Source organism: Hirundo rustica, chromosome 32, assembly GCF_015227805.2.
Source record: "Hirundo rustica isolate bHirRus1 chromosome 32, bHirRus1.pri.v3, whole genome shotgun sequence".
Classification (NCBI taxonomy): domain Eukaryota; kingdom Metazoa; phylum Chordata; class Aves; order Passeriformes; family Hirundinidae; genus Hirundo; species Hirundo rustica.
The window spans coordinates 475,542-617,775 of NC_053481.1; the positions used below are offsets into that span (position 1 = coordinate 475,542).

Sequence of the window (142,234 nt, forward strand, 5' to 3'; positions counted from 1 at the left end):
GATGCTGAGGGAGTACCTTGGGAAACCCTCCCCCTGCCCCAACAAAGGAGAGTCTGATGGTGCAGCAGCAGAACCCACAGACGTTACAACCGTCCAGGTTCCAGCTGAACCACAGGGGCAGCCACAGCCAGCAGCAGTGGCCCCTGTGGAAACAAAGAAGTATAAGGTGAAATCAGAGCACCCAGGCAACAAGGATAAGAAAGGAGGGCCCTCACAACCCGGGGAGGAGTCAGAGGTTGAGATCATCACTGAGTCCCTGACATATGAAAGTCTCCGTAATCTGCAAAAAGATCTTGCACGGCGGGGACGTGAGGCTTATACAGCCTGGTTACTTCGGGTCTGGGACCTTATAGGTACAGGTGTGCAGCTAGATAGTAGTGAGGCAAGGAATTTGGGACCCTTGACCCAGGACTCAGGTGTGAATCAGGTATTCGTAAGGGAGCCAGGGCCCCTTTCCCTTTGGGAGCGGCTTTTAATGAGTGTACGGGAGAGGTTTGTCCACAGAGACAGAATGCAGGAGCACCATCATAGAATGCGCTGGAAGACCCTTGAGGAAGGGATCCAACAGTTGAGAGAAGTGGCGGTATTGGAGGTACTCTTTGGGAGGGGTGGACAGCATGATAATGACCCCGACAAAGTCAAGTGCACAGGGCAAATGCTGTGGAATCTGGCAACTCTAGGACCATCTCAATACGCCACATACATTGCAACAATTCATCCTGATACCAACCGAGAGACAGTGGGTTCTGTAGCCAACAAGCTTAGAAATTATGAGAGTATCATCTGTAGCCCAATGCAGGCTCAGGTCTCTGCCGTGGCTAAGGAACTCAGGGAGAGGATGGAGGAGGTGACAGAGGAGATAAGGGAGGTGAGGGAGGAGATGAGGAGGAACAGTTCCCATGTGGCACCTGTGCGAGTTACGGGCCCCAGAGTCAGAGCTCAACAGCCCCCAGCTAGAGAGAGAGGGTACACCCCACGAGCTGACCTGTGGTACTTTCTGCGTGACCATGGGGAAGACATGGGAAGGTGGGATGGAAAACCCACTTCTGCCCTGGCAGCACGGGTGCGTGAGCTCAAGGAGAGAAACACTAACCGAGGGGGTTCCACTAAGATGAAGGTAGCCTCGACATCGCACGACCAGGCTGCCAGGTATTATAGAAGTGAGGATGATATGTCAGATCCCCGTGAAGGAACCTCTACCATGTATGCTCAGGAGGGGAATAATGACCGGTGCTAGAGGGGCCCTGCCTCTAGCCAGGGAGAGGCACGGGAAAACCGGGTCTATTGGACGGTGTGGATCCGATGGCCTGGCACATCAGAGCCACAGAAATATGAAGCTTTAGTTGATACTGGTTCTCAGTGTACCCTGATACCATCGGAATATGTGGGGACAGAACCTATTTCCATTGCTGGGGTGACGGGGGGATCACAGGAATTGACTCTGTTGGAAGCCGAGGTGAGCCTGACCGGGAAGGAGTGGCAGAAACATCCAATTGTGACTGGCTCAGGGGCCCCGTGTATTTTGGGCATAGACTTCCTCCGGAATGGTTATTACAAAGACTCTAAGGGATTCAGGTGGGCTTTTGGAATAGCAGCTGTGGAGGCAGAGGGCATTAAGAAATTGAATAGCTTGCCTGGACTGTCGGAGAACCCATCTGCAGTAGGACTTCTAAAGGTAGAAGAGCAACGAGTTCCAGTTGCCACCTCGACGGTGCACCGCCGACAGTATCGGACAAATCGAGATGCCGTGATCCCCATCCACAAGATGATCCGTGAGCTGGAGAGCCAAGGGGTGGTCAGCAAAACCCACTCACCCTTCAACAGCCCCATCTGGCCTGTGCGCAAGCCTGACGGAGAATGGAGATTGACTGTGGACTACCGTGCCTTGAACGAAGTGACTCCACCATTGAGCGCTGCTGTGCCGGACATGCTGGAACTCCAGTACGAGCTGGAGTCCAAGGCAGCAAAATGGTACGCCACAATTGACATTGCTAATGCCTTTTTCTCCATTCCTCTGGCTGCAGAATGCAGGCCTCAGTTTGCTTTCACCTGGAGGGGCGTGCAGTACACCTGGAACCGACTGCCCCAGGGGTGGAAACACAGCCCCACCATCTGCCATGGACTGATCCAGGCTGCACTGGAAAAGGGTGAGGCTCCGGAGCACCTACAGTATATCGATGACATCATTGTGTGGGGGAACACGGCAATGGAAGTGTTTGAGAAAGGAGAGAAGATCATCCAAATTCTCCTGAAAGCTGGTTTTGCCATCAAGCAGAGCAAGGTCAAGGGACCTGCCCGAGAGATCCAGTTCCTGGGAGTAAAGTGGCAAGATGGACGGCGGCAGATTCCCACTGAGGTCATCAATAAGATCACTGCAATGTCCCCACCAACCAGCAAAAGGAGACACAAGCTTTCCTAGGCGCTATAGGTTTCTGGAGGATGCACATTCCTGAGTACAGCCAGATTGTGAGCCCTCTCTACCTGGTCACCCGCAAGAAGAACGATTTCCACTGGGGCCCTGAACAACAACAAGCCTTTGCCCAGATCAAGCAGGAGATCGCTCATGCAGTGGCCCTTGGCCCAGTGAGGACGGGACCAGAGGTGAAGAACGTGCTCTACTCAGCAGCCGGGAACAATGGCCTGTCCTGGAGCCTTTGGCAGAAGGTGCCTGGGGAGACTCGGGGCCGACCACTGGGATTCTGGAGCCGAAGCTACAGAGGGTCTGAAGCCAACTACACTCCAACAGAAAAGGAAATCTTGGCCGCCTATGAAGGAGTTCAAGCTGCCTCAGAGGTGATTGGCACAGAAGCACAACTCCTCCTGGCACCCCGACTACCGGTGCTGGGGTGGATGTTTAAAGGAAAGGTTCCCTCCACCCATCATGCCACCGATGCCACATGGAGCAAATGGATTGCCCTCATCACTCAGCGCGCCCGCATTGGAAACCCAAATCGCCCTGGGATTTTGGAGATAATTACAAACTGGCCGGAAGGTGAAAACTTTGGTCTCATGGATGAAGAGGAGCAAGAACAAGTGACACGTGCTGAAGAAGCTCCACCATACAACCAACTGCCAGCAGAAGAAACACGCTATGCTCTTTTCACTGACGGTTCCTGCCGCGTCGTAGGGATGAACCGGAAGTGGAAAGCAGCTGTATGGAGCCCCACACGACAGGTTGCACAAGCCACTGAAGGAGAAGGTGGGTCAAGCCAACTTGCTGAACTCAAAGCTGTTCAACTGGCCCTGGACATTGCTGAAAGAGAGAAGTGGCCAAAGCTCTACCTCTACACTGATTCGTGGATGGTGGCCAATGCTCTGTGGGGTTGGCTGGACAGGTGGAGAAAGGCCAATTGGCAGCGTAGGGGAAAACCAATCTGGGCTGCAGATGAGTGGAAGGACATTGCCGCTCGGGTAGAGAAGCTACCTGTCAAAGTCCGCCATGTAGATGCCCATGTCCCCAAGAGTCGGGCTAATGAGGAGCACCAAAACAACGAGCAGGTAGATCAGGCTGCAAAGATAGAGGTGTCAAAGATAGACTTAGATTGGCAACACAAGGGAGAGTTGTTTCTAGCTCGATGGGCCCATGATGCCTCAGGTCACCAGGGCAGAGATGCCACCTATAAGTGGGCACAAGACCGAGGGGTGGATCTAACCATGGACAGTATTTCTCAGGTTATCCATGACTGTGAGACGTGTGCTGCCATTAAGCAGGCCAAGCGGGTGAAGCCCCTGTGGTATGGCGGGCGATGGTCCAAGTATAAGTACGGGGAAGCCTGGCAGATTGACTACATCACCCTTCCCCAAACCCGCCAAGGCAAGCGCTACGTGCTGACCATGGTGGAAGCCACCACTGGATGGCTGGAGGCCTACCCTGTGCCCCATGCTACTGCCCGGAACACCATCCTGGGCCTTGAAAAGCAAATCCTGTGGAGACATGGTACCCCTGAGAGGATTGAGTCTGACAACGGGACTCATTTCAAGAACAGCCTTATAAACACCTGGGCTAGAGAACATGGCATTGAGTGGGTGTACCATATCCCCTATCATGCGCCAGCAGCCGGGAAGGTTGAACGATGCAATGGCCTGCTTAAAACCACTTTGAAGGCACTGGGTGCGGGGACTTTTAAGAACTGGGAGAATAATTTAGCAAAGGCCACCTGGTTAGTGAACACTCGAGGTTCCACCAACCGAGCAGGCCCCGCCCAATCTGAGCCCCTGGGAACAAGAGATGGAGATAAAGTTCCCGTAGTACACATGAGAGGAATGCTGGGAAAAACTGTTTGGATTAATTCTGCCTCCAGCAAAGACAATCCCGCTCCTGGGGTTGTTTTTGCTCAGGGACCTGGCTGCACATGGTGGGTGATGCAAAGGGATGGAGAGACCCGCTGCATACCTCAAGGGGACCTTGTTTTTCGGTGAACACTGTGACTGTGTCTGTATTTATATTCACATGTATATATATGTATATTATTTAAAGATTTAAGTTCAATATAATATGTTGGTGTGGGAAAAAAATTCGGGGTGGATAATGTTGGGGTTTAAGTCTCTGTGGAATTTTTTCCCCCCTCCCAAGTTGCTAGGAGACTAAGTGCTGAGTGCTTAACGTGGACAAAAGAACTGATAACTTAGTTTTGGGGGAGGGAAAAAAGCTCCCGGAGAGAGCGGAGGGTGGGGGGGATCTCGCGGTTTTTTTTTTTTCTTCTTCTTCCGGGGGGGAAGCACGGATCGGGCCACGGCTGGCTTCTGGAGTCCACGGGTAACGAAGGAGTCTGGTCCTGGGAATTCTACCATCTGTTGGAGTATCCAGGAATTCGGAATTTCTTCGCTATCCTGCTGGATTTTGGGTGAGACCGGGTCCCGCCGCTGCAGCTTCTCCGGCACTGCCACCTCTGCCTGCCGAGGACACCCCGTGCCTGCGGAGGACAGTCCACCGCGCCCGGCTTCCAGCCATCAGCGCCGGAGCTTCCACCGTGTGCCCTCGGGGTTCTTGGTTCTGTTCTACTATTGTTATAATTGCTGTTGGTTTTTGTCTGTCCTGTTATATTTACTAGTAAAGGACTGTTATTCCTTTTCCCCATAGCTCTGACTGAAAAGTTTTATTTTTTTAATCTTCCAAATTATAATAACACGGAGGGAAGGATTCAAATTCCTCATTTCCTAGAGAGGCCTGCCTCTCCTTAGCAGACACCTGTCTTTTCAAAACCAAGACAGGTACAAAGGGAGCAGCAGGGCGATACTCGACGGTGAGGCAGGATACGAGCTAGGAACTAATTAACTTACATAACTTATGAGACATTTACAGAACATTCTGACAAACAACTGTGTAACTTAACATTGAAATGGGTAATTAACCTTTAGAAACTTTATTTTTTACAATTCCCCCCTCTAATTCTTTGATCAGGCTCCAGCCTGCATCAATTTGCAGTTTCTGACTCTCGGAAATAGTGTTTTCTCAATTTTTGGTACCAATCATAAACCTTTTTGGTGTTTTTGTGTTCTTGTTCTTGGCTCTCTACCTTCATAATGCTAGTTTGTCTCTGATTGGTCATTTCTGGGATTTGTATACGTGCTTGGATTGTGGAAGTTACTACTCGAACCAGGCAAGGGAATAGGCAGGGTAGAAACAGTAAACTTGTTAATGCACAAGCTATAATAAAAGCCGCTTTTTTCCACCAACTAGTATCTACTAGGGGAGTCCACTCTTGGGTACTGACATATGTTATCTTGCATATCTCTTTGGAGATGTCTTTGATCACTTTGCTTCTGTCATTGATCTCTAAGCAGCAGTCCGAGGAAATAAATTTGCCACATATTCCTCCTTCATCAGCTAGTAAATAATCTACAGCAAGCCAAATTTGAGAGATTGCTGCTCTGGTCTGGGTTAATTGGTTACTCATGTCGTCAAGGGTGAGGGTTGTTTTGGTGGAAAAAAATTCTAGTACTGCTTGGAGTCGGATAATTCTATTGAGCATATAAATCGGGGTGCAGTATCCCTAAGACCCATCTTGGGCCCAAGTGACTGGCCCATAAGTTTTAAGTCTTTTTTCTGGGGTCCAGATTTTGCCTTTCTATTTTTGGGTACTCCCCATGTCAATTATATTTCTTCTCTTTCAGTTGGTTTTTCTTAAATCATCGTGTAGTTGAACTCCCAGATTTGACCCTGATTCTTTTGGGAGTAGGAAGAAGGCGGGTTTAATGATTGCTATGGTGCAACTCCCTGCCCCATCTCCTGGGAGTTTGGTGTATGCTGTGCTTCTACAAATCCAAAACAAATTGGGGCTTCCCAAAATGCATCTTTTATTTCTGAGGGATATTCCCAGTATTTGGACAATTTTCTTATTCCCCAGAAGGGGTTTATCCCTTTTTTGGCGCATTCATGCAGCCTGTACCCCTCAGGGTAAATGCACCCTTTTTCGTTCTTCCCAATGGACCAGTATCGATTTGGCTCTCGGGGAATCCACCTAGTGCTTAAATCTTTTGTTATTAGATATTTTTTACAGGCCATTTTTCCTACTAGGGTCTTAGACCTTTTCCCTCATAATACATTCTTCACCAATTCCTTTGACTTTAAGTCCCATTCCTCCTTCCTTCTTTGCCCTGTGATTTGAGGTTCTTGTTCGACTTGTTTCCATTTTAGTCTCTCTAGTGGTCTCAGACTAATCCCAACCCAAGGTTAAATTTCTGTCATTTGGGTATTTCCCCAAACCCAACAGTTGGTTAAATTTAACTCCTTACTGATCCTCTCAACTAAATCTATGAATAAATTTTTCCCCAGGGGTATTTCTAAGTCTTCTTTTTTTAAAAATTTGGTTACCACTGTTAGTTTTTCTTCTACTAGGTCTGTTAATCCTTCTTGGTTGGCTTCATGTTCGCAGCAGAACTAGGCATCTCTTACAGGGCATTCCCCAAGCAAACACTGCCTAAACGAGGCTGTATTTCTTGCAATCCAATAAACTTTCCCATCTTCTTGACAGGTGGCTAACTGGGAGTGATTAAAACAGCTGTGGTTTATGTTGCTATGGACTCTTATTAAAGACCCGAGATTTTCCCCATCATCGAGAGGGTGATAGCACTCAGTACATGCTGTTTCTCTACTCTCTAGGGTGCTACCCACGAGCAGGGCTAACACCAGCCCTCCCAAGAGTCCGGTATGAGCCATTTCTGGTGTGGAGGACTTCACTTGCTCTCCCGGTCTTGCCTCCTGGGACTGGGGAATTCTCGGGGGGGGGGGGTGGGGTGGGGGGGTGGGTAACAGAGATTTTTCTTTATCCTCACTTCTTTATTAATTTAGTGGTCCTTAGGAAATGCTCTGTAGCAGATTTAGTCCACATCAAAGTTGGGGTCTTTAGAAGAGGTATTTTAATTCTTAAGAACAGTACGACTTTCGTTAACAATAAGGACTTTGACTAACTTGAAAACTCCAGAAATATTTATCAAACTGTTATAAACTTACAACAATAATTATAAATATCAAACAACAAAAATTACTAGAACCCTTTAACTGGTATATCAATCTTTAACATATTCTAAAACCGGTTTGTCGGTCTGTGGTGATCTTTAGCTGATATTTGGCTTTCTCTTAAGAGTCACTTTAAGGTTTCCCGAGCCTTGAACTGTGACCCACTTGGGATGATCTGTAGGTGGTACTGCTGGGTCTAATCTGTTGTCAGGGGCTGACACTGATCCTTTTACTCAGGTGATGTGGATCCAGCCTTCTTCTTGCGTTCGCACTGTGGTGTGTGTGGTAACACCTGGAAGGGGCCTTCAAATCTGGGGGTGAATGGGGAGTTATTCCTTTTGATCAGTACCCAATCCCCAGGGCTAATCTGGTGCACCTTGGTGGTCAAGGGGAGAGGTCTGGGGGAGATATCCCTTCTTCCTAAGACTCTCTAGTGTTTTCCCAATGGTTTCTAAGTATTTCCGAGTTGTTGTCTCCCCTTCTAAATAATCCCCTGAGCTGTGTGGAGTTCTTAGGAAAGAGAGGCCAAACATCATTTCATAGGGGGAGACCCCTATGTCTGACTGAGGTCTCGTTCTGATTCCTAGGAGGGCGAGGGGTAATCACCTGAGCCAGTTCATTTGAGTTTCAGCAATTAGTTTTGTTAGCACATTTTTGAGGGTTTTATTCATCCTTTCTACCCTTCCAGAGTTCTGGGGATGCCATGGGGTGTGCAGCCTCCATTTCATCCCCAGGGCCTCAATGACTTTGTGTAAAGCTTGGGCAACAAAGCGTAGTCCTCTGCCTGAGCCAATGTTATTGATTAGCCCGTACCAGGGAATGATATGTTCTAAAATTATTTTTGCGACCACTTCTGCTGTTTCTTTCTTGGTTGGGAAGGCTTCTACGCAGTGGGTGAGGTGATCTACTACTACTAGCAAATGTTTATATCCTTGCATAGGGGGCATCTCAGTGAAATCTATTTGGACGTTTTGGAATGGTCTCAGGGCTAGCTCCCTTCCCCCAGGTGCGATCTTTCTCATTACCTTTTGGTCTACCTTTTGACAGATTATGCATCCTCTAGTTACTGCTTTTGCCAAATCATATGCCCCAATAGACAGGTTTTCCCTTAGAAAGTGGTTTCATAATCCTTGCATTCCCCAGTGGGTTAATTTGTGTATTTCTGTTAGCATTCTTGGGGCTAGAGCCTTATTTAAAAACTTGCTCCCATCAGGTGTCAGCCACTCCCCTTGCTCCCCATGACGTAGTCCTAATTCCTTTATTGCTTTTAATCCTTTCTCACTGAATAATGGCTCTTCTTTTCGCTCCTTTTCACCTGGTGTTCCATCTAGCTTAAGGATTCTCATTGGCTCCCCCAAATCTAGAGCTGCTTCTTCAGCTATCTGATCAGCCAGATGATTTCCTCTCACTTCACAGGTATCCGCTTTCTGATGTCCTCTTTATATGCACCACCGCTATTTCTGCTGGTTTAGGCAGGGATTCTAATACTAACCTTATTAATTCCTCATGCACTAGGTTCTTTCCCATTGAATTTAAGCATGCATGCTCTGCCCAGAATTTTCCAAAGGTGTGGACAAACCCTAATGCATATCGCAAATCAGTACAGATGGTCCCTTGATCTCCTTCTAGTGGATCTAATCCCCTTTTCAATGCATAGACCTCACAGCACTGGGCCGACCAGTTGGAAGGCAATTTCCCTTTTTTCTACAATTTCCATGGTTTTCCCCTCTGTTACAGCAATTACAGCATATCCTGAAGTTCTTTTCCCTTCTACTACTCTCGAGGCCCCATCAATGAATAATATTTTTCCATGAGGCCGGGGTACATCTTCCAGGTCTTCTCTTACTTTAGTTTGTAAGTTTACAAGTTCAAGACAGTCATGTTCCAACTTGGGTAAAGGTTCTCAGGAGAGAAACTGTGCTGGATTTAAACTTTTAGAGGTGATTACTTCTAAGTCATCCGTATTCATTAAGATGATTTCATACTTTAATATTCTAGAGTCTGTCAGCCATTGCGGGGCTCTTTGGCTTAGGACTGTTTTAAGATCGTGCGGTGTATGGACTTTAACATTTCTCTGCGGCGTAATTTCTGGGTCTTTTCTATTAGGACAGCTGCAGCAGCAGTTGCTTGGAGACAGGTTGGCCACCCTCTAGCCACTGGGTCTAAGACCTTTGAAAGGTAGGCTACTGGCTTTCTGCACCCTCCCCACTCCTGGGTTAACGCCCCATATGCAATTCCCCCTTCTGTGTTTATAAACAAGTCAAACACTTTCCTGAGGTCAGGCAGACTCAGGAAAGGTGCTGAGGATAGATATCGTTTAAATCTTGTGGCTGTTCTTCATCCTTAGCTGTCCATCTCACAGGTTCAAGATCTACTAATTTATCATAGAGAAACTTGACACTTTGGGTATACCGATCTAGCCACAGTTTGCAATACCCAAATAGGACTGAGTTTTCTTATCTCTCTTTTGGTTTGGGGGACTGCTATAGATAAGATGCCTGAGATTCTTTCAGGGCTTAACTTCTTATATCATCCTCCAGTTATGTGGCCTAGATAGGCGACCTCTGATTCTACAAATGGTAACTTGTCTCGGATACTCTTAGGCCTTTCTTTTATCCCTAAGAAATTCAGAAGTGGACTGCTGGTCCCCCTGACCTCACTCTGTTCCTCACCAGGTATCAAAAGATCGTCTACATACGCTAGAATTTGCACTTTACTCTCAGGGGTAAACTGTTCCAATAATTCCTCTAATGCCTGCCTGAAGAGGTTTGGGGACTCTGTAAACCCTTGGGGTAGGCATGTCCACCTTAGCTGTTGTTTCCTTCTCCTGTCAGGGTTACTCCCATTCAAATGCAAACCAGTCTCGGCATTCTTTTGCTAAAGGCCATGCCCAAAATGCATCTTTTAGGTCAATGATTGTTAAACCAGGTATGTTCTCTTGGGATTCCGCTTAAGAGAGTGTAGGGTTTGGACACCACAGGGTGCCTGGTGATGGTGCTTTTCTTTATTTCCCTTAGCTCCTGAACTAATCTGTATTTGCCTTCTGCCTTCTTGACTGCCAGTATGGGGGTGTTATGGGGAGACATGCATGGTTCTAAAATACCTTCTGTTAATAGATGTTCAATTACGGGTACTAATCCTTCCCTACCTTCTGGGGATATTGGATATTGCTTAACCTGGATGGGAGGGGTATCTTTTTGCATTTCTGCCTGTATTGGTGGAATGTCTAGATAAACACATCTTCCTTCTTCTGCCCACACTTCTGGATTTATCTCTTCTATGTCCCCTTGAGTTAGCCTCATAATTGGGGCTATCATCTTCCCATCTCTCGGCATGATTCCCACCCCACCCCTAGACCTGTAGGTCTCTTCCTAATAGGTTACTTTCTAAATTGAGTAGATAGATAAAGTCAGCAAAGCATTGTCTTCTGTTCCCTCTTATTTCGACATTCGCAACTATTGAGGCTTTGAATGGTTTTCCTTTTGCTCCTAACACTTGGCAGACCTTTCTCCCAATGGTGACTCCTGCTGAGAGTTTTCTTATGCTAGATCAATCTGCTCCTGTATCGACTAGAAACTCAAATTCTTCATTTTGGGGACCCACTTCAAAATTTACCAGGGGCTCCTCTTGATGACTCATTGGGTCCCCTAGTGTGTAAAGCCCCTGACACCCCTAATCATCACCCCTTAAAATCTTCTCTAGGGTCTCCTGTTCTTGAGCAATAACTTCATCAAACAAAAGTTTTTTACGAGTTCTCAGATGTCCTACCTCTCCCCAGTAATAACACTTTCTGTTGTCTAGTGGTATTCCAGGTTTCCTGGTATTATTACTGTCTTTATTGGCCCTGGGTGACCCAGATCTACCCTTATGTTCTCCAACTGGGAGCCTTGCTGTTGGAGGTGAGGTTTGGGGTTTTTTTTTTCCCATAGAATTCCCCCCCCCTTCCCCCATGAGTTGCTAAGAGACTGATGCTTAGACGGTGCTTGACCCACACAAAAGAAGTGGCCAAGGGTGGGAGAAGATCACTTAAGTTTGGGGGAGGGAAAAGCACAGTGCTCCGGGAGCTGAGTGTGCTTTTTGCTGCTCTCGGCATTGGGCATCGGAGAGACACGGTCAGGCTGCTGTTTGCTGTGTGAAGAGTCCACTGTTACCAGACAGTCCGGTCCCAGGAATTCTACCACCATCCATCATCTGCTGGAGTGCCCAGGAATTCGGAGCCCCTTCGCCTGCCCCGCTGGAGCTGGGCCGGCCGCGTCCAGCCACCGCGGCTTCTTCAGCACTGCTCACTTTGCCAGGACACCCCCTTTCTGCCTGCCAGGACACACGCCCCTTTTGCCTGCAGGTGACAACCTGCCATTTCCAGCCATCAGCCCCGGAGTGTCCCACCGTTCCAGCCTGGTGCTCTTGGGGAGGGGCCCAAGAGATCAGACTGCCCCAGGCTTGTGAAACAAAGCCCCTCGAGGTTCTTGGTTCTGTTTATTATTATTATTATTACTGTAGTTGTTGTTGTTTTGTTTGTCCTGTTATATTTACTAGTAAAGAACCATTATTTCTTTCCCCATATCTGCCTGAAAAAACTCCTTTAATTTTCTAAATTGTAATAACTTGAGAGGAGGGATTGGAATTCCCCATTCCTAGAGAAGCCCTGCCCCTCCCTGGCAGATACCAGTCTTTCAAACCAAGACAGAATTTGCTACCCAATGTGGGGTACGAGGGCATTGAGAGGAAAAAGGAATAACAGTTCTTAAGTGCCCACATTCTTGTGCACTGGATATCATGATCTGGCTTACCCTGGTTCCAGTGGCATGTGGTGGTGACCGTATTTCTCCCATTTGCAGGCCTTTATCTAAACACGGGCCCTGTAACTAAGGCTACTGTGGCTGTCATCCAGTTTGCTATATGGGTTAACAAGATGAGGAATTTGTGGATTTTTAACTTCCTCTGGAAGGCAGGCACATGGATTCAGGGCTATCATACACTAACTGTGTGGGTTTGAGGTTATTTTAACAATGGTACCTACTGTGAGGAAATGACACCAGGGGAAACCTTTTCCCAACCCTTCACCCAGTTCTTTGGGTCTACCCCACCAGTCTTTGAAAGGTTCAAATCTCTGAATGCTAATGATATCATACAGTAGCTGGTGTTGCTGGTATGCCAGTTCTGTTTAGCATTTAGAGATAAGGGGACACTGACCTGGATAACCACCCTGATACTTACCCTAGGGAATAAGGATACTGCCCCACAGCCTGACCCCGCCCCACAGCCTGACCCTGCCCCACAGCCTGACCCTGCCCCACAGCCTGCCTCAGGAATAAACCACCCAGATTGGGTGAAGGAGATCCGTGAGATGGGCCAGATGCTGAGGGAGTACATTTCCCCTGTAGTAGCCTCATTAGCCCCAGCTGCTGGGAAACCCTCCCCCTGCCCCAACAAAGGAGAGTCTGATGGTGCAGCAGCAGAACCCACAGACGTTACAACCGTCCAGGTTCCAGCTGAACCACAGGGGCAGCCACAGCCAGCAGCAGTGGCCCCTGTGGAAACAAAGAAGTACAAAGTGAAATCAGAGCACCCAGGCAACAAGGATAACAAAGGAGGGCCCTCACAACCCGCAGGGGAGCCAGAGGTTGATATCATCATTGAGTCCCTGACATATGAAAGTCTCCGTAATCTGCAAAAAGATCTTGAATGACGGGGACATGAGGCTTATACAGCCTGGTTACTTCAGGTCTGGGACCTTATAGGTACAGGCGTGCAACTAGATAGTGGTGAGGCAAGGAATTTGGGACCCTTGACCCAGGACTCAGGTGGTATATCTTTTGGTATAAAATCACAAATATGAAATGAAGCTGAGAAAGTCAACAACATTAGAAAACAAGCTTCTCCCACTGGCAATGTCTTCGAATTTCCTGAACTAAGGAAATAGGGAGGCCTGGCAGCAGCAGCTTCACACACAGCAATGACACAGAACAGGACATATTATAACTTCTCGTTGCAATAAAGAACTTTTGTTTCAAGTTCTACTATAGCCACGATTAATATAGAGCAAAGAAGACAAAAAAATACTAGTAACAATAATAACTATAATATTCATAGCAAAATAGAGACAATCGCAATAAGAAGAATTAATAATGGTAATGAAAAACCCTACCATACTTATACTAGGATGGCATGGCCTGGTTTTGGTAAGGGTGGGCTCTAGGAGTGCCTTCTGGGAGAGGCTGCTGGAAGCAGCAGCTCCATCGTGTCCTGCAGAGGCCACGCCAGCCGGGTCCATGACAGACCGGCCGCAGGCTAAGGCTGGGCCAGTTAGAAATGGTGTTAACACCTTTGGGATAACAGATTTAAGGAAAAGAAAATTGCTTATCATGGAGTTATAACTGATCAGGGAAGAGCAGGGTAAGAACATGTGAGAGGAACAACTCTGCACACACCCGGGGCAGGGCAGGAGGAGGGGCAGGAGCTGCTGCAGGTGCTGGAGCTGATTGCCCTGAGATTCTGTGCTGCAGTCCCTGGTGAGGCAGCTGGGCCCCTGCAGCCCATGGAGGGCACTGGAGTGCAGAGATGCACCTGCAGTGCCTGCAGGAGCCCCTGCCAGAGCAGGGGGATGCCTAAATGGAGGCTGTGACCCCATGAGAAACCTGTGCTGGAGCAGGGACCTGGCAGGGACCTGCAAACCTGTGGAGAGGAGCTCACACTGGAGCAGGTTCTCATGCTCCCAGCTTTGGTGGCAGTCTGGCATCCAGCCAGGGTAGTGTTAGTTTAGCACAGATAGTAAAAACCAATTGTTGAATGCCTTTCAAGATGGATGACCAGAGTAGCCAGTTAAATACCCCTCTGTGTCACACAAGCATAAAATCAGCCCGGGAAGCTGTCTTCCTTGCTGCTGGCCACAAGGTAACTCTGGGGTGGCAGGGGGCCTGCTCAGGCCCTGCTGCCCTCTGGGCGGCCAGGCTGGGCCCGGCCAGGCCTCCGGGAGCCGCTGCCCACACAGGGAGCGGCCCGGGCCGCTTGAGCCCCCTTTCCCCTGGCCAGGCTTTGTAGCAGCTAGTAGCAGAGAAAGAAAGCCTGAAATTTCCTAACAACTTTGAGCTGAGCCACCCTAAATGAGACCGCGTGGAAGGGAAAACATCCACCAGCCCCCCCAGGCAGCATGGCTTTGCAGCCCTGCAGCTCGGCAGAGATCATGTTACCACTGCAGGCCTGAGAAAATGTAACTCTTTCCTAACACGGATGAAGCTTTTAAAGTTCTAACAGTTCTCAAAGAGAGAAAAGGCCAAATTAGAGATATGTAAAGAGACAATATCAAAATATCTAAGTCACTGAAAGAAGAGTGTCTCCTGTGGTTGAAGAGATGACAAGTTGCCTTAGTTCTAGGCTGAAACTTCCTACGAGTTGTGGTAACAAACTGTAATATGAATATGCTAAAGTAGTCCTTTAAATCACGGACAATATGAATTGGGGAGATGATTTGTGAATTTCTTTGGGGCAAAGGTATTTGTGATTTACTGAATGAATATTAAACTAGAAGCTGTAATTTAGTGATCTTGTAAGATGTTTGAACAGAGAAAGGTAAGAAGAGTTCTGTACTAGTGAAGAATTGAGAAAATACCTCAGTTCCTTGAGATGAAAAATTCTTTGCCTTTGAGTCGTGTATCTTTAAAATGTGACAACCCAATATGTGAAAGTCTACCGCCTATATGCAGTCACAGGAAAGGCTACGTGATATAGGAGGTCCTCAACTGCAAAAGTTCCTGGGCGGGCTGCTTTTGTGAGACGTGGAGGCAACAAGCAGACTGTTTCTCCTGTGAAAAGTTACCAGAACAAATAAGGAAAACCTTCTCTCTCCTAAAAAACTGAATGAAACACTATTTTATAAGTAGTACTGACCTGGAGTTTTAAGTTTTGCCTCTTTGCATTCTTTGTAAGAAAGTTAACAGTTTCTAAGGGAAGGGAAGGGTATTTTGGAAATTTCATTTGATTCTTGTTTTTTTATAGTGTGTTAATAAACCTGTCTTTATATCCCTTAAGTTTCAGCCTGCTTTGCTTCTCTCCTAATCATATCTTACAGTAGAACAAAAAATAATAAATTATTCTAGTAAACATTAAAACCACTACAGGTAAATTGAATAGACTTCCTTTCCTTCATATATTCTTTGTTTCCAGAGGTCACAGTGAAGACGTTGAGTGGGGCTTTGACAGAAGGAGTGAAGGTGGTGGGGAGTAGTGGGGACAGGAGCCACAGGGATGTGGGACAGACATCAGAGGGGCCCAGGCAGCTGGCAGGGGGCAAGGCCTGTCCCCCTGGCCCAGCAGCAGCCCTGTGCCCTGCCCAAGGTGCTCCCACCAGGGGCTGGGCCCCAGAGGCAGGGGGAGAGCCCAGTTCTGGGGGCGGCGTTTCTGCCCTGACCGCCGTCCAGCCCAGCCTCCCCCGTGTGTGCAGTGACCGCTGGCACGGGCTGCACTGGACAGTGTGACCTGCTGGGGACATGGAGAGCTGCCCCACTGTGACACTGCCCTTGGCATTTCACAGGCACCAAACAAATCACAGCCATCCCAGCCCACTGTCATGTCCCACACACCAGAGAGCATAACAGCCAGCCCTGCTCCTTGTGGTGTGACAGGCACCAGAGCACATCCCAGCCCTGCTCCTTGTGATGTCACAGGCACCAGAGCACATCCCAGCCCTGCTCCTTGTGGTGTCAGAAGCCCTATGAGTGCATCAAGCATGAGAAGAGTTTCTCACAGAGCTCAACCTTGAACGAACACCAACAGAGGCACCGCTAAGGGAAGACCCATGAGTGCCACAAGGGCAGGAAGAGCTTCGTGTGCTGCTCCATCCCCCATGGGAGGATCCGTGCTGGATGATCCCCAGGGATCCCAGGTGGGCAGAGCCCTGGTGATCCGTGGCACCGGTGATCTGTGTTGGGAGGACACCTGGCTGGGGGCTCCACATCCTCCTCTCTCCCCGTGGAAGGATTCTCTTTTTGTCCTTTCAATACACCCAAAACAGAGTAAAAGTAAAGATTTTGGACTAAGACAAGGACGGGGACATGGGGGGATCTTCCAGGGGATGTGGGCGCAAGGGAGTTGAGGGTTCCTGGCAGGGACTTGGGGGTTGCTCAGGGCTTTCAGCTCCCCAGGCCAAGGAGCTCCAGCTGCTCTGGGAGACACTGGCAGAGGTTCTGGGGCAGCTGATCAAGGACCCCCTGCCCTGGAACTCTCAGAATGTCCCCTCATCCCAGTTCCCAGTGTCCCCTGTCCAGGATGCCCCTCTCCCAGCTGTGCCTCCCCTCTGCCCCCCACCAGTTCACTGTCAACTCACTCATGCTCACGGGCTGTCCCCATCTCCAGATCCCACTCTTGTAAACATTCCCAGTCCCTGTTCCATATTCTCTGGTTGCCATTCCCATATTCCCAATTCCATGTTCCCTGCACTGTGCCCATTCTCAAATTCCTGCTCCCCTTGCCAGGCCCACATTTCCATTCCTATATTCCTTCTCCTCTTCCCATATTCCAAGTCCTGTTCCTGTATTCCCATCTCTGATCCCAGTCCCATCTTCCTAATCCCCAGCCCATGCTCTCCCTACGCTTCCTGTTTCCATATTCCCTGTGTTGTCCCCATATTCCTACTCCCAGGCCATTCCAGGTCCTTTGCCTGTATTCCTGGCCCCAATCACAGACCCAGTTTGGTACTCACTGTGCCATTCTTGGTCCCTGTCCCCATTCCCAGTCCCATTCCCAATGCCATTCCCCAGGGCCACCTCTCACATGGGGCCCTGAGGGCTCCACAGCTCGGGCTGGCGGTGGCACACGAACCGTTCAGCCCCGCTGCTGTCCTTGGCCAGCTGCAGAGAGCACAAGGCTTTGGCCATTCCTCAGAGGCCCCCAGCTGGCCAGAGCAGCCCCTCCTGCCAGTACCCGCTGTGCCTCAGAGCCCTCCCTCATGCTGGGGACATGGAGCGGACATGGGCCTGCAGGAGGCTCCTGTTCTTGGGACAGGAGCAAGGCTGCAGCTCCGGCCTTTGGGCCCTGGGCCGCAGCAGCCCAGGGGAGGCCCAGCTGCAGAGCTCGCAGCCCCGGATAGGTTTCAATGGAACACTTTGGAACATTAATCCCCATCCCATGTTCTCTCTGCTTTCGCTGTTTCCATATTCCCTGTCCCCATTCCCGCTCCCTGTCCCCATTCCCGGTACCCTCTCCCCTCACCAGACGCCGCCGCCATCGCTCCGGCCCTCCCGTAACCAGGGAAACCCCGCGCTGCTCCCGCCCACCAACCACAGCGCGCCATCGCTCCCGTATTTGCATAACCACGCCCCATTGGCTGGCCCCGCCCCTCCCCGCCTGCAGCCGCCTCCGGGCGCTGTTTGCTCCCAGTTCCCTCCCAGTGGTCCCAGTAAAAGAGATACTGGGAGGGAAACCGATCCCAATTCCTTCCCGCTGCTATCAGCATCGCTGTCGGTGCTCCCAGGATCGCTTCCCGTGCCGCGCGGAGTGGGCCCGCTTTGGAACCCCCACCCAGGGCAGAGCGCAGCTGCTTTTGGGTGTCGGCACCGCCCGGGCCGGGCTGGGAGCGGAGGAGGAGCAGGAGGAGGAGGAGGAGGGACAGAGGAGGAAGACAAGGGAAGGCGAAAGATAAAGAGAGGAGGGGCAGGAAGAGGAGGAGCAGGAAGACGAGGGACAAAAGAGGAGGGAGAGGAAGAGCAGTACCAGCACAAACACCACGGGGTTCTCCCGCCCGCTCGCTCAGACCACAGGTCCCCCGGCTCCGGCAGTTTCGCCTCCCCGGAACCCGCAGGTGAACGGAGAGAGGGAGATCGCCCCAAATCCATCGGGGCGGGGGGGCTCCGAGAGGTTTTTTTTCCTGGGCAGGGCATGTTTGGATCTCGCAGGACCTCAAAGCCGAGCCGGAAAAGGACCTGGAGGGATCTTAGCGGGTCGCATGTGGCGATTGGAGGCGGGCAGAGCCTGGAGATGAGCTGGGTCCGGGGCCCTTGAGACTGAAAGGGGCACTGACTGCTGCGGCTGCACTTGGGCAGCGGGACCATCAAACTGAACACGCTCAGCCCTTATTTATCCCCACAAAACAGGATTTCCCGTTCCCAAACCTTGGCATGATCGAGGAGGAAAGGGCCACGAGGAAGAGGAAGATGGACCAGGAGCGCCAGGCAGGTGAGGAGAAGTCAGTGCCACTTTTCCCCTCCCTCCTGCTCTGTCCCCCAGCCCAGCCTGTTCCCTGGCTGCGGGACAACATCTCCTTCCCTGTGCACGGAGGCAAATCCCATCCTCTCCTTGTCCTTCCTCCTCCAGACAAGGAGCTGAGCACGGAGACCAGGGAGGAGAAATCCCCGCGGCAGATCCTCGTGGAAGAGGCCGTTTTGAGCGGCTCTGCGGTGCAGGAATCCAGCAGGGCGGAAAAGCCGCGGAGATCCCGCACGAGGAGGGGCTGCAAACGCGGATCACGGGAATCTGAGGAGGAAAGAACCACCCTGGGCCGGGAAGGCGGCCAGAGATCGGAGCTGGGGGTTCCTGAGCAGCCTCAGGATGGGGGGAAGCCCCACAAGTGCTCGAAATGTGAGAAGAGCTTCAGGTGGAAATCGCTCCTTCTCCAGCACTGGAGAATCCACACGGGGGAACAGCCCTATGGGTGTGGGGAGTGTGAGAAGAGCTTCCTGTTGAGCTCGGATCTGATCAAACACCAGAGGATGCACACCGGGGAACGGCCCTATGAGTGTGGGAAGTGTGGGAAGTGCTTCCGTTTTAGATCCAATCTGATTACCCACCAGAGGAGCCACACCGGGGAGAGACCCTACGAGTGTGACCAATGCAGGAAGAGGTTTCAGTCCAGCTCCCATCTCCTCGTGCACCAGCAGATTCACACGGATGCAAGGCCCTTCTGCTGCCCCGACTGCGGGAAGGGCTTCAAGCAAAACTCCAGCCTTATCAAACACCGGAGCGTCCACACCGGGGAGAGGCCTTACGAGTGTCCCAAGTGCGGGAAGAGCTTCAGAATCAGCTCCCATCTCACTGTCCACCAGAGGAGCCACACAGGGGAACGGCCATATGAATGTGGGGAGTGTGGGAAGAGCTTCAGCCAGAGCTCCCACCTTATGCGCCACCAGAGAAGCCACACTAGGGAGAGGCCATACGAGTGTGATCAATGCAGGAAAAGGTTTGCCACCAGCTCCAATCTCCTCAAGCACCAGCGGACTCACACAGAGGACAGGCCCTTCCGCTGCCCTGATTGCAAGAAGGGATTCAAGCGAAACTCCGCCCTCGTCAGCCACCGACGCATCCACACTGGGGAGAGGCCCTACGAGTGTCCCGAGTGTGGGAAGAGCTTCAGCGATAGCTCTGCCCTGCTTGTGCACCAGAGGATCCACACCGGGGAACGGCCCTACCAGTGTGCAGAGTGTGGGAAGAGCTTTAACCAGAGCTCCCACCTGATTATCCACCAGAGGAGCCACACTGGGGAGAAGCCCTATGAATGTGACCAATGCAGGAAGAAGTTTCAGTCCAGCTCCAGTCTCCTCCTGCACCAGCGGATTCACACAGATGAGAAGCCCTTCCGCTGCCAGGACTGTGGGATGGGTTTCAAGTACAACTCCAGCCTTGTCATCCACCGGCGCGTCCACACTGGGGAACGGCCCTACAAGTGTCCTAAGTGTGGCAAGAGCTTTTCCAGGAGCTCCCGCTTGACCCAACACCAACGCAGCCACCACTAAGGGCAGCCCTGTGAGTGCCCTAAGTGCAGGAAGAGCTTTGTGCACTCCTCCAGTCCCACCCCCATACATGGATCCACACTGCATGATCCCCAGTGACCCCCGGTGGGCAGAGCCCTGGTGATCCGTGGTGCTGGTGATCCGTGTTGGGAAGACACCTTGCTGGGGGCTCCACATCCTCTTGGCCCCCTGTGGCCTGGATTTTAATTTCATTTCTCTTTTTCCTTCCAAAACACCCCAAACTGGCATAAAAATAAAGATGTTGAACTAAGACAGGTGCGGGGATATGGAGGAAGCTTCAGGGGGATGCTGCTTTCCAGGGCGTTGAGGGTTCCTGACAAGGACTTGGGGGTTGCCCAGGGCTTTGAGCATCCCAGGCCAAGCAGCTCTGGTGTGCTGGAAGACCCTGGTGGAGGTTCTGGAGCAGCAGATGACGGATCCACTGCCTGGGAAATGTCCCCTGTCTAGGATCCCCCTCTCCTTGCTGTCACTTCCCTTGCCCCCTGCCCGTTCTCATGTCACCCCTCTTTCCCTATTTCCTGTCCCGTTCCAGTTCTCATATTGCCATTCCCCTTGCCAGGCTTGCATTTCCATTTCTATATTTCCAGTTCCGTTCCCATATTCCAGTTCCCAGTCCCGTTGCCATGTTCTCATTTCTGATCCTGCTCCCACCTTCCTAATCCCCAGCCCATATTCTCCCTGTGGTTGCTTTTTCCATGTTCAATGTCCTGTTCCCATATTCCCATTGCCAGTCCCATTCCTGGTCCCTGTCATTTCTAGTCGCATTTCAGTCCATCTCCATTTTCAGGCTGTATCCCATATTCCCTGACCCAATCCCATATTCCCGGGCCCTGTCTCTTTATTCCTAGTACCAATCCCTGTCCCAATCCTTTATTCCCCATCCCTGTCCCCATTCCAGGTCCTTGTCCCATATTCCTTGTCCCTGTCCCCATTCCGAGTCCCAGTCCAGTATTCCTGGTCCCATTTGTGGTCCCTTTCCCCATTCCCTATATCATTTCCAGTCCTTGTCTATTTCCAGTCCCATTCCCAGCCCCTGTCCCCATTCTCTGTTCCAATTCCTAATGCCTGTCCCCATTTCCAACACGATTCCCCGTCCCATTCTTGGTCTCTCTCTCCATTCCCTCTTCCCATTCCCGGTCCCTGTCCCCATTGCTGGTCCCATTCCTGGTTGTTGGTGGTTAGATTTGTGTCACAGTGTCCTCTAAATGCGCTGACCAGCGCTGCCCCAGGCTAGCTCAGGTGCACTGTGGCGAGCACTCGAGAGGTCGGGGTGGCGGGCGCAGAGAGCCACCTCCTCCCTGTGGGGCCTTGGCTCCCCACACAGCGACGGGCACTTGCTGGTGACTTCAGGACCACGGCGGCGGAGAAAGGAGTCGACTCTAACTCGAGCAGTGTGATAACGGTGGAATTTATTTGGGAGAACAGACTCACACGGAGCTCTGCCTCGATCAACAACCGCCCGAGAAGAGCGCAGAACAAGCCTGTGCAGCAACTTTTAACTGAGGGAGGGAACGGGGGTGGCGACAACAGGTCTGCCAATAGGAGAACATCGGGGCGTAACTGGGGGAGTCAACTTTAATGAACAACAACCTATCCCGAGACGGAGGAGGGGTTTTCCCTGGGCACCCACCTATCACACGACGCCTTCCCTGGATCTTTCCAGAAACCAGGGAAGGGTCCCAGCTTGAGTGACGGGGCGCCCAAGGGGAGAGGGAGAGGATTGACAGGGCTAAAATAAGTAAGGGGATGATTGACATAAAACGAACTGGGACTCCTTAACTCGTAAACAAGTAGAAACCATACAGAACATAGGGGGGTACAAGGAACGAACCATTACAATGAATTACAAAACCTCACATAAGTAAAACCTTTATACCAATTGCGCACCTCCACAGATTTGTTTCTTTTTTACTTAGAGAATTTTTCCCATGAATTGCTAGGAAACTAACTACTGGGTGCTCGAGCAGAACCAAGGGGCCAAAGGAGAGGAATTGTAGCACATAGCTACACTTCTTTTGTCTCTGGGAGTTTCCCCCGGAGAGGGGAGATAAACGCACTTTTTGGACCAGGTAAAGGACAGGGCTGGGAGCAGCTTCTCTCTCTTGCTCTCGGCATCGGAGAGAGGATGGCCAGGCTGCTGCTTGCTGCGGGAGAAGTCCACGGCCAACAGAAAGTCCGATCCTGGGAAATCTACCATCATCTGCTCGTGTGTCCTGGAATTCTGAGCTCCTCCGCCTGCCCTGCTGGAGCTGGGCCAGCCCTGTCCCACCATCGCGGCTTCTTCGGCACTGCTCTTTGTGCTAGGCTGTAGTCCCGCACTGCCCTGCCCTGCCGAGGCATCCTGCCATTCCAGCGACCAGCCCAGGACTTTCCACTGTTGCAGCTTGGTGCTCTGAGAGTCCTGCAGGGGCACTGAGACCAAATTGTCCTGGGTTTTGTGAAGCAAAGCCTTTGAGGTTCTTGGTTCTGTTTTGTTGTTAATGCTGTAGTTATTGTTTGTTTTGCTTTGTTTTACATACCAGTAAAGAACTTTTATTCGTATTCCCATATCTTTGCCTGAAAGCCCCTAATTGCAAGATTATAATAATAGGAAGGGAGGACGTTAATATCCTCCATTCCAAGGGCAGCTCCAGCTTTCCCTAGCAGACACCTGTCTTTCAAACCAAGACACTGGTCCCATTTCCAGTCCCTGTCCACATTCCCTGTTGATTACCCATTCCCAGTCCCTGTCCCCATTCCCAGTCCCATTCCCAATGCCATTCCCCAGGGCCACCTCTCGCATGGGGCCCTGAGGGCTCCACAGCTCGGGCTGGCGGTGGCACACGAACCGTTCAGCCCCTGCAGCTGGCCAGCTGCAGAGGGCACAAGGCTTTGGCCATTCCTTAGAGGCCCCCAGCTGGCCAGAGCAGCCCCTCCTGCCAGCACCCGCTGTGGCTCAGAGCCCTCCCTCATGCTGGGGACATGGAGCGGACATGGGCCTGCAGGAGGCTCCTGTTCTTGAGACAGGAGCACGGCTGCAGCTCCGGCCTTTGGGCCCTGGGCCGCAGCAGCCCAGGGGAGGCCCAGCTGCAGAGCTCGCAGCCCCCGATGGGTTTCACTGGAACACTTTGGAACACTAATCCCCATCCCATGTTCTCTTTGCAATTGCTGTTTCCATATTCCCTGTCCTGTTACCATATTCCCATTCCTGTTCCATTCCCGGTCCCTGTCCCCTTTCCCGCTCCCATTCCTGGTCCCAGTCTCGTATTCCGTGCCTCAGTCCCAGTCCCAGTTCCAGTCTTGTACTCCCTGTCCCATTCCCAGTCCCAGTCCCAGTCCCAGTTGCATATTCTTCATCCCATTCCCGATCTACATCCCCATTCACGGTATGATTCTAGATCCCTGTCCCCAGTTCCGGTCCCATTCCTTGTCCTGGTCCCGGTCCTTGTCCCTATTCCCGGACCAATTCTCGGTCTCGGTCCCGTAGTTCCGCTCCCTGTCCCCATTCCCGATCCCATTCCCGGCCCCATTCCCGGTCCCGTTCCTAGTTCCTGTCCCCACTCCCGGTCCCATTCCCGGTCCCTGTCCCCTCTCACCGGACACCACCACCATCTCTCCTGCTCTCTCCGCGGCCCTCCCGTCACCAAAGGAAACCTCGCGCTGCCCCCGCCCACCAATCACAGGGCGCGATCGCTCCTGTATTTGCATAACCACGCCCTTGGGTTTGCTTCTTCCCAGTTCCCTCCCAGTGCTCCCAGTAAGAGCGATGCTGGGGGGGAAAGCGCTCCCAATTCCTTCCCGCTGCTCTCAGGATCGCTCCCGGTGCTCCTGGGATCGCTCCAAGTGCCGCGCGGGGAGGGACCGCTTTGGAACTGTTGCCCGATCCGAAGAAAACACAAACAACCGAAGTCGTTTATGCGGTGCTTTATTGAGGGCCCGGGAGTCTGTGGACTAGCGTCCAAAGACAAGACCCCATCTTTACTGAAAAATCACAGGGTTTTTATATGTTTCTTTACATGATTTCTTCATCATTACAAATTCTTGCTTCACTTTCACCACCTGGTACAATTATCTTTCTGACATTTAGGTTTCTGCCAAAGGTACATTCCTTAGATAAATGGATACACTCCTTAGCTACACTGCTTACATTACAAAATCTGCTATAAAGTTCATCTGCAGGTTACATAGGCCTACCAAGCCTTAGCATCACTACTACTACTAATGTCAACTACTGTCAACTACTGTCAATTCTTAACATTTGCTACTAACTTAATACAGTTTATTGAATAAGGTGAATGTTATGGCAACATATTTCCCCCCTTTTGAGCATTCTTCAGTCTTCTGCAAGAATGCTCAACTCTTAGTTATCGTTGGGTCTTTCAAATGCTGGATTTTCTCGCCCGACGGCAATTTCATACTTCGGAGGAGGCGGGTACTTCTCATTATCTCTTGTTAAGGCCCTCATCACTCTTCTGGTGCGTCTTGTTTCTCTTTCAATGACTCCTAAAACACACTTATACACTAACCAAATAATTAGTAGTAGGACTGCAAATAACAGAACATTCTGTATCACTGATGACACCCATCCAGAAACTGAAAGTCCTAAAGATTCAAAAATTTCTCCAATCCAATTGTGTTGTGCCTCCTTCTCAATGTCTCTTGTTTTAAATTCAATTGTTTCTAATTGAGAAATATCTTTTTCTACTTCTAAAGTCACGTTTGGAATATGGATGCAACAATGGTCAATCTTTGTTTTTAAATACTGACACACACCATGCTCTTTTAACAATAGCATATCTAAGGCCATCCTATTCTGCAAAGTCATTCGGGATGTGGCTTGCAATTGTGAATTTATATCTTTGAATCCTTTCTTAGTGGCTGCTGCTAATCTTTCAGTTTGCCCTAGCAATTTGTACAGCATTTCTCTGTTCCTAAAAGCAGCTACAGGTGTAAAGAGTGATTCTAGAACCCACCCAATTGCAACTCCAGCGTCAGGTTCGTGCTATTCATCTTCAATTGGTATGTCATCTCCAATTTCCCGTTTCATTCTTCCTCTAATTTCTTCCCAAGATAAATTTGACTCTTTCCAAAAAGGGCATAATGTGGGAACCCCCAATGTTATCTGGGTTACCGGGCCGTCTACTGGCATATGAGTAGTCCAATGTCCATGTCCTGTCACCCAGACTAGGTTCCCAGGACTTCTTACAGTAGTAGTTTTACAATCCCATCGGCCTCTAATCTTTCCTTTAAGTGAATGGTTATATCCCCTACACTCACATCCCCATTGTAACAAAATTTTTACTGGCTCTATCCCTATTTGATTTTTAGTATCACAAGTAAGAACTTGAGAACAATTCCATAACCCTACTGCTCTCCCCTTCTGGCGAAACTTGTCTTTCTGCGATGATTTCTTTCCATAGTCTTGTTCTCTTTTTCCCTTCCATTCTATGCACCAGTTTACCTTTCCTAAGTAACTATATGTTTCTAACAAGCTGGGTCCCCAAATACTTTTCCATTCTTCCATGGTGGTTATTTTAGTATCATTTTGACATACCTCTTCTTTCTCATATCTGTTTTTCCATACCCTAGATACTTGGCAAGGATACGTTGTCTTTTCAGGTATTACTAAACACCTTCTTGGTATCTGTGGGTGATCCCATGCATAATAACCTGGCATCTGTTCACACTGCTCTTTGGATACTCTAGACGAACCTAAGATCGCACATACAGTTACCCATTCCCCTTTTTCCTTGGTTTCAACTTTGCAATTCCACGTAACATTTACAGTGGCATTCGGCAATTGTCCCACAGGAACAATTCCCCATGGGATTGGTTCTCCTGCTGCTTTTGGGAGTGGCAAGCATGCTGTAATTCGGGATACGTTTTGCACCATTCCAAAATCTCTGATTAATCCTACTACTAGGTTCTCATGACCTTTCTTATCTAGATCCGTTTCTATCTCGGGCTGTCCCGTCCCTTCCATTACTTGCTTTGTCACTCTTCTTCTCTGAACCTTTGCTCTTCGTGCATCCTTATCCCAAACCGTGACTATATTGGCACCTTTCTTCCAGGTTGCTTGTATATTCTGGACTTCAGTTTTCTGGTCATTTGCTACAGAACAGGTCAGGTTCACATCTATTCCATTTATGACATCCACCACTGGTTCGGTAGCTGCAACTACAACAGAACCATTAATAAGAATTGGTTTCGTTATTACCAGTAACAATATAATCAAAAATGCTACTTTCTGCGAAAAATCATCTGCGTTGGGGAGACCAGCTGGGTTTCCCATTGTGCAGGGACTTTCTTGACTCGAGTGTAATGGATCCATGAGTCGATTCCTTCGACCTTTACTGCCGTATAGGTTGTTAGGATCACTTGCCGGGGCCCGTCCCATGTTTCCTTCAAGGGATGTGTGGACCAATTCTTCACATATACTCGGTCTCCTGGTTGAATGTCATGCACCGGGTTCTCTAGTGGCATAGGTCGATTCCACTGCAGGGCTCCCCTTAAGGCATTAAGAGTTTTGTTTAATGACATGACATAACTAAATATTGTCTGATCCCCTTGCACATGCAAATCTCCTTTCAACACGTTAGCATGGTATGGTTTCCCATATAGGATTTCATATGGGCTAACTCCCAATCGCTCCCTGGGTTTAATTCTGATTCTGAGCAATGCTAATGGCAATGCCTGTGGCCATTGTATTTTTGCCTCTTGACAAATTTTCTTAACTTGTCCCTTAATTGTTTGATTCATCCGCTCTACCTGGCCACTGGATTGAGGTCGCCAAGGGGTGTGTAGGTCCCAAGATATATCTAGCATCCTAGCAACCTCTTGTACTATTCCTGCTATAAAATGTGGACCTCTATCTGAGGACAATCCCAACGGCACCCCAAATCTAGGAATGATTTCCCTCAACAGTGTTTTGACTACTTCCTTCGCTTGATTTGTTCGACAAGGAAAAGCTTCAGGCCAGCCTGAAAAAGTGCATACATACACTAAAAGATACTTATAGTTCTGTGCTTTTGGTAATTCTGAAAAATCTACTTGCCAGTAATCTCCTGGTTCGGGCCCCACTTGTAATTTCCCTAACTGGATCTGTTTCCTAACTATTGGGTTGTTCTTCAAACAGGTTGGACACATGGCATTCACCCGTTTTGCCAATGTTAACATCTGGTTAGAAATTACTTCTCTTTTTAGAAATTTTACTAATGCTTCTGCTCCCCAATGGCATTTGTTATGTTCAGTTTCTAAAATAGTTTTCATAATTCGGGTGGGGACTACAACTTGTCCCATACTTGTTACATACCATCCAGTTGCATTCTTTTGCGCTAGCAGCAGTGAGGCTAGTTTTTCATCATCTGGAGAATACTTTGGTTCCTGGATCAAATGTGGAGTTACAGGACTCACCTTAGTAGGTATCAAGGCCATTTGGGTCCATACTTCTTTGGACACTCTTCGTGCTGTGATATCAGCTAGTCTATTTCCTTGATAGATCTTCCCTTCTTCCTTCTGATGACCCCTCACATGCATTACCGCAACCTTCTCGGGTTGGTGTACTGCGTCTAGCAAGGCTAGAATTTCAGTTCTATATTTGATAGCAGTTCCTTGAGAGTTCAACAACCCTCGTTCCTTCCACAGGGCACCATGAATGTGCACCACCCCAAAGGCATATTTAGAATCAGTCCATATATTCACTTTCTTTCCTGAGCTCAGCATTAGGGCTCTAGTGAGTCCAATAATTTCAGCTCGCTGAGCGGAGGTTCCAGGGGTCAAGGCCTTTGCCTCTACTACGGTTGTAGCTGTTACCACTGCATATCCCGCATACCTGGTACCACTTTCCACAAAGCTGGACCCATCAGTAAACAGTTCCCAATCCGGGTTCTCCATTGGGACATCCTTCAAATCCATTCGGCTGGCATACACTTGTTCAATCACCTCCATGCAGTCATGTGCTAGTTCTCCTTCTTCCTGCTCACTGCGGAGAAATTCTGCTGGGTTAATATGATTAGTCATTTTTAAATCCACATCATCCTGTTCTCTCAGAATTGCTTGGTATTGTAGCATCCTGCTGGATGAAAGCCAGTGACCCCCCTTTTGTTCCAAAACTGCCAGTACCATGTGAGGCACAAATACCTCTATTTTCCTCCCCAAAGTCAATTTCCTGGCCTCCTGGATAAGGATCACTGTGGCCGTAACTGCCCGCAAGCATGACGGCCAACCAGCACTTACTGCATCCAGTTGCTTCGAAAAATATCCTACTGGACGTTTCCATGAACCGAGTCTCTGGGCTAGCACTCCCAGCGCTAATTTCTGCCTCTCATTCACGTATAACTGAAAGTCTTTATTTAAGTCGGGAAGGCCTAACGCCGGAGCTTCTTTCAGGGCCTGTTTCAGGTCTTCAAAGGCCTTTTTCCTCTGTCGATCCCAGTTTAGCCGTGGTTCCTTCAAAGCTTCATATAATGGTTTAGCTATAAGTCCAAAATTCAAAATCCACAACCTGCACCACCCCACCATTCCTAGAAAAGACCTTAATTCCTGATGGTTCCTGGGAAGGGGAATAGCACAAATTGCTTCCACTCGATTGACTCCCAACCGTCTCTGTCCTTGGGTGATTTCGCATCCCAAATAGATTACACTTTCCTTTAGTAACTGCGCTTTCTCCTTTGACACTCGGTAGCCAGCCTGACCCAGCATGTTCAATAGAGCAATAGTCAATTTCAAACACGTTTCTTTTTCTTCTGTTGCTAGAAAGATATCGTCTACATACTGGAGAATGACATAAGAGAGAGGTGACTCTCTTACCTCGGTAGTCTTCCATTCTTCTAATTCTTTTGCCAATTGATTTCCAAATATCGTTGGACTGTTTTTAAAACCTTGAGGCAGGCGAGACCAGGTGAGTTGTCTCTTCCTTCCAGTGTCAGGACTTTCCCATTCGAATGCAAAATATTTTCTACTTTCCAATGCCAGAGGGATGCAGAAGAAAGCATCTTTCAAATCAACAACAGAAAACCATTTAAACTTTTCTGACACAGATGTTAATAGAGTATATGGATTGGCAACCACTGGGTGAATGTCTTTTACAATCTTATTGATTGCCCTTAAGTCCTGCACTAACCGGTACTTACCATTTGGTTTCTTAACTGGAAAAATAGGAGTGTTAAATTCTGATTCACATTCCTGCAAAATCCCTTGTGTTAAAAATTGAGTTATCAAAGGAGCAACACCTTTCCTAGCTTCTAATGTAATTGGGTATTGTTTTATTTTGACTGGCTCTTTTCCTTCCTTTAATTCTACTACCACCGGCTGAGCAGCCTTTGATTTACCAGGGCTCCCCGTCTCCCATACCCAAGGTACTACAGCCTGATCCACTTCAATGGGAATAGGAGAGGGATCAATTTCTTTTATTACAAACAGTTTAGCAATTTCTTCTCCCGGAACCTCTAATTTTACCCTTCCATGCTCAAATATGATTTTGACATTCAATAATGACAATAAATCTCTGCCCAATAATGGTTTGGGGCAATTAGGCATATACAAAAACTGATGGTCTAACTCCTTTCCTCCAAATTTCAAGTTTAATGGTTGTAAAAAGGGTCTTTCTTCCAATTGTCCTGTTGCTCCCACTACCTGTATGGTAGTATTGCTAATAGGTCCCAGTCTTTTATTTAAAACCGAATATGATGCCCCAGTATCAACAATAAATTCTTCTGGTTCTCCATCAATGTCAATTCTGACTTTTATATCCTGCTCTAGTCAGCTTTGAGTCTGATAGTTTCCCAAAACTAATGCTTGGGCGACACCTTCTGGATTCATGGGGTAACCTGCTGAACTATTCACTGGCGCTCCTGGCATTCCTCCCAGTCCAGCTTTTACTGGACACTCATTTTTCCAGTGTCCTATCTGACGACAGAACGCACACTGATTGGGAGCAATCCCTCCTTGCTGGGGACCAGAAGGGGCTATCCCCCGTCCTCCGAATCCAATATTCTGAAAGCCTGCCCTGCCGCGTCCAAAGCCACGACCGCGCCCAAAACCACCTCTGCCTCTTCCTCTGTCACCAGCTTGCTGCATTATAGCTAATATATTCGCCTGCTGTTTCTTGGCCGTTTCTTTCTCTCTATTATTATAAACTTTCCAAGCCACTTCCAACATTTTATCCAAGTCTCGAGTTTCATGTCCCTCTAATTTCTGCAATTTCTTACGTATATCCTCCTGTGTCTGACCCAGAAAGATTAAGGCAAGCTGCAATTTTCCTGCTTCACTGTCAATTTCCAAATCAGTGAAGCATCTAGCAGTTTCCTTAAGTCGCTCTAAAAATGCTGAGGGTGATTCATTCTTATCTTGTCTAATTGTATACAATTTTGACCAATTTATAGTTTTAGGCATTCCAGTCCTGATTCCTTCTACTAACAATTCCTGATATTCCCTAATAGCTTCCCTCCCTGCAACCCCGTTCGGATCCCATCCCGGATCATCACTTGGTACTAGTTCATTTACAGTTGTTCCTCCAGCTAAATGCAGTCTAATCATTTCTCGAGCGCGCTCTTTCATTGCCCGCAACACCATCTCCTTTTCAGTGGAATCCATTAAGGTATCTAACAAAACCTGCATGTCATTCCAATCTGGATTCTGGGTTTTAATAATCATTTTAACCACCCGTGCCACTCTTTCAGGATTCTCACGATAACTGCCTGCTGACTGTTTCCAAATCACCAGATCTCCTGGGGAGAAGGGTACTTTTACAAGCACTTTCTCTCCTTGGGGCCCCATAGCTTCCCTTAAAGGGGCGATAAGCTGGGGTTCCCCATAATTCTTACGTCCCTGTCTCGTTCGTGCCGCAAGCGGAGTATTTCGCTGATTTTGGGAAGAAACAGGGGAAGAGGTTGGAGAACGTATAGTAACCTTTTTAGTATTTCTTGGCTTTATCTCCTCCTCCTCCTCCGAACTGCTCTCTGGTAACGGTGGATACAAAGAGGAATGAGGTGAGACAGAGGGGAGGGGTGAAAAAGCAGGGGAGGGTGAGACAGCAGAAGGGGGGGGGTGTAGCAGAAGTTGTACAGGGTGACACCATTAAGGATAAGTCCTCTTCTGGTCGAGAGGTTAATGCTAAGCATTGGACACATTTAGATTTTTCTTTACAGCCTCCGCACCCAGATTCTTTCGTTTCTAATACCATTATTCCACATTCCGTCTGCCACTCCTTTTTACGGCGCAGTAAATAAAACAAGTCCAAATACTGTACCTCATCCCATTTTTCATTATCTTTTAAGTACTGCATTAATGAATTCAGAGTATCATAATCTATAGTACCATTTTCTGGCCAAGACGGCCCTTCTCGTTCATATTCTGGCCACCAATGATTACAATAATCAATCATCTTACTCCTACTCATCTCCTGGAAAAACCCTTCACTTTTCCATCTCTTCAATAAACATCCTAACGGGGTATTTCCCGGTATATTCTTATCGGACTGAACCATAGACTTAAATACTTCAAGCGGCATTTTGAACCGGTTTCACTTTCAACTGTACAGCAATTTCACAAACGAGCACAACAAAAAGCAGCAGCAGCAGCAGCAATCAGCCCAGCAATATACAAGCAATAATAACCACAAGCAATATTAACAGCCTAACAGGAGAAACACCAGATAAATACCAGATAAATACCAGATAAATACCAGACCAAACCAACTTGCCGCTTCTCGACGCCGCGAGGGGCAAGTGCCGGACCTGCGCAGCTTTCGCCGCGTCTGACAGCCGGCGCCTAGGCTTCCCAGACCAACCAGACGTCTTAGCCCAACTCTGCGAGGATCGCCGCCTCGTCTTATGAGCAGGCACCCAAACCAGAACCAGAAAATAAAGCACCTTCGGGCTTACCTCTCGTGGTCGTCCGCTAGGCGCAGGGGTCGGGCACGAACCGATGACTCCCGAGAATCACTCGGTGCCGGCGTGGAGTGGATCAGAACGTGAACCGCCCCAGCCACCTTCGGAGTCCCATCTGGGTCGCCAGAAAACTGTTGCCCGATCCGAAGAAAACACAAACAACCGAAGTCGTTTATGCGGTGCTTTATTGAGGGCCCGGGAGTCTGTGGACTAGCGTCCAAAGACAAGACCCCATCTTTACTGAAAAATCACAGGGTTTTTATATGTTTCTTTACATGATTTCTTCATCATTACAAATTCTTACTTCACTTTTACCACCTGGTACAATTATCTTTCTGACATTTAGGTTTCTGCCAAAGGTACATTCCCTAGATAAATGGATACACTCCTTATCATAATTAGCTACACTGCTTACATTACAAAATCTGCTATAAAGTTCATCTGCAGGTTACATGCGGCCTACCAAGCCTTAGCATGACTACTACTACTAATGTCAACTACTGTCAATTCTTAACATTTGCTACTAACTTAATACAGTTTATTGAATAAGATGAATGTGATGGCAACAGAACCACCCCAGGACAGAGCGCGGCTGCTTTTGGGTGTCGGCACCCCCCGACCGGGCTGGGAGCGGAGGAGGAGCGGGAGGAAGAGGAGGGACAGAGGAGGACGAGGAAAGGCAGGAGCGGCACGAAGAGGAGGAGGGCCAAAAGAAGAGGAGGAGGGGGAGCAAGAGCAGCAGGACCCGCACGCGGTTCCTCCGGCCGCCCGCTCAGCCCGCATTTCCCCTGGCTCCGGCAGCATCGCGCCCCCGGAACCCGCAGGTGAGCGGGGAGGGGGAGATGGCACCTAATCCATCGCGGGGTCTGTGGGCGGGGTTTTTTTTCGGGGCAGGGGATGACTGTGTCTTGCAGGACCCCAAAGCCGAGGCGGAAATGGCCCTGGAGGGATCTTGGCCTGTCCCATGTGGCGATCGACCGGCAGCGGCGGGCAGCGGGGCGATATCGGGTTTGGGGATCGCCAGGAGAGCCGGGGGGGGAACGCGGGAGCCGCGGAGCGGGGAGAGCGCAGAGGGGCGATCCTGGAGCTGGGGGACCCACGGCAGCGTGGAGGGGTGGGAGGAGATTGGACATAAGCGGGCTCCAGGCCCCCCGAGGCTGAAAGGGGCGCTGACTTCTGCAGCTGCACTTGGGCAGCGGGACCATCAAACCCGAAGCGCTGATCCCTTGTTTCCCCCCTAGCCAGGCTTTCCCCTTCTAAAATCTTGGCCCGATGCAGAATGAGGATGCAGCGAGGAAGAGGGCCGGGGATCCCCAGGCAGGTGAGGAGGAAGTCAGTGCCCCTTTGCCCCTCTCTCCTGCTCCACCTCCCAGCCCAGCATGGCCTCTGGCTGCAGGACAACCCTGCTGCCAACACCGTCCTGCCGGGGATGCATTTGCAGGGATCTCCATCCCCTTCCCTGTGGCACGGAGGCAAATGCCATCGTCTCCTTGTCCTTCATCCCCCAGACAGGGAGCTGAGGATGGAGACCAGGGAGGACAAATCCCCGCGGCAGAAGCTCGTGGAAGAGGCCGTTTGGAGCGGCTCCACAGCGCAGGAATCCAACGGGGAGGAAAACCCCCGGAGATGTCACACAAGGAGGGGCTGCAAAAGTACATCATACGGATGTGAGGAGGAAAGATCCACCCTGGGCAGGGGAGGTGGCCGGAGATGCGGCCAGAGCTCAGAGCTGGGGGTCCCTGAGTAGCTTCACGATGGGGAGAAGCCCCACAAGTGCTTAAAATGTGAGAAGAACTTCAGCTACAGATCCTCCCTGATCTGCCACTGGGGAATTCACACTAGGAAGAGGCCCTACAAGTGTGGTAAATGCAAGGAGAGGTTCCAGACCACCTCCTGTCTCCTTAGGCATCAGGAGGCTCACACAGAAGAGAGGCCCTTCTGCTGCCTTGAGTGTGGGATGGGCTTCAAGTACAACTCCAACCTCGTCACCCACATGCGCGTCCACACTGGGGAGAGGCCCTACAAATGTCCCAAGTGTGGGAAGACCTTCAGCCAGAGCTCCATCCTGGTTGCCCACCAGAGGAGGCACACCGGAGAACGGCCCTACGAGTGTGTGGAGTGTGGGAAGAGCTTCAGGACGAGCTCTGAACTGATCATCCACCGGAGAAGCCACACAGGGGAACGGCCCTATGACTGTGATGAGTGTGGGGAGAGTTTCAGCCGGAGCTGCCACTTGATCTGCCACAAGAGGAGGCACAAGGCCCCTGTGGCCCACAAGAAATGGCCCAACGAGTGTGGGAAATGTGTGAAGAGCTTCAGGTGGAGCTCTGAACTGATTGTCCACCAAAGGAGCCACACAGGGGAACGGCCTTACAAGTGCAGGGAATGTGGGAAGAGATTCATGTCAAGGTCCAACCTGATTGCCCACCAGAAGATCCACACAGGGGAACGGCCCTACGAGTGCGACCAGTGTAGGAAGACATTTCCCACCAGCTCCTGTCTCCTCAAGCACCAGCAGATTCTCACAGATGACAGGTCCTTCTGCTGCCACGACTGCGGGAAGGACTTCAAGAGCAATTTCACTCTCATCAGCCACCAGCACATCCACACTGGGGAGAGGCCCTACGAGTGTCCCGAGTGTGGAAAGAGCTGCTCACTCAACACTAGCTTGACCCGACTCCAAAGAAGCCACCACTGAGGGAAGCCATGCGAGTGCCCTAAGTGTAGGAAGAGCTTTGTGCACTCCTCCAGCTCCATCCCGCATGCTAGGATCCATACTGGATGATCCCCAGTGACCCCCGGTGGGCAGAGCCCTGGTGATCCGTGGTGCCAGTGATCTGTGTTGGGAAGACACCTGGCTGGGGGCTTCACATCCTCCTGGCTCCCTGTGGGCATCTGGACACAACCACAGACCATCAGCAGAAATCCCTTGTAGAGAGCAGATTTGTTGACTTCTAACCCCAGAAAAATCTCACTTTTCGCATCTTTTGGTGACATCAAGCAATGCTGCATGGTCTTGGTGGTCTTCTCCCACATAAATCCATTGTTTCAATTCTCTCTATCTCATGGGCATCTTCCACAGCAAACGGGGACGGACTGGGTCAAAATCCACCATTTTGGATTCAGTGGGGTGCCAACCCCTTCAAAAAAGGTTCTTCCCACTCACCCAAGCACATGGATGCTCTGCTGGCAGGGACACTCAAATCCTTTTATTTTGGCCTTGAAACAAAGAAGTTTCTGTTCATCTCTTTGAAAGCCCTGAAATTGGGGTAAAAATAAAGATGTTGAACTAAGGCATGGATGGGGACATGTGGGGGACAGGGACATGAATGGGGCCGTGGGGGGACACGGACATGGATGGGGACATGCATGGGGACTTGAATGGGGACAGCACCAATGTCACCCAATTTTCGGTCCTCTCCCCCTGTTTTGGGTTCCTTCTCCCTATTTTCGATACTTTCCCTCTTCCCATTCTTTCTTCAATTTTGGGTCCCTTCCCCTTGACTTTGGCACATTTTTGGGTTCACCCCCCACCTCCCAGCCTCAGCCTCCATCCCCTGTCCCCACAGGCATGTCCCCAGCTGTGTCCCCAACTGTCCCCCCATGCCACATGGACTTGGTGCTCGCCATCCTTGATGCCCTCGAGTCCCCAGTGCGGAACTGTGGATCTTCTCTTCCAGGAGATCCAGAGCTGGACAGGTTTCCTGGGGACATCGATGGCCCCAGGGCTCGGGGTGGGTGGCCTGGTGGGGTTGGTGGGAGGGGGTTTGCAGTCATGGGTATTGTCCACGCTGCTGCGCAGAGCAGCCCCAACCAGGGAGTCTGGGATGGACGGGGGCAGGAGAGGTTGGATCCTGGTCCAGATGGACACCAGAGCGTGACTGAAAGTCCTGCCTTGTGTCACAATCCAATCCTACAAGCGGGGGTCATGATGGTTCTTGTACCGATCTCAGAGTGCAAAAGATACAGAGGGGATTTCAGTATTAATCAAAACAAATGCACCTTTTATTGACTGACCATAGCAAATGCAATAGAGGAATTAAGAGTGAGAGAAAGAGATACAGAGAAAGAGAAAAGAGGGGATATAGCTACCAAACGTAGAGACGGAGTCCTTGTGGTCTGCTGGATGGTTCCGCCTCTCACGTCAGGGAGAGTCTCTCAAAATCTCTGGTTAACTCAGTCATTTTTATTATAGTACTCAATCCGGGGGGGGAACAGGTAATAAGAATAAGTCTGTTGAAGCCACCAAGGGGGAACACGTAGTCCATGTTCTCAGCAGTAAGCGAGAGCCATTGTCTTCTTGGTCCAACGAGCACACCTGCAGGCAAATACCTTGCTTCGGTTAAGTCAGCCCCACCTCCGCGTGTTGGGGTTGTAGGGGTCTCATGTCTCAGTCCTTGGGAGGGGGCTTCGATCTCTGTCTGTCACAGTGGTTGTGAAACAGATGAGGGATTTTCTGTGGGGGACCACCAGAGGTACCCCAGAAAGTCCACTTGGCCAAGAGGTGGGGAAATTCATAGGCTCTTGTCGTGAAGCAGGGACCGTGAAGCAGGTGCAAACTTCAGGTACAGAATCGCCATTACACCGCTCAAAGCCAGTGTACTGTGACGTGGTGACACAGGAAAATGCACCTGCGTATGATTGGCGAGCATCCACCTCGAGCAGGCCAGAACTGCAGTGGGGTGTTTGGGGTCATCGTGACGATCATGAGGCAAAGGAGGGGAACTTCAGACTGACTCTCACACCCAGTCACATCAGGAAGACACAACAGAACGGGGCTGAGCTCATGCGCAGCAGCAGAGGTACTGTGGGCGACCGGGGCTGGGGACATGGGGACAATCCCCAAAGTCCCCAAGGTCACTTCAGGGAATGCAGTGCACGGGGGGTGCGGGATCACGCAGCGTTCTCGGGGGCATGCGGGAGGGGTGGGAGTAGTAGGGGTGATGCAAAAAATGTTGCCCCCCCCACCCCATCCTGTAGGATGTGGGCCACCCCACCCTTTGGGGGACGTGTGACAAATAATCAGATTAGTGCAGACACCACCTCCATATTCAGGGTAGGAATACTTACAGGGTCTCCCGCCTCTTAATTTAACTGATGCTGAAATAACTTGGATAACTCACTCACCATGTACGACACTGTTTGGTAGCAGTGTGCCAACACTGACCATCTTCTTTGGGTTCAATTTGGTTTAGTACTATGGACTCTACATCCTCTCATTCTCTCACTATGATTTCCTCCCTCTCATCTCCATCATCAAGCTCTGCCTGATACAATTGGACTTGGTGGTGAGGAGCCCCACTGCCTGCAGCTTCTTTCCGTTCTCTTGATCATGCTCAGCAACAACACGGCCTTCCCCAAAGCCTGCTCTCCCTCTCCAGGGGATTTCAATCCCCTGAACAACAGACAGCCCTCTGCCTGTGGCACCAGGGCTTAGAAGGATAATTTACTCTTAGGAAAAGCCCTGGTTCCCAGGATCCCTGCACTTCCTCTTCTGCAACTTCTTTCTGCTCCCCAGCAGCTGCTGCCCACACTTCTGCTGTCTCTGCCTGCCCTTCCACAGCCTCTCCCTTTTCCTTAGGTGCCTCTTCTTCTCTTTCTTCCACTGCCTGCTCTCCTGCCTCTCCCTTCTCCTCCACAACCACTTTGCCAGGTTCATCTCCTTGTCCCACACTTCTGTCTTTTTCTCCTTCTTCTCATGCCCCTCACCCTACGGATTCCTGTCCTGGCTTAGTCATTTTCTTGGCTTCTAAAAGTTCCCAAGCCTGATCCCTCCTCTCCCTTTCACCTGCTAATTCTTCCTGCACTTTCCCAACTCCTCCTCATCTGAACCACTGTCCATGTCCTTGTGCTCACCCTTTGTGCTGCCTCCTCATCCCTGTCCGTGTACCCAACATCTGTCCCAATGCCTTCTCCCACTCTGCAGCTTTATGGAGCCCAAGGTGCATTTGTCTGCTAAGGCCCCTTTCCATAATCAGTATCTGAATGTTTTTGGACGGAGTTAACCAAAATTTTGTAGAAATTTCTCTCTCATCCTGCTCTTCATCTAAATGTTTTAGCAAGGAGTCATGAATCCTTTTATCCTTTTAGGCTGCCATTGATGCCTTAGGATTTCAGCTTTTTAATTTTTCCTGTATTTGTAATCCAGCAATTCTTTAGTGTTTAAACTGCATACAGAGTGTTCTCTGCTGCTTTCCCATTTTGGTGAGACAAAACAATTCCTCTCCAGGCCTGGGAATCAAGGACACCTCACTGTCTCAGGCCCTGAGAAATGTAAAAAAAAGTGAGTTGGAGGGAGAGCAAAGTTGGGGTAAAGGACTTCATTATCTGAAGCTGTAGTTGGAAAATTAACCCCCAATATGGAAATGGACCAAATTTATAAAATTATGGAAACCCACGGCCTGTCATCCATTTTGGGTGTAGCCCCTTGGGGGGCTTTTTCTGCCTGAAATATGCATGAAGGCCCTTCAATAAATACAACTGCTTTTTATTCCCTTAATTTTGCCTGGCCTCTCTTTTTAGGTAGTCCCAAAAAGGCATCAGTCCAATGCCCTCTCTTTTCTCTCCTCTCCCTCACCTTTCCTATCATTCCCTGAATCCCCAACTCCCACACCCGGATCTTGGTTTGGGGGGTCCCACTCCCCTCCCACTCCTTTTGGGGATACCACCTGTTGAGGGTTAAGTTTCCTGTAGAATTCCCCCCCTCCCCCCCCAAGTTGCTAGGAGACTAAATGCTGGTAGTTATAGGGTGCTTAACCTGGACAAAAGAAGCTGATCACTTAGTTTGGGGGAGAGAGAAAGCTCCCGGAGAGAGCTGAGGGTGGTGGTTACACAGCGCTCGGTCTTCTGGGGAGCACGGATCGGGGGACTGCTGGCTGTCTGGAGTCCACGGTTAACGGAGGAGTCTGGTCCTGGGAATTCTACCATCTGTTGCAGTGCCCAGGAATTCAGAGTTTTCTTCGCTGTCCTGCTGGATTTTTGAGTCAGCCCGGGTCCAGCTGCTGCGGCTTTCTCCGGCACTGCCCACTTCGCCTGCCCAGCCACCCCCCTGCCTGCAGAGGACAGTCCACCGCGCCTGGCTTCCAGCCATCAGCCCCAGAGATTCCACCGTTTGCCCTCGGGGTTCTTGGTTCTGTTTTACTATTATTATAATTGCTGTTGGTTTTTGTCTGTCCTGTTATATTTACTAGTAAAGAACTGTTATTCCTTTTCCCCATAGCTCTGACTGTAAAGTCTGGTTTTTAATCTTCCAGATTATAATAACATGGAGGGAAGGATTTGAATTCCTCATTTCCTGGAGAGGCCTGCCTCTCCTTAGCAGACACCTGTCTTTTCAAACCAAGACACCTTCCCTCCAAGTTATTATAATTTAGAAGATTAAAGAGGCTTTTCAGTCAAAGCTATTGGGAAAGGAACAACAGTCCTTTTCTAGTAAATATAACAGGACAAACAACAACTACAGCAACAACAACAATAATAATAGTAATAATAGTAGTAATAATAATAATAATAATAATAATAATAATAATAATAATAATAATAATAAACAGAACCAAGAACCCCAAGGAGTTTTGTCTCATAATCCCGGGGCAGTCTGATCTCTTGGGACCCCAAGAGCACCAAACCAAAACAGTGGAAACTCCGGGGCTGATGGCTGGAAACGATGGGTTGTCCTGGCAGGCAGGGGGGTGTCCCAGCAGGCAAAGTGAGCAGTGCTGAGGAAGCCACGGCGGCTGGACAAGGCTGACCCAGCTCCAGCAGAGCAAGCGAGGAGCTCCGAATTCCTGGGCACTCCAACAGATGATAGAATTCCCAGGACTGGACCATCCATTAACAGTGGACTATTCATGCAGCTAGCAGGCGCTCGACCATCCTCTCCAAAACTGAGAGCAGAAGAAACCACCCTCAGCTCCTTGAGCCCCCGAGCCTTTCCCTCCCCACCAAACTAAGTGATCACCACTTCTTTTGTGTGGGTCAAGTACACTTGAAGCATCAGTATTTAGTCTCTTAGCAACTTATGGGGGGGGAAAAAATCTATAGGGAAAGAAGAAAAACAAAAATAAACTTAACCCCCAACAACTCCCCACACTCGTAGTGCCGTTCCCCCATGTGCATTCTCCAGTGGTGGATCTGGGAGCATCTCTTGCTGAAGCTCTTCTCACATTTCGAGCACTTGTGGGGCTTCTCCCCATCATGAAGCTGCTCAGTGTTGCTGTGTATTATTTGGTTTCATATAGTATTTAATTTTTATATTGGGTTTTGTAATGGTTTCTTCTGTACCCCCCTGTTACCCTGGAAAATGTACTATTCCTAAATTTGTCCCTGCCCATCTCCCACATTGTTCACTTCCTGGAATGTAATCCAACCCTATTCCACTCCCACCTTATCCCTGACTGGGGAGTGGGTTGTCCCCGCCTTTAGCCCCTTCCCTGGATATAAGCCAAAGCAAGATGCGGGAAAACCCTCTTGGCTCGGGAAGTGGGACGGGGCTCCTGACCCAGGCTGGGGCAGGACCACAGAAGAAAGACTGAATAAAGCCCTGGTTGGTTTCACCCTTGGATCAAGTGCAGACCTTCCTTTGCCATCGATGGGGACCTGCTCTCTCTTCTAATGGAAAGGTTCTCGGTTGCTCCTGGGTTTTGGGACCCTGAGGAAAATCCTTCCAGCTGTGGTTTGTCTCTCGAGCTAGCCAGGGTGAAAATGGAGCTGGGGTTCCATGAGGGAGACAAGCCACAACGTGGTGCCTGAAGCCGCTGGAGTGGCTCCCAGGAGTGAGGCCTGAAGAACCAGGTGTGGAGCACATGGGCAAGGGAATTCACGCAGGCATGTGAATCCAAAAACGTGGCCCATCCACTCCAAGACAGACCCATCAGGCTTGGCATTTGCTGTGGAGTCCCTGAAACACCAGACTCCACAGAGCAAGGCTGTGGTTTTCCTGTGGACTTAAAAAACCCATCAGACGGCTGCGAAGAAGCCCGCCTAACAGCAGGCTGTTCCCAGAAGAAAGCAACCACGTGTGGGGCCAGCTAACCCTGGGAACCAAAAGTGGAAGCCCTTTTTGCACCAAAAGACACACTTTCAGGCAGGGGACAGTGACTGGGAAGTTTTTCGTCACCACATTGGAGTTTGGTAAGTATTCCCACTCGGGAATCTTGGGAAAAATCTTTCAGAGGCTTAAAACCTCAGGGAAATGCTTTTCCCTTTGGGGAAGGTTTTCGCCTTCAGGGCAAAGCTTCAGGGTTGCTTTTAAAAGCAAATCAGTTTAGGCTGTTAAGCTCCTGGGTTCTGGAGGTAATTTTCTCTCCCCATTTTTTTTTTTCTTTTCTCCAGCGGGGTTTTTTGTTTTTCTTCTTTTGGTTTCCCAGTTGCAGACAAGGGGGACACAGAATCCTAATATCTGAGCCAAAAAATGGGTGCTAGGCTGTCTGTGTCCCAGAAAAAAAGTCTTTTACCAAGTTTTAGGTGCCTTGGATGATGGGGGGACCCATTGTTCAAAGAAACAGATGAAAAAATTAATTTGCTGGTTGTTTTTTCACTTTCCCCATGTGTCCTTAGAACTAATAAGCAGCACACAATTTTGGGAGGCTGTTGCAAACAAATTAGCTGAATCAGGCACCCCTAAGGACACAAAACCTGCAAATTTTGCTCTCTGGAGTTTGCAAATTCGGCTTGCATTGCAAAAGCAAAATGAAGTGAAAAAACAGCTAGTTCCTGTGAATTTCCCTCAGTTTCCCCAGTTTCTGCCTCTGCCGACCCCAAAATTCCTTTCCCAGACTCAGGTATTCTGAGGAAAGCAGCCCGCGAACAAGCGCAGGGAAGCTGCAGTTCCCCTGGCTTTCCCCAAATTCCCAATTCCCCCTGCCTGACAGATCTTGGCCAGACTGCTCGAGAAACCCCTAAACCTACCCCAAACTTCCCTTCTTCCCCAGTTTGTAAATCCCATGCTAGGTTTACCTTTGCAGACAGTTCGGGTGCCCAAAATCCCCAGTTTAGGGATCCCCAAGTTAGTTCCGGTTTTGTGGGGGTCCACAAGATGGACGGGACCATGCCGCATCCTTCCCCTTTGTTCCACAAGATGGTGGATGTCATGTGCTCCTAAGACATGTGCAGCCTCTTTCTTTGTCTAACCTTCCTTCTTCCCACAATCCCTTTTGTAACCTGAGCAACCCCTTCCTGTCCCCAGACCCCTCCCTCCCTTCGGTGCCGCCCCCGGCACTGCGCTCTCCTCTGACTCCATCCCCTATCCTCAAAGCTCCGCCCTCCAACTCCGCCCCTTGTGACTCAAGCCTCCAGCCCCTCCCTGCCCCTCATTCCCACGGTTTTCCCACCCACAATCCCAGTTCCCACGCCCCGGGGGTGGGGGGTGGGGGGTAGCTGGGAACCCAGAAGCAGGAACCAATCCCAGCTTTTCTGCCACCCCTGTCACATATCGACAGTCAAAAAGAGGGGGTGTTGTCCATGGTGATTGGGACCCCTTCCCCCAACAAGCGAATCATGATTTATGCAAAATTCAGATCGATTTTGGATGCAAAAGTGAATACTTTCACTACCCTTTAAAAGCAAATTTATCAGGGAACGTTATAGTCCCATTTGACCTGAGACAACTTGCTTCCTGTCTCATATCCTCGGCAGAATTCAGACTCTGGGAAGCAGCATGGAAAAAGCTGTTAAGAGATTTACTTCCTGAGCTTTGGCAAAATCCTGAAACAGCTGTTGATAATAACAACTTCCCAATTCGATTAGAACATCTATGTGGTGATGATGAATGGGTCTCAGCACTCAAGCAGGCTCAGGAAATTCCTTTAGTTGTTTTGGAGTGCATTTAAGATGCTGCTTCCAAAGCATTCTTTTCAATCCAGCCTGATGGCCCTTTCCAACCATACAGTAAAATAGAGCAACTGCCATCAGAACCTTTTATAAAATTTGTAGAACGATTAACAAGATCTATCGAGTTACAGGTTAAGAAAAAAGGGGCCTGGGAAGAGTCCTTGAGGAAATGGCTCTGGCTAATGCAAATGAACAGTGCAAGGCAGCCATATTCAGCCTCCCCATGAAACCGGCTCCAACCTTAGATGAGATGTTCCAGGTATGTGCCAGGAAGGTTCCTTTTATGACAGCTCACCAAAGCCAGAGTTCAAAAGATGCGTTCAAGCTACCGCAAAGAGCTGCTGGTGCAGACACCGTGCCTCCTGTGCCTGTGCCACGATCACTGCCCAAGAGAAGAAGAACATGTCTTCTGTGCAATCAGGCTGGACATTGGGCATCTCAGTGCCCTTTAAAGAGACAATTTTTGGACTTTCAGGACAATGGGGGTGGAAGGTCTCAAGGTCCCAAAGGGAATCTTTCAAAAAACTAAAGGATGAGTGCCGGCTTGCCCAGGGTGCCGACATAAAAGGGGGAAGTCCGAGGTGGGTGGGGGGAGAAAAAACTGAAAAATGCAAATGTTAATCTACCTGATCCTGCTTCAACCAGTCTGCTTTTCAGCAGAAGTCACTGGACATGACCTTTCAGATCATGACGTAAACAGACCCAATCTAACCACTGAATGTCTCCAGGAGCCTTTTAGGTTGCAACTGACAGAGTCTTTGCACCTAAGTGACGCAGACTGGCATTTAGGTTCATTGGATCTACAGGTGCCAGGCTCCTGGCTACATGTTGGCAGTAAGTATGTCATCTTGGGGACACCAAGCACACATTGAGAGGGATCAAGATCCTTCTGGGTCTCGTCTCATCAAACCCTAAACAACTAGTTCTTGGGCTGCGCTGTGTCCGCCCACGTTTGTTTCTGCCTAAGGGGCAGATAATAGCTCAGGCAATTCCAGCACCTGACCCATTCTCTGAAAAAGACATCATGGGGAACAAACACCCTGAGGTTTGCCCCACACAAGCCATTTGGAGGAACAAACTCATGGTGTGAGGTCCATCAACAGTGGGGAAGACATAAACCTCAAAGGGAGTTTTGGACACAGGGGTGGATGTAACGATCATACCAGAAAGGATGTGGCCATCACACTGGGAACTGCAAAATGTGGCCGGGCACATACAAGGTGTAGCAGGAGTGCAATTGGCAAAACAATCAAAGAATGTTGTGCAAATTAAGGGGCCAAATGGACCATTGGCTACACTGTGTCCGTTTGTTTTAGATTATTCAGAGCCCTTGTGGGGTAGAGACCTGATGGCCCAGTGGGGGGTCACGATTGGCATTCCAGATGCCCCTCCTGGTTTTTCAGGCTGCGGGCACTGAAGAGCGCCCTACCCAGAAACTCAATTGGAAAACTGATTCACCAGTCTGGGTAGAGCAGTGGCCGCTCAGTAAAGAAAAACTGAAGGCACTTCAGGAGCTAGTGGATGAACAGCTAGCTCAAGGCCACATTGTAGAAACCACGTCTCCGTGGAATTCCCCAGTCTTTGTTATAAAAAAGGCAAACAAAGGCAAGTGGTGGCTCCTCCACAATCTCCGTCAAATTAATAATGTCATTGAGGACATGGGCTCTATCCAGCCAGGGATGCTGTCCCCAATGATGCTCCCCCAAAATTGGAATTTGGCAATTATTGATATCAAAGATTGTTTTTTCCAGATTCCTCTGCTCCCTGATGATGCCCCACGTTTCACCTTCTCAGTCCCAATTATCAGCTGAGAAGGCCCGAGGAAAAGATACCACTGGAAATACCTTCCCCAGGGGGCAAGGAACTTGCTACTTATTTGTCAGTGGTATCTCTCTTCCTTGCTGTCCCCAGTGCGCGCGGCAGTGGAGGACAGGACTGTGGTGCACGCATGCAGAGACAATCCTGGTCAACCCCGCTGGGGCATGGAATGCAACCAAGGGCGGTTGGAAAGCGCACTGTGTTGGGACGAGGCAGACCACGGGGGAGAACAGTTTGCAGATGAGCGGCACAGTTTTGCGGGCTGCGGCACCAAGGCGTTTGGGGAGACAAAGCTTGTGCTGGCAGCTCGGTGCGCTCGGCAATGACACAAGTTTACGGAAGCGATGCTGACCAAACTACATCTGCATCGCAGAGCGCAGGTGAGGAGCCAGGACAGGCGGCAACAAGCAAGGCACTGCAAACCCCATAAACACTTGCAGCGGGTGCAGGCGCAGGCACGGAAAGGGCAGGATGGACCCCAGGCTCCGGCCTTGCCCTGGGCAGGGCAAACCCTGATGGAGAGAGATAGGGTGGTCCCTGGGCGTGAACGGGGAGGGGACATCCTCCCAGGCGCTGCCAGGCCGGGGCAGGCAGAGGCGGGGCAGGCAGGGACGGGGCATGGCCAAGACGGAGAGTTTCTCCAAGGTGCCACCTCCACATGGCAAACGTCACTGAGCCCAACCCCGCCCACCAGCAGCATTCTTGTGATGGCACAACCTGCTTGCAGCGATTCGGAAGCAGCTGCTGCATTTTTACGCTTGGGTGCACGTCCAATATCTCACACAGTTCTGCAAGTGTACCCAGGAACTGAAAACCTTTTGCCAGCGCAGCGTATGTTGTCAGAGGTGCTGGAACAAGTACCAGTCCCACACCGTAAAGTGGGCCAGCAAGGGCCAGTTGCCGGGATGTCAGCGCCACCTAGTGGCGAGACTGCACAATTACAGCAGTCACAGCGAATGCCGCACACCGCAAGTGAAGCAACAGCTCCACCCAGTGGCGGAATTCCTACATTGCACCACTTTTTTCCTGTTTTATACAAAAGGCAGACTTATCCTTCCGAACAGCAATTCCAGCAAAAACAAATAGAGCCTTTGTCGACTTTGGAGAACCATGGAGCAGCTGAAGCACAACAACAAACACAACAACAAGAAGCATCAATTACTCATGACATGACTCATATCACTGCTTCACAAGGTATTCCTATTCAGACAACAGCAACAATCACTGGTCTCCCAAGTCATGCACAATCATTTTTGCTGTCCAAGGATTTTATGAGACCATTTCTTCTACAATTTAAAGAAACAGCTTTGGAATTCTGCCAAGACTCATCAGCCCGTTTCCCTCAACTTCTCCTTTCAGCAAAAGGTAGCCAGGCTTCCTTTGAACCCACTGCATATACTCCCTCCTCATTTGTTCTATGGCTACCTGCTAGGTCCACTTTTTCCTTTGAATGTGCTGCACAAGAGTCCAAGGTCCCCATCCAGGAGGGGGAGAAATGCCAAGAAAGAAAGTGGTCTTCAACAAGGAAGGGATCACATCTTGGCAAGCTGTGGAGAAACCACAAGTACAGGCAGATCCTTAAATGGGAGAAGCGGCATCAGAGCTGCAAGCACAGCAATTGACTCCAATATCTAAGGAGTCACAGGTATCTGGTGCAGCTATCCAGTGCAACAGATTGGACTGAAATAAAAAAGAAAGCATTGAAGGAAAAAAACCCTTTAATTTGACAGGCATAAGAAGCATAGCAATGCTGGTGACTTTTAATACACAAGGTGGAAACCCAAGATGGGAGTGTAATAAATGTGCTAAAGTTAATTCGTGTTATCAAATTATAAAAGGTAAATGTTGAACTGTATAAAATATGAATGTTAAAGATGTGCTCAAATGAACATAAGTAAAGGTAAAATGTAGAAACCAAAATTAGAAAATTTCCTAGCTTGGGAAGCACAGGAGGGACACGAGGAAAGTATGATTGGAATTACCAGAGAGGGGGCCTTGAAACTATTGCTGCCGGGAATCCCTGAAAAGAAACAAAAAACCACGGAAGAAGAAGATACAAGTCCGGAGACCAAGATAATCACTTCAGATGGATATCTCTACTCGTCTCCGCCGAAATTAACATATACACGACACACCCGGGCTCGGCCATCAGCTGCATTGTTCCACCCTACCGGTCCATTCAGACTCCCGATACCAGGACTTGAATAATTAATGAAGACGCCTCGGAGAGGATAACGTCAGAATTTCGGACTTCACTCCGCGATCTTGTGTATAAAAAAGGGTGGCTGGAGACCAGAAATTGTGAACTGGGGGGGATACCAGGCTGGCAGAGCTTGATATCCGTGTTCACCCGGCACCGATCCCGGGCTCAGCGCTGTCCTTTTAAATTGTGGCTTTCCGAGACTGATATTTTGTCTCATAATAAAATTCTAAATTTTGATAGTTTAAAATTTGGTCGATTTTATTTATAACAATTCTGGTGACCCCGACGTGATTGGAGTGATACCGGGACCCCCGTGGGACCCCCGTCTCTGACCAGGAGGCGCCCTGCTGAATTCAGCGGCCTGGCAGAGCTGGGGTAGCCGGGTGGAACCAATCAACCACACGACGAACAAAAACAGCAAAAGCCACATTTAAAAGGGAGATAGGCGAGGTCAGAGCTCTCGGGGAACTCGGGGAGGTTTTTCTTTGGAAGCAGAACCTCCGGAGCCGCGGCGAAGAAATCTACTCATAAAAATCTACGTGCACGAAAAATCCACGCAGGAAAAGGATCATAAGTATTGCGTGGTTGAGTGGGGAGTGACCGAGCGTGTGAGTGAGACGTGATTTTATCACGAAGCAAGTGGGACCCCAAAATTGCAGTTCCATTGTCCCGCGAGGGACGTGGTCGGTTGCGGGGGAAGCGAAAGTTTCGGGGGTAAAACGCACCTCACACGTTAAGCCCTGAAAACTCGGGGAGTTTTCGGAAAGGGGGGGTCGGTCACAGGAAGGCTGAAAGGGAAGGTTACGTCCTTACAAGAGTTCCGGGGACTGGTAAACCTTTCAGCCTTGGACCAGGGACGGTCCGGGGAGGAAGTAAGGAGAAGAGAGAGCTCGCACACACCAGAGAAAACCCGGGGGGGGAGCGATCACCCACAAAGGGCAAGTATCTGGTAAACCCACACCATGGGACAGACAAAAAGCAAAGCTAGCAAAAGGAATCTTAGGAAGACAAAGCGGGGAACCGGTAAAGGAATCCCCGAAATCCCAGTTGAGAGCCCGCTGGGATGGATGTTAGAACATTGGGAAGAATGCCCCATAAGGGAAAGAAAATCCAAGAAACAGATGGTGCATTATTGCATAGAAGTATGGGGTGGGGTAGAAATACGGGACCACGTAATTTGGCCCGTGTTTGGAACATTTGAGGAATGGATATGTAAGGCACTGGTACGTTATGTCGGAGAAAAGGGAACTACGGAAGAACGGGAATATGCTGGGGTCTGGGGTAAAATTGATGCAAAATTATTACCCATAAGGATAAAGGACCCTGCCGATGTTTCCGGGGATAAGTGGGAGCCCTTAGACAACTTACCTCCATCTTACATTGTACCCTCACCCCCTCCCCTCCCAGAGCAAAACAATCCACAAAACCCTGGGAGATTGGGACCCCCTTTGGGACGAAGGGTCCCTATACCCCCGTCTCTTCCATCTGCCCCTCCATTGGAGTCACAGACAGTGGCCCCGGTCCCACCAGTCGGGCTCCCTCCCCCGCTAGAACCTGTACAAGCCACTCAGCCATTGGGAGGGAGGACACTAAGTACAAACACCTCTGCACCAACACGGGATGACCTGCTGCCTGATTTAGATCTGGCGGCTTTCTTTAATTCTCCTGCAAACACACAGCAGGGTTGGGCAGAAGCAAAACACTCACCTCCCGCTAGGAGGACTAGGAGACAGCTAAAGAGAATGAATGAGGTGGAGAGTGAAGGGGAGGGTGAAAAAGCAAATCTTTTCCCCTTAAGGGAAATTCCCACTGCTCCAGGAATTATCGGGTACGTAAACGTCCCGATTAATACCAGCGATGTAAGAGCCTTTAAAAAGGAGATGGGAAAGCTTATGGATGACCCTTTAGGGGTCTCCGAAAGGCTAGACGAATTTTTGGGAACTAGCATCTATTCGTATGAAGATCTCACAGCTATTCTCAGGTCCTTGTTCAATACGGAGGAAAGACAAATGATCAGACAAGCGGGGATAAGGGAATGGGAACGGAGGAACCCTCAGAGCACTCCTGGAGATCAGAAATGGCCAAGCCAAGATCCCCGATGGAATGCTCAGACCGAGGAGGGTAGGAGAAGTATGATTGATATGAGGAACATCATCATACTGGGAATTAGAGAGGCCGTACCCCGGGGACAAAATCTGAGCAAGGTCTTTGGGGAATGTCAAGGGAAAGATGAGACTCCCACTGAATGGTTAGAAAGATTGAGAAAAAGCCTCCAGATATACTCTGGGACCGACCCTGATTCTCCCGTGGGGGAGGTATTATTGAAAACCCAGTTTGTAGCAAAATCATGGGAGGACATCAGGAAAAAGCTGGAAAAGATTGAGGGGTGGCAGGAGAAGGGATTGCAGGAGTTACTGCGGGAAGCCCAAAAAGTTTATATGAGAAGGGATGAGGAAAAACAGAAAATACAGGCTAGGGTGTTAGTGGCTGCTGTAAGGGAAGCCCAGAAACAGGAACGCCCACAAGCTTCGGAGAAACCCTTAAGGAAAGCACCTCCGAAGGGAGCCACGCACCCGCAAAAGGGGACTTCAGGAAAATGGGTGGAAGGAATGGAATGTTTCTATTGTAAAAAGAAGGGACATATGAAAAGGGATTGTCCGAAGAAGATAAGGGATGAGAAGATGTTTCGGGAGGACTAGGGAAGTCAGGGGCTCTATCTTTTGGGGTCCATAACATCAGGAGAGCCCTTGATAACATTAAAAATAGGACCCCAAGGAACAAAAATGGATTTTTTGGTAGATTCAGGGGCTGAGAAAAGTACATTCAAACAGTTGCCCCCAGGATGCCAAATAAGCAAAGATTCTATGGTAGTTATAGGAGCTAAAGGGGAGCCGTTTAAGGTACCCATAGTTAAAAATGTGGAAATAGAATCGGAGAATAAAATTTGTTTGGGAGATATGTTGTTAGTAGAAGAGGCTGATTACAACCTGCTGGGTAGGGATTTGATTGTTGCACTGGGTATTAACCTCATCGTAAGGAATTCACAGATTATGGTTAGCATATACAAACTAACCTGTGAAGATGAGGACAAAATTAACCCCAAGGTATGGCACACAGGGAAAAAAGCCGGGAAATTGGTTATGGAACCTATATCAATTGAGATTGAGAAGCCTGAGGATCCCATAAGGATCAGGCAGTACCCAATCCCTTTAGAAGGGAGGCGGGGACTGAAACCTATAATAGAGGATTTGATCAAAAAGGGCATATTGGAGCCGTGTATGTCCAGACACAATACCCCGATTCTGGCCATTAAAAAGGGAGATGGGAATTATAGGTTAGTGCAAGATTTAAGAGCCATAAATGAGAGGACAAGAACTCGGTTCCCTGTGGTGGCTAATCCCTACACCCTTCTGAATAGGATCTCCCCGAAGGATACTTAGTACAGTGTTATAGACTTAAAAGATGCATTTTGGACCTGCCCTTTAGCTGAAGGCAGCAGGGATTTTTTTGCATTTCAATGGGAGGATCCAGATACTAACAGGAAACAACAGTTAAGGTGGGCCTCACTTCCCCAAGGATTCGTGGACTCCCCAAATTTATTTGGACAAGCGTTAGAACAGTTGCTAAGTCAGTTCTCCCCTAGGAAAGGGACAAAGATCTTACAGTATGTAGATGATCTATTGGTGGCTGGTGAAACAGAGGAAGGTGTAAGGGAATGCACTATTGATTTATTAAACTTTTTAGGGGAAAAGGGATTGAAGGTAGCAAAACAAAAGTTACAGTTCACAGAATCTGGGGTGAAATACTTAGGGCATTGGTTAGTAAAAGGGAAAAAGAAATTGGATCCTGCAAGGATAGCTGGGATTGTAGAACTGCCCCCCCCTAAAACCAAAAGACAAGTACGTCAGCTGTTGGGGCTGTTAGGTTATTGTAGACAGTGGATAGAAGGATATAGTGAAAAAGCTAAATTCTTGTATGAAAAAATTAACTGCAGAAAAGATAAAATGGACAGAACAGGATGATAAGGAATTAGAGCAATTAAAGGGTGCTTTGGTAACTGCCCCAGTATTAAACCTCCCTGATATAAATAAGAAATTCCAATTCCTCATCCTCCTCAGCTGTCATTTAGCTTTCAATTAGCTTTCTGCTTTTACGACTCCGAGTTCAGTTGTCTCCAGGTTTATTTTCATTTTAATTTTTGTGCTAATTAAATTTGGATTCCAGGTTTTAAAAAAGCAAAAATGGTACTGCTGAGGCTGGGAATCAGGAGTTATATTTTTGTTATGTGAGCCCAGCCAGAGGGTAAATGATACCAACTTTGCTGTAGGCTCAAAAGGCCAAAAAACAAAAAGGGAAAGAAAACACAAGATAGCTTCCAACATGCGGTTTCCTACCTTGTCTGTTTAATTTTTGGGGGAGAGGGGGAGGGGGGGAGCGTCTCCCTGTGCTCTGGCACTTTGCAAGGTTTATTTAAATCAGCATGTTTCCCCACATCTGTGTATCTTACCATATACGTGCCAGCACAGTATCTGCTCACATCACTGGTCTGCTGCTTCTTTATGTGCATGTGAATGTAATGCTGGATGTGTAAGGTGTGTAAGACACATTGCTTCAATGATTCTTACAGATTCGCAGATCCTCATCTGGGAGGCAAAATGGAGAAGAGCTCTTGGGGAGCTCAGGAACAAATATTGAGGAGGACCAAATGCAGCCTTCACCATAGTGCAAATGACAGGCAATCCACCAGATGATGATCCAGCTCATCAATCCAGACTTTTACCACGAGAACAGTGCAAGGTTCACCACAAATAGTGGAGTTAGCAGCCGTGGTCAGAGCTTTTGAACTGTTTCAACAACCTTTTAATCTGATAACAGATTCAGCTTAAGTAGCAAATGTGGTCAGGCGGCTTGAAGGATCACTTTTGAGGGAGGTTGACAATGAAGATTTGTATTCATACTTGCTTTGCATGAGAACATTGTTGCAAGACAGAAAACATAAATATTTTGTTTCCCACATCAGGGCACATTCATCTCTTCCAGGATTTTAGTGGAAGGCAATGCACCTGCAGACAGATTGACCATGCCAATTTCAAAGACTTTACCGAACATTTTTGAGCAAGCAAAATTGAGTCATGCATTCTTTCATCAGAATGCTCAAGCACTAATGGAAGCTTTTCACATTTCCAAAAGTCAAGCAAAGGAAATCATTAGTGCTTGCCCAGATTGTCAGCTTGTACAGCCTCCTGCTTCCATGGGAGCAGTCAATCCAACAGGATTGCACAGTCTGCAATTATGGCAGACTGATGTCACAAAATACCCCTCTTTTGGGAAACTGAAACATTTTCATGTTTCAGTTGACACATTTTCATGTGTGATTTTTGCATCATTGCACACAGGTGAGACAGCACCACACGCTTGTCGACATTTTTTGCAAGCATTTGCATCACTGGGTGTGCTGCAGGAAATCAAAACAGGTAACGGTCTAACTTACACAGGAAAAGTGCTTGACAAATTTTTAAAGAGGTGGGGTGTCCATTATACCTTTGGTATTCCACACTCTCCAACAGGTCAAGCGATCATTGAAAGGACACATCATACATTAAAATCCCTTTTGGATAAACAGAAAAGGGGGGAGGTGGATGCAGCACCTCACATGCATTTGAACAAAGCCTTGTATGTGTTGAATTTTATAAATGGCTCTTTTACAGAGCCCACTCCGCCAATCATCAGACACTTTTCAAACAGCACAGAAGAGAAACTAAAGGAAAATCCATTGGTTTTGGTCAGGAACCCAGAAACAGGACAGATTGAAGAACCATTCAAATTAATACCTTGGGGCAAGGTTTATGCTTCTGTCTCCACAGGAGTAGGACCAAAATGGGTGGCAGTGAAGCACATGAAGCCCTACAGAGTCCAGACGCAAGTAGATGTGAACCCCAGGACCAGGGACAGAGAAGTGGGCATGCAGATGTGAGCTGGTGTCAAGACAGCAGACCTCTCTTCGTTCTACGTGCAAAAGAGACTCTGGGACTTGGATTTTCTTTGGTACTTGGGTGGTGTTGCATTTTAGGGATTCCCAAGGGAAAGAAGGCCTTTGAACATGAAAGTACTATACTTGTGCCTCATCTTCTCTTTGGTTGCCTTGAGGAATCCGGCGGTTTTGCCCATGGCTTAACGAAAAGAGAATGTTTGGGAAACTCTGGCCAATGCATTGGGGTTGGACACCATCTGTTTGACACACTCAAGGCCAAAGAAGCCCTTTTCCACATGTTTAGTCGGGTTGCCAGTGAGCAAATGGCCGATTCCAGAAAACATCCCTCCAACAATTTCAAAGTCCATTGTAAACCCAGTGGACAGATGGGGTGTTTGGACAAAATTCCTCCCTGTGGCTCCTTTTGAACCTCAGGAACTGGAAATTCTTGGATCGGTCCAAATGCAATTTTGTGTGAAATTGGGCCTTTTTGGAGTGGCACAAAACAAAATTATAGATGTCACTCCAAACTTCATCATTTACAGAAATGCATCATCTTGGTGTAATTACACTAAGATGTTGGACAAACCATCCAACCATGTTCCAGCGCAATTGCCAAGAGGAATATTTCTCATTTGTGGGGACAGGATTTGGCCCACAATCCCCACAAATGTCAAAGGTGGTCCATGCAGCATTGGAATGCTTTCATTGCTAACACCCAACATGACATTGCTGAGAGAGCAAAAATATAGAGGGAAAAGATCTATCAAACCGTATGATCCAGGTTGTGATGACAATGTTCACACGTGGAACAAGGACAGAGAATTGCAGTTGCACTTTTTTCACCACAGACAGCATGAGGAGTAGCCTTGACACTATTGGATTGGAAGGGTTGTTGGCTGAGCAAGCATGCGCGAGCCACCTCTCTTGCACTGAGTGACATATTGATGGATGTTGACAGTATAAGGCGAGCAAGTCTTCAAAACAGAGCGGCAATAAATTATCTATTGCTGACACATGAGCATGGGTGTGAGGAATTTGAAGGGATGTCCTGCATGAACTTGTCATTCCAAATCATTCCAAATCCATTCATCAGAACAAGCAATTGCAGGAAAGCGTGAACAAACTTGGAGAGGTAACTGAATCATGAATGGATGGTGTGTTCAACTTGTTTGACCTTTCACAGTTGTGGAAGGGATTTTTGAGAACAATTATATACATTTTATTAGGGCTTGTAATTCTTCTCATGATTCTGCAGTGTTTTCTTTGATGCATACGTCAAGCCATGGACAGAGTTGCCAAAGAGGTGTTTTTGGTGCACGCAGGAGAGGGAGATGTCAGAGTCCAGGGCACCCCTTTGGTCGCCCTGGAGGGTCAGAGACCTGGGCAGACAAGTCTGACACCTGGACGGGGGGGGGGGTCTGAGACCTGGACAGGGGGGTCTGGGATCCTGGCACAGAGCCCGGGAAGACACTGGCTTTGATTCCAGTCCAGTTGGAAAGGCTTCATGCACTGCGGGATGGATTGCAGGCCACAAGAGTGTGAAAGATAGTAGTTTAGCTTATCACAGGGTGAAAAAAACATAGTTTTGGGTTCTTTAGTATGGAAGTGGATGGGAGCAAGATGGAGGACTTTGCGCGTTGCCCCATGCTTCTTCTTTCTTCTTCCTTCACTCCATTTTCTGCAGTGATGGTGGCACAAAGTAATTTAAGGAGATTCGGTCAGAGTAGAGATGACCTGTTTAGTATAGACAGTAGGTATTGGCAAGTAATTTTAAATAAAGGATACATAATAATTAGTATAAGAGACAATGACCTCCCAGCTCAGGGGGACTCACCTGGTGCCCAAGCAGCTGCACAGACCTTGGCTGGGCACAGAAAGATTTGTAAGATAAGAAATAATAAACAAAGCATGAAACCTTGAGAAATCAGAATTTGAAGACTCCGTTTCATTCCTGCGTCTGGCTCAGGGTTTATCAGAAGGTGAAGTGTGGGAGCCTCGGAGGCCCCACAGGGAGCTGCACCTCCCCATGGAGGGAAAGTGAGTTGTGAAACAGTGAGGCTTCCCCATAGTAAACCTGAGACATACACTCCTTGGTTAGGGCAAGCACACTGTGGTAAAAACCCATGAACCCTTGCCCACATGCAGATCCCTTGAGCTCCATTAGTTTTTGCTGTACTTCGTGGTTTTTCTGCTCCCCCATTTGTTTATTTTGGATCCTTCCCTCGATTGGTTGTTCCCCCGTTCCTTGCTTTCATTGGCCCGAGTGGTAGGTCCTGCCCCCTTAGCTCCCCATATAATCAGGACGGTTGAGACCCTCAGGGTTCTTTGGTAGTTGGTTCCAGTGAATAAAAAAGGCTCCGGAGAATTTCCTGTCTCCTGCCTCTTCTTTCCTGAGCTGCCTGGAGGGAGTTGCCCTGGAAGAAGCAGCCTAGCTGAGCTGACCCACCAGCTCTGCCTTGATAGGCACTGAGGGCCTTTGGACTCCGTTTTCCCAACAACCATCACAGAAGAGCTAAACATCACTTGGGTGTGCCTGTGCCTCTGGGGCAGAGAGCGTCTTGTTAAAGATGACTCGCCATGGAAGGTTGTGGCACCCTGAAGAGCCTCTGAGGCTGGCCTTCAATGGTCAGTCACCGCAGCAAGTGGTGCCCAACGTGGGGCAGGTTTCGGTCACCCTGCAGTGAGTTGTGTCCAGCCGGCTCCAGTCACTGGTGCAAGAAACAGCCTTGGGACAGCCACTTCCTTGAAGGGACCCTCCTGCGTTTTAGCAGAAGGTACAGGAGAGGTGCTGACCAGGACCTGTGGAAGACAGCAGACGACAGCCGATCGGCTCAGGGGGCCACCCCCCAGCAATTTTACGTTGACCATCGCCATCCAGCGAAGAAAGATCGTAAGTTGATACTACACTTGGTCTTTTCACTTTAGTTTTACACTTTATTGCTGGGGAGAGAGTAGAAACCAGAATGGGGAAACAAGTTAGCCGTCCATTGCTCCCCCCATTTGAGCAGGAATTTTATCTCCAACTTAAGGACACTCTTGTTGGGGCAAAATTTAAATTTTGTTTGGGCTTGTTGAAAATATTTATCCACTGGATTTTTAAGTGTTTTCCTGATACTAAGTTGTTATGTTCATGTAGATGCCTTTTGGGATAAAGTGGGGAAAAAATGAAATGTTCAGTTCGAAGGGGATGTTTTAGTTGCAAAGTTTTTCCTTTGTTCAAGTTAATTATAAAGGCTTTAGAAGAAATCAGTTCTAGGGATGATTCGGGGAATGTTGGGAGGCCCCAGTTAAAATCCCCTTCCCCTCTTCCCTCACCCCATGAACCTAAAACCTCTTCCCTGCCTGAGAGGGGTTGGCAGGCATTTCTTGCGATCTTGTGCCGGGCTGCCACCGTCTCCCGGACACCCCTTGACCCTCTTTCTGCCCTTCCCAAGATAGTGCTGGCCACACTACCTTGGACTCTCTCCTTAACCTCCTCCCAATGCCCACCTACCTAAATCTGTCCCTTCCTCAAGTTCAAAGTTCTATGTCCCCCAGTTCAATTGTAGCACAAAATGGCGCCGGCACCACAGCCAGCTGCGCCATTTTCCCTTGTCCCAGTCAAAGTTTTTCCACCTTTTCTCCACAAAATGGCCACCACCATGTTACATCATCATCCCTTCCTGTGCCCCCTGTCTCGCAGGCGTCTTGCCCTTCCTCTTGCATTCCGTTGGGTGTAACTGCATCAGGCCCCTCCCCTAATATAGGGAACACATGCGACGGTTCCATCCTCTGCATTGCGGGCCCCATCCCCGTAGGTCCCCCCACTTCTGGTTCCCACAACACTGGGACCAAAAGTGAGTGCAGTAGCAGCCGCAAGGAGGCCATATTGGTCTCCACTGCCACTCAACACCAGGCCTCCCCAGTCTGCTCTGCTAAGCCCTGCACCCGCACCAGGTGCCCTCCACCCTCTTCAGAGGTTGACAGCAGTGAGTCCTCGCTTTCAGACCACAACTGTGAGGACCACTGGGCCAAGACCTGGGGGAAGCAGCCAAACAAGGTGATTGGGAAATCGCTAACAAAATCATGGCTTTCCCAATCACAGTAAAAACAAGTAGGTGTTCAGGCTGTACAGTAACATGGGAACCACTTCCTTATAATGAATTAAAAGAACTTTCCAAAGAACATGGGAGGGGATCACACTACTTTAAGCATCTATTAGAGGCAACCTTTGCCGCACACACACTAATCCCTCATGACATCCAGAACATCATGGGATGTCTTCTCTCCCCAGCAGAATACATGCTGTGGGAGCACAACTGGAAAAAGTAATTAGGAACATTGGCCGTGATTTATCAAAATGACCCGAATAAACCAAATTTGATACTAGAGCAAATTGCCGGTGAAGGAAACTACCTCAAACCCCAAGACCAAACTGGTATTCCCGAAGCTGCTCTCCTTGAAATTACTACTGCAGCAAAGACATCCCTGTTCCTGACACCAGATGACACCGTCCCCACACAGAGCTTCACAAACATAAAACAAGGGGTGGATGAGACATTTATAAAATTTGTTGATTGTCCCAAAGTGGCATTGGAGAAGAAAATAGAAAGCAAAGAAGCACAAAAGGAGATGCTAATAAAAATGTCAATGATTCATGCCAATTCAGAGACAAAACCAATACTTAGGTCACTTCCCCTTGACTCAGAACCAACAATAGATCAGATGATAGAAGCCTGTGTCAAACACAGCTCTGCTGAGAACACTGTGGCCCAAGCAGTGGCCCAAGGGATTGCTCAGGGGGTGTCAGGAGCATTTGCTGTAGTAGCAGCAAAAGAGAACCAAAGATGCTTTAACTGCGGTGAATACAGACATTTTATGGTGGAGTGCCCACAAAAACAAGATATTCAGGACATACGTAGAGACCATGACTGGTTGCACAACAACACGAAGAAATGGTGGTGGTCGGGAAACTCCCAACCGAGTGCAGATCAGCACCGTGTAAAGACATCAAATGCCCAGCCACCTTGCTTTCATTGCACCACTAGCCCCTTCGGAGAGGACACAAAAGATCAGTTCCCACACGGACTGAAGACACCAGCAGCAAAAGTGCCACCGGAGATGACGAAGACCCAATTTACTCTGCGGTACAGGTGAGAACCAGGCACAAGCTGGTAAGCGACCTGTCTGTACAATTTGAAAATTAGAATTATAGAATAGCCACTGGAAAACACACTGGGTTGAATGGACCTTTTGACATTCTAATTATAACATTCTAATTCTAACATTCTATTTATAAACCGAGTGAAGTTGCAGTGATTCCAGAAGTTCAGACACTTGAACCTGGTGAGGAAATTTTTATTTCTGTTATGAGTTTGGACTACCCATACCTCCTGCCCGCAGGAGTTCCTTTAGTGCAAGCATTTTTGTTACCAAGAGGTTTTCCAGAAACTGTTCCCCCAACCCCACCGCCTTTTGGGTGCAGTGGAATGGGAGACAACAAACCCACCATCAAGTACTCCCTGTTCTCCAAAGGTGAAAAGATCAGAAGGTTAGGGATGTTGGACACTAGGGCAGATGTCACCCTGATTACCAGATCAGAATGGCCCTCAGACTGGGAACTGGAGCCAGTGGCAGGGCTCATCTCAGGGATTGGTGGAGTCACCACTTCATGGTGATCAAAAGGGAACATAGTTACTATAGATAACTATCAGTGGGCCTGAGGGGAAAGTAGCGACTGTGAGACCCTTTGTCATTTGAGCATCCATCACCTTATGGGGAAGAGATGTACTATCACCGTGGGGTGTTTCCCTTCAAATTAACTCCAAGGATTTTTAGTTGGGGCCACTGAGAAGCGTGATTTTGACATTCCTCAACTCAGCTGGAAACAAGATCATCCAGTTTAGGTTGATCACTGACCCCTCCCAGAAGAGAAGTCGCGCACTTTAGAGTCCCTAGTAGAAGAATAACTTTCCAAGGGCCACATCACACCAACGAATAGCCCTTAGAACACCCCAGTGTTCTGATCAAAAAAACAGGGAATAATAAGTGGAGACTTTTACAGGACCTCCATAAGGTGAACAAAGCAATCAAAGACTTTGGACCCGTCCAACCTGGGATGCCATCCCCAGTTATACTCCCGGGGAACTGGCCCCTGGAAACAGCGGGTTGTCACCTGCAGGCAAAAGAGGGGTGTGTCCCAGCAGGCAAAAAAGGGGGTGTCCTTGCAAAGTGAGAAGTGCTGAAGAAGCTGCGATGGCTGGATGGGGATGGCCCAGCTCCAGCAGGGCAGGTGAAGGGGCTCTGAATTCCTGGGCACTCCAGCAGATGATGGATGGTGGTAGGATTCCTGGAACCGGACCCTCTGGTAACAGTGGACTCTTCACGCAGCAAACAGCAGCCTGACTCTGCCTCTCTGATGCCAAGAGCAGGAGAAAGCACACCCAGCTCCCAGAGAACTGTGCTTTTCCCTCCCCCAAACTTAAGTGATCTTCCCCCACCCTCTGCCACTTCTTTTGTGTGGGTCAAGCACCCTCTAAGCATCAGTATTTAGTCTCTTAGCAACTCAAGGGGGGGAAAAAATTCTATTGGAAAAAAAACCCAAACAAACCTAACCCCCAACACCTACCTTGAAAACTTCCCCAGATAACTGTTTCCCGTACCCCTTCTCATCCTAAGGTTCCCTAGTGCACAAATAAGATGTTGATAGTTTAAACTAGTTTTTCTTTTTAGAAGCAAACCACAAAAGACCACTCTGAGATGTGAGGCAGTCACCGTGCCACAGTGCTGTAGATGCTCCTCACACTCCTCATGCTTCTCAACATCAAAGCATGGAAGGTCAGACAACCACCAGAAAATGTGTGAGTGACACTTGCCAAGATCCTCTGGCAAGACAACTTGTGCCTGTCCATGGGCTCTGTCAGCAGTCCTCTCTCGTTATGTGTAGAGGAATTTTTAGAAGAGTGAGGCCACAATCTTGTGATGGAAGGTTTGAACAATCCTTGCTATCAGGGTATGGTATAAGGCCTTGTATTGTTCTTATGCTGCTTTTGTGCTGTGGGAATTATCAAGAAAGTAGCAAATATAACAACTTAGAGGTCTTTCTCATGGGTGCTTTCTCACGGATACTGGAAGTCATGTTACAACTTGCTGTCCTTTCTCATGGATGCTGAAGAGAAATGCTGATCACAAGACAGAACAAAAACTGACCATGCAGCCAAGAGACGTGGACCAATGGAGAGTCATTTAGAGTGTCGGAACATAAGTTTTTAACCAATCAGCTACTGTTTAGCAGTGCCTGCTTTAGCCTCTAATTCACATAAATATTGGCTTTTTAGAACAATAAAGGGAGATCAAACCTAATCACATTGATGTTTGTTTGATACTCGGCTCCTTTCTTGCTACAGTTATGCCTGGTTGGAATCCCATTCAAAATTAACAAGCCGTCACCACCACATCCCTTTGCAGGGAAGTATCCTGCCCCACCCACCACAGAAAAAGGACCAGCCTGAGAAGCCTGGGAACAGTGGGTCAAACTCATACCCAAAGCTCCACCAGACTCTCACAAAGAAAACCCAGTAGCAGATTCCGAGCCCCAAGAGCTTGATCTGCTTGGCTCAGCAAAAGCTAGTTATTGTTTTAATTTTTACTTTCAAAACACGGCCTCTAGTTACAAAATCAATGTAAACACCCTGAACAAAAATTTACAATTCGGTCAACTGGTGCAACTACAGAACACAAATTACATTTGACACTTCTGGCTTCCTTGTTCCCAGGGCACTTCCCAAGTGTGTGTTCCTAATTTGCGGCGATAGGGTGTGGGCGGGAATTCATTCCTGCATCCGAGGAGGTCCGTGCACCTTTGGCCAACTTACAACTCTCACCCCAAACATCACTCTCTTACAAGAATGGAAGCAAAACAAGAAATTGGCCCATCCAAAAAGATCCTATACCCAGTTTGAAAAAAATTGTGACGCCACCCTTTCTGACTGGCCAAAAAGTAGGAGAGTAGTGGTTTCAATATTCTTACCTTGGGTGGTAGCCAAAAAAGTTTAGGAGAAATTCACCATTTGGGGTGTTGGCTGAGTAAGCAGGCCAACACGACATCAAAGGCACTAAGTGATCTCCTAAGGGATGAAGAAACCACCAGGCATGTGACACTTCAGAACAGAGCAGCAGTAGACATCTTGCTTCTAGTCCATGGGTGTGCTGGCTTGAAGGCAAAACCAGCGAGAGACTCCAAGTCAGAAAAACAATTTAATAGGAGAGGAAAAAAAAGTAAAATAAAATAAAACACATGCAATGGTACAAAAGATCACTGACAGAGTCAGAATACAACCTGAAACCGTGGTGGTGGCAGTCCAGATGAAGTGGTCTTGTTGAAGCAGTGTTCTTGCAGAAAGGTCTGGTAGCTCTTGTCCTCTGGGAATCCAGTGGGTAAGGCTGCCTGTGCTGTCCCAAGGCCCCGATTATATCCAGGTGGGAATGATTGGCTCCTCCCCCTGGGCGGAGCATCTCACAATGGACTGATATCATTTTATCAGTTTTGCAATGGGTCCTTGATTGCCTATTAAACAGAGATAGCTCCTGGGGAGAGTTATCTATGAGTCATGCAGGACGGTATTGATGGGCCATTAACAGAAGATAGTCTGGAGGGAGGGGGCACGGGAAACAGTGGTGCACAACAACATTTCATGTAGATGGTGATAGAATACATACTTTGGGCACATTTTACATTGTAACCTAGGACATAATCCACCCCTTATTCTATGACCATCTACATTATACCTAAATTAATACATTCTTACAGCTAGATAGATAAATATACACATATACAGAATGAAACCCTACACTCAGTTCTCACTTAAAATTAGGTCTCCCTGTGGTACACAACGGGTTTCCCCATCTTTCTGCATTACCCACCAAGTGGAACCAGGTCCTTGAGCAAAAACAATCCCACGGATGGGTCTGCCTTTGCTTGATGTGGGATTAATCCAAACAGTTTTTCCTAAGATGCCTTTCATGTGTACCACAGGGACTTTATCTCCATCCACTGTGTGCAAGGGTTCAGACTGGGCAGGACCAGCTCGATTGATTGACCCTCGAGTGTTGACCATCCAGGTGGCCTTTGCTAAGTTCAGTTCCCAGTTTTTGAAAGTCCCCCCACCGAGCGCCTTCAGGGTAGTCTTAAGTAACCCATTGCACCGTTCAACTTTCCCGGCAGCTGGTGCATGATAAGGGATGTGATATATCCATTCAATGCCATGTTCTCTAGCCTAGGTGTTTATAAGGCCGTTCTTGAAATGGGTCCCATTGTCTGACTCGATTCTCTCAGGAGTGCCATGTCTCCACAAGACCTGCTTTTCAAGGCCTAAGATAGTATTCCGAGCAGTAGCATGAGGTACAGGGTAGGTCTCTAACCATCCAGTGGTGGCTTCCACCATAGTTAGCACATAGTGCTTGCCTTGGCGGGTTTGGGGAAGGGTGATGTAGTCAATCTGCCAGGCCTCCCCATACCTGTACTTCAACCATCGTCCACCGTACCACAGAGGCTTTACCCGCTTGGCCTGTTTGATTGCAGCGCAGGTCTCACAGTTGTGGATGACCTGTGAGATGTTGTCCATAGTAAGGTCCACCCCTCGGTCACGGGCCCATCGGTATGTTGCATCTCTCCCCTGATGACCAGACGCATCATGGGCCCAACGGGCTAAGAATACTTCTCCCTTGTGTTGCCAGTCTAGATCCACCTGTGATACTTTCATCTTGGCGGCTTTGTCCACCTGCTCGTTGTTGTGATGCTCTTCATTAGCCTGACTCTTGGACACATGTGCATCCACGTGTCGAACCTTAACGGTCAGCTTCTCTACTCGGGCGGCGATGTCTTGCCAAATCTCAGCAGCCCAGATGGGTTTCCCTCTGCGCTGCCAATTGGCCTTTTTCCAGCGGTTCAGCCATCCCCACAGAGCATTAGCTACCATCCACGAGTCGGTGTAGAGATAGAGTCTTGGCCACTTCTCTCGTTCGGCAATATCTAAAGCTAGCTGGATGGCTTTAAGTTCTGCAATTTGACTTGATCCACCTTGTCCTTCAGTAGCTTGTGCAACTTGTCGTGTGGGGCTCCATACTGCAGCCTTCCATTTCCGGTTAGCGCCTACAATTCGACAGGAACCGTCAGTGAAAAGGGCATATTGTCTTTCAGTCTCCGGTAACTCGTTATACGGTGGGGCTTCCTCGGCACGTGTCACTTGTTCTTCCTCTTCTTCAAAAGATAATCCAAAAGTCTCACCTTCAGGCCAGTTAGTTATAATTTCTAGAATCCCAGGGCGATTCGGGTTTCCAATACGGGCGCGCTGTGTAATGAGGGCAATCCATTTGCTCCATGTGGTGTCAGTGGCATGATGCGTGGAAGGAACCTTTCCCTTGAACATCCATCCCAGCACTGGTAGTCGAGGTGCCAAAAGCAGCTGCGTTTCAGTGCCAATTACTTCCGAGGCAGCTTGAAGTCCTTCATAGGCGGCTAAGATTTCCTTCTCTGTGGGAGTGTAGTTGGCTTCAGATCCTCTGTAGCTTCGGCTCCAGAATCCCAGTGGTCGGCCCCGAGTCTCCCCAGGCACCTTCTGCCAAAGACTCCAAGACAGGCCATTGTTCCCGGCTGCTGAGTAGAGCACGTTCTTCACATCTGGTCCCGTCCTCACTGGGCCAAGGGCTACCGCATGAGCGATCTCCTGCTTGATCTGGGCAAAGGCTTGCTGCTGTTCAGGGCCCCAGTGGAAATCGTTCTTCTTGCGGGTGACCAGGTAGAGAGGGCTCACAATCTGGCTATACTCAGGAATGTGCATCCTCCAGAAACCTATGGCGCCTAGGAAAGCTTGTGTCTCCTTCTTGCTGGTCGGTGGGGACATGGCGGTGATCTTATTGATGACCTCAGTGGGAATCTGCCGCCGTCCATCTTGCCACTTTACTCCCAGGAACTGGATTTCTTGGGCCGGTCCCTTCACTTTACTTCGCTTAATGGCAAAACCAGCTTTCAGCAGAATCTGGATGATCTTTTCTCCTTTCTCAAAGACTTCCCCTGCTGTGTTCCCCCATACAATGATGTCATCAATGTACTGTAAATGTTCAGGAGCCTCACCTTTTTCCAGTGCAGTCTGGATCAGTCCATGGCAGATGGTGGGGCTGTGTTTCCACCCCTGGGGCAGTCGGTTCCAGGTGTACTGTACGCCCTTCCAGGTGAAGGCAAACTGGGCCCTGCACTCTGCTGCCAAAGGAATGGAGAAGAAGGCATTGGCAATATCAATGGTCGCATACCACTTTGCTGCCTTGGACTCTAGCTCGTACTGAAGCTCCAACATGTCTGGCACAGCAGCACTTAGTGGTGGGGTGACTTCATTCAGAGCACGGTAATCCACAGTCAGTCTCCATTCTCCACTGGACTTACGCACTGGCCATATAGGGCTGTTGAAAGGTGAACGAGCCTTGCTGACCACCCCTTGGCTCTCCAGTTTCCGAATCATCTCATGGATAGGAGTCACAGAGTCTCTGTCGGTGCGGTATTGCCGTCGGTGTACTGTTGTTGTGGCGATTGGTACCTGTTGTTCTTCAACTCTTAGTAGTCCCACAGCACAGGAGTCATCTGAGAGACCAGGCAAGGTACTCAGTTGTCTGATGTCTTCTGTCTCTACAGCAGCTATCCCAAAAGCCCAGCGATATCCTTTTGGATCTTTGAAGTATCCATTTCTGAGGTAGTCTATGCCAAGGATGCATGGGGCCTCTGGGCCAGTCACGATGGGGTGTTTTTGCCATCCATTCCCGGTTAAACTCACTTCGGCCTCCAATACAGTCAGCTGCTGGGACCCTCCTGTCACTCCAGAAATAGAAATGGATTCTGTTCCTACATACCTTGATGGCATCAGGGTACATTGGGCACCAGTGTCAACCAAAGCCGTATATTTTTGTGGGTCAGATGTGCCAGGCCATCGGATCCACACAGTCCAATAGATCCGATTGTCCCTTTCCTCTACCTGGCTAGAGGCAGGGCCCCCCTATTCCTGGTCATGGTACACGTTGCTTTCTTCCTGTAAATATGTTCCTGAGGTCCCTTCAAGTGGATCAGTCATATCATTCTTCTTATACTGTCTGGGGTTCTGTGCCTTTGAGACTGGAGCAGTGTTGGCTCTAGATGAGCTCTTCGTGGTAGGTGTCTCTCTCTTGAGTTCACGTACCCGGGCTGCTAAGGAGGAGGTGGGTTTTCCATCCCAATTCCTCATGTCTTCTCCATGTTCCCGAAGAAAAGACCAGAGGTTACCCCGTGGAGTGTATCCTCTCTCCCTGGCTGGTGGGTACCTGCTCCTAATGGCAGAGACTCTTGTTGGTTCTGGCGAGATGTGGTAAATTTCTTCCTTAAGTTCCTTTTTTAGTTTCTGATGGCCCTCTTCAATCAAGCTCCGGACTTGCTCAGCCAGCCTTGTTTCCACGGATGAGACATGGGTACGAAATGGGGCAGTGACAGTATCCTCGTAAATTCTTAGTTTATTGACCAAGACGCCCACCTTGTCCTCACCTTCCCTCCATTGCAGCGTTGCCAGGTAACGGGAGTACATCTCTGGTCCAAGCCGTGCAAATCTCAACCACATCTGCGATGTGCACTGGACATCATCTGGGCTTTAGGAAATCTCTCGTCTTCTGAGAAAATGATCTCCAGCACAGCCAATTCCCTCAGGCATCGGGTACCTTGTTCCATTGTGCTCCATTTTCCTTGGTGCACCTGGAGGTCTTCTTTACAAAGGTATCTGTCCCTCACACTTGTTAGCAGTCGCCGCCAGAGGCTGAGAGTTTGTTGGGTTCTCCCGATCCCCTGGTCAATGACCACATCCCGAGACAGCGATCCCAGTTGCCTGGCCTCACTTCCATCCAGAATGGTGTCATTGGCTGCAGCGTCCCAGATGCGGAGCAGCCAGGTTAGGATGGACTCGTTTGTCTGGCGGGTGAATTCCCTCCGCAGGTCACGCAGTTCACCCAGGGATAGAGAGCGGGTGATGATCTCTGGCTCTGTCTCTTCTGCTGGGTGCGAAGGTCCTGCCACATCCTCATCAGTCACTATGCGGACTGATTTGCTCTTTGATTTCTTCTTCTGAACAGGGGCAACTGCCACTGGTTTAGGTTGTTCTGCTTCGGTGACAGTTTGTGTGGAGATGCTGATGGCACTTTTGGTTTCTTTCTCCTCTGTGACAGCTTGTGTAGACACTGACACTGTTGCTTTGTTTTTGGTTCCTTTCTCCTCTGTGATGGTCTGAGTAGATGCAGAAACTGTTGCTTTGTTTTTGGTTCCTTTCTCTTCTGTGATGGTCTGAGTAGATGCAGAAACTGTTGCCCTGTTTTTGGTTCTTTTCTCTTCTGTGACAGTCTGCATAGATGCGGTTCCTGTTTCTGCTACGACAGTTTGTGTAGACACGGATGCCGTTGTTTTGCATTTGTTTCTTTTTCCCTCCTCCTCAAGGAGACGCTGCACCACCCCATGTAGTGTTTGATTTCTAAACATGGTGCAGGCCGTGCAGAGAAGGCAAAGCAGAACTAATAACAATATTATGCTGTCCTTGGCACCTAGAGAGAACTCAATACTTTTGAAAACTGCTGTGCCATACCTAAAAGACTGGAAAAAATCATTCTTTACCCCTCCCCACAGGGGCTGGGTGCGATTATTGAGAGCCCAGATGTAGCATTCTGGACCAGGACAAGAACACAAAATAGAGTATATATTCCGAATGATGCTCATTGCCTCAGAGGTTATCATACAATAAACATAATAGACCAATACAGCAATTCTGGTACCATACCCTGGTCTACACATGAGCATTAAGACCAGCAAATACTGCCCCATGTGTGGGAAAATGTAGAGAGCTAGGTATAAGATATATGAAAGCATGTTGAGCATCATAGCGGACAGCTGTTTCTTTTTTCCTCACTACAAAATTGTAATTCTGACTTTTCTCAGTACCACCTGCCCCACGTTGGGCGCCAAAATATATGTGCTGGCTTGAAGGCAAAACCAGCGAGAGACTCCAAGTCAGAAAAACAATTTAATAGGAGAGGAAAAAAAAGTAAAATAAAATAAAACACATGCAATGGTACAAAAGATCACTGACAGAGTCAGAATACAACCTGAAACCGTGGTGGTGGCAGTCCAGATGAAGTGGTCTTGTTGAAGCAGTGTTCTTGCAGAAAGGTCTGGTAGCTCTTGTCCTCTGGGAATCCAGTGGGTAAGGCTGCCTGTGCTGTCCCAAGGCCCCGATTATATCCAGGTGGGAATGATTGGCTCCTCCCCCTGGGCGGAGCATCTCACAATGGACTGATATCATTTTATCAGTTTTGCAATGGGTCCTTGATTGCCTATTAAACAGAGATAGCTCCTGGGGAGAGTTATCTATGAGTCATGCAGGACGGTATTGATGGGCCATTAACAGAAGATAGTCTGGAGGGAGGGGGCACAGGAAACAGTGGTGCACAACAACATTTCATGTAGATGGTGATAGAATACATACTTTGGGCACATTTTACATTGTAACCTAGGACAATGGGCATGGCTGCCAAGAATTTGAGGGCTTGTGTTGCTTTAATTTATCCGACCACAGTGAGTCCATCTCAAAAAGCATTCAACTGCTGAAAGAAGTTAAAGACTTAAAAACATAAAAAGATCCAGAGTGGTTCCAAGACTTGTTTGGACATTTTGGGCTGAAAGGATGGGTTGCTTCATTGTCCAGGCTGACACTGGGGCTGGTCTTCAGTGGTCAGTGACCGTGGCACTGAAGGACTTTAAAACAACCCGAATCTTGAAAGAAACACTCAAGAGGTCCCTGTCCCCATTCCCAATATCATTCCAAATTGCTGTCTTGTATTTCCAATCCTATACTCCCAGTCTCTATCCCCATTCCCAGTCACATTCCAGTGCCACTCCTGGTCCCTCTCCCCATTCCTGGTCCCATTCCTGGTCCCCGCCCCAGTTGCCAGTCCCTGTCCCCATTCCCAGTTCCATTCCAGTATTGCTGGTCCAATTCTTAATACCTGCCCTCATTCCTAGTATTATTCCCAGTCCCTGTCTCGTATTTCCAGTCCCATTCCCAGTCCCAGTCCCATATTCCATGTCCCTGTCCCCACTCCTAGACTCAGTCCCATACTTCCAGTCCCTGTCCCCATTCTTAGATACATTCCTGGTCCCAGTCCTGTATTCTCAGGCCCTCTCCCAATTTTCTTTCCCAGTCCAGTATTCCCGGTCCCATTCGTGGTCCCTGCCCTCATTTCCAGTATAATTCTCAGTACTTGTCTTGCATTTCCAGTCTCATTCCCGATCCCAGTCCCAATTCCCAGTCCCCTTACCCATTCCTGGCCCCTGTGCTCATTCCCAGTCCTGTGCCCATTCCTGAACCCTTCCCCTATTCCCGGTTCCATTCCCAGTCCCTGTCCCTGCTAGCATAGGGTTAAAATGTTTCTAAAATCATGGGAATTGTATAGAATAGATTCAGGGGGTGGAAAGAAAGGTTGGGTCTGGTAGACCTGGGAAAGGGAACTAGGCCTTGGGAACAAATGTTGAGCTTTGTTTTTAGTGGATCATGCGAAACTGGACCTGCATAATCATCATATGATAAATAATATGATTGTTAAATGTAATGATTTTTTGGTAATTGAGTATGATTATTGGTCAATCATAATGAGAATTATGAGAAACGATGTAATTGTAACAAGAATCATGAGAAAGGACGTTTGGGAGACCTGATGAAAATGACAAGAATTCATGCTAGGATAAGATCAACATATACAATAGAACAATATGGGTTTAATAGTTAATATATAGTTATATAACAAAAATGGTATAAAAACATGTTCATCTCAAACCTGTGTCAGAGTCAGATTTGGGTCCGTCTGTACCCCAGAGCCCTTCAATAAAAGCACCTGCATATAATCATCCTGTGATTATGTGCTTCAACGCTAACATTGGGAGCACCCCAGCTGGGAGCCAAGGGAACTTGGATGAGTGGTGAGCACGGGAAGGGGGAGGCCATAGGAAATGTGGGGGAGAGGGAGGAAAAGTGGGGTGGTATCCCCAAAAGGAGTGGGAGGGGAGTGGGACCCCCCAAACCAAGATCGGAGGAAGGAGTTGGAGATTCAGGGAATGATAGGAAAGGTGAGGGAGAGGAGGGAAAAGAGAGGGCATTGGACTGATGCCTTTTTGGGACTACCTAAAAACAGAGGCCAGACAAAATTAAGGGAATAAAAAGCAGTTGAATTTATTGAAGGGTCCTCATGCACATTTCAGGCAGACAAAGCCCCTCCAGGGGCCACACCCAAAAATGGACGACGGGTCTCAGGTTTTCATACTTCTATAACTTTGGTCCATTTCCGTATTGGGCGTAAATTTTCCAACTACAGCTTCAGGTAACAAAGTCCTTTACCCCAACTTTCCTCACCCTGAAACTCACTTTTGTTTATATTTCTCAGGGTCTGAGACAGTGAGGTGTCCTTGATTCCCAGGCCTGGAGAGGAGTTGTTTTGTCTGACCAAAATGAGGAGGCAGCAGAGAACACTCTGTATGGAGTTTAGAGTTACACACGAAAGAATTGCTGGATTGCAAATATACAAAAAATAAAAAAGCTCAAATCATAAGGCATCAATGGCAGCTCAAAAGGATAAAGGGATTCATGACTCCTTGCTAAAACATTTGGACGGAGAGCAAGATGAGAGAGAAATTTCAACAAAATTTGATTAACTCCTTCCAGAAACATTCAGATGGAGAGCAAAATGAGAGAGCAAAATTGGAATCTCTGCTGATTATGGAAAGGGGCCTTAGCAGACAAATGCACCTTGGGCTGCATAAGGCTGCAGAGCAGGAGAAGGCATTGGAAGAAATTTTGGGTACATGGACAGGATGAGGAGCCAGCACAAAGGGTGAACACATGGACATGGACAGCAGTTCAGATCAGGAAGAGTTAAGAGTTAGGAAAGTGCAGGAAGAATTAGTGGGTGAAAGGGAGAGGTGAGATCAGGCTTGGGAATTTTTAGAAGCCAGGAGAGTGACGAAGTCAGGACAGGAATCCGTAGGGTGAAGAGGATGAGGATATAGTGGTTTCATGTTCACTAAATTCTGGTCTTAGTACTCACTGTTTTTCTGTGGGAGAGAGACTAGGAGAAAAACAAAGCAGGCTCAACCTTAAAAATGAACAAATAGTTTTATTTACACACACTAAAAGAACAGAATAAGAAAGTTGGAAAAAAACTAAAAGAGAATGAAACTTCAAAAACACTCTTCCCTCCTGTTCACTCCAAGCTGCTTCTGGGTCATGGGTCTTAGACTTTTGCATACTGGGGTGTCACCTTTTAAAGATGAATAACTGCAAAGCCAAAGATTCTTCATCTCAAGATACAGAGATATCTTCTCCCTTCTTCACTGGCGCAGAGAGCTTCTCATCTTTATCTCTGTTTAAGCATCTTATGGGATTAATATTACTTAGTCCATCATAAACACCTTTGCTCAAATCCATACACAAATCTAAACAATCATCTCCCCAAATGCATATCTTTCCCATGATTTAAAGGAATAATCTAAATATAGAGTTCATTTCCATGGGCTCAAATAAGAATGGAACAACCAACTCTTTAACCCCCTGTTCCAACAGTCTTTTCACTTTCACTCTACTGACTTCATGCTGTTTGTTCTTTATGTTCACTCTGTCCTTTCTTACTCTCTCAGAGAAGGGCCAAGCTCTGGAAGCTTCATGTTGCCAGGAAAGGGTTAAATCTGCCCAGAGTCTTTGTCTCTTCCTCTGTAGCTCATGGTGTTAGATGTTCAAGGCCGAGCTGATGAGGGGGGAAGACCTCAAAAAAACATCAGAGATCAGAGCACCCGGCCAGTCCGGAATCACAAAAAAAAACCAGGCAGGATCATAAATGCCTTCTCAGCCCACCCCTTGGTGTAAATTGGGGCAGCCTCAGCCTAGATGGTGCCTATAGCTCTTATCAGGGGCCCAGCAGAGATCTCTGTCTGCTCCAGGGAAGTTTAGAGAAGGTAGTTGTTGAAAAGCAACAACCTCTCCTTCCCCCCACACCCGGGAGCTGATGGAATCTGGCCAGGCCTCAGGCCAGCTCCCCCCCAAAAAGGGGAGACCAGCAGGCCCAGCTGGATGTTACCTGTCTCTCTCTGGCCAAAGGAAAAAAGGAAAAAGACCCACCTACAGCAAACCAAGGGGTTTTATATGGTACTTCCCAAAGTCATAGCCAACAATTTTCAGTGGTCAAAACAGATGCCAATATTCCAACTAACCCTCTGATAGGTCCCTGTCCTTTCTAAAGCAATTTCCAGGTCCTGACCCAGAAAATCATACTACATTCCTCTATAACTAAAAAACCAAACTGTACTAACCCATGACAGAGGAGAAGGAGAAAAAGACAGAAGTGTGGGACAAGGAGAGGAAGCTGGAGAAGTGGCTGTGGAAGAGAAGGGAGAGGCAGGGGAGCAGGCAGTGGAAGAAAGAGAAGAGGCACCTAAGGAAAAGGGAGAGGCTGTGGAAGGGCAGGCAGAGACAGCAGAAGTGTGGGCAGCAGCTGCTGGGGAGCAGAAAGAAGTTGCAGAAGAGGAAGTGCAGGGATCCTGGGAACCAGGGCTTTTCCTAAGGGCAAATGATCCTCCTAAGCCCTGGTTCCACAGGCAGAGGGCTGTCTATTGTTCAGGGGATTGAAATCCCCTGGAGAGGGAGAGCAGGCTTTGGGGAAGGCCGTGTTGTTGCTGAGCATGATCAGGAGAAGGAAAAGAAGCTGCAGGCAGTGGTGCTGCTCACCACCAAGTCCGATGGTATGAGGAGGCCTTGGGCAGAGCTTGATGATGGAGATGAGAGGTAGGGAATCTTAGTGAGAGAATGAGAGGATGTAGAGTGTATAGCTCTAAACCGGATTGAACGCAGAGATGGTCAAGGTCAGCACACTGCTACCAAACAGTGCCATACATGGTGTGGTGGTTTCAGGCAGATTTTGGGAGAAACCCTCCCACGGGGCCCCCCCTCCCCTCCTCCAACTGGTTCGGGAAAAAAGATTTCCTCAGAGAGAAGTGGAAAAAACCTGTTTATTAAACAGGCAAAGCACTCCCAGCACAATACCCGATGACAAGAGCTTCGTGCCGCTTACGGAGGGATAACAAACTTAAAGAAAGTCTCCTCGAGGGTCGTCACTGTGCTCCACCGCTCCGTCTCTGCTGACGCTGGGAGAAAAGGAGATGTGCAGGGCTGGTCTTGGTGGGGTGAGTCCCCTGTGGAGGCCCCCGGTGCTTCCCCAGGTCCTTAGTCCGGAGAGGTTGGAACAGTTCCGAGGAGAGGACAAAAAAAGCAAAAAGGAAGGAAAAAAGGACAAAAAAAAGAAAAAGAAAAAAAAGCAAAAATCTTCAGCTATTCTACAGCGTCTAACTACGCTAGCACTAAACTAACTAACTGCCGGGGAAAAAAACAACAGAGCTTCTTTCGTCTTGCCGTGTTCCAGCTCCCCCACTTCAAGGTCACTCCGATGAGCAGAGTTTTCCTGGGGAAAAACAAACCGCGCTTGCCCTCCCCCCTGCACCCAACAGACGATTGGGGATACACAGTCACCCCAGGACACATGGCAACTGGGATATCCAAGTTATTTCCAGATCAGTTAAATTAAGAGGTGGGAGACTCTGTAAGTATTCCCACCCTGAATGTGGAGGTGGTGTCAGCACTAATGAGATTATTTGTCACAAGCGCCCCAAAGCAGGGGGTGGCCCACATCCTACAGGATGGGGTGGGGGGTGGGAGGGAACAACATTACTGGGGTCACCCTCACTACTTCCACCCCCCACATCCCCCTGAGAACACCGCATGACCCCGCACCCCCTGTGCACTGCATTTCCCAAAGTGACCTTGGAGACTTTGGGGACTGTCCCCGTGTCCCTACCCCCAGTCCCCCTTGGTACCTCCGCTGCTGCGCACGCGCTCGGCCCTGTTCCTGTCGCGGCTTCCCGCTGTGACCAGGCAGGAGTTTCAGTCACACCCTCACCTCTTCCTCCTCCTTCTCCTTCTCCTCCTTGTCCTCGAGGTGATGTCCCTTCTCCCACTGAGGACACACTGGTGACACCAGGGGAGACACCGTGTGTCAGCCCACAAAGAGACTGCAGAGTTGTGGTGGCTCCTGGAGTTCCCCCGATGTGACAGTTCAGTGTCCTTGGATGACAATCTGGGGGGTGCATGCTCATTTAGGGGTCTCCAGGGTGGGTCATGATGTCCCTTCCCATCACCACAGTCATGTCCAGCCTGTGTGTCAGTTTCCCCCTTGCTCTGCACATACCAACTGGCTTTGATGTTCTGATATTGGGTTTATTTTGGGGGGTTTTGGGGTTGGGGCTACTGCGATGGGCTGGTGGGTCAGGGTGGTGGGCCAGGGCTGTCCAGTAGAGAGTTCATCTGGAATCCATGGGTCTGGTGCCCATCTGGACCAGCGCCCATCCAGAGTGGGATCCCTGGCTCTGGTGTCCATCTGGACCAGCATCCAACCTCTCCTGTCCTCGTCCATCCCCAGACTCCCTGGTTGGGGCCGCTCCTCACAGCAGAGTGGACAATACCCATGGTTAGCCCCAAGATGACCCCAAACCCCCTCCCACCAACCCCACCAGGCCACCCACCCTGAGCACTGGGGCCATCGATGTCCCCAGGAAGCCTGTCCAGCTCTGAATTTCCTGGAAGAGGAGATCCACAGTCCTGGACTGGGGACTCAAGGGCATCCAGGATGGCGAGCACCAAGTCCATGTGGCATGGGGGGACAGTTGGGGACACAGCTGGGGACATGCCTGTGGGGACAGGGGATGGAGGCTGAGGGTTGAAGGTGGGGGGCTGCACCCCAAAATGTGCCAAAGTCAAGAGGAAGGGACCCAAAATTGGGGGAAAGGATGGGAAAAGAGGGAAAGGATCCAAAATAGAGAGGAAAAGGCAGAAAATAGGGAGAAGAGACCCAAAACAGGGGGAAAGGACCTAAAATGGGGGAGAGGGGAAGGACCCAAAATCAGAGGATAAAGGGTGTCAGTGGGATGTTGTGGAGTGTCACAGGGTGTCGTGGGATGTCCCTACCTGTGACGGGACAGGTGAAGATGCTCAGTGTCAGCAGCAGCCACGGGAACATCCTGAGGCACAAGGGGACACCCTGTGGGACACCGGGACATCTTGATGGACATGGCCCTGGGACCTCGGGGACTTTGGCTACACTGGGGGTAGGGGACATGGACATAGGGGAGATGGGGACAGGGACTCACAGTGGGGACAGGGACATACAGAGAGGTGAAAGGGAACTACAGCGGGGCATGGGGACATATGGAGAGTAGGGGACACAATGCCATCAGGACACTCATCAGGGGACAATGTCACCACACCTGCGGGGATGCTGCCACCAGAACCCCTCCAATGACACTCAGCGTTGGCTACATGACCCCACAGGAGACACTGACCCTTGCCCTGTCCCCAGGGTTGATTGGGGTCCCCTGAGCACAGTGGCCCTGAGACACCTGGGTGGCTGTCACTCAATTCCGGGACATTTGTCACCAGCTGAACAAGTTCCCTGTCCCACCCTGGGCGGGGGGTGACATTCAGCTGGAACAGCACGGTGGTGACAGTGGGACGTGGTGACAGGAACTGCATCGGGCAGCGCTTCGCCATGGCTGAGATGAAGGTGCTGGTGGAACTGTGGTGGCACAGGTGGTGGCATTGATGCTGTCCTAGTTCATGACCCTGTTTATGTCCCCACCCATATCCATGTCCCCCAATGGCCCCACCCATGTCCTTGTCCCCCACATGTCCCCATCCATGCCTTAGTTCAATGTCTTTATTTTGACCCCAGTTTCAGGGCTTTCAAAGAGATGAACAGAAACCTTTTTGTTTCAAGGCCAAAACAAAAGGATTTATGTGTCCCTGCCAGCAGAGCATCCATGTGCTTGGGTGAGTGGGAAAACCTTTTTGGAGGGGTTGGTACCCCACTGAATCCAAAATGGTGGATTTTGACCCAGTCCGTCCCTGTTTGCTGTGGAAGATGTTCATGGGACAGAGAGAATTGAAACAATGGATTTACGTGGGAGAAGACCTCCAAGGTCATGCAGCATTTCTTGATGTCACCAGAAGATGTGAACTGAGATTTTTCTGGGGTTAGAAGTCAACAAATCGTTCTCCACAATGGATTTCTGATGCTGGTCTGTGGATGTGTCCAGATGCCCACAGGGAGCCAGGAGGATGTGAAGCCCCCAGCCAGGTGTCTTCCCAACACAGATCACTGGCACCACGGATCACCAGGGCTCTGCCCACTGGGGGTCACTGGGGATCATCCAGTGCAGATCCTCCCATGGGGGATGGAGTTGGAACAGAACACGAAGCTCTTCCTGCTCTCAGGGCACTGACAGGGATTCCCTCAGAGGTGCCTCTGTTGGTGTTTGGTTAAGGCTGAGTTGCTCGAGAAGCTCTTCCCACACTTGGGACACTCAAAGGGCCTCTCCCCAGTGTGGATGCGCTGGTGGCTGATGAGAGTGAAATTGCTCTTAAAGCCCTTCCCGCAGTCGTGGCAGCGGAAGGGCCTCTCATCTGTGTGAATCCGCTGGTGTACAAGGAGATTTGAGCTGGTGGGAAACGTCTTCTTACACTGGTCACACTCGTAGGGCCGTTCCCCTGTGTGGATCTTCTGGTGGGCAACCTGGTGGGACCTTGACATGAATCTCTTCCCACATTCCCTGCACTCGTAGGGCCGTTCCCCTGTGTGGCTCCTTTCGTGGACAATCAGTTCAGAGCTCCACCTGAAGGTCTTCACACAATTCCCACACTCGTTGGGCCATTTCTTGTGGGCCACAGGGGCCTTGTGCCTCCTCTTGTGGCAGATCAAGTGGCAGCTCCGGCTGAAACTCTCCCCACACTCATCACAGTCATACGGCCGTTCCCCTGTGTGGCTTCTCCGGTGGATGATCAGTTCAGAGCTCGTCCTGAAGCTCTTCCCACACTCCACATACTTGTAGGGCCGTTCTCCGGTGTGCCTCCTCTGGTGGGCAACCAGGGTGGAGCTCTGTGAGAAGCTCATCCCACACTCGGGACACTCATAGGGCCTCTCCCCAGTGTGGATGCGCCAGTGGTTGATGAGCGACGGCTTGTGCTTGAAACACATCCCGCAGTCGGGGCAGCGGAAGGGCTTCTCATCTGTGTGAATCCGCTGGTGTACGAGGAGACGGGAGCTGGTGGGAAATCTCTTCTTGCATTGGTCACACTCATAAGGGCTCTCCCTGGTGTGGATGCACATGTGGGTGACGAGGTTGGAGTTGTACTTGAAGCCCATCCCACACTCAAGGCAGCAGAAGGGCTTTTCCTCAAGGCAGCAGAAGGGCTTCTCCTCTATGTGAGCCTGCTGATGCTTAAGGAGACAGGAGGTGGTCTGGAACTTCTTCTTGCATTTACCACACTTGTAGGACCTCTCCCCAGTGTGGATTCCCCAGTGGCGCATCAGGGAGGATCTGTGGCTGAAGCTCTTCTCACATTTCAAGCACTTGTGGGGCTTCTCCCCATCGTGAAGGTGCTCAGGGACCCCCAGCTCTGAGCTCTGACCACATCTCCAGTCACCTCCCCGGCCCAGGGTGGATCTTTCCTCCTCAGATCCCTGTGATCTGTGTTTGCAGCCCCTCCTCGTGCGGCATCTCCGGGGGTTTTCCTCCCCGTTGGATTCCTGCGCTGTGGAGCCACTCAAAACGGCCTCTTCCACGAGGATCTGGTGTGGGGATTTGTCCTTCGTGGACTCCGTCCTCAGCTCCCTGTCTGGGGGATGAAGGACAAGGAGATGATGGCATTTGCCTCCGTGCCACAGGGAAGGGGATGGAGATCCCTGCAAATGCATCCCCGGCAGGACGGTGTTGGCAGCAGGGTTGTCCTGCAGCCAGAGGCCATGCTGGGCTGGGAGGTGGAGCAGGAGAGAGGGGGAAAGGGGCACTGACTTCCTCCTCACCTGCCTGGGGATCCCCGGCCCTCTTCCTCGCTGCCTCCTCGTTCTGCATCGGGCCAAGATTTTAGAAGGGGAAAGCCTGGTTAGGGGGGAAACAAGGGATCAGCGCTTCGGGTTTGATGGTCCCGCTGTCCAAGTGCAGCTGCAGAAGTCAGCGCCCCTTTCAGCCTCGGGGAGCCTGGAGCCCGCTTATGTCCAATCTCCTCCACCCCTCCACGCTGCCGTGGGTCCCCCAGCTCCGGGATCGCCCCTCTGCGCTCTCCCCGCTCCGCGGCTCCCGCGTTCCCCCCCGGCTCACCCGGCCATCCCCAAACCCGATATCGCCCCGCTGCCCGCCGGTGCCGGTCGATCGCCACATGGCACAGGCCAAGATCCCTCCAGGGCCATTTCCGCCTCGGCTTTGGGGTCCTGCAAGACACAGTCATCCCCTGCCCCGAAAAAAAACCCTCCCACAGACCCCGCGATGGATTAGGTGCCATCTCCCCCTCCCCGCTCACCTGCGGGTTCCGGGGGCGCGATGCTGCCGGAGCCAGGGGAAATGCGGGCTGAGCGGGCGGCCGGAGGAACCGCGTGCGGGTCCTGCTGCTCTTGCTCCCCCTTCTCCTCTTCTTTTGGCCCTCCTCCTCTTCGTGCCGCTCCTGCCTTTCCTCGTCCTCCTCTGTCCCTCCTCTTCCTCCCGCTCCTCCTCCGCTCCCAGCCCGACCCGGGCGGTGCCGACACCCAAAAGCAGCCGCGCTCTGTCCTGGGGTGGTTCCAAAGCGGTCCCGCCCCGCGCGGCACTGGGAGCGATCCCAGGAGCACCGGGAGCGATCCTGAGAGCAGCGGGAAGGAATTGGGAGCGCTTTCCCCCCCAGCATCGCTCTTACTGGGAGCACTGGGAGGGAACTGGGAAGAAGCAAACCCAAGGGCGTGGTTATGCAAATACAGGAGCGATCGCGCGCTGTGATTGGTGGGCGGGGGCAGCGCGACGTTTCCTATGGTGACGAGAGGGCCGCGGGGAGAGCAGGAGAGATGGTGGTGGTGTCCGGTGAGAGGGGACAGGGACCGGGAATGGGACCGGGAGTGGGGACAGGAACTAGGAACGGGACCGGGAATGGGATCGGGAATGGGGACAGGGAGCGGAAGTGGGGACAGGAAGCGGAACTACGGGATCGAGACCGAGAACTGGACCGGGAATAGGGACAAGGACCGGGACCGGGACAAGAAATGGGACCGGAACTGGGGACAGGGATCTAGAATCATACCGTGAATGGGGATGTAGATCGGGAATGGGATGAAGAATATGCGACTGGGACTGTGACTGGGACAGGGAATGGGACAGGGAGTACAAGACTGGAACTGGGACTGAGGCACGGAATACGAGACTGGGACCAGGAATGGGAGCGGGGAAGGGGACAGGGACCGGGAATGGGACCAGGAATGGGAATATGGTAACAGGACAGGGAATATGGAAACAGCGATTGCAAAGAGAACATGGGATGGGGATTAGTGTTCCAAAGTGTTCCAGTGAAACCCATCCGGTGCTGCGAGCTCTGCAGCTGGGCCTCCCCTGGGCTGCTTCGGCCCAGGGCCCAAAGGCCGGAGCTGCAGCCTTGCTCCTGTCCCAAGAACAGGAGCCTCCTGCAGGCCCATGTCCGCTCCATGTCCCCAGCATGAGGGAGGGCTCTGAGCCACAGCGGGTGCTGGCAGGAGGGGCTGCTCTGGCCAGCTGGGGGCCTCTGAGGAATGGCCAAAGCCTTGTGCTCTCTGCAGCTGGCCAAGGACAGCAGCGGGGCTGAACGGTTCGTGTGCCACCGCCAGCCCAAGCTGTGGAGCCCTCAGGGCCCCATGCAAGAGGTGGCCCTGGGGAATGGCATTGGGAATGGGACTGGGAATGGGGACAGGGACTGGGGATAGGTAATCAACAGAGAATGTGGATAGGGACTGGAAATGGGACCAGTGTCTTGGTTTGAAAGACAGGTGTCTGCTAGGGAAAGCTGGAGCTGCCCTTGGAATGGAGGATATTAACGTCCTCCCTTCCTATTATTATAATCTTGCAATTAGGGGCTTTCAGGCAAAGATATGGAAATAGGAATAAAAGTTTTTTACTAGTATGTAAAACAAAGCAAAACAAACAATAACTACAGCATTAACAACAAAACAGAACCAAGAACCTCAAAGGCTTTGCTTCACAAAACCCAGGACAATTTGGTCTCAGTGCCCCTGCAGGACTCTCAGAGCACCAAGCTGCAACAGTGGAAAGTCCTGGGCTGGTCGCTGGAATGGCAGGATGCCTCGGCAGGGCAGGGCAGTGCGGGACTACAGCCTAGCACAAAGAGCAGTGCCGAAGAAGCCGCGATGGCGGGACAGGGCTGGCCCAGCTCCAGCAGGGCAGGCGGAGGAGCTCAGAATTCCAGGACACATGAGCAGATGATGGTAGATTTCCCAGGATCGGACTTTCTGTTGGCCGTGGACTTCTCCCCCAGCAAGCAGCAGCCTGGCCATCCTCTCTCCGATGCCGAGAGCAAGAGAGAGAAGCTGCTCCCAGCCCTGTCCTTTACCTGGTCCAAAAAGTGCGTTTATGTCCCCCCTCCGGGGGAAACTATCAGAGGCAAAAGAAGTGTAGCCATGTGCTACAATTCCTCTCCTTTGGCCCCTTGGTTCTGCTCGAGCACCCAGTAGTTAGTTTCCTAGCAATTCATGGGAAAAATTCTCTAAGTAAAAAAGAAACAAATCTAACCACCAGCAACCAGGAATGGGACCGGCAATGGGGAGAGGGAATGGAGAGAGAGACCAAGAATGGGACGGGGAATCGTGTTGGAAATGGGGACAGGCATTAGGAATTGGAACTGGGAATGGGGACAGGGGCTGGGAACGGGACTAGAAATAGACAAGGACTGGGAATGATATAGGGAATGGGGAAAGGGACCACAAATGGGACCAGGAATACTGGACTGGGACTCGGAATGGGGACAGGGACAAAGACCTGGAATGGGGACAGGGATGGGGAATAAAGGATCGGGACAGGGATTGGTACTAGAAAAAAAGAGACAGGGCTCAGGAATATGGGATTGGGTCAGGGAATATGGGATACAGCCTGGAAATGGAGATGGACTGAAATGCGACTAGAAATGACAGGGACCAGGAATGGGACTGCCAATGGGAATATGGGAACAGGACATGGAACATGGAAAAAGCAACCACAGGGAGAATATGGGCTGGGGATTAGGAAGGGGGGAGCAGGATCAGAAATGAGAACATGGCAACGGGACTGGGAACTGGAATATGGGAACGGAACTGGAAATATAGAAATGGAAATGCAAGCCTGGCAAGGGGAATGGGAATATGAGAACTGGAACGGGACAGGAAATATGGGACTAGGAATATGGGAACAACAACCAGACACAGAGTAAGGGACAGGGAATGAGATTGAGAAAGGGATATGGATTGGGAGGGAGCAGGATGGGACCAGGAGAGGAGTGACATGAGAACGGGCAGGGAGCAAGGGGAGTGACAGCAAGGAGAGGGGGATCCTAGACAGGGGACATTTCCCAGGCAGTGGATCTGTCATCTGCTGCTCCAGAACCTCCACCAGGGTCTTCCAGCACACCAGAGCTCCTTGGCCTGGGATGCTCAAAGCCCTGGGCAACCCCCAAGTCCCTGTCAGGAACCCTCAACGCCCTGGCATGCAGCATCCCCTTGAAGATTCCTCCATATCCCCGCACCTGTCTTAGTTCAACATCTTTATTTTTATGCCAGTTTGGGGTGTTTTGGAAGAAAAAAGAGAAATGAAATTAAAATCCAGGCCACAGGGGGCCAGGAGGATGTGGAGCCCCCAGCGAGGTGTCTTCCCAACACGGATCACCAGCACCACGGATCACCAGGGCTCTGCCCACCGGGGGTCACTGGGGATCATGCAGTGTGGATCCATGTATGGGGGTGGGACTGGAGGAGTGCACAAAGCTCTTCCTGCACTTAGGGCACTCACAGGGCTGCCCTTAGTGGAGACTCCGTTGGTGTTGGGTCAAGTGGGAGCTCCTGGAAAAGCTCTTGCCACACTTAGGACACTTGTAGGGCCGTTCCCCAGTGTGGATGCGCCGGTGGATGACAAGGCTGGAGTTGTACTTGAAACCCATCCCACAGTCCTGGCAGCGGAAGGGCTTCTCATCTGTGTGAATCCGCTGGTGCACGAGGAGACCGGAGCTGGACTGAAACTTCTTCCTGCATTGGTCACATTCATAGGGCCTCTCCCCAGTGTGGCTCCTCTGGTGGACAATCAGGTGGGAGCTCTGGTTAAAGCTCTTCCCACACTCTGCACACTCGTAGGGCCGTTCCCCGGTGTGGATCCTCTGGTGCACGAGCAGGGCAGAGCTATCGCTGAAGCTCTTCCCACACTCGGGACACTCGTAGGGCCTCTCCCCAGTGTGGATGCGTCGGTGGCTGACGAGGGCGGAGTTTCGCTTGAATCCCTTCTTGCAGTCGGGGCAGCGGAAGGGCCTGTCCTCTGTGTGAATCCGCTGGTGCTTCAGGAGATTGGAGCTGGTGGCAAACCTTTTCCTGCATTGATCACACTCGTATGGCCTCTCCCTAGTGTGGCTTCTCTGGTGGCGCATAAGGTGGGAGCTCTGGCTGAAGCTCTTCCCACACTCCCCACATTCATATGGCCGTTCCCCTGTGTGGCTCCTCTGGTGGACAGTGAGATGGGAGCTGATTCTGAAGCTCTTCCCACACTTGGGACACTCGTAAGGCCTCTCCCCGGTGTGGACGCTCCGGTGTTTGATAAGGTTGCAGTTTTGCTTGAAGCCCTTCCCGCAGTCGGGGCAGCAGAAGGGCCTTGCATCTGTGTGAATCTCCTGGTGCATGAGGAGATGGGTGCTGGTGGGAAACTTCTTCCTACATTGGCCACACTTGTAGGGCCTCTCCCCGGTGTGACTCCTCTGGTGGGTAATCAGATTGGATCTAAAACGGAAGCTCTTCCCACACTCCTCACACGCATAGGGCCGTTCCCCAGTGTGGATTCTCCAGTGCTGGAGAAGTTGGGATCTCCCCCTGAAGCTCTTCTCACATTTTGAGCACTTGTGGGGCTTCTCCCCATCCCAAAGCTGCTCAGGAACGCCCAGCTCCAATCTCCAGCCGCCTTCCCGGCCCAGGGTGGATCTTTCCTCCTCGGATCCCCGTGACCTGCGTTTGCATCCCCTCCTCCTGCGGGATCTCCCCGGCTTTTCCGCCCCGCTGGATTCCTGCACTGCAGAGCCGGTCAAAACGGCCTCTTCCACGAGGATCTGCCGCGGGGATTTCTCCTCCCTGGTCTCCGTGCTCAGCTCCTTGTCTGGAGGAGGAAGGACAAGGAGAGGATGGGATTTGCCTCCGTGCACAGGGAAGGGGAAGGAGATGTTGTCCTGCAGCCAGGGAACAGGCTGGGCTGGGGGACAGAGCAGGAGGGAGGGGAAAAGCGGCACTGACTTCTCCTCACCTGCCTGGCGCTCCTGGTCCATCTTCCTCTTCCTCGTGGCCCTTTCCTCCTCGATCATGCCAAGGTTTGGGAACGGGAAATCCTGTTTTGTGGGGATAAATAAGGGCTGAGCGTGTTCAATTTGATGGTCCCGCTGCCCAAGTGCAGCCGCAGCAGTCAGTGCCCCTTTCAGTCTCAAGGGCCCCGGACCCGGCTCATCTCCAGGCTCTGCCCGCCTGCAATCGCCACATGCGACCCGCTAAGATCCCTCCAGGTCCTTTTCCGGCTCGGCTTTGAGGTCCTGCGAGATCCAAACATGCCCTGCCCAGGAAAAAAAACCTCTCGGAGCCCCCCCGCCCCGATGGATTTAGGGCGATCGCCCTCTCTCCGTTCACCTGCGGGTTCCGGGGAGGCGAAACTGCCGGAGCCGGGGGACCTGTGGTCTGAGCGAGCGGGCGGGAGAACCGCGTGGTGTTTGGGCGGGTATTGCTCTTCCTCTCCCTCCTCTTTTGTCCCTCCTCTTCCTGCTCCTCCTCTTCCTGCCCTTCCTCTCTTTATCTTTCGCCTTCCCCGGTCTTCCTCCTCTGTCCCTCCTCCTTCTTCCGCTCTTCCTCCGCTCCCAGCCCGGCCCGGGCGGTGCCGACACCTAAAAGCAGCCGCGCTCTGCCCTGGCTGGGGGTTCCAAAGCGGGCCCACTCCGCGCGGCACGGGGAGCGATCCTGGGAGCACCGACAGCGATGCTGATAGCAGCGGGAAGGAATTGGGAGCGCTTTCCCTCCCAGTATCGCTTTTACTGGGAGCACTGGGAGGGAACTGGGAGCAAACAGCGCCCGGAGGCGGCTGCAGGCGGGGAGCGGCGGGGCCAGGCCGTGGGGCGTGGTTATGCAAATACGGGAGCGATGCTGCCCTGTGATTGGTGGGCGGGAGCAGCGCGGTGTTTCCCTGGTTACGGGAGGGCCGGAGCGATGGCGGCGGCGTCTGGTGAGGGGAGAGGGTACCGGGAATGGGGACGGGGAATGGGAAGGAGACAGGGAATGGGACAGGGACCGGGAATATGGGAAAAGTACAGGGAATATGGAAACAGCGACAGCAGAGATAACATGGGATGGGGATTAGTGTTCCAAAGTGTTCCAGTGAAACCCATCCGGCGCTGCGAGCTCTGCAGCTGGGCCTCCCCTGGGTTGCTGCGGCCCAGGGCCCAAAGGCCGGAGCTGCAGCCTTGCTCCTGTCTCAAGAACAGGAGCTTCCTGCAGGCCCATGTCCGCTCCATGTCCCCAGCATGAGGGAGGGCTCTGAGGCACAGCGGGTGCTGGCAGGAGGGGCTGCTCTGGCCAGCTGGGGGCCTCAGAAGAATGGCCAAAGCCTTGTGCTCTCTGCAGCTGGCCAAGGACAGCAGCGGGGCTGAACGGTTCGTGTGCCACCGCCAGCCCGAGCTGTGGAGCCCTCAGGGCCCCATGCAAGAGGTGGCCCTGGGGAATGGCACCGGTAATGGGACTGGGAATGGGGACAGGGACCAAGAATGGCACAGTGAGTACCAAACTGGGTCTGGGATTGGGGCCAGGAATATGGGCAAAGGACCTGGAATGGCCTGGGAGTAGGAATATGGGGACAACACAGGGAATATGGAAACAGGAAGCGTAGAGAGAGCATGGGCTGGGGATTAGGAAGATGGGACTGGGATCAGAAATGGAAATACAGGAACAGGACTTGGAATATGGGAAGAGGAGAAGGAATATAGGAATGGAAATGTGGGCCTGGTAAGGGGAGCAGGAATATGAGAATGGGCACAGTGCAGGGAACATGGAATTGGGAATATGGGAATGGCAACCAGAGAATATGGAACAGGGACTGGGAATGTTTACAAGAATGGGATCTGGAGATGGGGACAGCCCATGAGCACGAGTGGGTTGACACTGAACTGGTGGGGGGCAAAGGGGACAGCTGGGAGAGGGGCATCCTGGACAGGGGACACTGGGAACTGGGATGAGGGGACATTCTGAGAGTTCCAGGGCAGGGGGTCCTTGATCAGCTGCCCCAGAACCTCTGCCAGGGTCTCCCAGAGCAGCTGGAGCTCCTTGGCCTGGGGAGCTGAAAGCCCTGAGCAACCCCCAAGTCCCTGCCAGGAACCCTCAACTCCCTTGCACCCACATCCCCTGGTAGGTCCCCCCATGTCCCCGTCCTTGTCTTAGTCCAAAATCTTTGCTTTTACTTCATTTTGGGTGTATTGAAAGGACAAAAAGAGAATCCTGCCACGGGGAGAGAGGAGGATGTGGAGCCCCCAGCCAGGTGTCCTCCCAACACAGATCACTGGTGCCACGGATCACCAGCGCTCTGCCCACCTGGGATCCCTGGGGATCATCCAGCACGGATCCTCCCATGGGGGATGGAGCAGCACACGAAGCTCTTCCTGCCCTCGTGGCACTCATGGGTCTTCCCTTAGTGGTGCCTCTGTTGGTGTTCGTTCAAGGTTGAGCTCTGTGAGAAACTCTTCTCACACTTGATACACTCATAGGGCTTCTGACACCACAAGGAGCAGGGCTGGGATGTGCTCTGGTGCCTGTCACACCACAAGGAGCAGGGCTGGGATGTGCTCTGGTGCCTGTCACACCACAAGGAGCAGGGCTGGGATGTGCTCTGGTGCCTGTGACACCACAAGGAGAAGGGCTGGCTGTGATGCTCTCTGGTGCATGGGACATGACAGTGGGCTGGGCTGGCTGTGATTTGTTTGGTGCCTGTGAAATGCCAAGGGCAGTGTCACAGTGGGGCAGCTGTCAATGTCCCCAGCAGGTCACACTGTCCAGTGCAGCCCGTGCCAGCGGTCACTGCACACACGGGGGAGGCTGGGCTGGACGGGGGTCAGGGCAGAAACGCCGCCCCCAGAACTGGGCTCTCCCCCTGCCTCTGGGGCCCAGCCCCTGGTGGGAGCACCTTGGGCAGGGCACGGCGCTACTGCTGGGCCAGGGGGACAGGCCTTGCCCCCTGCCAGCTGCCTGGGCCCCTCTGATGTCTGTCCCACATCCCTGTGGCTCCTGTCCCCACTACTCCCCACCACCTTCACTCCTTCTGTCAAAGCCCCACTCAAGGTCTTCACTGTGACCTCTGGAAACAAAGAATATATGAAGGAAAGGAAGTCTATTCAATTTACCTGTAGTGGTTTTAATGTTTACTAGAATAATTTATTATTTTTTGTTCTACTGTAAGATATGATTAGGAGAGAAGCAAAGCAGGCTGAAACTTAAGGGATATAAAGACAGGTTTATTAACACACTATAAAAAAACAAGAATCAAATGAAACTTCCAAAATACCCTTCCATTCCCTTAGAAACTGTTAACTTTCTTACAAAGAATGCAAAGAGGCAAAACTTAAAACTCCAGGTCAGTACTACTTATAAAATAGTGTTTCATTCAGTTTTTTAAGAGAGAGAAGGTTTTCCTTATTTGTTCTGGTAACTTTTCACAGGAGAAACAGTCTGCTTGTTGCCTCAACGTCTCACAAAAGCAGCCCGCCCAGGAACTTTTGCAGTTGAGGACCTCCTATATCACGTAGCCTTTCCTGTGACTGCATATAGGCGGTAGACTTTCACATATTGGGGTGTCACATTTTAAAGATACACGACTCAAAGGCAAAGAATTTTTCATCTCAAGGAACTGAGGTATTTTCTCAATTCTTCACTAGTACAGAACTCTTACTCTTCTCTGTTCAAACATCTTACAAGATCACTAAATTACAGCTTCTAGTTTAATATTCATTCAGTAAATCACAAATACCTTTGCCCCAAAGAAATTCACAAATCATCTCCCCAATTCATATTGTCCGTGATTTAAAGGAATACTTTAGCATATTCATATTACAGTTTGTTACCACAACTCGTAGGAAGTTTCAGCCTAGAACTAAGGCAACTTGTCATCTCTTCAACCTCAGGAGTCACTCTTCTTTCAGTGACTTAGATATTTTGATATTGTCTCTTTACATATCTCTAATTTGGCCTTTTCTCTCTTTGAGAACTGTTAGAACTTTAAAAGCTTCATCCGTGTTAGGAAAGAGTTACATTTTCTCAGGCCTGCAGTGGTAACATGATCTCTGCCGAGCTGCAGGGCTGCAAAGGCATGCTGCCTGGGGGGGCTGGTGGATGTTTTCCCTTCCACGCGGTCTCATTTAGGGTGGCTCAGCTCAAAGTTGTTAGGAAATTTCAGGCTTTCTTTCTCTGCTACTAGCTGCTGCAAAGCCTGGCCAGGGGAAAGGGGGCTCAAGCGGCCCGGGCCGCTCCCTGTGTGGGCAGCGGCTCCCGGAGGCCTGGCCGGGCCCAGCCTGGCCGCCCAGAGGGCAGCGGGGCCTGAGCAGGGCCCCCTGCCACCCCAGAGTTACCTTGTGGCCAGCAGCAAGGAAGACAGCTTCCCGGGCTGTTTTTATGCTTGTGTGACACAGAGGGGTATTTAACTGGCTACTCTGGTCATCCATCTTGAAAGCCATTCAACAATTGGTTGTTACTGTCTGTACTAAACTAACACTACCCTGGCTGGATGCCAGACTCCCACCAAAGCTGGGAGCATGAGAACCTGCTCCAGGGTGAGCTCCTCTCCACAGGTTTGCAGGTCCCTGCCAGGTCCCTGCTCCAGCACAGGTTTCTCATGGGGTCACAGCCTCCACTCAGGCATCCCCCTGCTCTGGCAGGGGCTCCTGCTGGCGCTGCAGGTGCCTCTCTGCACTCCGTGCCTCCACTCAGGCATCCCCCTGCTCTGGCAGGGGCTCCTGCTGGCGCTGCAGGTGCCTCTCTGCACTCCGTGCCCTCCATGGGCTGCAGGGGCCCAGCTGCCTCACCAGGGACTGCAGCACAGAATCTCAGGGCAATCAGCTCTAGCACCTGCAGCAGCTCCTGCCCCTCCTCCTGCCCTGCCCCGGGTGTGTGCAGAGTTGTTCCTCTCACATGTTCTTACCCTGCTCTTCCCTGGTCAGTTATAACTCCATGACAAGCCATTTTCTTTTCCTTAAATCTGTGTTAACACCATTTCTAACTGGCCCAGCCTTAGCCTGCGGCCGGTCCGTCATGGACCCGGCTGGCGTGGCCTCAGCAGGACACGACGGAGCTGCTGCTTCCAGCAGCCTCTCCCAGAAGGCACTCCTAGAGCCCACCCTTACCAAAACCTGGCCATACCAACCTAGTGTAAGTATGGTAGGGTTTTTTATTACCATTATTAATTTTTATTATTGCTATTGTCTCTATTTTTGCTATTAACATTATAGTTATTATTATTACTAGTATTTTTTGTCTTCTTTGCTCTATATTAATCGTGGCTATAGTAGAACTTGAAACAAAAGTTCTTTATTGCAAGGAGAAGTTATAATATGTCCTGTTCTGTGTCACTGCTGTGTGTGAAGCTGCTGCTGCTGGGGCTCCTTACTTCCCTGGTTTGGGAAATTCTGTGATGTTGCTCTTGAATTCTGTCTCTGTGGACAAACCTCTCCCTTACACTCATTAAAAGCCTCTCCCAAAGGGAAAGGGGCCCTGGCTCCCTTACGAATACCTGATTCACACCTGAGTCCTGGGTCAAGGGTCCCAAATTCCTTGTCTCACCACTATCTAGTTGCACTCCTGTACCTATAAGGTCCCAGACCCGAAGTAACCAAGCTGTATAAGCCTCACGTCCCTATCATGCAAGATCTTTTTGCAGATTACGGAGACTTTCATATGTCAGGGATTCAGTGATGATATCAACCTCTGACTCCCCTGTGGGTTGTGAGGGCCCTCCTTTCTTACCCTTGTTGCCTGGGTGCTCTGATTTCACCTTATAGTTCTTTGTTTCCACAGGGGCAACTGCTGCTGGCTGTGGCTGCCCCTGTGGTTCAGCTGGAACCTGGACGGTTGTAACGTCTGTGGGTTCTGCTGCTGCACCATCAGACTCTCCTTTGTTGGGGCAGGGGGAGGGTTTCCCAGCAGCTGGGGCTCATGAGGCTACTACCCGGGAAATGTACTCCCTCAGCATCTGGCCCATCTCACGGATCTCCTTCACCCAATCTGGGTGGTTTATTCCTGAGGCAGGCTGTGGGGCAGGGTCAGGCTGTGGGGCAGGGTCAGGCTGTGGGGCAGGGTCAGGCTGTGGGATGGGGTCAGGCTGTGGGGCAGTATCCTTATTCCCTAGGGTGGTTATCATGGTGGTTATCCAGGTCAGTCTCCCCTTATCTCTAAATGCTAAACAGAATTGGCATACCAGCAACACCAGCCACTGTATGATATCATTAACATTCAGAGATTTGAACCTTTCAAAGACTGGTGGGGTAGACCCAAAGAGCTGGGTGAAGGGTTGGGAAAAGGTTTCCTCTGGTGTCATTTCCTCACAGTAGGTACCGTTGTTAAAATAACCTCAAACCCACACAGTTAGTGTATGATAGCCCTGAATCCATGTGCCTGCCTTCCAGAGGAAGTTAAAAATCCACAAATTCCTCATCTTGTTAATCCATATAGCAAACTGGATGACAGCTACAGTAGCCTTAGTTACAGGGCCCGTGTTTAGATAAGGGCCTGCAAATGGGAGAAATACAGTCACCACCACATGCCACCAGAACCAGGGTAAGCCAGACTACACGATATCCAGTGCACAAGAATGTAGGCACTTAAGAAGTGTTATTCCTTTTTTCTCTCAATGCTCTCGTGCCCCACATTGGATGCCAAATTCAGTCTTGGTTTGAAAGACTGGTATCTGCTAGGAAGAGACGGGGCCTCTCTAGGAATGGGGAATTCCAATCCCTTCCTTCCGTGTTGTTATAATTTGGAAGATTAAAAAAACCCATTTCAGTCAGAGCTATGGGGAAAGGAATAATGTTCCTTTACTAGTAAATATAACAGGACAAACAAAACAACAACTACAGTAATAATAATAATAAACAGAACCAAGAACCTCAAGGGGCTTTGTTTCACAAGCCTGGGGCAGTCTGATCTCTTGGGCCCCTCCCCAAGAGCACCAGGCTGGAACGGTGGGACACTCCGGGGCTGATGGCTGGAAATGGCAGGTTGTCACCTGCAGGCAAAAGGGGCGTGTGTCCCGGCAGGCAGAAAGGGGGTGTCCTGGCAAAGTGAGCAGTGCTGAAGAAGCCGCGGTGGCTGGACGCGGCCGGCCCAGCTCCAGCGGGGCAGGCGAAGGGGCTCCGAATTCCTGGGCACTCCAGCAGATGATGGATGGTGGTAGAATTCCTGGGACCAGACCCTCTGGTAACAGTGGACTCTTCACGCAGCAAACAGCAGCCTGACCGTGTCTCTCCGATGCCCAATGCCGAGAGCAGGAGAAAGCACACTCAGCTCCCGGAGCACTGTGCTTTTCCCTCCCCCAAACTTAAGTGATCTTCCCCCACCCTTGGCCACTCTTTTTGTATGGGTCAATCATCCTCTAAGCATCAGTATTTAGTCTCTTAGCAACTCATGGGGGGGGTGCGGGAATTCTATGGGAAAAAAAACCCAAACCTCACCCCCAACACCAAGGCTCCCAGTCAGAGAACATAAGGGTAGATCTGGGTCACCCAGGGCCAATAAAGACAGTAATAATACCAGGAAACCTGGAATACCACTAGACAACAGAAAGTGTTATTACTGGGGAGAGGTAGGACATCTGAGAACTTGTAAAAAACTTTTGTTTGATGAAGTGATTGCTCAAGAACAGGAGACCCTAGAGAAGATTTTAAGGGGTGATGATTAGGGGTGTCACGGGCTTTACACACTAGGGGACCCAGTGAGTGATCAAGAGGAGCCCCTGGTAAATTTTGAAGTGGGTCCCCAAAATGAAGAATTTGAGTTTCTAGTCGATACAGGAGCAGATTGATCTAGCATAAGAAAACTCTCAGCAGGAGTCACCATTGGGAGAAAGGTCTGCCAGGTGTTAGGAGCAAAAGGAAAACCATTCAAAGCCTCAATAGTTGCGAATGTCGAAATAAGAGGGAACTGAAGACAATGCTTTGCTGACTTTATCTATCTACTCAATTTAGAAAGTAACCTATTAGGAAGAGACCTACAGGTCTAGGGGTGGGGTGGGAATCTTGCCGAGAAATGGGAAGATGATAGCCCCAATTATGAGGCTAACTCAAGGGGACATAGAAGAGATAAATCCAGAAGTGTGGGCAGAAGAAGGAAAATGTGTTTATCTAGACATTCCACCAATACAGGCAGAAATGCAAAAAGATACACCTCCCATCCAGGTTAAACAATATCCAATATCCCCTGAAGGCAGTGAGAGGAATGACAAGATTTGTCTTTACAAACAAGCCCTGGGTCTGCTGGTAGATAAAACCAGCACTGAGAGATAAGAGAAACAATAGGAAGGATTCTGTTGATTGATGAATGGAAAAGAAGATATTTGCCTTTACAAACAAACCATAAGTTTGTTTGTAAATGAAATTGAATATTGAAAGATGAAAGGAACAATGGGGAAAAACCCATAAATCCAATAAGAAATAAAAATTAGGCGGGTATCCATTAAAAGGGGAATTTTAGGTCATAAGCATTTTGGGAAGTCTGTGCCTCTCAAGTACCTCAGGTAATTGGGAAAGAGAGAGGGAAATGCAGCTGAGAAATTAGGATAAAGAGGAGGCTGCATCCTCAGAAAAACTGAGAGACCCCAGGGGAAATGCCCCATGGCTTCTCCATTTATTCAAATAAAGTAAAATGACTCTTCTGTCTCCTTTTTGGACATAAACCCCTGGTGTTTGTGTGTTGGGAGTCCAGGGCATTCCTTTGGTTGCCCTGGAGGGTCAGGGACCTGGGCAGGGGGGTCTGGGACCCCAGCCCAGAACTGAGAGAGACACTGGCTTTGATTTCAGTCCATGGGAAAAACTTCCTACACTGAGAGAAGGTTTACAGGCCACAAGAATGTGAAAAATAGTAGTTTAGCTTATCACAGAATGAGAAAATAGTAGTTTTAGGTTCCTAGCATTGAAGTGAATGGGGACAAGATGGAGAATCTGGGGCGTTGTCTCCTTCTTCTTCTCCTTCTCCTTCCCTCACTCCATTGCTGCATTGATGTGGCACAAAGTAGTTAGTGAGGATTGGGTCAAAGTAAAGATGACCTTTTTAGTAATAACAATAGACATTGGTAAGAAATAGTAAACAAGAAATATGTAGTAATTAGCATAAAAGATAAGGACAACCCAGCTCGGGGGGAGACGTGAGGAATCCATGCAGCTGCGAACATTTTGTCGGACTCCAAGAAAATTGTAAGATAAGAAAAAATAAACAAAGTATGGAACATTGAAAAATCTAAACCTGAGAACTCCGTCTCTTCCTTCAGCTTGGCTCAGAGCTGTGCAGGGGAGCAAAGGACCCTGAAACCACCTGAATGTTGGGGAAGGCCCCCGACAGACTTCAACTAAAACGGAATGATACCTTAAAACATGCTTCTTTCCTCTTCCAAACTATTAACTTTCTCATTGAACAACATAGATACAACTTAGGATTTTTAGTCAATTTCACCACTTAGACGTAACTACTCATTACTCTAGGAGAAGAGTCCTTCTAAGATCTTTTTATGAAGACATTTGCTACAAGACAAAATAGTCCAGTGCTCTCATTGTTACACCTGCTGCTGCTGCCCGGAGTTTTTGCAGACTGTGATGTTCTATCCACAGAGCTTCTCAGTGTATCTGGGGTATTATTTACAAATACTATTTCTGATCTAAAATGATCTTTGTCTCAAAAGACTGAGACCTCTTTTTTGACCTAGGAGCGGGGGTTTCACAGTTCCCAAATAAATCTCTATTACACCAGTCCTTAATTTTGATTAGAATAGCATTCCACCCAAATAATACTAAGATGCTGCAAAGAACAGTTCATTTCTTCATAATTTACCTTAGAAAAGTCCGGTTAAAAATGTCCACTTCTTCAATCTTACTCCAATATTATTAGTTCTTTCACTTCTCTTCTAACTGACTTCATGCAGTCTGTTCCATGTACCTTCTGGTGTTTTTCTTCTTTCTCTCAAGGAAGAATTGTGCTTTAAAAGTTCTGTGTTGCTAAGAAAGGGTTAAATTTGCCTGGGCTTGCAAAGGCCACGTGCACACGCCGGGCTGCAGGGCTGAAGAAAAAATGCAAATGCTGATAAAGGAAGCTGGTAAAGGTCCTTTTTTCCACCCCTCGGTCTCATCTAGGGCGGTCCAGCTCAAAGTTGTTACGGAGCTGCAGGCTTGCTTTCTCTGCTGCCAGCGGTGATTAAGATGGGCCATGTTTTGGTCCCTTCTGCCGTGGTGTGAGCACATGGCCCCGCACTGCCCAGATGCAGCTGCCCCTCTCCCCTGCCAGCAAGCGAGGGAAAGGGGCTCAGCCGGCTCAGGCTCTCTCTGTGCGGGCAGCGGCCCTCTGACCCCCGGCCAGGCCCGGCCTGGTGCCCAAAAGGGCAGCAAGGCCCGACCCGAGGCCGCCCGCCGCCTCCGATGTTACCTCATTGCTGATCCTAAAGCGAGAGAGTGGGCGGTCAGCAGCAGATCAGTTTTAAATGTTCCTTCCAAAGTCGCACTGACAATTCTCATCGGTCAACTCAGCTGTCAATATCCCAGCCTGCTTTTTGATAGGTCCTTGTCCTTCCCCCCCAACCCACGCTACGGTCAGGGCAAAACATTTTACATTTCTCTATATCTAGAAAACAAAATTGTGCTAACTCATGATATACCCAAATGACAGAAATTTAACCTTGGGAAGGGATTAGTCTAAGACCACTAGAGAGTTTGAAATGGAAACAAGTAGAACAAGAACCTCAAATCAAAGGGCAAAGAAGGAAAGAGGAATGGGACTTAAAGTCAAAGGTATTGGTGAAGAATGTACTATGAAGACAAGGAAAAGGTGTAAGACCCTAGTAGGAAAAATGGCCTGTAAAAACTATTTAATAACAAAAGATTTAAGCACTAGGTGGATTGTTGGAGTCCAGGGCATTCCTTTGGCTGCCCTGGAAGGTCAGAGACCTGGACAGTGGGTCTGGGACCCTGGAACAGAGCCCAGAGGGACATTGGCTTTGATTCCAGTCCATGGGAGAGGCTTCCTGCACTGCAGAAAGGATTGCAAGCCACAAGAGCGTGAAAGATAGTGGTTTACCTTATCACAGGGTGAAAAAACAGTAGGTTTGGGGTTTTAGTATGGAAGTGGATGGGAGCAAGATGGAGGGTTTTGGGCGTTGTCTCCTGCTTCTTCTTTCTTCTTCCCTCACTCCATTTTCTGCAGTGATGGTGGCACAAAGTAGTTTAAGGAGATTGGGTCAAAGCAGGGATGACCCTTTTAGTATAAGTGATAGGTATTGGCTAAATAAAGAACACGTAATAATTAGTATAAAAGATAATGCCGCAGCCCAGTGGGGAGGAGTCGTCAGATGCCCGAGCAGCTGCACAGACCTTAGTTGGGCACTGAGAAAACTGTAAGATAAGAAACAATAAACAGAGCATGCAACTTTGAAAAATCAGAACCTGAAGACTCCGTCTCTTTGTTGTGTCCGGCTTGGGGCTTTGCAGAAGGCAAAGAGACTCTAAAACCACCTGAATCTTGGAAAAGAAACCAACAGTGGATTCCCCAAGAGCCAAATCGATACTGGTCCATTGGGAAGAACGAAAAAGGGTGCATTTACCACGAGGGGTACAGGCTGCATGAATGCACTGAAAAAGGGATAAACCCTTTCTGGGGAATAAGAAAATTGTCCAAATACTGGACAATATCCCTCAGAAATAAAAGATGCATTTTGGGAAGCCCCAATTTGTTTTGGATTTGTAGAAGCACAGCATACACCAAACTCCCAGGAGATGGGGCAGGGAGTTGCACCATAGCAATCATTAAACCCGCCTTCTTCCTACTCCCAAAAGAATCAGGGTCAAATCTGGGAGTTCCACTACATGATGATTTAAGAAAAACCAACCAAAAGAGAAGAAATATAATTGACATGGGGAGTACCCAGAAATAGAAAGGCAAAATCTGGACCCCAGAAAAAAGAATTAAAACTTATGGGCCAGCCACTTGGGCCCAAGATGGGTCTTAGGGATACTGCACCCCGATTTATATGCTCAATAGAATTATCCAACTCCAAGCAGTACTAGAAATTTTTTCCACCAAAACAGCCCTCACCCTTGATGACATGAGTAACCAATTAACCCAGACCAGAGCAGCAATCTCTCAAATTCAGCTTGCTGTAGATTATTTACTAGCTGATGAAGGAGGAATATGTGGCAAATTTATTTCCTCGGACTGCTGCTTAGAGATCAATGACAGAAGCAAAGTGATCAAAAACATCTCCAAAGAGGATATGCAAGGTAACATATGTCAGTACCCAGGAGTGGACTCCCCTAGTAGATACTAGTTGGTGGAAAAAAGCGGCTTTTATTATAGCTTGTGCATTAACAAGTTTACTGTTTCTACCCTGCCTGCTCCCTTGCCTGGTTCGAGTAGTAACTTCCACAATCCAAGCGCGTATACAAATCCCAGAAATGACCAATCAGAGACAAACTAGAATTATGAAGGTAGAGAGCCAAGAACAAGAACACAAAAACGCCAAAAAGGTTTATGATCGGTACCAAAAATTGAGAAAACACTATTTCCGAGAGTCAGAAACTGCACACTGATGCAAGGCTGGAGCCCGATCAAAGAATTAGAGGGGGAAATTGTAGAAAATAAAGTTTCTAAAGGTTAATTACCCATTTCAATGTTAAGTTACACAGTTGTTTGTCAGAATGTTCTGTAAATGTCTCATAAGTTATGTACGTTAATTAGTTCCTAGCTCGTATCCTGCCTCACCATCGAGTATCGCCCTGCTGCTCCCTTTGTACCCATGATGGCAGATGCAAACGTAAGACTCCCATAAGGCCTAGTATCTGGCAGAAGCTAAATGGGCAGACAAAAACCTCTAAAACCAATGAGCCCTAGTACCAATAAAGATCTAAACAACACCTTTAGGTGAAGAAAACAGTAAAGAACATCAGACCACCAACCAAAGCTTTTCGCCTTGTTGCCATGACCTGAACTGCACTTGATCAGCATGACACCCCTGGACCAAGAGCCAGCAAGTGTCTTCCTGGAGACTCTTGTGAGGCGAGAAGACCGAGATCCGCCATACAGAGATGGAGCTGATTGCCTCCTCCTCCGAGTCGCCACTGGAGCAGCAGCATGGTGCGCTGGGCCTCCTCTTCCCAGGCTGTTCTTTTAACAAAGGCTGAAATCACTCTGGAGCTGGTCTCCTGGCCCATTCATAACATGAGCCACAGCGGGTGCTGGCAGGAGGGGCTGCTCTGGCCAGCTGGGGGCCTCTGAGGAATGGCCAAAGCCTTGTGCTCTCTGCAGCTGGCCAAGGACAGCAGCGGGGCTGAACGGTTCGTGTGCCACCGCCAGCCCGAGATGTGGAGCCCTCAGGGCCCCATGCGAGAGGTGGCCCTGGGGTACAGCACTGGGAACTAGGGACAGGGACCGGGAATGGGACAGGGAATAGGGAAAGGGTTTGGGAATGGGGACAGGGACCAGAAATGGGGACAGGGATCAGAAATTGGGACAGGGATCAGAAATGGGCTGGAAATACAAGACAAGTAGTGAGAATGATACTGGGAATGAGGGCAGGGACCATGAATGGAACCAGGAATACGGGACTGGGAAAGAGAATTGGGACAGGGACTAAGAATACGGGACTGGGACGGGGAATGTGTCTAGGAATGGGGACAGGGACCGGGAATATGGGACTGAGTCTGGGAGTGGGGACAGGGCCATGGAATATGGGAATGGGACCGGGAATGGGACTGGAAATAAGAGACAGGGACTGGGAATAATACTAGGAATGGGGACAGGTACTAAGAATTGGGCCAGCTATACCAGAATGGAACTGGGAATGGGACCAGGAATGGGGAGAGGGACCAGGAATGGCACCGGAATGTAACTGGGAATGGGGACAGAGACAGGGAATACAGGATTGGAAATAAGAGACAGCAATTTGGAATGATAATGGGAATGGGGACAGGGACCAAGAAGGGGACCTAAAATACCAGACTGGGACTGGGAAAGGGACAGGGAATACGATACAGGGACTGGAAATCCAACAGGTAATACAGGACTGGGACCAGGAATGGCACCGGGAATGGCACCAGGGATGGGGACAAGAATTAGTAATGGGGATGGGGACTGAGAACAGGACTGGAAATATGAGACAGGGACTGGGAATGATAGTTGGAATGGGGACAGGGACCAAGAACAGGACAGGGAATATGGGACTGGGACCAGGAGCGGAATGGGGAATGGAGACAGTGACTGGGAATGGGACAGGGAATACAGGAGAGGGACAGGGAATACGGGAGAGGATCCTGAAATGAGACTGGGGATGGAATATGGCAATGAGACAGGGAACATGGAAACAGCAATTGGAGAGAGAATATGGGATGGGGATTAGGAAGGTGTGACAGGAATCAGAAATGGGAACACAGCAATGGGACTGGGATCAGGAATATGGGAATGGGACAGGGAATGAAAAAATGGAAATGCAGGACTTGCAGCAGGACCAGGAGTATGAGAACACGGCAGGGAATTGTGACTGGGAATATGGGAATGGTAGCCAGCCAGAGAATACAGGACAGCTACAGGGAATGAGACCAGGAATGAGATCCAGACTGGGATGGGAGCAGGATGAGACCAGGAGTGGGGTGACACGGGAAAGAGCAGGGGGCAATGCAAGTAACAGCGGGGAGAGGGGAACCTGGACAGGGGACACTGGGAACCGGGACAGGGGGACATGAGGACAGTTCCAGGGCAGGGGGTCCTTGATCAGCTGCCCTGGAACCTGCGCCAGGGTCTCCCAGAGCAGCTGGAGCCACTCGGCCTGGGGAGCCCAAAGGCCTGAGCCCTGCCAGGAACCCTAAACTCCCTGGCATCCAGCATCCCCCACATCCCATGGAAGATCCCCCCATGTCCCCATCCTTGTCCTAGTTCATTGTCTTTGTTTTTACTCCAGTTTTGGGTGTTTTGAAAGGACAAAGAGAAATGAAAAGGAAATCCAGGCCATGGGGAGCCAGGAGGATGTGGAGAACCCCAGCCAGGTGTCTTCCCAACACGGATAACCAGCACCACGGATCACCGGGGCTGTGCCCACTGGGGGTCACTGGGAATCACCCAGCATGGATCCTTCCATGAAAGATGGAGCTGGAGCAGTGCACAAAGCTCTTCCTGCACTCAGGGCACTCACAGGGCTTCCCTTAGTTGTGCGTGCGTAGGTGTTGAGTCAAGGTAGAGCTGTGGGTGAAGCTCTTGCCACACTCGGAACACTTGAAGGGTCTCTCCCCGGTGTGGATGCGCTGGTGGCTGATGAGTGTGCCGTTGTCCCTAAAGCCCTTCCCGCAGTCGGGGCAGCGGAAAGGCCTCTCATCCGTGTGAATCCGCTGGTGAACGAGGAGACGGGAGCTGGTGGGAAACCTCTTCTTGCATTGATCACACTCATAGGGCCTCTCCCCAGTGTGGATCATCTGGTGGCGGATCAGGTGGCAGCTCCGGCTGAAGCGCTTCCTACACTGACCACACTCGTAGAGCCCCTCCCCGGTGTGGTTCCTCTGGTGGGCAATCAGGGTGGAGCTCCGGCTGAAGCTCTTCCCACACTCCCCACACTCGTAGGGCCGTTCCCCCGTGTGGCTCCTCTGGTGGGTAACCAGGGTGGAGCTCTGTGAGAAGCTCATCCCACACTCGGGACACTCATAGGGCCTCTCCCCAGTGTGGATGCGCCGGTGGTTGATGAGGGATGAGTTGTGCTTGAAACACATCCCGCAGTCAGGGCAGCGGAAGGGTCTCTCATCCGTGTGAATCCGCTGGTGAACGAGGAGATGGGAGCTGGTGGGAAACCTCTTCTTGCATTGGTCACACTCATAAAGGCTCTCCCCGGCGTGGTTCCTCTGGTGGCGGATCAGGCTGGAGCTCGAACTGAAGCTCTTCCCACACTGCCCACACTCATAGAGCCATTTCTCTGTGTGGATTCTTGAGTGTCGGATAAGGGAGGATCTCCACCTGAAGCTCTTCTCACATTCTGAGCACTTGTGGGGCTTCACTCCATCATGAAGCTGATCAGGAACCCCCAGCTCTGAGTTCTGGTCATCTTCCTGGCCCAGGGCGGATCTTTCTTCCTCAGATCCCTGTGATTCGTGTTTGCAGCCCATCCTAATGCGGGATCTCCAGGGCTTTTCCTTCCTGCTGGATTCCTGCGCCTCTTCCACGAGGATCTGCTGCAGGGATTTCTCCTCCCTGGTCTCCGTGCTCAGCTCATTGTCTGGGGGAGAAAGGACAAGGAGAGGATGGGATTTGCCTCCGTGCACAGGGAGGAGGAAGGAGATGTTGTCCTGCAGCCGGGGGCCAGGCTGGGCTGGGAGATAGAACAGGAGAGAGGGGAAAAGGGGCACTGACTTCTCCTCACCTGCCTGGGGCTCCTGGCCCATCTTCCTCTCGGCATCCTCATCCATTCGGCCAAGGTTTAGGAATGGGAATTCCTAGTTTAGCAGGGAAAGCAAGGGCTGAGCGTGTTGGGTTTGATGGTCCTGATGCTCAAGTGCAGCTGCAGAAGTCAGCGCCCCTTTCAGCCTCGGGGGGCCTGGAGCCCGCTTATGTCCAATCTCCTCCCACCCCTCCATGCTGCCGTGGGTCCCCCAGCTCCGGGATCGCCCCTCTGCGCTCTCCCCGCTCCGCGGCTCCCGCGTTCCGCCCCGGCTCTCCCGGCGATCCCCAAACCCGATATCGCCCCGCCACCGTCCGCTACCGGGCGATCGCCACATGGGATAGGCCAAGATCCCTCCAGAGCAATTTCCCGCTTGGCTTTGGGGTCCTGCAAGATCCAAACATCCCCTGCCCAGAAAAAAAAACTCTCCCACAGACCCCTGATAGATTAGGTGTGTGAAAAGTGCATATTATATGGCTCTATGCAAGATATTACCTATATGTATTATGTTGTATTGATTAGTAATATTGTATTAACATTTTGATAGTATGGTAAATGTAGTTTTGTAGTTAAAATATAGTTTTCATATACCAACCAAAGGAAAACATAAATCTTTCAGAGAAAAAAAAATTATTACTTCCTTATCAGAGGAGACCAACTTCTCCTGCCTCACTCAGCCCTGAAGACACCATAGAGATTAAAGGAAAAAAAGTGACACTAACCAGAGGGAATTCTTTGTCTGAATGGAATTTATGCATCATGTATGAAATGTATGAATATTCAACAAGCTATTGCTTTTAAGAGGTAATCCTTTGTTAACGGGGGTCCTTCTTCGGAGCTTTTTGCTCGGGAAGGCACCCAGCCGTCTGTAACTTTGTTTTTATTGTCTGGTATTGTCCTAACCCTAATTGTTCAAATTTTTACTCTAATCCTATTTTTATAACCATTTTATTTACTATGAAACTTTCAAAATTTTAAAACAAGTGACTGGCGCTTTTTACAAGAATAACCCCTGCCCTAACAAAACACCCTCCCCGAAACCCCCCCAATGGATTTGGGGCGAGCTCCCCCTCGCCGCTCACCTGCGGGTTCCGGGTGGGCGATGGAGCCGGAGCCGGGGGAGCTGCGGCCTCAGCCGGCAGCGGAACCGCGTGCTGCTGCTGCTGCTGCTCCTCTTCCTCCTGCTGCTCCTCTTCCTCTTCCTCTCTCCCTCCTCTTCCTCCCACTCTTCCTCCCCTCCCAGCCCGGCCCGGGCGGTGCCGACACGCAAAAGCAGCCGCGCTCTGCCCTGGGCGGCTTCCAAAGCGGCCCCGCCCCGCGCGGCGCTGGGAGCGATCCCGGGAGCAACTGGGAGCGATGCTGGGAGCAGCGGGAAGGAATTGGGAGCGCTTTCCCTCCCAGTATCGCTCTTACTGGGAGCACTGGGAGGGAACTGGGAGCAAACAGCGCCCGGAGGCGGCTGCAGGCGGGGAGGGGCGGGGGCAGGCCATGGGCGTGGTTATGCAAATACGGGAGGGATCGCGGGCTGTGATTGGTGGTCGGGAGCAGCGCGGTGTTTCCCCGGTCACGTGAGGGCCGGAGCGCTGGAGGCGGCGTCTGGTGAGGGGAGAGGGGACCGGGAATGGGGACATGGAATGGGACAGGGAATGGGACAGGGAGCGGGAATGGTTACAGTGACCGGGAAATACGGGAGTGTGAACGGGAACGGGCCAGGGACGGGAAGGAGCCAAGCGGGACACGGGTACAGGGAGTACCGGGAACCGGGCCGAGGGAAGCGGCACCAGGGCTCGGGGACAGCGGGGACCGGGCCGGGGGAGTTAACGGCTCCAGGGGACACCGGGCAGGGGGGACCGAGGTGACACCGGCCGCTGTCCCCAGAGACCGAGCGGCTGCTGAGCCGCCGCCCCGGGTACGGCTCGGCCGTGGTGGCCCCGGTACCGGAGGAGGAGGAGGAGGAGGAGGAGGAGGAAGATCTGCGGCGCCGCCTCAAGTATTTCTTGATGAATCCCTGTGACAAGTACCAGGCCTGCGGCAGGCGGCCCGTGAAGCTCGTGCTGCAGCTCGCCAAGATCGTCCTTGTCACCGTGCAGGTGACACTGCCGGGGACAGCAGGGACAGGGGCTGGGACACTGGGGAGGGGGCACAGGGACACCAGGGAGGGGACGTGGAGACTTTGGGTAAGAGGTGCCAGGGACAGCGGGGAGGGGACACTCGGACACTCGGGAAGGGACAGATCGTGGCCGTGTCACTTTGTGGGACAGCTGGTGGCAGTGCTGGCCTCTGTCCCCAACCACAGGGTGACACCGTTGTGGGGTGAAAAGTGGCGGTGTCACTGTGGTGGGACAGGGCCTGGCCATGGTGCCCTTTGTACCCAGGCATGGAGGTGTCACAGTTTTGGGAAAAAGTGCAGCAGTGTCACCACATTGGGACAGGTGGTAACAGAGGTGGTGGCTCTGTCCCCAAGCTGTGGCGCCATTTTGGGACAAAGCACAACAGTGTCATCACATTGGGGCAGGCAGTGTGTCACGATCCACTCGTACAAGTGGGGTTCGAGATTATTCAATTACCGATCTCAGAGTGCAAAACACAGCACAGAGGGGTTTTCAGTATTAATCAAAAGAAATGCATTTTTTATCGTTTGACCATAGCAAATGCGATAGAGGGATTAAGAGAGAGAGAGAAAAAGACAGAGAAAGAGAGAAAGAGGGGATATAGCTACCAAACGTAAAGACGGAGTCCTTGTGGTCCGGTTGATGGATCTGCCTGTCATGTCGGGGAGAGTCTCTGGAAATCTCTGGTTAATTCAGGGGGGTTTTATTATAGTCCTCAGTTCCGGGGGAAACAGGTAATAAGTCTGTTGAAGCCACCAAGGGGGAACAGGTAGTCCATGTTCTCAGCAGTAAGCGAGAGCCATTGTCTTCTTGGTCCAATGAGCATGCCTGCAGGCAAACATCTCGCTTCGGTTAAGTCAGCCCCACGTCCGCGTCTTGGGGTTGTAGGGGTCTCATGTCTCAGTCCTTGGGAGGGGGCTTCGATCTCCATCTGTCATGGTGGTTGTGAAGCAGATGAGGGATTTTCCGTGGGGGACCACCAGAGTTACCCCAGAAAGTCCACTTGGCCAAGAGGTGGGGAAATTCATAGGCTCTTGTCGTGAAGCAGGGACCGTGAAGCAGGTGCAAACTTCAGGTACAGAATCGCCATTACACCGCTCAAAGCCAGTGTACTGTGACGTGGTGACACAGGACAATGCACCTGCGGACGATTGGCGAGCATCCACCTCGAGGAGGCCAGAACTGCAGTGGGGTCCTCGGCGTCCTCGTGACGATCGTGAAGCAAAGGAGGGGAACTTCAGACCAACTCTTACAGCTCCCTTTACCCAAATTCCTCTGAGGGATTTTGGGGCGGAATTTTCCCTTTCCGGTGGTTTTTGGGGGATGTTGGGGTTGACGTTTTTCCGACTTTTTAAAAATTCATTTTGAGGGTGGAATTTCCACTTTTCCATGGATTTTTTGGCTATTTTGGCGGCAGAATTTTCCCTTTTTCATTGTGTTTTTGTGGGATTTTGGGGCTGATTTTTCCATTTTTCACTGGTTTTTGCAGCCCGAATTTTTCCATCTTTCAGTTTCCGAGGCGGAATGTTCCCTTTTTTGTCGGGAGGAATTCTGGGTTTTTTATGGGGGATTTTGGGGCCTCCTGGGGTGTTTTTTGTCCCCTCAGGCTATCAGTGTCACCGTGGAGTTCCAGCTTAAGGCCATCAACATCAAAACAATACTGAACCACAAATTCCCTCACTACTACACCTTCAGTGTCACCATCAGTGTCCCCGCGTGTCCCCAAGGGCCCCCTGAGCGCCCCCTGGGTGTCCCCAATATCCCCAAGTGTCCTCTTCCTGTCCCCTTAGTGTCCCTCATCTGTCCCTGTGTCCATTGGCTGTCACCCTGTCCCTCTGTGGGCCCTGGGGAGCACCCAGCAAGTGACAATGACACAGTGACAATGACACAGTGACAATGACAGTGGCAATAACAACGATGGTGACAGTGACAATGGCAGTGACAGTGATCTCGTTAGTGTAGAAACGAATAATCACAGGATGATTATATGCTGATGCTTTCATTGAAGAGCTCTGGGAATCAGGGGTACAGACGGACCCAAATCTGATTCTGACATAGGTTTGAGATGAACATGCTTTTATACCCTTTTCATTATATAACTATATATTAATTATTAAACCCCTATTGTTCTATTGTATACATTGATCTTATCCAAACATGAATTCTTGTCATTTTCATCATGTCTCCCAAACATCCTTTCTCATGATTCTTGTTACAATTACATCATTTCTCATAATTCTCATTACGACTGACCAATAATCATACTCAACTACCAAGAAAACATTAAATTTAACAATCATATAATTTATCATCTGCTGATTATGCAGGTCCAGTTTCACATGATCCACTAAAAACAAAGCTCAACATTTGTTCCCAAGGCCTAGTTCCCTTTCCCAGGCCTACCAGACCCAACCTTTCTTTCCACCTCCTGAATCTATTCTATACAATTCCCATGATTTTAGAAACATTTTAACTCTATGCTAGCCGTGTTAATGACAATGACAGTGAAAATGACAGTGACAGTGACACTGACTGACATTGATAATAACAGTGAGAGTGACAGTGATACAGATCCCAGGAATGGGCACAGATCCATTGGAGATTGGGAATGGGCAGGGAGCCCAGCAATGGGCACGGATCTATTGGAGACTGGGAATAGGCACGGATCCCAGTCCTGGCACTGGAGGAGGAGGAATTTTGGGAAGTGTCGCCAAGCTCCTGCCAGCTCTGGGCAGCGCTGGGAAAAGATCCTACAGGGATAAATGAATTGGGAATTGAAGTGGGATTTGAATTGGGAATTGCTGCCAGGAGGGCAAGGGCAGAATCCGGCAAGAGGGGACAGGGACCAGGAATAGGACTGGGATTGGGGACAGGGAATGGGAATATGGGATGGAGATTAGGAAAGTGGGATTGGGATCGGAAACAGGAATACAGGAAGGGGTCTGGGAACTGGAGCCGCTCAACCTGGGGAGCCCAAAGCCCTGAGCAGTCCCCAAATCCCTGCCAGGAAGCCTCAACTCCCTGGCACCCAGCATCCCCCACACCCCTGGAAGATCCCCACATGTCCCCATTCACACCTTTGTTCAAAATCTTTATTTTTAGCCCAGTTTTGGTGTGTTTCGAAAGGACAAACAGAAATGAAAAGAATCCAGTGCACAAAAGAGCCAGGAGGATGTGGAGCCCCCCAGCCAGGTGTCTTCCAAACACGGATCACCGGCACCACGGATCATCAGGGCTCACCGGGGCTCATCCAGCACGGATCCTCCAACGGGGGATGGAGCTGGAGCAGCGCACGAAGCTCTTCCAGCACTTGGGCACTCGCAGGGCTTCCCTCAGTGGTGTCTCCATTGGTGCTGGGTCAAGGCTGAGCTCTGTGAGAAGCTCTTCCCACACTCAGGACACACTTAGGTCTTCTCCCTGGTGTGGATAACCCAGGGTTGGATCAGGTAGGATCTGCAGCTGAAGCTCTTCTCACATTCCCCACACTCGAAAGGTCTCTCCCTGGTGTGGATGCACGGGTGATGTGTTGAGATGGGATTTGGACCTGAAGCCCTTCTCACACTCAAGACAGCGGAAGGGCTTCTCATCTGTGTGAATGCGCTGATGCTTGAGGAGATGGGAAGTGGTGTGAAACCTCTTCCTGCATGGGTCACACTCGTACGGCCTCTCCCCGGTGTGGATCTTCTGGTGTACAGTCAGGTCAGAGTTTGACCTGAAGCTCTTCCCACACTCCCCACACTCGTAGGGCCGTTCCCCGGTATGGATCCTCTGGTGGACGGTCAGGTTAGAGTTTGACGTGAAGCTTCTCCCACACTCCACACACTCATAGGGCCGGTCCCCTATGTGAATCCTCTGGTATTGAATCAATTCATTGCTTGACTTGAAGCTCATACCACACTCCCCACACTTGTAAGGCCGTTCCCCTCTGTGAATCCTCTGGTGGACGGTCAGGACCGAGTTTGACCTGAAGCTCTTCCCATACTCCCCACACTCATAGGGCCGTTCCCCTGTGTGGATCCTCTGGTGTTTGATCAGATTAGAGTTTGACCTGAAGATCTTCCCACACTCCCCACACTCATAGGGCCGTTCCCCCATGTGGATTCTCCAGTGCTGGAGAAGTTGGTATCTCCACCTGAAGCTCTTCTCACATTTTGAGCACTTCTGGGGCTTCTCACCATCCCGAAGCTGGTCAGGGAGCCCCAGCTCCGATCTCTAGCCGCCTCCCCGGCCCAGGGTGGATCTTTCCTCCTCGGATCCCCGTGATCTGCGTTTGCAGCCCCTCCTTGTTAGGGATCTCCGTGGCCTTTCCTCCCCGCTGGATTCCTGGGCCACGGAGCCGCTCAATATGGTTTCTTCCATGAGGTTCTGCTGTGGGGATTTCTCCTCCCTGGTCTCCGTGCTCAGCTCCTTGTCTGGGGAAAGAAGGACAAGGAGAGGATGGGATTTGCCTCCATGGGAAGGGGAAGGAGATGTTGTCCTGCAGCCGGGGGCCAGGCTGGGCTGGGAGATGGAGCAGGAGAGAGGGTCAAAGAGGCACTGACTTCCTCCTCACCTGCCTGGGGCTCCCGGCCCATCTGCCTCTTACTCGCGGCTTCCTCCTCCTCCATCGGGCTGAGGTTTAGGAATGGGAAACGCTGTTTCAGGGGGGAAAACAAGGTCTGAGCGCGTTGGCTTTGACGGTGCCGCTGCCCAAGTGCAGCTGCAGCAGTCAGCGCCCCTTTCAGCCTTGGGGTGCCCGGACCCCGCTCATCTCCAGGCTCTGCCCGCCGGTTCCGGGCGATGGCCACGTGCGGCCCCTCAAAATCCCACCAGGGCTTTTCCCGGCTCGGCTTTGGGCTCCTGCAAGATCCGAATGTGAAAAGTGCATCTTATATGGCTCTACGCAAGATATTTACTGTATGTATTATCTTGTATTGATTAGTAATGTTGTATTAATATCTTGATAGTAGGGTAAACGTACTTTTGTAGTTAAAATGTAGTTTTTATATAGCAACCATAGGAAGACATAAATCTTTCAGAGAAAAAGAATTTACTACTTCCTTATCAGAAGAGACCAACTTCTCCTGTCTTGCTCAGCCCTGAAGATGCCATAGAGATTAAAGGAAAAAACATGACACTAACCAGCGAGAATTCTCTGTTTGAATGGAATTTACACATCATATATGGAATGTATGAATATTCAACAGGCGATTGCTTTTAAGAGGTAATCTTTTGTTAACGGGGGTCCTTCTTTGGAGCTTTTTGCTCGGGAAGGCACCCAGCCGTCTGTAACTTTGTTTTTATTGCCTGGTATTGTCCTAACCCTAATTGTTCAATTTTTTACTCTAATGCTATTTTTATAACCATTTTAATTACTATTAAACTTCCAAAATTTTTTTTTAAATGATTGGCATTTTTCACAATTATGGTAGCAGAGGATGGTTATAACACCTCACTGCTGGTGCCTCAGTGGAATCAGGGTGAGGACGGCGCGCCCTGCCCAGTTGGCAGCCTCGCTCTGTGTTCCCCTGGTGTGACCGACAGATGCAGGTTACGATCAATGGACAAAAGGAGGCAATAAAACAAAGAAAAGGGAAAAGATTCCCTAAAACCGCAGTAATTAGCCCCTAAGACTAAAGTGTACACGAAGACAAAGACCCACGGGGATGAATGTGTGTGAATGAGAGGCAGCTGGTTATCTCAGACCTGCTAAGTGAGTGCAGAATCTCCTATGTTGCGTTTCCGTTCTTTTGCGAGAAAAATGGCCAGTAAAGAGATGAAGCGGGTGATAAGAAGAGCGAGAGAACCCTCCCAGGGAAACTGGAACTGAGTCTTAGAGAAGGGGTGGGACCCCTAGGAGAGAGAAAGCCATGCCTTTTCCTAGTATAATCCATTGGGAAAAAAAGTAAAATAAAAAAACAAAAAAAGGCAAGGGCCCCTAAAAATGTTGCTGGATTGAGGGATGAGAGTGCCCAAGAGCATCCAGGATTGAAACCTGCTGGGTTGAGGGATTAATATCCCAAGAGCACCCATGGTTCTGCCAGATTGAGGTTATGCCCAAGAGCATCTAGGGTTGGACAACACAGCTGGATTGAGGGGATATCCAAGAGCATTGGGACTGGCCAGTCACACCTAAAATTGTAACAGGTGATTTGAAAGTAAAAGGTAGCTTCTTGTTGTCTTGTTGTGTGAGAGTGAGTCACACACAAAACCTGCCTCAGCTTCCCTGGGCGGATGGGACGGTGGCAGGAGGTGTAAGTGACCTGCAAACAGGCCATTGTTCCCCCGGGCAGGTGGGGGCTATGGCAGAACCTGTGTGTGACCTGCAAACAGGCCATTTTCCCTCCGGGTGTGTGGAGGGGGTGCCGTGTAAAAGTGTAAGTGACACGCAAATCAGCCTCATCGGTGGATGGGCACCAGAGGTGACCAGATTCGGGGCCCTCCTCAGAGTCCCAGCTATACTGGAACCCAGAGGCCAAGCCCAAGGCAAGGGGCCACACGGAGCTGAGAGTCTCTGGCAACAGGGATCCGGCTTCATGTCCTAAGGGTGTGAAAGAATGTGTGAAAGTGAAGGAGAAATGAAGTAAGAGTAGGTGGATGAAAGCATATGGAATGTTGATTGTTAATTTTAAAATTCACTGTATCTCCTTGGAGGGAGGTGTAGTGTATTGAATAGTTTAGTGAGAAAGAGGGGATTCTTTTGTGTGTGTGCATAGATAGAAGTAAGAGGTCTTTAGGTTGTAATAGAAAGTGAAAAACAGAGGTGGGGGACAAATAGATGAGATCTTGAAAAATGGGACAGAAAAACATTAAGTTGGATACAGGGAAGAAAAAAGGGTGTAAAAAATTACCAACGCAAATACCTCAAGATAGCCCTCTGGGAGTTCTGTTAGCTAACTGGGATAAAAACCCTTGTACAAGAAGAAAGGAAAAGGTAAAGATGATTCAACTTTGCATGATAGAATGGGCAGAGAAGGAAATAAGATCTGGCCACATTTACTGGCCCAGATACGGCTCTTTTGAAAATTGGATTTGTGAGGCTCTAAATGTATTTGTAAATTCAAAGGAACCGTTTAATCCCAAAGAAAGAGAATATGCCACATGTTGGACAGGAGATTTTAGGAGAATACAAATCTTTAAAGTATCAGAAACCGCCAAGATGAAACAAGAAAAGAAAAAGGGGAAAGAAAAGGGAGAGGAACAAGAAGAAAAGAAGGACAAAGAGTGGGATCCTTTGCAGGATTTGCCCCCTCCATTGCCGCTGGCGCTCCCACTGTTCGCGGCCGAGCCCCCAGTCCCGGGTCCCCCTTCAGCCCCGCCTGCCCCGGTTCCCGTCCCGAGTGCCGGCTCGCAGCCTGTGGCAGCTGCGCCAGTCCCCGCATACACCCCAACCCCGGCCCTGCCGGTGAATTTGTCTGCCCCGGCTGCCTGGTATTTATGATCCTGCCTGTTTTTTGTGATTCTGGACTGCCCGGTTGCTCCGATCTCTGATGTTTCTGTGAGTTCTTCCTCCCTCATCAGCTCGGCCTTGAACATCTAACACCACGAGCCACAGAGGGAGAAACAAAGACTCCAAGCAGATTTCACTCTTTCTTAGCAGCATGAAGCTTCCAGAGCTCAGCCCTTCTCTGAGAGAGTAAGAAAGGACAGAGTGAACATAAAAAATAGCAGGATGAAGTCAGTAAAGCAAGAGTGAAAAGACTATTGGGACAGAGGGTTGAAGAGTTGGTTGTTCTATTCTTACTTGAGCCATGGAAATGAACTCTATATTTAGGTCATTCCTGTAAATCATGGGAAAGATATGCGTTTAGGAAGATGATTGTTTTGCGTGTAGATTTAAGCAAAGGTGTTTGTGATAAACTAAGGAATATCCTATAAGATACTTAAACAGAGATAAAGATGAGAAGCCCCCTGCACCAGTGAAGAAGTGAGAAGATATCTCTGTACCTTGAAGTGAAGAATCCTTTGCTCTAGAGTTATTCATCTTCAAAAAGTGACAACCCAGTATGCAAAAGTCTAAGACCCATGACCCATAAACAGCTTAAGAAACTGCTCCTGGGAGGGTCACAAAGGCAGGTTTCTCCGGGCGGTTGTTTTTGTGACAGTTTAAAACCCACAAGAGAACTGTTCTAAGTTGTCAGTAGGATCCATGACTCAAAAAGATACTCTTCTCCTAATGAATTGATTAAAGACTATTATCAGATAGTGAAACTGACTGAAAATTACAAGTTTTGTCTCTTTATGTTGTTTTGTGAGAAAGTACACAGTTTGTAAGGAGAGAGAAAAGTTTTTTTAAGTTTCATTCCATTTTACTTTTTTTCCAACTTTCTGTTTTTCTATTCTTTTAGTGTATGTTAATAAACTATTTGTTAATTTTAAGGTTAAGCCTGCTTTGTTTTTCTCCTAGTCTCTCTCTCACAAAAAGAGTAAGTACCAAGACCAAAATTTAGTGAACGTAAAACCACTACATTGAGTAGTGTTTCTGCCTAGTTTAAAATTAAAACTATGACATAGGGGAAGAATGTCTCTGGCGCACTAGGAGAAGCTTCCTTTATGAAGCAGGAAAAACACCCTGTCAAAGATATAAGGTTAGTAATGGAACTTCTGTATGGTGGGTCCCAGAAGCACCAACCGTGTATTGGACCCAAGAAAAAGCAAAAAAAGGGAATTGTAAGTATGATAAGAAAAGAAAACTTTTTCAATGTAATGATACAGGTAAAAATCCTTACTATGGCATCCCAGAAATTTCCAAATTTTGGGAGAATATAGATCAACAAAAATTTAACTATTGGAAAGCTCCAGACGGCTTATTTTGGATATGTGGAAAAAGAGCATACCCAAAACTCCCCTCTCAGTGGAAAGGGAGCTGCACTCTGGGAATTATACAGCCAGGATTTTTTCTTTTACCAGGACCTGATGGGGATCAATTAAGGATACCAGTTTATGAGGATCTAAAGAGAAACAAAAGAGATTTAATTGGGGGATTCCAAAAATGGGGAGATGAGGAATGGCCCCCTGAACGCATACTAGAAACATATGGGCCAGCCACCTGAGCACAAGATGGGAGTTGGGGATATCGAACCCCAATTTATATGCTAAATCGTATTATAAGACTTCAAGCCGCTGTAGAGATAATAACAAACAAAACTGGTCAGACAATGGAATTAATATCAAGGCAACAAACCCAAACAAGAGCGGCTGTGTATCAGAATAGGTTGCCTTTAGACTATCTATTAGCTGAAGAAGGGGGTATTTGTGGAAGGTTCAATACATCAGATTGTTGTTTAAAAATAGATGACAAGGGAGATGCCGTCCTGGACATAGTCAATGATATCAGAAAAATCACCCATGTACCAGTTCAAAAGTGGAAATCAATGCTAAATACTAGCTGGTGGGATAACGTGTTAGGAGTAGAATGGTGGAAAAAGTTAGGCTTCTTCCTTTTATGTGCTACAGCTGGTCTAATATTTCTTCCTTGTTTGATCCCCTGTTTCATTCGGCTCATCACCAGTGTGGTACAAGGCATGTAATTAGTGAACATTGACCAAAAGTTGCCTACAACAACACCACCACAAAGGATTATGGTGTTAAAGAAACAAAATAATATAGAAGATCCCTTCAAAGAAGCGAGATTGATTTGTGAAAAAAATGAACGAATAATGAAGGCTAGAAAACAATGAATATTGCTCGAGCCAAATTAATTATAAAAAGAAAGAGGGAGGATTGTGAAAAGTGTATATTATATGGCTCTACGCAAGATATTTACTATATGTGTTGTGTTGTGTTGATTGTTGGTGTTGTTTTAATAGTTTGATAGTATGGTAAATGTAGTTTTGTAATTAAAGTGTAGTTTTTGTATGCCAACCACAGGAAAACGTAAATCTTTCAGAGAAAAAAAAGAATTTCCTACTTCCTTATCAGAAGAAACCAACTCCTCCTGCCTCTCTCAGCCTTGAGAATGCCAAAGAGATTAAAGGAAAAAAAGTGATACTAACCAGAGACGGTTCTTTGTTTAAATAGAGTTTATGCATCATGTATGAAATACATGAATATTCAACAAGCTATTGCTTTTAAGAGATGGTCCTTTGTTAGCAGGGGTCCTTCTTCAGAGCTTTTTGCTCGGGGAGGCACCCAGACGTCTGTAACTTTGTTTTTTATTGTCTCGTATTGTCCTAACTCTAATCATTCAATTTTTTTACTCTAATTCTATTTTTATAACCATCTTATTTACTATTAAACTTTTAAAATTTCAAAAACAAGTAAATGGCGTTTTTCACAGTCCCCCACAGAAAATCCCTCATCTGCATCACAACCACCATGACAGAGATCAATGCCCCCTCCCAAGGATTGAGACATGAGACCCCTACAACCCCAAGACGTGGAGGTGGGGCTGACTTAACCGAAACGAGATGTTTGTCTGCAGGCGTGCTCGTTGGACCAAGAAGACAATGGCTCTCACTTACTGCTGAGAACATGGACTACCTGTTCCCCCTCAGTGGCTGCAATAGACTTATTCTTATTACCTGTTTCCCCCGGAATGGAGGACTATAATAAAAACCCCTGAGTTAACCAGAGATTTCCAGAGACTCTCCCCGACGTGACAGGCAGATCCATCGACCAGACCACAAGGACTCTGTCTCTATGTTTGGCAGCCATATCCCCTCTTTCCTCTCTCTCTTTCTCTATCTTTTTCTCTCTCTCTCTTAGTCTATCCATCACATTTACTATGGTCAGTCGATGAAAAATGCATTTCCTTTGATTAATACTGAAATCCCCTCTGTGTTGTCTTTAGCACTCTGAGATCGGGAAACGAATCATCACGACCCCCGCTTGTACAACTGGATCGTGACACACCACCTGTCCCAATGTGGTGACACTGCTGCGCTTTGTCCCAAAATGGCACCACAGCTTAGGGACAAGGGCCACCATGGCCAGCACCTGTCCCACCACAATGACACCGCCACTTTTCACCCCACAACCGTGTCACCCTGTGGTTGGGGACAGAGGCCACTGCTGCCCTCAGCTGTCCCACACAATGACAAGGTGGGACAAGAGTGACATGCTCTGACCCTTTCCGAGACACCGAGTGTCCCCTCCCCGCTTTCCCTGGAACCTCTTCCCCAAAGTCCCCATGTCCCTTCCATGGTGACCCTGTGTCCCCTCCCCAGTGTCCCAGCCCATGTTCCCGCTGTCCCCGGCAGTGTCACCTGCACGGTGACAAGGATGATCTTGGTGAGCTGCAGCACGAGCTTCACGGGCCACCTGCCGCGGGCCTGGTACTTGTCACAGGAGCTCATCAAGAAATACTTGAGGCGGCGCCGCAGATCTTCCTCCTCCTCCTCTGGTACCGGGGCCACCACGGCCGAGCCGTACGCGGGGCCGCGGCTGAGCAGCCGCTTGGTCTCGGGGGACAGCGGCCGGTGCCACCTCGGTCCCCCCTGCCCGGTGTCCCCTGGAGCCGTTAACTCCCCCGGCCCGGTCCCCGCTGTCCCCGAGCCCCGGTGCCGCCTCCTCCGGCCCGGTTCCCGGTACTCCCTGTACCCGTGTCCCGCTTGGCCCCTTCCCGTCCCTGTACCGTCCAGTTCACACTCCAGTATTTCCCGTTCACTGTCCCTATTCCTCTTCCCCATGCTCTGTCCGCATTCCTGGTAGCTGTTCCCATTCCCGGTCCCTATCCCCATTCCCTGTCCCTATTCCCGCTCCCTTTCCCATTCCCTGTCCCCTCTCCCCTCACCAGACACCGCCGCCAGCGCTCCGGCCCTCACGTGACCGGGGAAACACCGCGCTGTTCCCGACCACCAATCACAGCGCGCCATCGCACCCCTATTTGCATAACCACGCCCACGGCCTGCCCCCGCCCCTCCCCGCCTGCAGCCGCCTCCGGGCGCTGTTTGCTCCCAGTTCCCTCCCAGTGCTCCCAGTAAGAGCGATACTGGGAGGGAAAGTGCTCCCAATTCCTTCGCGCTGCTCCTGGGATCGCTCCCAGCGCCACGCGGGGCTGGGCCGCTTTGGAAGCCGCTCAGAGCAGAGCGCGGCTGGTTTTGGGTGTCGGCACCGCCCGGGCCGGGCTGGGAGCGGAGGAGGAACGGGAGGACGGAGAGAGGAGGAAGAGAAGAAAAGACAAAGAGGAGCGAGAGGAAGAAGAGGAGCAGGAAGAGGAGGGAGAGAGGAAGAGGAGGAGCGGAAGGAAAAGGAGGAGCAGCAGCCGAACGCGGTTCCCCTGCCCGCTGAGGCCGCAGCTCCCCCGGCTCCGGCTCCATCGCCCACCCGGAATCCGCGGGTGAGCGGGGATGGGGAGCTCGCCCCAAATCCATCGGGGGGGTCTCAGGGAGGGTTTTTTTTGTCGGGTCAGGGGATGTTGGGATCTTGCAGGAGCCCAAAGCCGAACTGGAAAAGCCCTGGTGGGATTTTGGGGGGTCGCACGTGGCGATCGTTCGGAACCGGCGGGCAGAGCCTGGAGATGAGCGGGGTCCGGGCCCCCCGAGGCTGAAAGGGGCGCTGACTTCTGCAGCTGCACTTGGGCAGCGGCACCGTCCAACCCAACGGGCTCAGCCCTTGTTTTCCCCCCTAAAACAGCATTTCCCATTCCCACACCTCGGCCCCATGGAGGAGGAGGAGGCCACGAGGAAGAGGAAGATGGGCCAGGAGCCCCAGGCAGGTGAGGTGGAAGTCAGTGCCCCTTTGCCCCTCTCTCCTGCTCCATCTCCCAGCCCAGCCTGGCCCCCGGCTGCAGGACAACATCTCCTTCCCCTTCCCTGTGCACAGAGGCAAATCCCATCCTCTCCTTGTCCTTCCTCCCCCAGACAAGGAGCAGAGCAGGGAGACCAGGGAGGAGAAATCCCCACGGCAGATCCTCATGGAAGAGGCCGTTTTGAGCGGCTCCGTGGCACAGGAATCCAGTGGGGAGGAAAAGCCACGGAGATCCCTCACAAGGAGGGGCTGCAAACGCAGATCACGGGGATCCAAGGAGGAAAGATCCACCCTGGGCAGGGGACTCGGCCTGAGATCGGAGCTGGGGCTCCCTGAGCACCTTTGGGATGGAGAGAACATCCTCAAGTGTTCGAAATGTGAGAAGAGCTTCAGGAAGAGATCCCTCCTTATGCAGCACTGGAGAATCCACACGGGGGAACGGCCCTATGAGTGTGGGGAGTGCAGAATGAACTTTACTCAGCGCTGCCACCTGATCAAACACCAGAGGATCCACACAGGGGAACGGCCCTACGAGTGTGGGGAGTGTGGGAAGAGCTTCAGATCAAACCCTCAACTGATTATCCACCAGAGGATCCATACAGGGGAGAGACCCTACGAGTGTGGGCAGTGTGGGAAGAGGTTCAGCCAGAGCTCCAACCTGATCAGACACCAGATGATCCACAAGGGGGAACGGCCCTATGAGTGTAGGGAGTGTGGGAAGAGATTCAGCCGGAGCTCCCACCTGATGCAACACCAGATGATCCACACGGGGGAGAGACCATACGAGTGTGGGGAGTGTGGGAAGAGCTTTAGCCGGAGCTCCGACCTGATCATCCACCAGAGGATCCACACAGGGGAACGGCCCTACGAGTGTGGGGAGTGTGGGAAGAGCTTCAGCCAGAGCTCCTACCTGATCATGCACCAGAGGATCCACACAGGGGAACGGCCCTATGAGTGTGGGGAGTGTGGGAAGAGCTTCAACCAGAGCTCTGCCCTGATGAAACACCAGAGAAGTCACACTGGGGAGCGGCCCTACAAGTGTGGGGAGTGTTGGAAGAGCTTCACGTCAAACTCTGCCCTGACCATCCACCAGAGAATCCACACGGGATTGAAGCCTTACGAATGTGGGGAGTGCGGGAAGAGCTTCAAGTCAAACTCTGAACTGACCTTCCACCAGAGGAGCCACACAGGCCTGAGGCCCTACGAGTGTGCTGAGTGCAGGAAGACCTTCAGGTCGAGCTCCCACCTGATCTTTCACCAGATGATCCACACGGGGGAACGGCCCTATGAGTGTGGGGAGTGTGGGAAGACCTTCATGTCGAGATCTGCCGTGATCATACACCAGAGGATCCACACGGGGGAACGGCCCTACGAGTGTCAGGAGTGTGGGAAGAACTTCAGTTCGAGCTCCCGCCTAACCATCCACCAGATGATCCACACCGGGGAGAGGCCCTACGAGTGTGATCAATGCAGGAAGAGGTTTCAGACCAGATCCCATCTCCTCGTGCACCAGCGGATTCACACGGATGAGAGGCCCTTCAGCTGTCCCGACTGTGGGAAGGGCTTCAGGGAGAAATCCCAACTCATCACCCACCAGCGCATCCACACTGGGGAGAGACCCTTTGAGTGTGGGGAGTGTTGGAAGAGCTTCAGCCACAGATCCTCCCTGATCAGACACCGGGTCATCCACACAGGGGAGAAGCCATACTTGTGTCCGGAGTGTGGGAAGAGCTTCAGTCACAGATCCTACCTCATCATACACTGGGTGATCCATACTGGGGAGAAGCCCTACGAGTGTCCTGAGTGTGGGAAGAGCTTCAGCCAGAGCTCCAACCTCATCAAACACCGGGTGATCCACTCCAGGGAGAAGCCCTAGGTGTGTCCCGAGTGTGGGAAGAGCTTCTCACAGAGCTCAGCCTTTACCAATACAAACGGAGGCACCAGTGAGGGAAGCTCTATGAGTGCCCCGAGTGCTGGAAGAGCTTCATGCGCTCCTCCAGCTCCATCCCCCGTGGGCGTATTCATGTTGGATGAGCCCCGGTGATCCGTGGTGCCAGTGATCCATGTTGGGAAGGCAACTGTCTGGGGGGGCTCCACATCCTCCTGGCTCCCCCATCGTCTGGATTTTCTTTTCATTTCTCTTTGTCTTTTTCAAACACCACAAAACCGGAGTAAAAATAAAGATTTCGAACAAAGGTGTGGATGGGGACATGTGTGGATCTTCCAGGGGTGTGGGGGATGCTGGGTGCCAGGGAGTTGAGGCTTCCTGGCAGGGATTTGGGGACTGCCCAGGGCTTTGGGCTCTCCAGGTTGAGCGGCTCCAGTTCCCAGTCCCCTTGCTATATTCCTGTGTCTAATCCCAGTCCCACTTTCCTAATTCCTATCCCATATTCCCATTCCCGATTCCCATTCCCATTCCCGGTCCGTATTCCGATACCCCATTGCCAATTCTCACTCCCTGTCCCCATTCCCGGTCCCTGTTCCCATTCCCGGTCCCCTGTCCCCTCACCAGACGGCGCCGCCAGCGCTCCGGCCCTCACGTGACCGCACAACACCGCGCTGCTCGCGCCCACCAATCACAGCGCGCCATCGCTCCCGTATTTGCATAACCACGCCCCACAGCCTGGCCCCGCCCCTCCCCGCCTGCAGCCGCCTCCGGGCGCTGTTTGCTCCCAGTTCCCTCCCAGTGCTCCCAGTAAGAGCGATACTGGGAGGGAAAGCGATCCCAATTCCTTCCCGCTGCTCCCTGCATCGCTCCCAGTTTCTCCCGGGATCGCTCCCAGCGCCGCGCAGGGCGGGGCCGCTTTGGAACCCACCCAGGGCAGACCGCGGCTGCCTTTGGGTGTCGGCAGCGCCCGGGCCGGGCTGGGAGCGGAGGAAGAGCGGGAGGAAGAGGAGGGAGAGAGGAAGACGAGGATCGGGAGGAAGAGGAGCAGCAGCAGCAGAACGCGTTTCCCCCGCCTGCTGAGGCCGCAGCTCCCCCGGCTCCGGCTCCATCGCCCACCCGGAACCCGCAGGTGAGCAGGGATGGGGAGCTCGCCCAAATCCATCGGTGAGGGGTCTCCGGAAAGGTGTTTTTGTCGAGGCAGGGGATGTTGGGATCTTGCAGGAGCCCAAAGACGAGCCGGTAAAGGCCCTGCTGGGATTTTGGGGGGTCGCACGTGGCGATCACCCAGAACCGGCGGGCAGAGCCTGGAGATGAGCGGGGTCGGGCCCCCCGAGGCTGAAAGGGGCGCTGACTTCTGCAGCTGCACTTGGGCAGCGGCACCGTCCAAGCGAACACGCTCAGCCCTTGTTTTCCCCCCTAAAACAGCATTTCCCATTCCCACACCTCGGCCCGATGGAGAACGATGAGGCCGCAAGGAAGAGGAGGATGGGCTGGGAGTCCCAGGTGGGTGAGGACGAAGTCAGTGCCCCTTTGCCCCTCTCTCCATGTCCATGTCCCAACCCAGCCTGGCCCCCGGCTGCAGGACATCTCCTTCCCCTTCCCTGTGCACAGAGGCAAATCCCATCCTCTCCTTGTCCTTCCTCCCCAGACAAGGAGCAGAGCATGGAGACCAGGAAGGAGAAATCCCCGTGGCAGATCCTTGTGGAAGAGGCCATTTTGAGCGGCTTCGAGGCGCAGAATTCCAGCGGGGAGGAAAAGTTGCAGAGATCCCGCATGAGGAGGTGCTGCAAACGCAGATCACGGGGATCCGAGGAGGAAAGATCCACCCTGAGCTGGGGAGGTGGCGGGAGATTGGATCTGGGGGTCCCTGAGCAGTTCAGGATGGGGAGAAGCCCCACAAGTGCTCAAAATGTGAGAAGAGCTTCAGGACGAGATCCCTCCTTATCCGCCACTGGAGAATTCACACGGGGGAACTAGCCTGTGAGTGTGGGGAGTGTGGGAAGAGCTTCAGGTCATGTTCTGAATTGATCATCCACCACAGGATCCACACCGGGGTGAGGCCCTATGAGTGTGTGGAGTGTGGGATGAACTTCCAAGTCAAACTATGACCTGGTCAGACACCAGAGCATCCACACTGGGGAGAGACCCTTTGAGTGTGGGGAGTGTGGGAAGAGCTTCAGCCGCAGATCCTACCTGATCCAACACTTTGTGATCCACACAAGGGAGAAGCCCTAAGTGTGTCCCGAGTGTGGGAAGAGCTTCTCACAGAGCTCAGCCTTGACCCAACACCAATGGAGGCACCACTGAGGGAAGCCCTGCGAGTGCCTCGAGTGCTGGAAGAGCTTTGTGCGCTGCTCCAGCTCCATCCCCCGTGGGAGGATAGGTCCTGGATGAGACCTGGTGAGCCCTGGTGATCCATGGTGCCAGTGATCCATGTCGGGAAGACACCTGGTTGGGGGTCCACGTGGCCTACATTTTCTTTTCATTCCTCCTTGTGCTTTCAAAACACCCAAAACCAGGTAAAAATAAAGATGTTGAACAAAGTCATGGATGAGGACATGGGCAGATCTTCCAGGGGATGTGGGGCATGCTGGATGCAAGAGAGTTGAGGTTTCCTGGCAGGGACTTGGGGGTTGCTCTGGGCTTTGGGCTCCCCAGGCCAAGGAGCTCCAGTTGCTCTGGGAGACCCTGGCGGAGGTTCTGGGGCAGCTGATCAAGGACCCCCTGCCCTGGAACTGTCCCTATGTTCCCCCATCCCAGTTCCCAGTGTCCGCTGTCTAGGATCCCCCTCTACCAGCTCTGTCTCCCCTTTGCCCCCCACCAGTTCACATGTCACCCCACTCCTGGTACCATCCTGTTCCCATCCCAGTCCGAATCCCATTCCTGTAAACATTCCCGGTCCCTGTCCCATATTCTCTGGTTGCCATTCCTGTGTTCCCAATTCCATATTCTCTGTCCTGTTGTCATTCTCGTATTCCTGTTCCGCTTGCCAGGCTCGCAGCCAATCCCGCATTTCCATTCCTACATTCCTTGTCTTGTTCCCATATTCCCAGTCCTGTTTCTGTATTCCCATTTCCTGATCCAGGTCCCACCTTCCTAATCCCCAGCCCATATTCTCCCTGTGCTTCCTGTTTCCATATTCCTTCTTGTTCCCATATTCCCACTCCCAGGCCCATTCCTGGTCTTTCTCCCATATTACCGGCCCCACTCCCAGTCCCAGTTTGGTACTCACTGTGCCATTCATGGTCCCTGTGCCATTCCCGGTGCCATTCCCCAGGGCTGCCTCTCGCATGGGGCCCTGAGGGCTCCACAGCTCGGGCTGGCGGTGGCACACGAACCGTTCAGCCCCGCTGCTGTCCTTGGCCAGCTGCAGAGAGCACAAGGCTTTGGCCATTTCTCAGAGGCCCCCAGCTGGCCGGAGCAGCCCCTCCTGCCAGCACCCGCTGTGCCTCAGAGCCCTCCCTCATGCTGGGGACATGGAGCGGACATGGGCCTGCAGGAGGCTCCTGTTCTTGAGACAGGAGCAAGGCTGCAGCTCCGGCCTTTGGGCCCTGGGCCGCAGCAGCCCAGGGGAGGCCCAGCTGCAGAGCTCGCAGCCCCGGATGGGTTTCAATGGAACACTTTGGAACACTAATCCCCATCCCATGTTCTCTCTGCTTTCGCTGTTTCCATATTCCCTGTACTGTTTCCATATTCCCGGTCGCTGTCCCTATTCCCGGTCCCTGTCCCCATTCCCGGTCCCTGTTCCCATTCCCGGTCCCCTCTCCCCTCACCAGACGCCGCCGCCATCGCTCCGGCCCTCATGTGACCGGGGAAACACCGCGCTGCTCCCGACCACCAATCACAGCGCGCCATCGCTCCCGTATTTGCATAAACACTCCCCACGGCCTGGCCCCGCCCCTCCCCGCCTGCAGCCGCCTCCGGGCGCTGTTTGCTCCCAGTTCCCTCCCAGTGCTCCCAGTAAGAGCGATACTGGGAGGGAAAGCGCTCCCAATTCCTTCCCGCTGCTCCCTCCATCGCTCGCAGTTGCTCCCGGGATCGCTCCCATCGCCGCGCGGGGCGGGGCCGCTTTGGAAGCCGCTCAGGGCAGAGCGCAGGTGCTTCTGGGTGTCGGCACCGCCCGGGCCGGGCTGGGAGCGGAGGAAGAGCGGGAGGAAGAGGAGGGAGAGAGGAAGAGGAGTAGCGGGAGGAAGAGGAGGAGCAGCAGCAGCACACGGTTCCCCTGCCCGCTGAGGCCGCAGCTCCCCCGGCTCCGGCTCCATCGCCCACCCGGAACCCGCAGGTGAGCGGCGAGGGGGAGCTCGCCCCAAATCCATCGGGGGGGTTTCAGGGAGGATTTTTTGTCCGGGCAGTAGTTGTTCCTTTAAAAAACGCTAATCACTTGTTTTAGAATTTTGAAAGTTTGATAGTAAATAAAATGGTTATAAAAATAGAATTAGATTTAAAAGTTGAACAATTAGGGTTAGGACAATACCAGACAATAAAAACAAAGTTACAGACATCTGGGTGCCTTCCCGAGCAAAAAGCTCCGAAGAAGGACCCCCGTTGACAAAGGATTACCTCTTAAAAGCAATCGCCTGTTGAATATTCATACATTTCATACATGATGCATAAATTCCATTCAGACAAAGATTTCCCTCCGGTTCGTGTCACGTTTTTTCCTTTAATCTCTATGGCATCTTCAGGGCTGAGCGAGACAGAACTTGGTCTCTTTGGATAAGGAAGTAGTCAATTCTTTTTCTCTGAAAGATTTACTTTTTCCTGTGGTTGCTGTATAAAAACTACATTTTAATTACAAAACTACATTTACCATACTATTAAAATATTAATACAACATTACTAATCAATACAAGATAATACATATAGTAAGGATATTGCATAAAGCCATATAATATGCACTTTTCACAATCCTCCCTCTTTCTTTTCATAATTAGTTTGGCTCAAGCAATATTCATTGTTTTCCTGCCTTCATTATTCGCTCTTTTTTTTCACAAATCAATCTCACTTCTTTGAAGGGGTCTTCTATATTATTTTGTTTCTTTAATGTTATAAATAAATCAACCAGATTCGATGTATCAAAAATTTAGAATTTTATTGCGAGACAAAATATCAGTCTCAGAAAGCCACAATTAAAAGGACCGCGTCGAGCCCGGGATCGCCGCTGCGTGAACACGGACACCGGCTTCTGCCAGCCTGGTATCCCCCCAAGTTCACAATTTCGGTCTCCAGCCACCCCTTTTTATACACTAGATCGCGGAGTGAAGTCCGAGATTCTGACGTTATCCTCTCCGAGGCGTCTTCATTAATTATGCAAGTCCCGGTATCGGGAGTCTGAATGGACCGGTAGGGTGGAACAATGCAGCTGATGGCCGAGCCCGGGTGTGTCGTGGATATGTTAATTTCGACGGAGACGAGTAGAGATATCCATCTGAAGTGATTATCTTGGTCTCTGGACTTGTATCTCCGTCTTCCGTTGTCCTTTGTATCTTTTCAGGGATTCCCGGCAGCGATAGTTTCAAGGCCCCCTTTCTGGTAATTCCAATCATACTTTCCTCGTGTCCCTCCTCTGCTTCCCAAGCTGAGGAAATTTTTCCATTTTGGTTTCTACATTTTACCTTTACCTATGTTAGTTTGAGCACATCTTTAACACTCATATTTATACAGTTAACATCTACCCTTTATAATTTGATAACACGAATTAACTTTATATATTACATTTAACACCATAATCCTTTGTGTTGTTGTTGTTGTAGGCAACTTTTGGTCAATGTTTACTAATTGCATGCCTTGTACCACACTGGTGATGAGCCGAATGAAACAGGGGATCAAACAAAGAAGAAATATTACACCAGCTGTAGCACATAAAAGGAAGAAGCCTAACTTTTTCCACCATTCTACTCCTAACACGTTATCCCACCAGCTAGTATTTAGCATTGATTTCCACTTTTGAACTGGTACATGGGCGATTTTTCTGATATCATTGACTATGTCCAGGACGACATCTCCATTGTCATCTATTTTTAAACAACAGTCTGATGTATTGAACCTTCCACAAACACCCCCTTCTTCAGCTAATAGGTAGTCTAAAGGCAACCTATTCTGATACACAGCCGCTCTTGTTTGGGTTTGTTGCCTTGATATTAATTCCATTGCCTGACCAGTTTTGTTCGTTGTTATCTCTATAGCGGATTGAAGTGTTGTAATACGATTTAGCATATAAATTGGGGTTTGATATCCCCAACTCCCATCTTGTGCTCAGGTGGCTGGCCCATATGTTTCTAGTATGCGTTCAGGGGGCCATTCCTCATCTCCCCGTTTTTGGAATCCTCCAATTAAATCTCTTTTGTTTCTCTTTAGATCCTCATAAACTGGTATCCCTAATTGATCCCCATCAGGTCCTGGTAAAAGAAAAAATCCTGGCTGTATAATTCCCAGAGTGCAGCTCCCTTTCCACTGAGAGGGGAGTTTTGGGTATGCTCTTTTTCCACATATCCAAAATAAGCCGTCTGGAGCTTTCCAATAGTCAAATTTTTGTTGATCTATATTCTCCCAAAATTTGGAAATTTCTGGGATGCCATAGTAAGGATTTTTACCTGTATCATTACATTGAAAAAGTTTTCTTTTCTTATCATACTTACAATTCCCTTTTTTTGCTTTTTCTTGGGTCCAATACACGGTTGGTTCTTCTGGGACCCACCATACAGAAGTTCCATTACTAACCTTCTATCTTTGACAGGGTGTTTTTCCTACTTGATGAAGGAACCTTTTCCCAGTGCGCCAAAGACATTCTTCCCCTATCAGTGTTGAGCTTTAAATCCACCCTTCTGGTCTGTTTTCTCCACTTGTACTTGCTTGGTTCCATTTAAGGAGCTCAATTGGGCCTAAGCTGCTGCCTTTCATGGCCATTCTTCTGACATCAAAGCCCCTCCACAGACCCAACAATTGGTTCTGTTAAGTTCCTTACTTATTCTTTCCCCTCATTCTACAAACTGATTTTTACCCATCCTTGAGATATCTATTTCTTTTTCTAATTCCCGTTCAAGTTTTGTGTACAAATTGTTGATCAAAATTGGCACAGGTTTAGGTGGTTGTACTGACGTAGCCTTTTTGCTTATCAACTGCTCTTTTACTAAATCTTGTGCTTTGTGCCCAATAATGTAGGTAAAACAAATCCATCTCTCCTCTTTTGGCCATTGACTTCCCATCCTGCTGCCACTTGTTCCTAAGTTCTCTGCAATCCAGTACTTTTTCCCTTCATGTATGCAATTGCGTAATTTGGATGGGTTATAACAATGACTGTTGAGACGAGTGTGAGAAATGACAAAAGAACCTCGGTGTCTTTCCATGTACAGCTTTTGGTAACACCTATAGCATGGCCTTGTCAATATCCCAAAAGGGAGAAGACAAAACTTGAGTGGCAGAAAAAGGAGTAACAGAGGTCCAGTATGGCTTATACTCCCACCTCCCATGCCTATGGGGTTGCAACGTACAGCAGGTGTATTTGATCTTCTTGGTGACGAATACAGAGGCCAATCTGGTCTTCCCCTCTATTTCCTTGTCACTTCCTCTTAGCTAATTTCCAGACAAATCATTTCTGATGCTCCTTAACTGTTGTTTCCCACCGTTCTTCAGGTATCTCCCATTCAACAGGCACTAATAATTCCCATCCACACAACAAAGTTATTCTTCCAGTTTCTTTGAATTCTACCTGGATAGGAGATCGATTTGGCCCTTGACACTTCCTGCAACGAGAGCGTCGATTGTGTGAACTACAATACCAATTCTTCCCACAATCTAAACATTTACATTTAACCCAGCTAGCATGTCTGGTATTTGGGTGGATCAAACAGGGTTTTTGGTCTGGCACTGATGGAAGTTGCAGCTCCTCTTCCTCTTTGCATAAATCACAGGCTAAGGTGTGAGTACAGGAGTTCTCTCTCCAAAACAGTCCTGATCCTCCTGTTTGGAGTGGAAGAGGGTATCAGAGGCGTCTCCAAGCTTGTCCAGGTGGTACTTTAAACCGCTGATATAAGCTTGGCCTTATCTCCTAATAGGTGTGATCCTGTGTATGTTTCTTGGACCATTTGGGTCTTCCCACTTCATTACCACCCAGTCCTTGTTTAAGAGTCAATTTTGTATCACCCGGTTCAGATGTAATCGTCCACTCCTTAGGTTCTTCCACGGGTCCTTTGATTCTGCTGGCGTCGATCCACCCTCATTCCTTGGTCCGGATCGCAGCCTCGGTCGTCAGCAATACCTGAAAAGGATCTTCCCATTGAGGAGTTAAAGATTGTTCTTTCCAGGTTTTTACTAGCACCCATTCCCCAGGATGGACATTATGGATTTTAAAGTCTAAATGTGTGGTTTGAGGGATTATTCCTTTCAACCGTAAGTTCTCAAGAGTTTTTGCAATGGTGTTATAACATATCTTTTAACACTCATTTCCCCTACATCATAGGGAGAATTTTCATGTTGGGTGGTCAAAAAGGGTAACCCAAACATCGTTTCATAGGGTGACACTCCCAGGTGTCTGACCTGGGTTATGTTCGGATCTTCAATAAAGCTAAAGGTAGGCATTGTACCCGTGACATTTGGGTTTCAACCGTTAATTTGGTCCAAGTTCTCTTTAAAGTCTGGTTCATCCTTTCTACACGACCAGAACTCTGTGGATGCCATGGGGTATGCAGCTCCCATTTTATCCCTAAAGATTGATTTATTTGTTGTAACACTTTTGACGTAAAATGCGTTCCTCTGTCCGAGTCTATTCTATTAACCATTCTGTATCTGGGAATAATCTGTTCTAAAAGGGTTTTACTTACCATGTTGGCTGAGACCTTGGTAGTGGGAACTGCTTCTACCCAATGAGTTAGATGGTCTGTCATTACTACTAAATACTTCCATCTTTGTACCTGAGGAAGTTCAAGAAAATCTGCTTGGATACTTTGAAATGGTTGAAGAGCTAACTGACGACTTCCTAATGTTGTTTTTCTCATCACCTTTTTGTTTATCCTTTGGCAAGTTATGCATTTTTAAGTTACATGCTTTGCTACTCCAAAAATCCCAATGCATCCATAATTCCTTAAGAAATGATCACACAAAGCCTGAGTACCCCAGTGGGATTTCTGATGCATGTCTTCTAATATTTTTCTAGCCAGTATTTTATTAAGTAATTGTCTTCCATCAGGAAGTTTCCATTTCCCTGATTCAGCCTGTTCTCCTCCTATCTCGTTGAATTCTTTTTTCTCTGCTTCACTAAACTTTGGGATTTCCAATTTTGCCTCATCAGGAGTTAATATGAACATAATTCTTTCAGCTCCATTTTCTGCTGCATCCTTAGCTTCCTGATCTGCCAAATTATTTCCTCTTCTTTCTGGGGTCACTCCTCTTTGGTGTCCCTTAATGTGTACTATAGCTATTTCTTCTGGTAGTTTTAATGCCTCTAAAATCTCTAAAATGACTCCCTCATGTACTAATCCTTTTCCTCTTGAATTAAGCAATCTTCTTTCTTCCCAAATTTTTCCAAAAGTATGTACCACTCCAAAAGCATACCTCGAATCAGTAGATACAGTTCCTTTCTTGTGTGCTAAATATTCCAGTGCCTTTTTTAGAGCATACAATTCACAGGTTTGAGCTGACCAGTTTGAAGGTAATTTTCCTTTTTCAAACGTTTGCATGTTCTTTCCATCAACTACTGCAAACCCTGACATTCTTTTTCCTTGTAGACATCTGGAGGAACCATCCACATAGATTCTTTCCCCTTCTGACAGGGCTTGTTCTTCAAGATCCCCTCGAACTTTTGTTTGGTATTGGATAATTTCTAAACAATTATGTATTAGGTTATCTGCTGCTTCTCCATATAAGAATTGAGCTGGATTTAAACTTCTGTTTACTTCTAATGTCAGATCATCACTATCAAGATTGCTTCATATTTTAACATTCTAGAATCTGTCAGCCATTTTTCAGCTTTCTGATTGAACACATTTCGAACCACATGAGGTGTGCACACAATTAGTTGACCTCCAAAAGTAAGTCTACGACTTTCTTCTACCAGAATTGCAGTAGCGGCTATAGCTTGAATACATACTGGCCAGCCGTGGCTCACTGGGTCCAACATCTTTGATAAATAAGCTACTGGTCTCTTTACTCCTCCCCACTCCTGGACCAGAACTCTATGAGCTATCCAATTTTCTACATTCACATACAGATGAAAGGGTTTTTCGAGTGAGGGTAAGATTAAAGTTTTAACTTCAACTTTTCTAATTTATCATCATCTTCCTTGCTCCATTTTATATTATCTCCCCCCTGTCAACTTTTCATACAAGAATTTTGCTGCCTGTGTGTACCCCTCAATCCATAATCTACAATATCCCAACAATCCGAGTAGTTTTCTGATTTCCCTCTTTGAAGAGGGAGGTGGAAGGGGTAAAATTCCTGCAGATCTCTCTGGACTGAGCCTTTGACTTCCCTCACTTATCAAGTGTCCAAGATATTTTACCTCTGGTTCTACAAATTGCAGCTTCCCTTTTGATACCCTTAATCCTTTTGCCCCATGAAAATTCCGAAGTTTTATTGTAGCTTCTCTAACTTCAGCTTCATCTTCCCCAGATAGTAAAAGATCATCCACATATTGGATAATTGGATAATTGGATAATTTGTATTCCAGGAGGAGTGGAGAAGGCTTGCAGTATTTTTTCTAAAGCTTGCCCAAATAAGTTCAGAGACTCCGTGAACCCCTGTGGTAATTTTGTCCATCTTAATTGCTGATTTCTTCCAGTTTTTGATCCTCCCATTCGAGGGCAAAGATATCTCGGCTCTCCTTGGCTGGTGGACAGGCCCAAAAAGCATCTTTAAGATCCACTACACTAAACCACTGATGCTGGGGTGGAACTTTACTTGGATGTGTATAGGGATTGGGTACCAGTGGGAATCGAGACCAAGTTCTTTTGTTAACCTCCCTTAAATCTTGTACTAGTCTGTAACTCCCATCAGGCTTCTTTACTGGGAGAATAGGGGTATTATGGGGAGACATACAAGATTCTAATGTCCCATCCTTTATTAGTCCTTCTATTACTGGCTTCAAACCTTCCCGTCCTTCTAAAGATATGGGGTATTAACGTACACGTATGGGACAGTCTTCTCTCTCTATTGTAACACTTAGAGGGTCAATATTTAATCCTCCCCTATTTCCTTCCCCAGCCCAAACTTTCTTGTTAATTTTTTCTTCATCCTCTTGGCCTAATTTTAAAACTTTAGCTGTCATTTCCCCATCTTCTGGTATAACCCCTATTCCTAATTTCACTTGTAAGTCTCTTCCCAGTAAGTTGCTACCTGCCTTTGGGACCAATAAGACATCTCCCATCCAAATTTTAGTTTCCCCCTCCATTACTACATCTTTAGTGACTGGAACTGTAAAAGTTTCTCCTTTTGCCCCTGTTACGTTTGCAGTATCTTTACTCACACTATAACCTTTTGGTACACTTAGCAGGCAGGTTCTTCCTGCCCCTGTATCTACCACAAATTCCAATTCTTCTCCTTGGGGACCCACTTCTAGAGTTATCACAGGCTCTAGATGGTATTTGTCCCCTAAAAAATAGAGCCTTTGACCTCCCTATTCCTCCTCTGTGCCCATCTCTTTGAAGATTTTCAGATCTATTACTTGCTTAGGACAATTTCTCCTATAATGTCCTTCACCCCCACAATAATAACAGACATTCCTGGAATGCTGCTGAGACTTGGTTTGTATTGGGGTTCTATTCTTTTCCTTTCCCCTGTCTCTACTATTTTCATATCTAGAAGTAGTGCCTGTATGTTTTTGATTTTTTTGGAAATTGTTTTCTCGCATGGTGACTGCCATAAGTTTTGCTTTCAGTTTAGCTTTTTCTTCATCTCTTCGGACCTAAACTTTCTGAACCGCCTTTAATAAGTCATCTAATGATTTATGACACCAATCCACAATTTTTTCTAATGTTTTTCTAATATCTGGCCAGGCATTAGTAACAAAGTTAATCCTTAACAAAGCTATTCCCACATCAGTTTCAGGGTCTATTCCGGAATATTGTTTCATATTTCTCCTAAGTCTGTCTAACCATTCAGTTGGAGATTCTTCTTTTTCTTGCTGTGCCTCAAAAGCTTTTTTAGCATTTTGCCCTCGGGGTGCTGCCTCTTTTATTCCCTTGATTATTACATTACGATATTCATTCATGTGTTCCCTCTCTTCCTCATTGACTCCACTCAGGAGGCGCAGTTGGCATTTTGTCTTCTCTGGGGGGCCCTTGTGGGTTCTCTTTTTCCTAAACTCTTATTCCAGCTGCTCTGATTAATTGCCTTTCTTCTTGAGAAAATATTATTTTCATTATAGACTGCATCTCTTCCCAAGTATAAATATTCGGACCTAAAAATTGGTCTAATTGTTCAGCTGTGCCTATGGGATCCTCTAAAATTCCTTTGAGTTCTTTTTGAAAATTTCTGACCTCAGAAGAAGTCCAAGGGGCATTTACAACCCCTGTTCCACCCCCTCCCATTGGGACTTCTCTTAGTGGAAATAGACTGATTTCTTTATCCCATTTTTGGTTTTTATCCTCTATAGTCTTTTCCCCATGTTTTGAGAAAGAATCCAGAGAGGGCTGTCTTTTAAGTGAACTTCTAGTGTTTTGATGAGGCATCTCCAGGGAGAAATGGTTTCTCTGAGCAGTAGCTGTGGTTACCGAGGGAACGGAGCTCAGGGCAGGAAGGGCGGTGAGGGGAGGGCACAGCGCCGAGGCTTGGTCCTCCAAGGGCGGAGCGTAGGCGGGGTTTGCTGCCGGGACCGGCAGAGGAGGGGGCAGTTCCGGGGATAGCAGACGGGAGCGCGGACAGCCTGCACGGGGCTGGTGGCGGCTGAGTCAGCGGCTCCCGGCAGAGACAAAGCAGCAGCAGCGGCGGCGCCCAGCGCAGCCGGCACGGGCAGGGCAGCCGGGGATCGGGCAGTGGGGGAAGCGATCGGAGATAGGACGGCTGGGACCGATGGGACCCCCGGCACGGCCGGGGCGGTGGTCTTAGACCACGCGTCAGGAGGGAGCCCCGGCACGGCCCTTAGGGCGGCCGCGGACCAGGCGGCCGGGGCGCACAGATTCACCGGCGGGGCCGGGGATGGGGTGTACGCGGGGACTGGCGCAGCTGCCGCGGGCTGCGAACCGGCACTCGGGACGGGAACCGGGGCAGGCGGGGCTGAAGCGGGACCCGGGACTGGGGGCTCGGCCACGGACGGCGGGAGCGCGAGCGGGAACGGAGGGGGCAAAGCCTGCAAAGGATCCCACTCTTTGTTCTTCTTTTTTTCTTGTTCCCTTCTCTTTTTCTTTTCTTTTTTTGTCTCGGGGGTTTCTGATACCTTAAAGATTTGTATTCTCCTAAAATCTCCTGTCCAACATGTGGCATCTTCTCTTTCTTCGGGATTAAACGGTTCTTTTGAATTTACAAACATATTTAGAGCCTGACAAATCCAATTCTCAAAAGAGCCGTATCTGGGCCAATAAACGTGGTCAGATCTTATTTCCCTCTCTGCCCATTCTGTCATGCAAAATTGTATCATCTTTACCTTTTCCTTTTTTTTTTTTTTACAAGGGTTTTTATACCAGTTAGCTAAGATAATGCCGAGAGGGCTATCTTGAGGTATTTCTGTTGGTAATTTTTTACACTCTTTTTTCTTCCTTGTATCCAACTTACTGGTTTTCTGTCTCATTTTTCAAGATTTTATCTATTCGTCCCACACCCCTGTTTTTCACTTTTTCTTACAACCTAAAAACCACTTACTTCTATCTATGTACACACAGAAAAAATTCCCTTCTATCCTACACAACTATTTAATACAATACACCTCCCTCCAAGGAGATACAACAGCCAACATTACATGTGCTTTCTTTCATCTTCTCTTACTTCATTTCTCCTTCACTTTTACACACTCTTTCACACTCTTAGGACATGAATCCTGTCGCCAGAGAATCGTGGCTTTGTGTGTCCCCCCTCTCGCCTTGGGTCTGGTCTCTGGGTTCCAGTATAGCTGGGCCTCTGAGGAGGGCCCAGAATCTGGTTGCCTCTGGTGCCGCTCCACCTATGAGGCTAATTTGCGTGTCACACTTCACTACTGCACCCCCCCCTCCACAGGCCCGGAGGAAAAGGGCTGAATCGCGGGTCACACACACTTTGCTACAGCCCCCACCCGCCCGGGGAAACAATGGCCTATTTGCAGGTCACACACACTTTGCCACAGCCCCCACCTGCCCAGGGAAACTGAGGCAGATTTTGTGTGTGACTCCCTTTCACACAACAAAACAACAATAAGGTACCTTTTACTTTCAAATCACCTATTACAATTTTAGGTGTTACTGGCCAGTCCCGGTGCTCTTGGATATCCCCTCAATCCAGCTGCGTTGTTCAACCCCAGATGCTCTTGGGCATAACCTCAATCCAGCAGAACCCTGGGTGCTCTTGGGATATTAATCCTTCAACCCAGCAGGTTTCAGTCCTGGATGATCTTGGGGCAATTACCCCTCAATCCAGCAGACTTTTTTACTTCCTAGGGGTCCCACCCCTTCTCTAAAACTCAGTCCCAGTTTCCCTGGGGGGGGATTCTCTCACTCTTCTTATCGCCCGCTTCATCTCTTTACTGGCCGTCTTTCTCACGAAAGAACGGAAACGCAGCATAGAAGACTCTGCACTCACTTAGCAGGTCTGGGGTAACCAGCTGCCTCTCATTCACACACATTCATCCCCCCCTTAACCGCCCCATCCAAACCTGTACTTACCTATCCTTTGTCCTTGGGTCTTGGTCCTCGTGTACACTTTAGTCTTAGGGGCTAATTACCGCGGTTTTAGGGAATCTTTTCCCTTTCCTTTGTTTGATTGTCTCCTTTTGTCCATTGATTGTAACCTGCATCTGTCGGTCACACCAGGGGAACACAGAGCGAGGCTGCCAACTGGGCAGGGCGCGCCGTCCTCACCCTGATTCCACTGAGGCACCAGCAGTGAGGTGTTTTAACCATCCTCTGCTACCATAATTGTGAAAAACGCCATTCACTTGTTTTTGAAATTTTAAAAGTTTAATAGTAAATAAGATGGTTATAAAAATAGAATTAGAGTAAAAAAATTGAACAATTAGAGTTAGGACAATACGATACAATAAAAAACAAAGTTAGAGACGGCTGGGTGCCTCGCCGAGCAAAAAGCTCCGAAGAAGGACCCCTGCTAACAAAGGACCATCTCTTAAAAGCAATAGCTTGTTGAATATTCATATATTTCATACATGATGCATAAACTCTATTTAAACAAAGAACCGCCTCTGGTTAGTATCACTTTTTTCCTTTAATCTCTGTGGCATTCTCAAGGCTGAAAGAGGCAGGAGGAGCTGGTTTCTTCTGATAAGGAAGTAGGAATTTTTTTTTTTTTCTCTGAAAGATTTACGTTTTCCTGTGGTTGGCATACAAAAACTACACTTTAATTACAAAACTACATTTACCATACTATCAAAACTATTAATACAACACCAATAATCAACACAACACATATAGTAAATATCTTGCATAGAGCCATATAATATGCACTTTTCACACGGACCACCAGAGTTACCCCAGAAAGTCCACTTGGCCAAGAGGTGGGGAAATTCATAGGCTCTTGTTGTGAAGCAGGGACTGTGAAGCAGGTGCAAACTTCAGGTACAGAATTGCCATTACACCGCTCAAAGCCGCTCAAAGACGTGGTGACACAGGACAATGCACCTGCGGACGATTGGCGAGCATCCACCTCGAGCAGGCCAGAACTGCAGTGGGGTCCTCGGTGTCCTCGTGACGATTGTGAGGCAAAGGAGGGAAACTTCAGACCGACTCTTACAGCTCCCTTTTCCCAAATTCCTCTGTGGGATTTTGGGGCAGAATTTTCCCTTTCTGGTGTTTTTTTGTGGATTTTGGCAGCGGAATTTTCCCTTTATCATTTCTTTTTGTTACTATTTTGGGAGCTGATTTTTCTGTTTTTCACTGGTTTTTCAAGGTGGAACTTTCCCTCTTTTAATGGTTTTCCAAAGTGGAATTTTCCCTTTTTTGTCAGGAGGAGTTCTGGGGTTTTTGTGGGGGATTTTGGGGCCTCCTGTGTTGTTTTTTGTCCCCTCAGGCTGATCAATGTCACCGCAGAGTTCCAGCTTAAGGCCATCAACATCAAAACGCTACTGAACCACAAAATCCCTGACTGCTACACCTTGTGTCACCGTCAGTGTCCCCACGTGTCCCCAAGGGTCCCCTGAGCGCCCCCTGGGTGTCCCCAGTGTCCCCAAGTGTCCTCTTTGTGTCCCCTTAGTGTCCCTCATCTGTCCCTGTGTCCCTTGGCTGTCACCCTGTCCATCTGTAGGCCCTTGGAGGCAGCCAGCAAGTGACAATGCCACAGTGACAATGACTCAGTGACAACGGCAGTGACAGTGGCAGTGACAATAACAGCAATGGTGACAGTGGCAATAACAGCGATGGTGACAGTGATCACGTTGTTAGCGTGGAAACACATAATCACAGGATGATTATATGCTGTTGCTTTTATTGAAGAGCTCTGGGAATCAGGGGTACAGACGGACCCAGATCTGACCTTGAGATAGGTTTGAGATGAACGTGTTTTTATACCCTTCTCTTTATAGAACTCTATATTAATTATTAAACCCCTATTGTTCTATTGTATACATTGATCTTATCCAAACATGAATTCTTGTTATTTTAATTAGGTCTCCCAAACGTCCTTTCTCATGGTTCTTCTTACAATTACATCGTTTCTCATAATTTTCATTACGACTGACCAATAATCATACTCAATTACCAAACAATCATTACATTTAACAATCATAATCATCTATCATCTGATGATTATGCAGGTCCAGTTTCACATGATCCACTAAAAACAAAGCTCAACATTTGTTCCCAAGGCCTAGTTCCCTTTCCCAGGCCTTCCAGACCTAACCTTTCTTTCCACACCCTGAATCTATTCTATACAATTTCCATGAGTTTAGAAACATTTTAACCCTATGCTAGCAGTGTTAATGACAATGACAGCGACAGAGTTAATGGTAGTGACAGTGATAATGACAGTGACAGTGAGAGTGACAGTGACACAGATCCCAGGAATTGGCATGGATCCATTGGTGATTGGGAATGGGCCCAGATCCCAGTCCTGGCACCAAAGGAGGAGGAATTTTGGGACGTGCGGCCAAGCTTCTGCCAGCTCTGGGCACTGCTGGGAAAGGACCCTGCAGGGATAAATTAATTGGGAATTGAATTGGCAATTGAATTGGCAATTGAATTGGCAATTGCAGGCAGCAGGTCAGGTTTGAAATCGGGCAAGAGGGGACAGGGACCAGGAATGGGATGGGGAATGGGGACAGGGAGTGTGGATCAGGAATGGGAATATGGGATGGGGATTAGGAAAGTGGGAGTGGGATAGAAACAGGAATATAGCAAGGGGACTGGGAACTAGAGCCGCTCAACCTGGGGAGCCCACAGCCCTGAGCAGTCCCCAAATCCCTGCCAGGAAGCCTCAACTCCCTGGCACCCAGCATCCCCCACACCCCTGGAAGATTCCCCCATGTCCCCATCCACACCTTTGTTCAAAATCTTTATTTTTTATTTTTGGGGTGTTTGGAAGGACAAAGAGAAATGAAAGTAATCCAGGCCACAAAGGAGTCAGGAGGATGTGGAGTCCCCAGCCATGTGTCTTCTCAACACAGATCACTGGCACCATGGATCACCAGGGCTCTGCACAGTGGCAATCACTGGGGATCATCCAGTGCAGATCCTCCCATGGGGGATGGAAACTGGAGCAGTGCACCAAGCTCTTCTTGCACTTGGGGCACTCACAGGGCTTCCCTTAGTGTTGGCTCCTTTGGTGTCGTGTCAAGCTAGAGTTGAGTGAGAAGCTCTTCCCACACTCGGGACACTCGTAGGGCCTCTCCCCAGTGTGGATGCGCCAATGGCGGATGAGAGTTAAATTGCTCTTGAAGCCCTTCCCGCAGTCGTGGCAGTGGAAGGGCCTCTCATCTGTGTGAATCTGCTTGTGCACAAGGAGATTGGAGCTGGTGGGAAATGTCTTCCTACACTGGTCACACTCGTAGGGCCGTTCCCCTGTGTGGATCTTCTGGTGGGCAATCAGGTTGGACCTTGACATGAATCTCTTCCCACATTCCCTGCACTCGTAGGGCCGTTCCCCTGTGTGGCTCCTTTCGTGGACAATCAGTTCAGAGCTCCACCTGAAGGTCTTCCCACATTTCCCACACTCATTGGGCCATTTCTTGTGGGCCATAGGGGCCTTGTGTCTCCTCTTGTGGCAGATCAAGTGGCAGCCAATGCTGAAGCTCTTCCCACAATCCCCACACTCGTAGGGCTGCTCTCCGGTGTGCCTCCTCTCGTGGGCAACCAGGGTAGAGCTCTGGCTGAAGCTCTTCCCACACTCCACACACTCAAAGGGTCTCTCCCCAGTGTGGATGCGCTGGTGGGTGATGAGGTGGAATTTGGCCCTGAAGCCTTTCCCACACTCGGGGCAGCGGAAGGGCTTCTCATCTGTGTGAATCCGCTGGTGCACGAGGAGATGGGAGGTGGTCTGAAACCTCTTCCTGCATTGGTCACACTCGTAGGGCCTCTCCCCTGTGTGGATCCTGTGGTGGATGGTCAGGGAGGAGCGCGACCTGAATCTCTTCCCACACTCCTGACACTCATAGGGCCGTTCCCCAGAGTGGATCCTCTGGTGTTTGATCAGGCCAGAGTTTGACATGAAGCTCGTCCCACACTCCCTACACTCGTAGGGCCGTTCCCCTGTGTGGATCCTCTGGTGTTTGATCACGTCAGAGTTTGACCTGAATCTCTTCCCACACTCCCCACACTCGTAGGGCCATTCCCCCGTGTGGATCCTCTGGTGTTTAGTCAGGCCAGAGTTTGACATGAAGCTCTTCCCACACTCCCTACACTCGTAAGGCCGTTCCCCTGTGTGGATCCTCTGGTGAATGATCAGGTGGGAGCTCTGGCTGAAACTGTTCCCACACTGCCCACACTCATAGGGTCGTTTCCCTGTGTGAACCATGTAATGTTTGATCAGGTAGGACCTGTGGTTGAAGCTCTTCCCACACTCCCCACACTCATAGGGCCGTTCCCCTGTGTGGATCTTCTGGTGGATGGTCAGAGCAGAGTTTGACCTGAAGCTCTTCCCACATTGCCCACACTTGTAGGGCCGTTCCCCTGTGTGGATCCTCTGGTGGACGTTCAGGTCATAGTTAGACTTAAATGTCTTCCCACACTGCCCACACTCATAGGGCCATTCCCCTGTGTGGATCATCTGGTGGATGGTCAAGTTATAGTTTGACGTGAAGCTCTTCCCACACTCCCCACACTCATAGGGTCTCTCCCCCGTGTGGATCCTCTGGTGGTTGATCAGGTTGGAGCTCCGGCTGAAGCTCTTCCCGCACTCCCCACAGTCATAGGGCCGTTCCCCTGTGTGGATCCTCTGGTGTCTGATCAGTTCAGAGTTTGACCTGAAGCTCTTCCCACATTCCCCGCACGCATAGGGCCGTTCCCCCGTGTGGATTCTCCAGTGCTGGATAAGTTGGGATCTCCAGCTGAAGCTCTTCACACATTTCAAGCACTTGTGGGGCTTCTCCCCATCCCAAAGTTGCTCGGGGACCGCCAGCTCCGATCTCCGGCTGCCTTCCTGGCCCAGGGTTGATCTTTCCTCCTCGAATCCCTGTGATCTGCGTTTGCAGCCCCTCCTCGTGGGGGATCTCCGTGGCTTTTCCTCCCCGCTGGATTCCTGTGCCGCGGAGCCGCTCAAAACGGCCTCTTCCACGAGGATCTGCCGCGGGGATTTCTCCTCCCTGGTCTCCGTGCTCAGCTCCTTGTCTGGGGGAGGAAGGACAAGGAGAGGATGGGATTTGCCTCCGTGCACAGGGAAGGGGAAGGAGATGTTGTCTTGCAGCCGGAGGCCAGGCTGGGTCGGGAGATGGAGCAGGAGAGAGGGGCAAAGGGGCACTGACTTCCTCCTCACCTGCCTGGGGCTCCCGGCCCATCTTCCTCTTACTCGCGGCCTCCTCCTCCTCCTCCTCCTCCATCGGGCCGAGGTGTGGGAATGGGAAATGCTGTTTTAGGGGGGAAAACAAGGGCTGAGCATGTTGGCTTGGACGGTGCCGCTGCCCAAGTGCAGCTGCAGCAGTCAGCGCCCCTTTCAGCCTCGGGGGGCCCGGACCCCGCTCATCTCCAGGCTCTGCCCGCCGGTTCCGGGCGATCGCAATGTGCGACCCCCCAAAATCCCACCAGAGCCTTTTCCAGCTCAGCTTTGGGCTCCTGCAAGATCCGAACATCCCCTGCCCCGATAAAAACACCCTCCCGGCGACCACCCCCGATGGATTTGGGGCGAGGTCCCCTCCCCGCTCACCTGCGAGTTACGGGTGGGCGATGGCGCCGGAGCCGGGGGAGCTGCGGCCTCAGCGGGCAAGCGAACTGCGTACTGCTGCTTCTCCTCCTCTTCCTCTCGCTCTTCCTCTTCCTGTTCCTCCTCTTCTTCCCTCTACTCTTTATCTTTTCTTCTTTTCCTTCTATCTCCGTCCTCTTCCTCCCGCTCCTCCTCCGCTCCCAGCCCGGCCCGGGCGGAGCCGACACCCAAAAGCAGCCGTGTTCTGCCCTGGGCGGCTTCCAAAGCGACCCCGCCCTGCGCGGCTCAGGGAGCAATCCGGGGAGCAACTGGGAGCGATGCTGGGAGCAGCGGGAAGGAATTGGGATCGGTTTCCCTCCCAGTATCGCTCTTACTGGGAGCACTGAGAGGGAACTGGGAGCAAACAGCGCCCGGAGGCTGCTGCAGGCGGGGAGGAGCCGGGCCAGGCCGTGGGGCGTGGTTATGCAAATACGGGAGCGATGGCGCGCTGTGATTGGTGGTCGGGAACAGCGCGGTGTTTCCCCGGTCACGTGAGGGCCGGAGCGCTGGAGGCGGCGTCTGGTGAGGGGAGAGGGGACCGGGAATGGGGACAGGGTCAGGGAATGGGGACAGGGAATGGGGACAGTGACCGGGAAATTCGGGAATGTAAACGGGAAGGGGCCAGGGACGGGAAGGGGCCAAGCGGGACACGGGTACAGGGAGTACCGGGAACCGGGCCGGAGGAGGCGGCACCGGGGCTCGGGGACAGCGGGGACCGGGCCGGGGGAGTTAACGGCTCCAGGGGACACCGGGCAGGGGGGACCGAGGTGACACCGGCCGCTGTCCCCAGAGACCGAGCAGCTGCCGAGCCGCCGCCCCGCGTACGGCTCGGTCGTCGTGGCCCCGGTACCGGAGGAGGAGGAGGAGGAGGAGGAGGAGGAGGAAGATCTGCGGCGCCGCCTCAAGTATTTCTTCATGAGCCCCTGTGACAAGTACCAGGCCCATGGCAGGCGGCCCGTGAAGCTCGTGCTGCAGCTCACCAACATCATCCTTGTCACCGTGCAGGTGACACTGCCGGGGACAGCAGGGACAGGGGCTGGGACACTGGGGAGGGGACACTCGGACACTCGGAAAGGGACAGAGCCGTGTCACTGTGTGGGGCAGCGGTGGTCTCTGTCCCCAACCACAGGGTGACAACGTTGTGGGGTGAAATGTGGTGGGACAGGTACTGGCCATGGTGGCCTCTGTCCCCCAGCTGTGTCGCCATTTTGGTACAAAGCGCAGCAGTGTCACCACATTGGGACAGGTGGTGTGTCACAACCACTCGTACAAGCCGCGGTCGTGATGATTCGTTTCCCGATCTCAGAGTGCTAAAGACAACATAGGGGGGATTTCAGTATTAATCAAAGGAAAAGCATTTTTTATGGATTGACCATAGCAAATGCGATGGATGGACTAAGAGAGAGAGGAAAGAGGGGATATAGCTACCAAATGTAAAGACGGAGTCCTTGTGGTCCGGTCAATGGATCCGCCTGTCACGTCGGGGAGAGTCTCTGGAAATCTCTGGTTAACTCAGGGGGTTTTATTATATTCCTCCATTCCGGGGGAAACAGGTAATAAGTCTATTGAAGCCACCAAGGGGGAACAGGTAGTCCATGTTGTCAGCAGTAAGCGAGAGCCATTGTCTTCTTGGTCCAATGACCACGCCTGCAGGCAAACATCTCGCTTTGGTTAAATCAGCCCCACCTCTGCATGTTGGGGTTGTAGGGGTCTCATGTCTCAGTCCTTGGGAGGGGGCTTCGATATCTCTCTGTCATGGTGGTTGTGAAGCAGATGAGGGATTTTCTGTGGGGGACCACCAGAGTTACCCCAGAAAGTCCACTTGGCCAAGAGGTGGGGAAATTCATAGGCTCTTGTCGTGAAGCAGGGACCGTGAAGCAGGTGCAAACTTCAGGTACAGAATCGCCATTACACCGCTCAAAGCCAGTGTACTGTGACGTGGTGACACAGGACAATGCACCTGCGGACGATTGGCGAGCATCCACCTCGAGCAGGCCAGAACTGCAGTGGGGTCCTCGGCGTCCTCGTGACGATTGTGAGGCAAAGGAGGGGAACTTCAGACCGACTCTTACAGCTCCCTTTTCCCAAATTCCTCTGTGGGATTTTGGGGCGGAATTTTTCCTTTCCAGTGGTTTTTGGGGATTTTATGGTGGACTTTTATCAGACTTTTTTTAATCATTATTTTTTGAGGGTGGAATTTCCTCTTTTTCCATATTTTTCTTAGCTATTTTTGGGGTAGAATTTTCCCACTTTCATTGGTTTTTTGTGGGATTTTGGGGCTGATTTTTCTGTTTTTCACTGGTTTTTGCAGGCCGAATTTTCCATCTTTCAATTAGTTTCCGAGGCGGAATTTTCCCTTTTTTGTCGGGAGGAATTCTGGGTTTTTTGTGGGGGATTTTGGGGCCTCCCGGGGTGTTTTTTGTCCCCTCAGGCTGATCAGTGTCACCGCGGAGTTCCAGCTTAAGGCCATCAACATCAAAATTCTACTGAACCACAAAATCCCTCAGTACTACACCTTCAGTGTCACCGTCAGTGTCCCCGCGTGTCCCCAAGGGTCCCCTGAGTGCCCCCTGGGTGTCCCCAATGTCCCCCAGTGTCCTCTTCATGTCCCCTTAGTGTCCCTCATCTATCCCTGTGTCCCTTGGCTGTCACCCTGTCCCTCTGTGGGCCCTGGGAGGCAGCCAGCACGTGACAATGACACAGTGACAGTGACACAGTGACAATGACAGTGACAATAACAGCAATGGTGGCAGTGACAATGGCAGTGGCAGTGATCTCGTTAGTGTGGAAACACATAATCACAGGATGATTATATGCTGTTGCTTTTATTGAAGAGCTCTGGGAATCAGGGGTACAGACGGACCCAAATCTGACCCTGACATAGGTTTGAGATGAACATGTTTTTATACCCTTCTCTTTATAGAACTCTATATTAATTATTAAACCCCTATTGTTCTATTGTATACATTGATCTTATCCAAACATGAATTCTTGTAATTTTCATCGGTCTGCCAAACATCCTTTCTCATGATTCTTGTTACGATTACATCGTTTCTCATAATTCTCGTTACAATTGACCAATAATCATACTCAATTACCAAACAATCATACATTTAACAATCGTATCATTTATCATCTGATGATTATGCAGGTCCAGTTTCACATGATCCACTAAAAACAAAGCTCAACATTTGTTCCCAAGGCCTAGTTCCCTTTCCCAGGCCTACCAGACCCAACCTTTCTTTCCACCCCCTGAATCTATTCTATACAATTCCCATGAGTTTAGAAACATTTTAACTCTATGCTAGCAGTGTTAATGACAATGACAGTGATAATGACAGTGACAATGACTGACATTGATAATGACAGTGAGACTGACAGTGACACAGATCCCAAGAGCAGGCACAGATCCATTGGAGATTGGGAATGGGCAGGGAGCCCAGGAATGGGCACGGATCTATTGGAGATTGGGAACAGGCACGGACCCCAGTCCTGGCACTGGAGGAGGAGGAATTTTGGGAAGTGTGGCCAAACTCCTGCCAGCTCTGGGAAACACTAGGAAAAGATCCTACAGGGATAAATTAATTGGGAATTGAATTGGGAATTGAATTGGGAATTGAAGTGGGATTTGAATTGGGAATTGCAGCCAGGAGGGCAAGGGCAGAATCCGGCAAGAGGGGCCAGGGACCAGGAATTTGACTGGCAGTGGGGACAGGGACAGGGAGTGGGGATACAGAATGGGAATATGGGATGGGGATTAGGAAAGTGGGAGTGGGATCGGAAACAGGAATACAGGAAGGGGTCTGGGAACTGGAGCCGCTCAACCTGGGGAGCCCAAAGCCCTGAGCAGTTCCCAAATCCCTGCCAGGAAGCCTCAACTCCCTGGCACCCAGCATCCCCCACATCCCTGGAAAATCCCCCCATGTCCCCATCCACACCTTTGTTCAAAATCTTTATTTTTACCCCAGTTTTGGGGTGTTTGGAAAGGACAAACAGAAATGAAAATAGTCCAGGCCACAAAGGAATCAGGAGGATGTGGAGATCCCCAGCCAGGTGTCTTCTCAACATGGATCACCGGCACCACGGATCACTGGGGCTCACCGGGGCTCATCCAGTGTTGTGTTCCTCTGAGGAATGGTTTTTCCCCTCAGAGTTCCCCTGAAACCTGTGCTATGTAGTTCAACCCTTTTTCCCTATCATACCTACTCCTGACCCTATTGGCTCAGGGCCAATATCTTTCCTTGGCCAAAAACTAGATGTACCCCTGTTTCTTCCTGCTTCTCTCACTCTCTCCTCGGCCTCCTGGAACATCACATCGAGAATAAAGCCTGGACGGAAGCTGGGGGTGAGAGCCACTCTTTTGAAATCTCTATTCTGTCTCTCTGAAATATATTTCCCTAAAACCCCTGAATAACTGAGCTAGCGAGAGCCGGGGGGTGGCTAGAGGGAAGTATATTTTCAATCCAGGATGTAATCTCCCGTGAGGGATGGAGCTGGAGGAGCGCACAAAGCTCTTCCAGCACTCGGGGCACTCATAGAGCTTCCCTCACTGGTGCCTCCGTTCGTATTGGTAAATGCTGAGCTCTGTGAGAAGCTCTTCCCACACTCGGGACACACCTAGGGCTTCTCCCTGGAGTGGATCACCCGGTGTTTGATGAGGTTGGAGCTCTGGCTGAAGCTCTTCCCACACTCAGGACACTCGTAGGGCTTCTCCCCAGTATGGATCACCCAGTGTATGATGAGGTAGGATCTGTGACTGAAGCTCTTCCCACACTCCGGACACAAGTATGGCTTCTCCCCTGTGTGGATGAGGCGGTGTCTGATCAGGGAGGATCTGTGGCTGAAGCTCTTCCAACACTCCCCACACTCAAAGGGTCTCTCCCCAGTGTGGATGCGCTGGTGGGTGATGAGTTGGGATTTCTCCCTGAAGCCCTTCCCACAGTCGGGACAGCTGAAGGGCCTCTCATCCGTGTGAATCCGCTGGTGCACGAGGAGATGGGATCTGGTCTGAAACCTCTTCCTGCATTGATCGCACTCGTAGGGCCTCTCCCCGGTGTGGATCATCTGGTGGACGGTCAGGCGGGAGCTCGAACTGAAGCTCTTCCCGCACTCCCCGCACTCGTATGGCTGTTCCCCTGTGTGGATCCTCTGGTGTATGATCACGGCAGATCTCGACATGAAGGTCTTCCCACACTCCCCACACTCGTAGGGCCGTTCCCCCGTGTGGATCATCTGGTGAAAGATCAGGTGGGAGCTCGACCTGAAGGTCTTCCTGCACTCAGCACACTCGTAGGGCCTCAGGCCTGTGTGGCTCCTCTGGTGGAAGGTCAGTTCAGAGTTTGACTTGAAGCTCTTCCCGCACTCCCCACATTCGTAAGGCTTCAATCCCGTGTGGATTCTCTGGTGGATGGTCAGGGCAGAGTTTGATGTGAAGCTCTTCCAACATTCCCCACACTTGTAGGGCCGCTCCCCAGTGTGACTCCTCTGGTGTTTCATCAGGGCAGAGCGCTGGTTGAAGCTCTTCCCACACTCCCCACACTCGTAGGGCCGTTCCCCTGTGTGGATCCTCTGGTGGATGATCAGGTAGGAGGTCTGGCTGAAGCTCTTCCCACACTCCCCACACTCGTAGGGCCTTTCCCCTGTGTGGATTATCTGGTGTCTGATCAGGTCGGAGCTCCGGCTAAAGCTCTTCCCACACTCCCCACACTCGTATGGTCTCTCCCCCGTGTGGATCATCCGGTGTTGCATCAGGTGGGAGCTCTGGCTGAATCTCTTCCCACACTCCCTACACTCATAGGGCCGTTCCCCCTTGTGGATCATCTGGTGTCTGATCAGGTTGGAGCTCTGGCTGAAACCCTTCCCACACTGCCCACACTCGTAGGGTCTCTCCCCTGTATGGATCCTCTGGTGGATAATCAGTTGAGGGTTTGACCTGAAGCTCTTCCCACAGTCCCCACACTCGTATGGCCGTTCCCCAGTGTGGATCCTCTGGTGTTTCATCAGGGGAGAGCTCGAAATGAAGCTCTTCCCACACTCCCCACACTCGTAGGGCCGTTCTCCTGTGTGGATCCTCTGATGTCTGATCAGGTGGCAGCGCTGAGTAAACTTCATTCTGCACTCCCCACACTCATATGGCCGTTCCCCCATGTGGATTCTCCAGTGCTGCATAAGGAGGGATCTCTTCCTGAAGCTCTTCTCACATTTCAAACACTTGAGGAGGTTCTCTCCATCCCGAAGGTGCTCAGGGAGCCGCAGCTCCGATCTCAGGCCGCCTTCCCTGCCCAGGGTGGATCGTTCCTCCTTGGATCCCCGTGATCTGCGTTTGCAGCCCCTCCTTGTGAGGGATCTCCGTGGCTTTTCCTCCCCACTGGATTCCTGTGCCACGGAGCCGCTCAAAACAGCCTCTTCCACAAGGATCT

The 142,234-nt window shown here is 50.1% G+C and overlaps 4 protein-coding genes and 4 pseudogenes across 7 annotated transcripts in view; 3 read left to right on the plus strand and 5 right to left on the minus strand.

Moving 5' to 3' along the window:
- The window catches only part of LOC120764607 (zinc finger protein 239-like), a 13,121-nt gene extending 5,914 nt beyond the window's left edge, over positions 1 to 7,207 (plus strand). For both annotated transcript variants that reach the window (XR_009208567.1, XR_009208568.1), the window contains exon 4: positions 5,212 to 7,207. The gene's annotated coding sequence lies outside the window, so the exon portion shown is untranslated. The remainder of the gene's footprint in view (positions 1 to 5,211) is intronic.
- A 10,671-nt stretch (positions 7,208 to 17,878) lies between these two features.
- LOC120764595 (zinc finger protein 345-like) lies at positions 17,879 to 115,659 on the plus strand. Of its 2 annotated transcripts, XM_058423837.1 has the most exons (6): positions 17,879 to 18,628; positions 18,767 to 20,149; positions 34,046 to 34,319; positions 34,419 to 34,714; positions 62,247 to 62,257; positions 113,955 to 115,659. In XM_058423837.1, exons 1-6 carry the CDS (start codon positions 18,571 to 18,573, stop codon positions 115,347 to 115,349), a joined length of 3,417 nt encoding a protein of 1,138 aa, XP_058279820.1. In that variant the 5' UTR covers positions 17,879 to 18,570; the 3' UTR covers positions 115,350 to 115,659. The 2 variants fall into 2 exon arrangements, with proteins under 2 accessions (XP_058279820.1, XP_039944529.1); XM_040088595.2 differs by lacking the exons at positions 17,879 to 18,628; positions 18,767 to 20,149; positions 34,046 to 34,319; positions 34,419 to 34,714; positions 62,247 to 62,257 and adding exons at positions 112,663 to 113,063; positions 113,360 to 113,441 and having other exon boundaries at positions 113,587 to 115,659.
- On the minus strand, positions 74,721 to 112,202 carry LOC120764623 (zinc finger protein 271-like; annotated as a pseudogene).
- LOC120764611 (zinc finger protein 239-like) lies at positions 89,098 to 100,169 on the minus strand. Its single transcript, XM_040088618.2, has 3 exons — positions 99,776 to 100,169; positions 98,676 to 98,748; positions 89,098 to 98,531 (listed from the first exon to the last, which is right to left on the minus strand). The coding sequence occupies exons 2-3, from the start codon at positions 98,719 to 98,721 to the stop codon at positions 97,474 to 97,476; spliced, it is 1,104 nt and encodes a 367-aa protein (XP_039944552.1). The 5' UTR covers positions 98,722 to 98,748; positions 99,776 to 100,169; the 3' UTR covers positions 89,098 to 97,473.
- LOC131378728 (zinc finger protein 239-like) lies at positions 103,325 to 105,016 on the minus strand (annotated as a pseudogene).
- Positions 115,660 to 116,813: 1,154 nt separating the features above from the next.
- Positions 116,814 to 117,755, plus strand: LOC120764594 (zinc finger protein 892-like; annotated as a pseudogene).
- Positions 117,756 to 131,337: 13,582 nt separating this feature from the next.
- The window catches only part of LOC120764597 (zinc finger protein 260-like), an 18,126-nt gene continuing 7,229 nt past the window's right edge, over positions 131,338 to 142,234 (minus strand). The window contains exons 1-3 of one of the 2 annotated variants that reach the window (XM_040088597.2): positions 135,780 to 136,254; positions 135,393 to 135,483; positions 131,338 to 135,247 (exon numbers count right to left, since the gene is read on the minus strand). In XM_040088597.2, coding sequence (XP_039944531.1) covers positions 133,230 to 135,247; positions 135,393 to 135,456 — 2,082 coding nt within the window. In that variant the 5' untranslated portion in view covers positions 135,457 to 135,483; positions 135,780 to 136,254 and the 3' untranslated portion in view covers positions 131,338 to 133,229. Of the gene's footprint in view, positions 135,248 to 135,392; positions 135,484 to 135,779; positions 136,255 to 142,234 lie in introns of those variants that run through there. The other variant, XM_058423838.1, reaches the window with a different exon arrangement.
- LOC120764620 (uncharacterized) overlaps positions 139,755 to 142,234 on the minus strand; it is a 64,381-nt pseudogene continuing 61,901 nt past the window's right edge.

Coding starts and splice junctions, on each gene's coding strand:
- LOC120764595 (XM_058423837.1), top strand. CDS start 18,571: ATGATCGAGGAGGAAAGGGCCACGAGGAAGAGGAAGATGGACCAGGAG. Junction 18,629..18,766: donor GGACCAGGAGCGCCAGGCAG/GTGAGGAGAAGT, acceptor TTCCTCCTCCAG/ACAAGGAGCTGAGCACGGAG. Junction 20,150..34,045: donor GAGCTTTTCCAGGAGCTCCC/GCTTGACCCAAC, acceptor AGTACAACTCCA/ACCTCGTCACCCACATGCGC.
- LOC120764611 (XM_040088618.2), bottom strand. CDS start 98,721: ATGGATGAGGATGCCGAGAGGAAGATGGGCCAGGAGCCCCAGGCAG. Junction 98,532..98,675: donor GGGCCAGGAGCCCCAGGCAG/GTGAGGAGAAGT, acceptor TTTCTCCCCCAG/ACAATGAGCTGAGCACGGAG.